Source organism: Natator depressus, chromosome 10 (assembly GCF_965152275.1).
Source record: "Natator depressus isolate rNatDep1 chromosome 10, rNatDep2.hap1, whole genome shotgun sequence".
NCBI lineage: Eukaryota > Metazoa > Chordata > Testudines > Cheloniidae > Natator > Natator depressus.
In genome coordinates this window covers 35,623,203-35,765,879 of record NC_134243.1, presented here as the reverse complement: position 1 = coordinate 35,765,879, position 142,677 = coordinate 35,623,203, and the positions used below count along the sequence as shown (strand labels likewise).

General features: G+C 48.0%; 3 protein-coding genes across 8 annotated transcripts; 1 reads left to right on the top strand and 2 right to left on the bottom strand.

Moving 5' to 3' along the window:
• Window positions 1-67,663: 67,663 nt before the first annotated feature.
• Window positions 67,664-89,897, top strand: CCNF (cyclin F). Its single transcript, XM_074965727.1, has 17 exons — window positions 67,664-67,770; window positions 74,621-74,775; window positions 75,263-75,369; window positions 76,089-76,156; window positions 76,789-76,982; window positions 77,375-77,428; window positions 78,163-78,267; window positions 78,761-78,838; window positions 79,322-79,473; window positions 80,108-80,272; window positions 81,113-81,236; window positions 81,722-81,902; window positions 82,358-82,445; window positions 83,911-84,010; window positions 84,328-84,458; window positions 84,890-85,059; window positions 87,996-89,897. Exons 1-17 carry the CDS (start codon window positions 67,758-67,760, stop codon window positions 88,460-88,462), a joined length of 2,352 nt encoding a protein of 783 aa, XP_074821828.1. The 5' UTR covers window positions 67,664-67,757; the 3' UTR covers window positions 88,463-89,897.
• Window positions 83,636-108,735, bottom strand: VRK3 (VRK serine/threonine kinase 3). Of its 6 annotated transcripts, none has more exons than XM_074965731.1 (14): window positions 108,100-108,208; window positions 105,505-105,647; window positions 104,887-105,027; window positions 104,318-104,461; window positions 103,150-103,202; window positions 100,658-100,724; window positions 99,753-99,837; window positions 98,826-98,928; window positions 98,094-98,186; window positions 97,584-97,716; window positions 96,504-96,624; window positions 96,084-96,142; window positions 95,262-95,410; window positions 83,865-84,098 (listed from the first exon to the last, which is right to left on the bottom strand). In XM_074965731.1, exons 2-13 carry the CDS (start codon window positions 105,644-105,646, stop codon window positions 95,262-95,264), a joined length of 1,290 nt encoding a protein of 429 aa, XP_074821832.1. In that variant the 5' UTR covers window position 105,647; window positions 108,100-108,208; the 3' UTR covers window positions 83,865-84,098. The 6 variants fall into 6 exon arrangements, with proteins under 6 accessions (XP_074821834.1, XP_074821832.1, XP_074821833.1 ...); XM_074965732.1 differs by having other exon boundaries at window positions 95,274-95,410; XM_074965734.1 differs by lacking the exons at window positions 83,865-84,098; window positions 108,100-108,208 and adding exons at window positions 93,517-93,901; window positions 108,381-108,735 and having other exon boundaries at window positions 95,274-95,410.
• Window positions 108,382-123,057, bottom strand: LOC141994653 (uncharacterized). The gene is made up of 3 exons (XM_074964882.1): window positions 122,387-123,057; window positions 121,537-121,807; window positions 108,382-108,547 (listed from the first exon to the last, which is right to left on the bottom strand). Exons 1-3 carry the CDS (start codon window positions 122,967-122,969, stop codon window positions 108,382-108,384), a joined length of 1,020 nt encoding a protein of 339 aa, XP_074820983.1. The 5' UTR covers window positions 122,970-123,057.
• Between the last annotated feature and the right edge of the window lie 19,620 nt (window positions 123,058-142,677).

Sequence of the window (142,677 nt, the reverse complement as noted above, 5' to 3'; positions counted from 1 at the left end):
CCAGTGAAACCACCAACAGCCTCTGAGGCTCCCTGCTCGATCAAAGCCCCTGCAGGCTCGCAGCAGCAGCTTCTGGCCTCCTAGCAGCAGCTCCTGATATGGACTGAGCTCCACAGCAGCAATCTCACTCCTTTTCCCAAAATGGAGTCCACAGCCGGCTCTCCCTGCACGAGGAAGTCTCTCCCTTTTTCCCCAAGGCATCATGGGAGTTGTAGTCTCTAAGGCTAGATTGCAGCACACGGGCTTTTCCCCCCGGAACACCCCCAATAAAGTTCAGAGGCCCCTCTAGTAAAGGGTACCTGTGTAACACCGACAGACCCTGGATGCTGGCAGGCAGGATTGAACTGGGGACCTCTGGAGCTCAGTGCGTGAGCCTCTACTGCATGAGCTAAAAGCCAAGTGCCTCTTAGCTGAGGCTGTAGAGCAGACTCATTTAACTCTCTCGCTGTACGTGGTCTTGGTGCCATTAGATGGGACCGAACACCACATCCAGGAGGTGTATGGGTTACACCTACATGTGCAATATGACTAGATTGCTGGGAAACTGTTAGTAGAGTCGACCAACCTGCGTGGAACTTGCAACTCTGCCCTGGCTGGGTCTTATTCAAGGAGCCATCAGAGCTAAGTTAGGGCCCAGACTAATGTCTCCAACCCCCAGCGTGAACAAAGATCCTTTCCAACACACACAATCAATTCCTGCAGCAACTGCAGACAGCCCGGAGAGGTGTTGCGCTGGCAGAGCCTGGCTCCCATGGAGCACTCCTGCCCTTTCCCATGACACTGTCCTGGCCACGGCAGGGTCAAAGTGGCACTGCTTGTTTTCCATTTGCTTTGTGTGAGAACACCAGCCAGGGGTCATTTGCCTGTGGCTGTTATGGGTTTTCCTGCTAGCCAAGGGCTGCAATGGGAACAGTGGACAGTAACTGGTGAAGATGAGGCTGATTTCATTTTTGTGGTCAAAGGGCGAGGGGATGAGAAAGGGAGATGTTCCGGTCACTTATTATCAGGGCAGCTGTGATAACACCTCTTTAAAAATTAATTTGCCTCCTCAGCCTCTTGGGCTGTAGAAACCTCTACAGATTGTTTCATAGTTTTCCCCTTCCCCTGCTGCAGCTGGCCAGGTCTGCTTTGCGCTTGCTGATCTCACTAATGGATCTGACCCCAGAGTCTGGCAATGACGAGCTGGTCCAGACAGACAGCTCTTCAGTATTACATTAGCCGTTTTCCAGCCACGGGTGGAGGGGAGCCATCAGACAGCTCCTCCCCGAGTTCTGAATGACACTTACCAGGCTCTTGGGTCTGGAAACCTGGCCCTCTCGCCCTCTGGGTGACTCCCTTTCCTTTCCTCATTATTTTCCTCAGTGCAAGGTTAGTAACTTTGGAGCTCAGATGGGCTGGAGCACGTTGCTGTGCTCAAAGGGACATGAGCAACTTGAAATGCTGTCAGAATCAAATCGTGTAACAGCTGTTTCAGGCCCAACAACTGCCCCTGCCAAATAGTTATGGTTTTACAATCATATTATCCTCTTTTGAAATGTGTTTTTCTCTCCCATTTTTGTTTGAAGCCCCAATCAAACAGGGGAAGCAGTGAAACTGACCAGATGCAAAGTGCTGCCAAGTGCACAAAGTAAACAAGCTGAAAGCATGGGGGAAAGCATTGTTCTAATCAAAGGTTGTTGGATCTTGTTGCTTCAGCACAGATCATTGATATTTATATGCATTTATATAGCACTCATCACTGCAGAACAGTCTGCTCCTACCTCCCGGGCAAGAGCAAGCCTTGTTTATAAAACAGTCAAGCTACAGGTTACAGTATGATGCTTAAGTACATTTGCAGGATAAACAAAGCTTAAGAGAATTCTGGGTTCAGGGGCCATTTAGAAAGCACTGCAGCCTCTTACCTCATCTATGTTTCAGTCTCTTTCAGCTCCAGGTGAGTGCATGCAGGGATGTTTTAGTTTTATTCCTTTCATTTTCTCCAGAGTTCCCTGATAAACAGGGATGCTAATATTTAGATTTGAGCAGGAGGAAGAATTTTACTGAATATGTAGATACAGTACAGTATATTTTGGTAAAGGAGGGAGGCCTGTAGATTTTGCGATAGAACACTGGAAATCAGCAAGTATGGTCTACTACATTTACAAATGCAAATTTCTTGCTAAATATTCTATGAATCTTATTTATTATTCAAACAGCACCTAAAGTCTGCTAGACACTTTATTTACAAACAAAACAGACTCAGTCCCTACCCTGGAGAGCTTAGAATCCAACAGATGTGATGCAATGGGTGAAAGCAATGCACAGAGGGGTAGAAGTATAATGAAGGGAGAAAGGTTTACAATATACAAGGTTGCTCAGTTATTTAGGTGTGTTATATGCACTTCTTGGTGGTTCTGTATATGGTGTGTGCCTATCTATGTATACACACACATGCATAGCATATGGTATATTTTTAACATTGTGATATTAAAGGGACACCACCAACTTGAAAATCACACTACTGTCTAAAAGTGCCAGATGAGATTCCTCGCACGGAAGAACTTACAATCTAAATAGACAAGGCAGACTCAGGGTGGGAGAAAGCGTAGAACAAACTGGCAGAGTGAACAAAGTGATGACAAACTGTTAATCTCTCACTGAATGCATCCGATGAAGTGAGCTGTAGCTCACGAAAGCTTATGCTCAAATAAATTTGTTAGTCTCTAAGGTGCCACAAGTATTCCTTTTCTTTTTGTTAATCTCTCTGTTTTTTTAATGAAGCACTTTATAAGAAAACAACACATATCTCCTTATCTGTTTGTACTTTGAAATTTAACTCTGAACCTCTTCGGGATGGTATGCCAGTCAGATGACTAGATCAGCTATACATTCATAATCTTATCTCCTTGGCAAAATCCTAAACTCCTTCCTCAGGTTGCACTCAGTTGTTTCCGAGGCAAAACTTCAATACATACTGATTAAAGGCGTCAGGATTTGACTTTCACACCTTTTCAGATCTACCTCTACGTAGTGCATTTAGTCTTTTCCCTAGTGAGCATCTGATAAATGTTTACAGTCCCATTCTTCCATGCAGGCATTTCTAATATGCCATCCCCACAGTGTTTGAGCACTTGCACGCTTCCATGAAGCAAGCTGACAGTCAGTATCTCCCCATGACCAAGTCAGTCTTTTTCCATCATGCCAGAAGCGTGTGATGTGTATGAGAGAGTGTTTTTCTGCCATGCTTAGGGTAGCTGTGTGAGGAAAGCTAATGTAGAGAGGAAGGCCTTATGTTTCATTCTGAGGGAGGAGAGCTCTGTAGGCAGTCTGGTACCTGGTGGAATGGAGTCCCACAGCCGTGTTCCAGCTGGTAAGGATACTGGATTCCAAGCACTTGTGACTCTCTCTCACCCAGCTGCAACCCCAGGAGCTACCATGGTAGATCAAGATGACAGAGAAAGGGGCAATCCCTGAGGTAACCAGGGCCCAGACTAATGAAGGCCTCATGACTTGGGGCAGGACTTTAAATTGGATGCAGTATTGGAGAGGGAGCCAGGGACTGGAGTACTGGGACCATATTGTTCAGAAAAGGGACTGTACCATCTGGAGCTTATTCATGGGTGGCACTTTCATCGCCAGGTCTAGCCCGTTGCAATGGAAGTTCAACACATTCTATGGAAGATCCCTCAGCAGGCTTTACATCACTGGACCCCAGTTAGCTGCTGACAACTCCTATGGAACACCCCCACCCCACCTCACCCCACCCCACATCCTATGCCTTCTCCCACTGGCACCCAGCCAGATCTGAAACCACTGCACCCTGAGCCTGCTTTGAAACATCATTTGCCAGGCACAGAGGAGTAGAATAGAGCAAGGGACTGTCTGCCCCATGGGGAGTGAAGCACGGTTGATCAGCCTTCTGTGGGAGGACACACAGCAATGAGAATGAAGCAGAGCCAGTCACAGAGGCCCCTATGCTCCTGTCTCCAGAGATACTCCCTACCATTCTTAAGGGGAGGGCAGCTGGAAGACAGCCACTTGCTGATTGCTCTGTATGGGACTCTTTAGGGGTTTGCACCTTCATAGGAAACGAAGCCCTGTTCAGGGCCTTGTCTTGTACTGCCTGTGTGAGGCCCCTGAGACCTGCAGCTGTTAAACTTTTGATTTATTGGAGCTGGTTAAGACCCCTGAAGTTGCTCTAGAAACCTTATGGAAGTGTAAGGCTGTGGGTTTTACCTTTTGGTGTGTGCTGGTGAAGAAGGAACACTCAAAGAAAACAGTTACTGTGCAGTCTTTGTTTACTCTTTGCTCCAATTACATTTGTCAGTTGCAGCACAGTTATCTTAGGAAGCAAGATCAGTTCCTGTGAACTGATCAAAGGCTGTAACCAGAGACTTGCTGACGAAAGTGCAGGCTATTACACTCTGCTCAGTGAAACCCTATTACATTTGGGTCAGAAACTGTTCTCCCTTGGCGTACAATGAGTAGAGCAAGGATCCTGCACTTCTGCTGATATCTGAAGACTAATATAATTCCTTAACTTTTAAACAGCATCCGTTCTCTTAGCACAAGCCTGCTTAGCACCGTTACTGTCTCACAGACATTTGTCCTGTTATGGAAGGTTTGACAGTTACTAGCTGGGCTTGGGGAAATGGCTGCCCTGATCTCCCATTCCTCAGGACTGAGACCATAATTTCCCCCTTTACATCCTCTGAAATGCAGGTGACAAGAGGGTTTTGAAATGAGAGCAGGCCAGAGAGGAAATATGCAGATGTGAAGTGCATATTAGGGGTGAATGGACAGTGTTGGCCTGAAGTTTCTATTGGAAATAGTGTATTCTTCACTTCCTGCTCTAAACTGTTGTCATGTTGCAGTGCACTGTTAAACAGCTTTGCTTCTGTGTTTTACAGCAGAGGTGAATGCATTTCACTGATGATGGATGAAGTCATTCCTGTAAAGTATATATATTTGTAAAGTGCTCTAGAATCCTTTGAGAAAACAATGCTGGTGCAATTAATATTATTAGCTGCTGGGCTGTACCACTTTAAGGCTAACTCAAGGGGGAGAAAACATTCTTAGTTTTAATAAAATAAACATATTTCACCAGCTATTCTAATCTCCTATTTAAATGATTTTTAATAAAAATGTATGGTGTTCAGTAGGTCTCCTTGGATGTATTATCAAGTATCTTCACAGTTCATCTGGGACACATCTTTTCTTCACAACTCTGTGGAGTTTTTTATTAATCTTCTCTCAATGCATGGATTTACCCTTGGGGGTACTGTATATATTTATATTTAGTTCTGCAGGTTTATATTCCACTTGGTTTTTCACTGCAGACAGGGATCCCCCAATTTTCTACTTGGGACACCCCCTTTTCTGAATTGTGCACCACAATCTGGAAAAGAGCACCCTTCCACCCACCTGCTTTGGGCTACCAGACAGAGCACTGAGAAGTCTATATGAAAGGCTAGGTAACCTCTCTGGATCTCAAGCCACTGAGCATCCTAGTGTTCTGAAAATGAGAGGATCTCCTCAGTGCCATAAGTGACTGGCCATAGGATAAAACTTTCACCTCCAGTTTGCCAGTTGGAGAGAAAGAATGGTCTTGTGATTAAGGTTGCCAATTTTGGTTGGATGTATTCCTGGAGTTTTCATCACATGATATAATCTTTAATTCAAGATTAATCTTTAATTCCTGGAGACTCCAGAGCAATCCTAGAGGGTTGGCAATCCTACTTGTGATAAATGTGCTGGCTTCAGACTCAGACCATCTGTGTTCAATTCCCAACTCTGCTGTAGGCTCCCTGCGACCTGGGGCAAGTCCCTTTGGCCTAGGTTCTTGAAGATATCTAGGTGCCTAGCTCCCTTTGATTTCAGTGGGCATTAAACACCTAAATACCTTTGAGGATATGGACCTTAATGCTTCTGTTTCCAATCTGAAAAGCCTTCCTTGGTCTGCTTAGAATGTAAGCTCTTCAGTTCAGGGCCCCTTTTCTTGATTCACATCTGCATAGTGCCTAGCACAGTGAGGCCCTGATTTCAGTTGAGGTCTCTCAAGGTATGTCTACACAGCAAGTAAGCACCTGTTGCCGGCCTGGGTCAGCTGACTCAGGATCACAGGGCTCAAGCTAAAGGCCTGTAAAACTGTAGTGTAGATGTTTGGGTTTGAGCTGAAGCTTGGCTCTGGGACCCTGCAGAGGAGGGAGGGCAGAGACTGGGCACCAGCCCAAGCCTAAACGTCAACACTGCAATGTTTAGCCCTGCAGTCAAAGCTCAGCTGACCATGGCCAGCTGCAGCCATGACATGGGTCTTTTACTTCAGTGTAGATGTACCCTAGGCTCTACCACACAAACAATTACTAATAAGTGTTCATATGGGCCTGGGTTGATAGTGAATGAAAGTCATTGCTCCTGGGTGAAGTGATCTGGTGGATCTCAGCCAATTCCCAGTGGACAAGCGTTCATGTCACAATTAGCACTAGTTGGTAGCCTCAGCAGATGGGTCATGGAGAACACACCAACTTCTCCCCTTCCCCAAGGTTAGGATGAGTCACATTGGTGATGAGTGACATAGGGCGAGCTTGCTGCTTCGTTAAACTTACTTATAATTTTGTAAGGCTTCACAATACAGGAGGGGGGAGAAAAATGAAGAGTAGGAGAGAGGAAGCTAAAAAGAGAAGCTAAAACACTTTCCATGACTCCTTTGATCATAATCATTTCAACCTCTGACAGGGACAGAATAAAGGAGAGCAGACCAGCTGTGCATCTCTCCGTCTCCTTTTTCTCTCACTGGATTTCCTGGAAAAACTAGCATTAAATTAATTTATATTATCAAAAGCCCAAGGCCTTTGTGTGGTAACATTTTTAATCTTGTGTAAACAACTTACCAGACAACTTTGGTGAGAGGAGACCAGGAGGTAAAAGACGGTGGCTTTGTTGGCTTCCCCCCGTAATTAGATTCTTTGCTGCTGCTGCTGCTGTCATGAGTAGGCTCCTTTGACAGATTGCTGTGGGAATAATCAAAGGAGAATGATTTATGGAGGATGGGGGGAGGGGGGGGGCAGGTCTCTGTTATAGGTGTTGTGGCTGCACATAAATTGTCAGTGCAGGGCCAGTTCACAGCTGCTCAGTGATTCCTTTTCTTTTTCTTTTCTTTTTCTGGAGGTTGGTTTCTTGTGCCCCAGAATCTAAGCTTTCATTCAAATACAAAAATTAACTCTCTCGCTCTTAACGGTTTGCAACCTCCCCCCAAAAAAACCCCAGATCAAACTAAATGTAAATTGATATACTAATAATTAATACTTAGGTCTTTAGTACTTTTCATCTGCAATTATATATATATTTATCTACAGGAAGCCTAGAACAATAGCTCTGAGATGTACTGAACTGCACCTAGTTCGGTCAATGGATGTTAACACTGCAGCCTACTGATGGCAGTTAAATGTCAATGGTGCTAACTATTTCATTGCTGTCAAAGCACACAAGAAAGGAGAGAGGCAATCATATCATGAAGAGCTCTGCATTCTACTATGAGTGTCAGCTGAGCCTCACTCAGGAATAGCCAAGCTCACCGGGCCCAGTGGAGCATTCAAACCCCAGCAAGGCAGAGCCAAGCCGACAGGACCCATCAGAAGCCTTATGATCATATTTACAACAGCTGCACAATTTTATTTTGGCTTCTCAAGTGGGCAGAGCTTGGTTTGTGGGTGCACAACCAAGTCTCCCCCCCTGACCCCTTCCCCCCATTATACCCTTGCTTGGAACAAATGCAAAGTGGATACTAATAGACTAAAGGATAGTCATTGTACTCTAACCCTATATTCCCCATGTCTTAGCCATTCTGCCTTGCACAGCTGATTCAGAGAATGCTGCCAAGCCTGCAACCACATGATACCTGTAAATGCTAGTGTGATGTTAGCTGCTTACAGTCTACTATTAGTTAATTTGCGGTATAAATGGCTTTGTGCGGCCAAACTCTGCAGTGATAACTTTAGGTTCCCAGGGAATCAAGACACAAACACATCAGTGCTAAACACATCATATATCACTTACCCCTATGTGTAACTGAGTCCTCACCCTTTCTTAACCCTGGCAGCACAGAGTTTGGGAACAGGTCACATGCTAGATCTTGGGCTTTGCAGCTGGGGTGGCCCATTGAAATAGCTTCAGCGGTGATCCACATTCTCTTGGCCTATGCCTCTTTGTGCCAAATCTGAAAAACTTAACAGGCTTGGTCTATCCTTTGATGGGAGACCTCTAAGGAAACACAGGTGCTGCATGCAATCGTGTTTGTGACTCATTAGCTGGTGCTCTTTCCTCTGAATCAGAACCAAGTCAATTCCCCAGCCTGCTGTTAAAGGGCATTGTGCTGTGGAGAGACCATCTTTCTGATGACGAAACAAAAATCTGATGTCCTGACTGCTTGGGGTTATGTTGAGGTCCCTTGGTACTTTCCCAAGAGTAGGCTGTTAATCCCAGTGATCTGGCTAGATTTCAATCTGCGTGGTTACATTCTGCCTGCGTAGATTGTCCTGACAGTTTCAATTGGATACAGCAGGGGTTCTCGTGTTTTTTCATAGCATGCACACATCTCACTAGAGAGACTTTCTCATGGACAACTCCCTTCTCATTTGTGAATGTGCACACCATCTCCCCCACCCTCTGTAATCTCAGACCACCCCAGTGATGACTACACCAATTATTTATACAATAAAGTGGCACTCTGATTATTCCATGAATTCTAGCATCTTTGAATGCAGTGATTGTTTTGTCCATTTTGATAAAAGTTAAGCATGTTGCCTGTTCCCACTCCCTTGGCCTCTACTCTCTTTCTCTCAGCTGGAAACATGGAAGGGAGCCAGCACCACGTGTCCAGCCAGCTGCCTGAAGACCACGGGCGGTCCATGGACCAGATGAACTGTGGGACATGGGCTTCTTTTTGATTTCCTGCCTGTAGTGGTGTTGTGTGCTGACACACACCAACTGCAATTCACACCCCGGGGGAGTGAACTGAGTCTACAGTTTGCACAGCTTTTTCAGATCCTCCAGCACAGATGTTATGGTGTGGTGCCCAATAGGAACTTTACCTGCTATTAACGAGTGATGATTTTAATAATGTATTGTTGGTATGCCCTAAAGATGGATTCTCTTGAACTAGGCTGCACATAGAGAAGCTGCTTCTATTTGCATGGTGATAAGGTCCTACTGAAGGTTTGGTTCAGAGTCACTAGCCCTACACTAGGACAGCTAATGGACTTGTATGCAAGCCCTGAGGGATCGGAGTACTTCCAGATGATATCAATCTACTGTCTGTACATGTGTAACAAAATGAAACATTGTTTACTATAAAATATGTGTTCTCAAGCAGCTGTTCGGGGTGGGGGTGGGGGGTTGAACACCCTGCCCTTCTCAGTTTGCTAAAAGGAGAGGGGTCTTGGCTCTCTCGTGGGGTTGAGAAACTGTGGCATTAAGTAGGAGTCACTGACAAACTTCTGACCCTCCCCCAGATCCTGGCACACACATGGGAGGGCTCCCTACCCTTATTCTCACCAACTCCATCTTGCCACCCCCTCCTATTCCCTCATCCCTACCCCTATCATCCCCTTTGCATCAGCCCCAAACCCCTCTCCCCATCCTCTGCTTCCAGTCCCCCTCTCCTCCCAGCAAGCATGCACATGTGTAATTTACTTTATTTTCAAAAATAGTTTGAGCATCTTCTAAATTATCTGCTGTACTCAAATTGCATTCTCCCACACCCCCTTGAAAAAACCCTGCCAGAGACATATTTTAGCATCATGGCTTTGAAACTTTTTTAGATATCTGCCCTGGCCAGCTGTAGGTCAGGGCCAATGGCTCCTGTACAGCCCCTTGTGGTTATATGAAAACTGCTATGTTAGAAACCCTTTTAGCTACTCCGTTAGGCATGTGCATGGTAGGCATGCACCCATTTAGCAAGCCAAACTCCTTTTTGAAAACCATTTTTAATTTTGCTCCCTCAAGGGGTTAGTGGGTGTTATGCACTAGCTGGGGTAAATGTCAAGCAACTGAGACCATTTGGAGCATGATCAGAGCCATGGTTTGATCCTCAAGTCTGTGCAAAAAACTGTTGGTAGAACCTGTCAATATTAAGAAACTCTGTTTTCCTCATGGAGCTGTGTCTTGGGAACCCCTTTCTTAATGAACCTAAATGTGAACCACTAGCCTGCCCTGCACCCCCCTGAGGCACACCATATTTCCAAGCAAAGTGGACTTTAGAGTACTTAGAAGAATCGACCTGTTAAACAGAAAGGAGTTCTCAACCTTAACTATAGCACAGCTAGTGCTCCACTATAATTCAAAGCTGGATTTGTTTTCTGACACGGTGTTAATTAGCTTTCTTCTTTCACTCTGTTAATGAGCGGACATCTCCCCAAGGAAGACCTCTTGTATACATTGACTATCATGAAATAGTGTGGGCTAAACCCAGATCTATTGCTAAGATGAAAACAAACTAAAAAGAACCTTTGTTAAAAAAAGAAAAAACAGAACACATTTTTAGGCCTTTATGCAACAATTAAAGGGTTTTTTCCCCTTGCAGTTCACCTTTCAGCCAATTGATTATGATAGCTGCTGTTTGCTGGGAATGAAGCTGTCTGGCCTCTAAGAGAAGACAGAGAAAGACAGAGTTAACTATACAGGTGTTCAGGATTATGGGCAGGGAGAAGACTGTGGTCATCTTCTGAGCGCTTGTCTTCACTGCAAAGATAACTCGAATGTGCCCCTAACTTTAATCCTCCATACACAAACCCCCTTACATAGGGTGTGGTGGTGCTTGCATCTAAGTCACACTGGCTGCCCCAAGAGGAGATTTAGGTTAATGCTTGAGTGAGTGCAACTTGTCAGCTATTAACACAACTCTGTAGCATGGATACAGGCTAGCGCCACTCAAGTGCTCCTAGTCTTCCAATGCCTTCCCACAATTCCCCCCATGTGTCCAGAAAGGAAAGACAGGTTCTCCCACATTTCACTGGGAAAGAGTTCATAAGGCAACTCAACTTATAGCAGCACTAAGAACCATGGGATATGCCCCCAAGAAATCCTAATGCACACAAGCAAGTGCAGTGTCCGTGTGGCCACAGCAACTCAAGTGTTATTTTGCAATACAGCTGCTCTCACGCGAGAGAGGCTAACTCGAGAGGAGTCACTTGAGAGTAGAGAATTCGAGTCAGCTCTGCAATGAAGACAGCTGGTGACTGGTGAGGGCCTTGTGGCACAGAATGATCTAAGCGAGATGTCCCACTTACAGAATGGAAAAGATCGTGACAGGGAATTGAGGCCACATCACATGTGGAAACAGAGAGGTGGGGATTAAGCATCCCCAGACTAAACTCTCTTCCTGTGGACAAGTGCACATACAGGGGTGTTCCTATTCTGTATCGGTCCGTGTCTACCTGTCTGCATTTGTGTGCTTGCCAATGCAGACATTGAGGTGCAGAGAGGGCCAAAATTCTGTGCATGAAAATCACTTCTCCCTCTCTCACATAATGTCGAAGGAAGAGGCAGCCAATCTACATACTTTGTAGCTCTCTAACACCTTCCATCCAAGGATCTCAAAGTGCTACACAAACACTTTACTTACGTGATACACAATTGATCCATGGAGCTCATTGCCACAAAATATAATTGAGACAAAGAGCTTAATAGTATTTTAAAAGCACTAGACATATATATATATGGATGGGAACATCCACAGTTACATTAGAGAGGACTGAACATAAGAGAAGGGGCATAAACCCTCCTGCTTCATACTGACAGGGATTAGGAAGTATATTCCCCTCTGCGCAGGTTATTCCAGGATCAACTACTAAAGGGTTTTGGTTGGTTGGTTGTTGGGGGTTTGGGTTTTTTGTTTTTTGCATTTTCTGAAATAGCTGGCACTGGCCACCACCAGAAACATGGCACCTGACTGGTCTGATTCACTATGGCAATTCCTCTTAATGATCAAAGGGTACATCTACTGGAGATGGAAAGTGTAAACTTCCACTCAAGGAGACATACCTGCACTAGCTCTGATCGGGCTACCATGCCAGAAGTAGAAGCGTAGCTGAGGCAGCATACTCAGGGTGGCTAAGCCCTCCTGCCGCTGCAGTTATACTTCTAGTTTAGCTCACTATGCTTGAGGAAAATGATTTTCCCAAAGTCACACAATAACAAAGAACCCAGGAATAGCACCCAGGTCTCCCAAGTTCCAGTTCGTGTTTTAGCCACAATACCATCCTTCCTCTCAGGTACTGCTCCGTCTTACAGTACACTGCTGATACTGGCCCTGTCCTTGGCTCTACTTCATGCTACAGAACTGAATGCCCCTTTAAAAGGCAATCTGTGAATATGTAGTCCTGCATATTCAATTCAAACAGGTGTCCTCAGAGATGAGTATGAACTGATTAATAAAGCACTGAAATGCGAACCCACAGCAACATTAATAAACTTGCCAGAGAACAGATGAAGGAGGAGTAAAAAATCTGCCTACCTGCTCTAGACAATTAGGCTCTGTTATAAGTATGAATACACAGAGTCTTGCAGGGATGTCATTGGAAAGTGGAACACGATAGAGATCATTAACACCTCCCCCCCCCATCCCCATCAAATCAAATTTCTGATTCTTCTACAGGAGAGTGTGACAAGGCTCTGGGAAGCAGTGGGTTAATTATACATGCAAAGCAAGCTCCTGGGAAGGATATTGAGAAGGAAGGCAGGCACCAAACAGCACACTCCTGAGCAGAGGGGCAGCAGCATTCTCTACAACCTGGCGAATGAAAATTACTAATCAGAAGTGAAATTAAAGCAATTACTGTGTTCTCCGTGTGTACGTACCTTGCACAGCTCATAAAGGCTAATGGAGTGTGGTGCAGGGCGCTGAGGGATGGGAAATTGCTGGTTACACTAGGGAATGGATAATTTCCTAAGACAGCCGCCAGCTAATGACTTTAACACACTCTTCTGAACATGGCTTATAATGGCTGCAATTGTGGAGGAGCTGCTCGGTAAAGTTAAGCTGGTTTATGAAGTCACTGTTCCCAGCTTGCACCAGGTCAGTGTCCAGAATAAGCCTTTAAAGCAATGTAAACAGCAGTGGTGCTGCTTAATGAGGCCTCTCATGACATTGTTTCATGTTTGTGCCTTTTAGATGCAAGGTGGGCGAGGTAATAGCATTTACTGGACCAACTTCTGCTGGTGAGAGAGACAAGCTTTCGCACCACAGAGCTCTTCTTCAGGTCTGGGAAAGGGGCTCCCTGCGTCACAGCAAAATGCAAGATGGAACAGATTGTTAACATAAGTAGTTAGCACATGTTGTAAGGGGCCATTCGAGGTAGAGTGGCCCGTTAACACTCCTGTAGTCATAGGACACAAAGAGGGGGTTAGTTGTACCCCTTCTTTGTACACATTGTTGTAATAAACCATAAATCTGAACCCACTAACTCCTGAGGAGCTCTGTGTAAGATCAAAAACTTGTCTCTCTCACCAGCAGAAGATGGTCCAATAAAAGATATCACCTCACCCACCTTGTCTCTAATATCCTTGCACTGACACAGCTACAACTACTCATTTTACAGCACTGGGCAGGTGACCTGCTAAAGACTAACCGTAGCTCAGAATATGGTCGGATTCCGTCACGGGGGATCACCTGACACTTCCTAGAGTTTCCAGGGCAATCCAGGTTTATGTTAATTCATTCTCGGTTTTCCCACAGAGATTCATCAGGAGACCTAAGACTTGCCCTGAAGAGTTCATTCAATTTAGGAAAAAAGAAAAGGAGGACTTGTGGCACCTTAGAGACTAACAAATTTATCTGAGCATAAGCTTTCAATTTAGGGGCTCTCTCCTCAAAGCCTCACCAGGGCCCTGTAACCAAGGTGAGCTCTTGAAACGATTGCTAAGTCACTAAAGGAGTATTTTTGGCTGAGCACCCACCCTGCCCCTTTGAGCTTAATGAGTTGTATTTCCTTCTTGGGATCTGCTTTCTGCAGCAGACTTTAAATGGAATCAGGAATGCTTTTACCTTTGGGGAGGTTCGGTCTAAAGCCCTCTAACAGGACTGGGATCCTGCAGGACCTACGGCCAGAATAGCAGGAGCAGGTAAAATGTATTTTGTTGTGGGCAGGGTTGAGCGGGCAGAAAAACCAGACTGCAGTAACTTGCGGGAAAACACTAAATCTCTCGTTAATTTGTCATAAATAGAATTTCTGCAATGGAAAGCAAGTTTTTCTTTTCTTTTTAAATAAAGATTTGGTGTCTATTATAACAGGAGTTAAAGTATTTTTATGTGGTTTAAGCAAGATTTGTTTTATTCTTTTAGTGGTAAAAATTGTGTCTGAATTCTGCTTATATATATAATATATTAACTGACCTTTGTTTGTTTGTTTTTTTAGTAGCATGGGGGAATCTGTCTCTCTTGCAGGACTTAAGGTTTGTGGGTGGGAGTAAGATAAAAATGTAAAAAACAATGCAGGAGTGGGTGGGGGTGGGGGTGGGGATTGTGGGGCGGCACGTGAGTGGGATTAAAAAAACAGTCCCGCACAGGACTCTAGTTTGGTCCAAAACTCTCCAAATTGAAAAAGTGCAGCTAGCAAGTGGCTTCCCAGAAAGCAGTGGAATAAAGGAAGGCCGAGGAACACTCTGCTAACTATAGCTTCTCTGAATACATGAGTCAGATGAGTGCTAAGTTTTCAAATGCTGGCAAGAGTTGCCAAAAGCCATTGAGTCTGAGCTGGAAAGGGGGAAGGGAGCCACGCTATTTAATCTCTTCATTGCCATCATCTGCTATAGCTTCTGTGCTGAGCGAGGCTGAATAGGACAGCATTTGGGGGGTTCGGTGCCTACATTGCGCATGCACTTCCAGAGGCAGGGGCCAGTGCTTGGGGCAGCACCAGCAGGGCGGTTGGCTCGATGACTCCAGTGAGGGAGGCAGTAGCAAAGCAGTTCATACAATACCCTGCCTTCCAACACTCTCACCTCGATAGTTATTTGCCTGTTGTGAAATGGGGAGGGCAGACACTTTGATAAGTGTGCTGGAAAGATGTCTAGTTTCACTACAGCGCCTGTAACTGGCTCCGCGTACTCTGCTGTTTGTGGGCTATTTGTGATTCCTTACAGCCATACTCAGCCGGGAGTCATAGCCGCTGTCCCTACACCTGCACAGTTGCCTCCTTTATTTGCAGAAGCAAACCCATTGAGCAAAAAGCTGGGCTGGATTAGCAAACTCACCCTTCTAGCTCCATGCCAGCATGGCCTGCACTTAGGGCACAAGAGCCTTCATTTAGCTTCATTCTACTCTAAGGCCTGCTCTACAGTACACGGTTATTTCGGAATTAGCCGAGTTACCTCAAAATAAAACTGGTTCCGTCCACACGACCAAACCAGTTTTTTTCAATTTAAAGAGCTCTTTACTCCGATTTCTGTACTCCACCTCGGCAAGTGGAGTAGTGCTAAAATCGAGATCGCAGTTCTGGGTTACAGGTACTGTGGACGCAATTTGACAATATTGGCCTCCGGGAGCTATCCCAGAATGCTCCCTTGTGACCACACTGGACAACACTCTGAACTCCGATGCACTTCATTGTTTGGTCACCATCAGCACAGGTGACCATCAGCACAGTCCACCATCACAGGTGACCACACAGAGTCCAACATCACAGGCGACCACGCAGTCCTGGATTCGCAGACGAGCTCCAGCATGTTCCGAACGGGAGATACTGGATCTCATTGCATGTTGGAGAGACGAATCTGTTATGGCAGAACTACGTTCCAAAAACAGAAACGCAAATACGCACACTGAAGTCTCCAGGGCCATGACGGAAAGAGGCTACTCCAGGGACACAGAACAGTGTCGTACAAAAATCAAGGAGCTCAGGCAAGCATACCAAAAAGCCAGGGAGGCAAACGAGCGCTCTGGGTCACAGCCCCATACATGCCGCCTCTACCGTGAGCTGCATGCAATTATGGGGGGGGTGACGACACCACTACCTCACCACTGTCTGTGGACATCTGCAAAGGGGGAGGAGCACGGAGCGAGGAGGATGAGTTTTTGGAGGACGAAGAGGAGGAGGAGGAGGAGGACAGTGCACAGGTGGCAAGTGAGGAATCTGTTTTCCCCCCTAGCCAGGAACTATTCTTAACGCTGGAGCCAATAGCCTCCCCCCACTCCCAAAGCATACTCCAGGACCAATAACCTGGAGAAGGCACTTCTGGTGAGTGAGAGCTTGATCGGAGCTACGCGGTGGGGGATGGTGGGAAACCCAGCCGTGCTGGGCTGTTCGCGTTTAGTTTAAAGGGCTCATCCCTGCTCAGAGCCTCATCGGAGCCATGCTGGGCTGTTCACATTTAGTTTAAAGGGCTCATCCCTGCTCAGAGCCTCATCAGAGCCCCGCGGTGGGTAGGTGTGGGGGCGAGGGGGGGAAGGGTGTTGTGTGAAGCGATCATCCCAGAGAGCCCGCAGGCTGCCTGCAAGCTGAATTCTGTTGCCTGGCTGCATGTGATGGCTTACTCACACCAAAGTGGCAGGCACTTCAATATAAGAGGCAAAATGCAACCTTGTACAGAAAGAACATGTGCTGTGTACTATGAATTGCCTGTTTCACTGAGAAACAGTGTCCCCTTTGTTCTCTAAAATGTATCTTTTAAAATATGACCCTCCCTTTTTCTCCTCCCACAGCAGGTGCAAATGTTTCAATGCGGCCCCTGTCTACTCCGTCCCAGAGGCTGGTCCAGATTAGAAGGTGGAAAAAACGAACTCGGAACGACATGTTTGCCGAGCTCATGCAGTCCTCCCACACTGATAGGGCCCAGTTGAATGTGTGGGGGCAAACAATTGCGGAGTCGCGTAAAGCGTTCCATGAATACGAAGAGAAGAGGGACGTGCGCGATGAGAGCAGGCAGGATGCATGGTCAAGCTCATGGGGGAGCAAACTGACCTGCTCCGCTGTATGGTGGATCTAATGTGGGAAAGGCAGCAAGACCACAGACTGCTGCGGCAGCCCCTGAATAACCGCCCTCCCTCCTCCCCAAGTTCCATAGCCTCCTCACCCAGACGCCCAAGAACACGGGCCGGGGGAGGCTACGGGGACCCACACAGGCAACCCCAGAGGATTGCACAAGCAGCAGAAAGCTGGCATATCCTAAATTTTGATTTGGTTTCTGGACTTGTCCTTCCCTCCTCCTCCACCCCCCTAACCCAATACCCCTGCTCCCCTGTCTAACTTCTGATTTCTCTCAATGTTTTGTGCAACAAATAATAAAGAAAGGTTTTTAAACAATTGTGACTTTATTTCCTTTCATATATATATAGGGGGTGAGTAACTTTAAGAGAAACAAACACAACTGTCACACCGTACCCTGGCCAGTCATGAAACTGGCTTTCAAAGCTTCTCTGATGTGCAGCGCGCCCTGCTGCGCTCTTCTAATCGCCCTGTTTGGCTGTGTGAAACTGGCCGCCAGGCGAGTTGCCTCAACCTCCCACCCCGCCATAAATGTTTCCCCCTGTTACTCTCACAGATATTGTGGAGCACAGAACAAGCAGCAATTACAATGGGAATATTGGTTTCGCTGAGATCTAACCAAGTCAGTGAACTGTGCCAGCATGCTTTGAAATGTCCAAACGCACATTCTACCACCATGCTGCACTTGCTCAGCCTATAGTTGAATTGCTCCTTACTACTATGTATGGCTTCATGAGCCATGGCATTAAGGGGTAGGCTGGGTCCCTGAGGATAAGTATAGGTGTAAGCAGAGTCAGGATGAGCTCCACCCTGACATCTGGTGGTGAGGTGTGGCAAGTTGTGGAAAAGAACTTCAGGGGCTGATCTCATTTGCATAGGCACACCCACCCCGCCTAGAATGAGGCCATAGCTGCCCAAATGGTCACTTTGGCTGCTGTGGGATCCCCAGTGTCTCTGTTATTGGGGCAGGAAGAATAAATTGTTATTATCCTGATTATGGGAATCAAGGACAGTGGAACTGTGCTTGGCCTTTTGTTATGATGGAGGGACTCGCCATCAACTAAGTAGCACTCGCTAGGCAAGGGACATGGGTTTCAAAACTCTGTGAATGGAGAGAGGCTGGAGATAGGTATTAGTACCTGGTGGTGTGGGCCTATTTGTGAGAAAACATCAATTACATATCTGTCTCTCTCCACTGTGGAACATCAGAGCTAATTTTGGGTCTATTAGGAATCTAGCTACAGGTGCTGAGCTGAATTCACTTTGGCCTTATGGTGCCCCAGCACTGAGGCGCCCACTGCTACAAGCTGAAATCACTGAGCACTGTGTTAAGTAGGGGGGAGCCTGAAGATCTGTTGTGGAACGGAGCAGTTCACGGGACAGCTGGAGAGGCTCACGAACCGGCTGGTGGAGCAGTTTGTGGGATGGTGGGAGCTGCTTGCAGAGCGGAGCGTGGGATGGCTCGTGGGGTGGATCGGAGTGAAGCCCTATGGAGCTGCGGGGCAGTCAGCTTCAGATTATGTAAGGTGCCCCTTACCTCTTTCTCCCCCCCCACACACACATTTTCACCCAGACTGGGGAGTAACACTCTGCAGATGAACTTTTGAACTCTGGAGCTGGACTTTTGGGTTGTTGGACTTTTTGGACTTTGGGTGATTTTTGGGTTGTTGGACTCAAGAACCCGATGGAAAGGACATGGCCCAATTTGCTGGGGTGGGTCTTTGCTCATGGTTTGGTTGATGAACCCTAGTTGTGGTGTTTTCCCAATTTAATGCTGATGTCGTTTACCTCATGTTATTAAAGATTCTCTGCTACACCGAGACTCTGTGCTTGTGAGAGGGGAAGTATTGCCTCTTTGAGGAGCCCAGGGGTGTGTGTAAGATTTTCCCAGGTCACTGCGTGGGGGCTCGAGCCAGTTTTGCATTTGCTTTGATGAGAGGGAACCCCTGTGTACTGAACCCGGCCCTCGCTGCTATCAACTCGGCCTGGCAGAAGGGTTACATAGGCATTTCAACATCCCCAACAGTAATTTTCTGGTCTGGGAAGTAATTTTCTTCCTGCAGCTGTTCAAACAGACCAGAGTTCCTGAAGATGCGAGCGTCATGTACCTTTCCCAGCCATCCCACGTTGATGTCGGTGAAACGTCCCTTGTGATCCACCAGTGCTTGCAGCACCATGGAAAAGTACCCCTTGTGGTTTATGTACTGGCCGCCCCTGTGTTCCGGGGCCAAGATAGGGATATGTGTTCCGTCTATCGCCCTGCCGCAGTTAGGGAACCCCATCGCATTAAAGCCATCCACAATAGTCTGCACGTTTCCCAAAGTCACTACCCTTGATAGCAGCTGGTCAATGATTGCATTGGCTACTTGCAGCACAGCAGCCCCCACAGTAGATTTACCCACTCCAAACTGATTCCCGACTGACAGGTAGCTGTCGGGTGTTGCAAGCTTCCACAGGGCTATAGCCACTCGCTTCTCAACTGTGAGGCCTGCTCTCATTTTGGTGTCTTTGCGCTTCAGGGCAGGGGACAGCAAGTCACAAAGTTCCATGAAAGTGGCCCTACGCATACGAAAGTTTCTCAGCCACTGGAAGTCATCCCATATCCGCAACACTATGCGGTCCCACCAGTCTGTGCTTGTTTCCCGGGCCCAGAATCGGCGTTCCACGGCATGAACCTGGCCCAACACCACCATGATCTCCCAATCGCCACATGCCGTGCCATCTGTGTCCATGTCCTCATCAGTATAGTAATCGCGCTGTCGTCGCTTCCTTGCCCGGTTTTGCAGGTATTGCACATGCTGCTGGATAATGCGTGAGGTATTTACAGTGGTCAAAACTGCAGTGGAGATCTGATCAGGCTCCATGGCTATGGCGCCTGCATGGATAATCCTGGAAAAAGGGCACGAAACATAGGAGAGCAGGGTGGCAGCGGAAGCTGGGCTGTTCGGTTCACAGTAGCCGAACAACGGCGGAAAATGGTTGTCTTCTGTGGCTTTCACGGAGGACGGAGCCCAGGACAGACAACATGGAGAAGCTCGAAGGGTGGCAATAGCGGAAGAGCAGAGTTGGTGGCGGAAGCTGTGCTGCTTGGTTCACGATGGCCGAGCAGAGTTGGCAGCAGAAGCGTTCGATGAGGAAGAGGAAGAGTAGATAGTAGAGATTACATAGGAAGATGAGAGGAAATGAGAGGTGGATTCATAGTAGCAGGAGAGCAGGGGTGCACTGTCTGCTGAAAGCAGTATGGCCTCTGCACGCCAAAAAGGCGCGAAATGATTGTCTGCTGTAGCTTTCTGACGACACACACCCAGAAACGCCTGCAAGAATGTTTTTGCCCCATCATGCACTGGGAGCTTAACCCAGAATTCCAATGGGCGGCGGGGACTGCGGGAACTGTGGGATAGCTACCCACAGTGCATCGCTCCGACATTCGATGCAAGCCTTGGTACTGTGGATGCAATCCGCCGAATTCACATGCTTTAGTAGGACACAGAAGACTGAATGTATAAAATAGCTTCCGAAAATTTGAATAGAATAATTTCGAAATAATTTCGTACTGTAGATGTACCCTAACATTTCCATTCAGTGACAGAGGGTTCCCAGCAGACAGAGCTGCCCTAAAAGCACTCGCACTAGTTACTTGGAGGTAAAAACAGCACCTCTAATGCTCAAAGAAGTGGTAGTCAGACCTTCTGGGTCTGCCACTGACTCACTATATGACCCTGGGGCAAGTCACTTACCCTGTCTGGAGCTCAGTGGCCCTGAGTCTCTGAGTCCTTCCAACAACTCCCTGACAGTGCTGCCTATGTTTCCCCACATGATGGCAGGACACCCAGCCAGGACCAGATTAACCCCTCACTGGGCCCTAGGCAAACATACATTTCTCCTGGCCTGGTGCCATGGAGAGAGCCCAAATGAGGTGAGGCAGTGGGGTTGGTGAGCTAGTTGACCCTTGCTCACCCTGCAGCAGTGGCTCCTGCCCCACAGAGCGGGGCCCGACTCCTCACTCCACTGGCATAGCAACCTGGTGCACAGTGTTGCAGTACCACTCAGGTTTGACCCGGCACACCAGATCGCAATGCCCAGAATGGGGAGCTGGTCCTAACCCTGCAGGACAGGAGCGGTTGCTGCAGGGTGAGCATGGGACAAGCTAGCTCTGCAACCCCCCAAGCCTCCCCTCCACACTGGGCTGGGATTAGGGTTGTGGTGCCAGGGCAGAGGGTGCTGCTGCAGCATTGGTGCCCCCTTGGCGGGGCAAAGACACAGCGGCCGCAGAGGAAGAGAAGGACACTGGCCAGTGATTTTGGGGATCCCTCGCGAATTTGGACCCTAGGCATGTGCCTAGTTTGCTTATGAGTTAATCTGGCCCTGCTCCAGGCCACAGTCTCCTTACACTCCGCTATCAGTGCACTGAGGCAGAAGCATCGCAGGGCATCTTGCTCTGAGAAGTGTAACAGGCAACAGCCTTTGTTTTATTATTGAAGCTCCTGCTCTCCCAGATGCCTTCCTCTCGGACTGCATGAGAACACTCTACGCTGGCATCTCTTGGGACACCAGATAGCTGAGGGAAGTATCTGCATAGCACCTTTGCCGGGGGCTGCACATCTCTACCCAGTTATTAAAGATCAACACCACTCCTCTGACGTCTGTGGAGAAGTTTTGCTAGCTAGGGAGTAGCGGTTACAGCATACCACAACTGATGATGACATTACCCATCACATAGCCAAGGCTAGCTCTGAATTTGGAATGCTCTCACAGCACCAATGGAAAAATAGGGGCATCAAAACAAGCACCAAGTTCAATGTCCATCAGGCAGCTGCACTAACAACCCTTCTATATGGTTGTGAGACACAGACAATATCACCACCACATGAGGAGACTTTATCAGCTCCAAATGTACTGTCTTCAGTCTGTTTGCAGGGTCCAATGGTGAGACCAGTGGCGGATTAAAGATTTTGCTGCCCTGAAATAATTGCTGCCCCACCCCCCGCCCCAGCTCACCTCCGCTCCGCCTCCGCCTCCTCCCCTGAGCGCACCGCCAGGTCCTGCTTCTCCCCGCTCTCTGCCAGTGCTTGTGCGCGAAACAGCTTCGCAAAGGAGGGGGAAGAGGGGGGAACGCAGCGCGCTCAGGAGAGGAGGCAGGGCTGGGGCAGGGATTTGGGGAAGGGGACCAATAGGGGCAGGGAGGGGTTGGGGAATGGGGGCGGGGAAGGGGTGGAATTGGGGCGGGGCCGGGGGCGGAGGGCGCGAACCGGCGCCGGGGGAAGCAGCCTCTGGCTGCTGTTATAAATTTGCCTCCCCTGAAAATTTGCCACCCTAGGCCTAGGTCTTGTCGGCCTAGGCGGTAATATGCCACTGGGTGAGACAAGACTCCCAATATTGAAATCCGTAATTGTTGTCAGGTGTTTGGCATTCAAGACATGCTCATAAAAGCTCAGCTGTGTTGCTCTGGCATCTCCTTCATATGGCAGACTCGAGAATGCCCAAGGCCATATTTTATGGTCAGCTAAAGTAATGCTCCTCTTCTCATGGTGGATGGCACAAACAATATAAAGATGCACTGAAGTCAAACTTGAAAGCATGTCAGGTTGACCCCAGCGACTGGGAAGCAACAGCCCTTGACGGAGTAAGATGGAGGCAGATTTGTCATGTCGTCATTAACCTCTGTGAAGCCAGGCACCTTATGTGGAAAAACATGACCAGCACAAAGCAAGGATACAACAGCCTGCAATGCTCATGTAGACAAGTCTGTCTGTCCCACAGTTGGGTTCTCACATTGGTCTGACCCTGAATTTACGTGTTCACCTATAGTGTTTGCTGGATCCTCATATGTCAACATCGACGTGAGACTCCATCATTTTCTGAGGCTACGATCCCATTTTCAGGGGCAGTGCTCTGGAGATTGGGATAGAGAAAGCAGAAGTTACTGAGCTGACAAGGTAGCAGAGATAAGTAACAAACCTTTCTATACAACTAACAGCCTCCATATCCCTGTATCTCCTTTATTTGGAGATATGTACTTCTTGCCACTCAGATCTGCTGATAATTGCATGGAAAAGCAATGTAGGGTATGTCTACACTGCAATCCAAGGTGCAATTGCAGCTTGGGTAGGCACACCCACGCTAACATGGCTAAGAATAGCAGTGTAGATTGGGTAGCATGGGCTTCAGCAACACAAGTACGGACCTAGGTGCCCCAGCATGCTTGGCCAGCCCATGCTCTCACATCTACAGTTCTATTTTTAGCTGAGTGCAGTGGGTTAGCGGTGGCTCCTCCCCCTCTGGGTTAGTGGGAGGTCACTCCGCCTCACTACACCGAGCTAGTACCGGTAAACTTAGCGTGGGTATGTCTACCCAAGCTGCAGTTGCAATTCTGGCACAGAGCAGGGGCCCTGGACCTGCTTCATTTACAGGGGCCAGCAAGCCCCTTGTGCCAGGAGCCTTGCTGGTTGTTTCCATTAGGAGGAGAAATGGATGAGAGAATCAGGTATTCTTTTGTGCAATCCTATCTATTCACCAAGGATGTGCACAAAGTCCTGTTTCCCTGACCACAGCAGGAACAAACAACTGAAGGCAGTTTCCTTGTTCAGAAATCCAAGTCTGCCTTTCCAGCCGGTACTGTGCCCAAAAGCAGCTGTCTCTGGGCTTCCAACCAGGGCCACATTCACCACTGTTTCTCTTGTCTGTCTGTTGGCTTTCTCCTTGCTTTCTGCCTCTGGTGCACACAAACACACACAAAGCTGCAGCCAGGCCCAATGGATTAGCTGCTGCTCAGGGCCTTGCCATGCTGGGCAGTGCCTTGAGTGGTGGTTTCCACTGTTGCAGCTATCACTAGACAAAAGCCATTTAATTGTCCCTTCCACTTAGCCTGGATGAAAGTGCTTTGCACCCCATCTGCTTTAATCAGGTCTGTGATTGATGAGAGGTAATAGCTCTGACTGGACTGTCCTCTGACCAGATGTGGTGGTGGTCTGAGGGCTCTGCACGTCACTGATGAGGCTGCCGCAGATTGGCTTGGCAAGCTCTGCATTCCATAAGAAGACTGGACTAACGACTGCTGGTGAATGAGAGAAACTCTCAAGCCTCCAACGTAACAGTACTTTGCAGACAGGGAGGGGCTGGAGACTGTGTGCACCCCAGACAACTGAACGACGTCAGCCAGATCTGCCAGTTACAGGTGCCAAAAGGAAGGCTGGACATTAAAAATCCCACCCAATGTGTAGCAGTGCGAAGAGTGATGCAAACTGCTCGATAGGATCCACATTTTTCACTTGCTGGAGAAACCACTTCCTCCTGGCTCCCTGTGGCGCTTCTCTGCCTAGTCACTTCAGCTGTGACAAACGGGCCGGGCTGAGTGTTCTGCTGCTGCAAAAGATAACAGCTGGTGACAAATGGATCGCTCAGAAGCATTCTGTATGAGGGAGAGGGCACAGGGGTCTCTGGAGGGAACTGTGACTCTCTGCTGCCGTGTGGCGGGCCGGGTGCCTCAGTATCCTTTGCTGCCTTGTCCCTTCCCCAGCACCGGGCTGTGAACCCAGGCTGCCCTTGGGCACAGGAGCACCCGTTTAATAATACTGCGTAGGGTCCCACAGGGCCATAAGGATGGCCCTGGCAGGAGGCACTGACATACCATGCTGCAGTTGCTCCACAGGCGCTGATCACTAGGACAAGCCACAAAAAGGGTTACACCGGGCAGACAACAGTTACACTCCACCCACCTCCTTGCATGAGTGCACTTACCGTCCTACTCCTACGTGGAGGGCACAGAAATAATTAACGCCCTGCCAGGAGATACTCATTGGATACATCACATGAGAAATCCACAGAGCCTCGCCAGAAAGGAAGACCTCTCAAGAGATCAGTTACAGTAGACAACTCAAGAAAGATGTATCAAGTAAGGAGATTAAAACATGATTTGTTTTTCCGAACAAGATTTTAGAAACGTCTGTGCTTTAATACAACCCTAGCTGCGACTGAGGGGGGTGTCTCTCTTAGCAGGGAGTAGACACTTTGCTAATACATATGGAGAGGCAGGCCTGCTGGGAAGTAGACCGAAACAAAGAAAACGCAGTTCAGCATTGAGACTGCAAGAGAAAGGCAGAGGCTTCCAATGCTGTAATTAACCAAAACCAGAAAAAGTGACTGAACTTGCTCTACAGCCTCTTTGAAAGCCTCCTGCCTTGTGAGTTCAGATGGGCTCTGCAATTCCCGCATCTTAATTCGAGTGGATCTGAAAGGGGGGTTTTCCTTTCAGAAACTGTAGAAAAAATGAAACGTTTGTGGCCAAAACGGACCATTTTGGGTCATTTCAGCTGAAACACAAAAAAATTCAGCTGAAAACAAAAACGGTTTTGGGGGTTTTTTGACAAAAGTCTAAATGAGTTTTTTTTGTTTTGCCAAAAACCTGGAAACCAGATCCAAAGGAAATTTTTTAACAAGCCCAACTTCTTCTGGCTATTAAAATGACAGCCGCCTGTTCTGATTGTTTTTTTTTCCAGTTGTATTTAGACACGCTTGGAAATGTGCTAGCCATTTACTCTTTGTAATGAGATGCAGCAGTTAGATTTTCTATTACATTTCAATGGCCTTTAAGCTGAGAAGGCATAACACCAACACTCTGCTTAGAACTGTATGTTTTATAGAAATCATTGTGTGGTTGTGGAAGGTAAAAGGAGACAAGAAACAAAAGTGGAGTGTTTTCTCTCTGAGGAGGAGGGCCTGAAAGATTTTTTTTTTTTTTAAATCTGCTTCTTTTTGCTTTAAAAATTCAGGTCTTGTCTGCCCTGGAAGACCCTAACTGGAGAACTAGTGAAATTCTGACATCACAGACGTCAAGGGACTGAGGCCCTGATAAAGTTAAAGTTACACGTGTGCATAACTACCACCAGTCAGACCTGTGCTGCTATACCTGTGCTAGGTGAGGAAGGCAGCTCAGCGGTGGGAAGCTGGCTGGAGGGGAGCCAAAGGCCTGTGGAAGATTCCAAAAAAGGAAGGCCTGGAAGCAGCTGCTCAGGAAAAAGCAGGGGGACACCCAAAGAGGCCCAGGAGGAGCTGAGGGGAGAGATGGAAAGGAGCCTGCTCAGGGTGAGAGCTGAGCCGAATGGATGGACAGAAGAGTGCCTGAACTGAAGGGAAAAAAACAGGCTGCTTGGAAAGGAAGGGCTTGGCCCAGTTTGAGACTGGCAAGAGTTTGTGTTTTGGACTTGGATGCTCTGGGAGGGATGGGCTTAGCTGGAGGGCCGAGCCACCGCAACAAGTCACCTCTTTGGTTGGAGTAGGCTGAAGATTGCTGTGGGGAAACTGAGGCAGAGTGCTGTAATGCTGGGTCTTGCGGTGAGGGGGTGCTCTGAGATGGTGACTCCTCTACCAGTGCTTTTGGAAGCTGTACTGTTCACAAGTCTCAGGTGTTCTTAATCCAAATCAGGTTTAGAGGAGGTGGTGGTAAAAACACCTGAATGCTGGCTACACAATAGCAGCCACAAATGCTACCACAGATAGAGCTTCACTTTTGGGGAATTAAGGGTCCATAAAATCTTAGTGTAGTCACAGCCTTACACAGAGTGACCAAAAATCTTGGCTTTGTTTTTTCATTTTGTTCTTGTCACCACCCATTTAACTCCAATGCCCAATGAACTTTTCGGACAAAGGCTGTCTTTGTTAAATATTCAACACCCTACATTTACCGTGTGAAAGCTCACATTAAACATAACCCAAGAAATCCTCCAGCAAAACTTGGGCCCAGATTTCACAGATCCTTAGTTTAAGGCCAATAGGAACCACTAGATCATCTAGTCTGACTTCCTGTGTATCATAGGCTATTACATTTCACTGTTACCCCTGTATTGAGCCCAGTCTGACATTTTTTATATTTCTGTTTAAAAATAATAAAGCATAAAACACCCACCTTTTCTTTTTCTTTAAGCCCCTCAGCACTTCTTCATAGATCATAAAGATTAAAAAAAAAAAGACATAAACTCAATGTTATTACAATTCTTTTTGAGGCTATGTTGAGCAATCCCAGATTGTTTATAGAGGTTTAGTCAAGCTGATTAATATCAAGGCTGACTTGCTATGGGTCAGGACTAGTTGCTCAGGCTTTGTCTACCCTGGAAAGTGAAAGGCAAAACTTTTGTTATTCAGAGTTGTGACATTATTGACATAAACTGTGACCATATAGATCATTGTTGCAACCACTGTTATATATTTACAGCAAATATTGTACAAAGGTTGTCGTGTGAGGTGTCTGTGACAAGGTTATGATTTGCTGGTTATGATTATGCTGTCTGTATGTGTGTATCATTTTTGTAGTTGAAGTTATGAATATTGGCTATGGGCTTGTATCTCAAACGTATTTGATTCCAAGTAGTTTAAGTGAAGATTTCGGTCAGCTTTTTGAGAAAGGACTATGCTCAGAAAGTGCCCAATTAAGAAACACTTAACTGACAATGGACTTTGGGAGATGCCAATCCACATCTCAGCTTTCCTGGGAATGTTCAAACTAACATGTAAACAATGGCATCGGCCTGCAAACTGAATCATGCCTCGACATGTGACTTGCCCATGTGACTCAAGACTGCATCTTGCTGCTGTGATTTTCCACAGTAAGAACAAAGGCGTGTCCTTCCATGGGCAGAGAATATAAAAGGCCCTGGAAACCCCTCCATCTGGTCCTCAATCCTGCTTCTGAGCTCTGGAGGAACCTTGCTGCAAACTGAAGCTCTGAACAAAGGACTGAATGACCCATCCCAGCTGTGGATGTACTCCAGAGACTTGATTTGAACCTGCAGTTTATTCCATCGCTGCTACAAGCCTGAACCAAGAACTTTGCCATTACTGTATGTAATTGATTCCATTTAACCAAGTGTAGCTCTCCTCTATATTTCTTTCTTTTTATGAATAAACCTTTAGATTTTAGATTCTAAAGCAGGGGTAGGCAACCTATGGTACGTGTGCCAAAGGCAGTGTGCGAGCTGATTTTCAGTAGCACTCACACTGCCCAGGTCCTGGCCATCAGTCTGGGGGGCTCTGCATTTTAATTTAATTTTAAATGAAGCTTCTTAAACATTTTAAAAGCCCTATTTACTTTACATACAACAATAGTTTAGTTATATATTAAAGACGTATAGAAAGAGACCTTCTAAAAATGTCAAAATGCATTACTGGCATGCGAAACCTTAAATTAGAGTGAATAAATGAAGACTCAGCTCACCACTTCTGAAAGGTTGCTGACCCCTGTTCTAAAGGATTGGCAACAGCGTGATTTGTGGGTAAGCTCTGACTTGTGTATTGACCTGAGTCTGGGGCTTGGTCCTTTGGGATCGAGAGAACCTTTTTTCTTTTACTGGGGTATTGGTTTTCATAACCATTCATCCCCATAACAAGTGGCACTGGTGGTGATACTAGGAAAATGGAGTGTCTGAGGGAATTGCTTGTGTGACTTAAGGTTAGCCAGTGGGGTAAAACCAAAGTCCTTTCTGTCTGTCTGGTTTAGTGGGCCTTAGAAGTGGAGAAACCCCAGACTTGGGCTGTAACTGCCATGCTCTAAGCAATTTGTCCTGAATTGATACTCTCAGAAGTGTCCCACCAAAGGCAGCATCGTTACAAGAATATTAAAAAAACACAAAACCGTGAAAGCCAAAAGTTTTGTCGATGACAAGCACCAGTGTGAACAACACTTTGTCAGCAGGAGCGCTCTTCTGCCAACAATGCTAGCACTGCTTGTTGGGGGTGGAAGTTTTTTGTCAGCATGAAAGCTCTCTCCTGCCGACAAACAGCCACTGCACTGCACGCCTTTTAGCAGCACGGCTGTAGCAGCAGAGCCGTTTAACTAAAAGCTGCGTAGTGTAGACATACCCTAAGAAAGTTTCTGGTTACTGCTGAAATCCTCTGGCAAGTCGTTCCAAACCAGGCTGGGAGAGTAGGGTGCAGATAAATATTTACAGAAGAGGGAGAGCACTGCAAGCTAAATTATGGTAGCATTTCACAGCAGAACCAAAGCTTTTCACACAGATAGGAAACAAAAAACCCTCCAAACAATGAGACAGCCAGGGTTTCAGACACGGACCAGCTTCTCTTCCCACCAAGGTTTATTGCTCAGGCTTGCTCAGGCTCAGTAACATTGAACACAGCCTAATCTCTCTCATTCTTGTCAGGTGCTGGATGTGGGAAAGCAGAAGTGTGGTGGTATTCTACTCGTGCATTACTCACAATCCCAGAGTAATCACACATTTCAGCTAATGTGTTCAGCAATAAAATATTGAACGATGTCTACATAGTTAGTGTAGTCATTAGGCTTCAGAGTGAATACCTGTTGAGCTGAATAGCAGCAGTTCCCTCCTCTTTTCTAGAACCATTGTTTCCGGCTATCTGGCTGCAGGGTCAGTGAGACAGTATGACACTGAGCCACAACCAGAAGCTCTTTGCCACCATATGGGCTAGAGACTTCATCCTTTTTTTCTTAAATGGGATAGTAACTTCTGTCGTAACTGCTGAGCTCACCAGAAAAGAAGTGTTGGCCTGGAGAGCTGCCAAGTATTGGCACAATCTGGCAGTGGCTCTTGTCCCCATAATATTTAGTGTGCATGCTCCTTGAAGGATTTATTCTCTTCCTTGCCCTGTGAAGCACGTTGCACACTTTTGGTGCTCCATACGTGATGTTTCCCTATGTATCAGGAAGGGTTAGTACCAACACATAGCTGTGCCCAGATTAGCATTCTTTAGAGAATATAAATAATGTCAAGCAAAAATGTGTGTGTACGGAAGTTCCTCAACTCCCCGGTATCCTCATGTCTCTCTGCATTGGTATCTCTTCTTGCCTTGACTAGTGCAACTCCCTTCTCTGTAGCCTCCCTGGGGCCTTCCCACTCCAGAATGTGCAGAATTCTATTGTCCATCTCCTCACATGTAAAGCATAATCACAAGTCCATTCCTCAAACAGTTCCGCTGGCTTCCATTTAATTCCAGATCTTGGTCAAAATTACCCACTGTAAACATCTGAGCTTAGCCCATGGCTCTTGCTCTCTCTCTCTTTCTCTCTCTTCTGCTTTCAGTTCCTACCACTAACCCAGCATGCAGCCTCTTCTCCATCCTTGCACAGGCTGGCGAAGATTAGTTCAAGTGTCTTCGCGACAGTTCCTGCCGTCTACAATGAGCCTTGCTCTGTCTCTCCTCCTCAGCAGCTCTCCCTCCATTTCAAATTCTATTGAAAACACATTTTCCTCCCTCGCCTGTGGTTCCTAAATTACATAGGCATCTCATATCAAAATATCAACAATTCACAAACTTGGCAAGGTGACTATTAATAACAATGCTGCTCTTATTTGGAGGAGAAAATAATAGTGGAAATATGTTGGAAATTTGAAATGTGTACACGCTTGTCATTCTGACTTCCCTCCCTCCCCAGTCAACATGCTCCTTAATTGCATGAAATGAAAACAATCCTACATGCAGCATTAAATGACTGAGTGGGTATGTTTAATCAATCTTGGAGTGTTTAGGAATAGAAGAGTATCCCTTTAAATAGTTTGGAACCCTCTAGTGATGCTCAGATTTGTATGTAGTTAGTAAATGTGACTGTTTTGGGACCCAGCTGGGTCCAAGTGGTTTTTTCATGTTCTTGCCATTGTGTAAAGAGCAAAAGAGACAACAAATATAAATGTGATTAATTAATCATTCTGAACTGTACTTTAACCACAATTGGGCTGTTAATGCCTTTATTTCTATAAGCCACTCTCATGGTGCTTCAGGGTTACTCTGAGATTGAAGGACTTGTAGCAACTGGGGGTTGCTCTGTGGGCAGGTAGCAAGTCAGGACCTACTCCCACTGCAGGGTAGATACTTCTTACCGCATCACTAGCAGGGAGAGCCAGTGGCTATGCAGACTTGGCCCTGTTTGGTGGATGAGGCAGAAGGACATGGCCTTCCAGAATCATTTGGAAGGGTGGAATGGAAAGTTAAGGACTCTACCACTCTTGTGATAGAGGAGGGAAATGAAGACACTGGACCTTGCTCTGGGGTGAAGAAGAGAGACACCTCCAGTGAAGGATCCATCTCCAGCACTGTGGCATTGCCCAGCGGAGTTAAGCAGGCCATTATCTGCATCAGATCCCATTGGGTTAAATAATTCTCGGGGTCTTCATTGGGCTCTTGGGTTGTGGCTACAGCTTGTGCTATAAAATTGCGCCTGGCTATTTGCTCTCCAAAAAGTCCAATTAGAGTCAATATGCTATTGTTCTTGTCAACTTTAATGCTATCTAGGACCCCCCGAATCTCTGAAGCCATGCAGATGCCCATCAAGCAGCGGACTTCAAGGGCGTTCAGCTGTTCCCTTATTGTGAGCAAAAATGCATTTGAACACCATCTGGAGAAATTGTCCTTTTTTAGGGGTCCCAAACTATCAGCCATGGCTTCTAAGTCAGTGGCTGATACAGGGACAGTGGTGACAGTTGTACTTCCCCCTCCCTCTGTGGGTGTTGTGACTGTAGCTGGCTGTATTGCTGCAATAGGATTTTGTTCGTTAGGTTCCAATCCCTGGGGCTCATCCCATATATCTCCATTCCAAGCTTCCCTAGGGTCCCATTCTCCCTCCCATTCGGAGATCTCACCGTATTGGGCTTGGTCCCATTCTCCTGCCATCAGAGCTGCTACTTGGTGGGTGGCAAATCCCAATTTTGTTTTAAGATGCTTAATAATAGGTTCACAGTGGTTGTGATGGGCAGGGGCTCTACCTTGTTCTAACATTAGTTTCTTTATAATTCCATGTAAAACCTGATTCTCCTTTTGTATTTTATGTTTTTCCTCTATTTGTCCAGATAATCCCCTCTCTTTTATTTTAATTTATCTTAGACTATCTTTGAGAATGTCTAACTGGCTTTGGACCCCAGCGGCCAGTATTTTCCATTTAGCAGTTTCTCGTTCAGATACACCAAGATTCTCACACAGTGCAGCGTTTTCCTCTTGGCAGCTAGCCAAGCAAAGGAATGCCTCATTGCATGCTTCCCACAATAGCCAAAATTGGAGCCAAGTCTCTTTTTATCGGGGTTGATGGCCTGTAGACGAACAGATAGATTGGAAAAATATCTTCCAAATCAGCTATAGTATGGACATTAGCTAATGCTTGTTCGGTCTATGGGCTCTGCCCAAAGTTTTGCAAAATTGTCTTAAGGTATGTCTACACTACGAAATTAGGTCGAATTTATAGAAGTCGGTTTTGTAGAAAGCGGTTTTATACAGTTGATTGTGTGTGTCCCCACACAAGTGCTCTAAGTGCATGTAGTCAGTGGAGTGTGTCCACAGTACCGAGGCAACCGTCGACTTCCAGAGCGTTGCACTGTGGGTGGCTATCCCACAGTTCCCACAGTCTCTGCCACCCATCTGAATTCTGGGTAGAAATCCCAGTGCCTGATAGGGCTAAAACTTTGTCGCGGGTGGTTCTGGTATCGTCAAGCCCCCATTCCCTCCCTCCCTCCGTGAAAGCAAAGGCAGACAATCGTTTTGCGCCTTTTTTCTTGAGTTACCTGTGCAGACGCCATACCTCGGCAAGCATGGAGCCCACTCAGCTCACTGTCACCATATGTCTCCTGGGTGCTGGCAGACGCAGTACTGCATTGCTACACAGCAGCAGTTAATTGCCTTTTGAGAGCAGACAGTGCAGTATGACTGGTAGCCGTCATCGACGAAGTCCTGGGTGCTCTTTTAAACAGGCGCCTGGGCAAACATGGGAGTGACTCAGCCAGGTCATTTCCCTTTTAAGTTTCGTCTTGTGGCGATTCAATCCTACTGGCGGTGCACTGTCTTTTAACCTCCAGCCAGCAGAAGATGATGGCTAATCGTCATACTGCACCACCTTCTGCCGAGCACCCAGGAGATGATAACGGCTAGCTGTCGTACTGCACAGTCTGCTGCCAGCAACATGGATAAAGATAGATGAAGTGGCTCAAAACAAGAAATAGACCAGATTTGTTTTGTATTAATTTTCTCCTCCTTCCCTCTGTGAAATCAACGGCCTGCCAAACCCAGTGTTGAGTTCTATCCTTGAGGTTTTGAGTTCTATCCTTGAGGTTTTGAGTTCTATCCTTGAGGGGGCCATTCAGTTTCTCACAAAGCCACCCCCTTTGTTGATTTTAATTCCCTGTAAGCCAACCCTGTAAGCCATGTCGTCAGTCGCCCCTCCCTCCGTCAGGGCAACGGCAGACAATCGTTCTGCGCCTTTTTTCTGTGCGGACGCCATACCACGTCAAGCATGGAGCCCGCTCAGATCACTTTGGCAATTAGGAGCACATTAAACACCACACGCATTATCCAGCAGTATATGCAGCACCGGAACCTGGCAAAGCGATACCGGGCGAGTAGGCGACGTCAGCGCGGTAACGTGAGTGATGAGGACATGGACACAGACTTCTCTCAAAGCAGGGGCCTTGGCAATGTGGGCATCATGGTGCTAATGGGCCAGGTTTATGCGGTGGAATGCCGATTCTGGGCTCGGGAAACAAGCACAGACTGGTGGGACCGCATAGTGTTGCAGGTCTGAGACGATTCCCAGTGGTTGCAAAACTTTCGCATGCGTAAGGGCACTTTCATGGAACTTTGTGACTTGCTTTCTCCTGCCCTGAGGCGCAAGAATACCAAGATGAGAGCAGCCCTCACAGTTGAGAAGTGAGTGGCAATAGCCCTGTGGAAGCTTGCAATGCCAGCTGGCGAGTACATAAACCGCAAGGGGTACTTTTCAATAGTGCTGCAAGCACTGGTGGATCACAAGGGACGTTTCACCAACATCAACGTGGGATGGCCGGGAAAGGTACATGACGCTCACATCTTCAGGAACTCTGGTCTGTTTCAAAAGCTGCAAGAAGGGACTTTATTCCCAGACCAGAAAATAACCACTGGGGACGTTGAAATGCCTAAAGTTATCCTTGAGGACGCAGCCTACCCCTTAATGCCATGGCTCATGAAGCCATACACAGGCAGCCTGGACAGTAGTCAGGAGCTGTTCAACTACAGGCTGAGCAAGTGCAGAATGGTGGTAGAATGTGCATTTGGATGTCTAAAAGCATGCTGGCACAGTTTACTGACTAGGTTAGACCTCAGTGAAACCAGTATTCCCACTGTTATTACTGCTTGCTGTGCACTCCATAATATCTGTGAGAGTAAGGGGGAGAGGTTTATGGTGGGGTGGGAGGTTGAGGCAAATCGCCTGGCTGCTGGTTTCGCACAGCCAGACACCAGGGCAGTTAGAAGAGCCCAGGAGGGCACGGTGCACATCAGAGAAGCTTTGAAAACCAGTTTCATGACTGGACAGGCTACGGTGTGAAAGTTCTGTTTGTTTCTCCATGCTGAAACCCACCGCCCCTTGGTTCACTCTACTTCCCTGTAAGCTAACCACCCTCCCCTCCTCCCTTCGATCACCGCTGTCAGAGGCAATAAAGTCATTGTTGCTTCACATTCATGCATTCTTTATTCATGCATCACACAAATAGGGGGATAACTACCAAGGTAGCCCAGGAGGGGTGGTGGAGGAGAGAAGCATCAGGAGGGGTGGTGGAGGAGGGAAGGACAAGGCCACACAGCACTTTAAAAGTTTAAAACTTTAAAACTTATTGAATGCCAGCCTTCTGCTGCTTGGGCAATCCTCTGGGGTGGAGTGGCCGGGTGGCCAGAGGCCCCCCCACCGCGTTCTTGGGCGTCTGGGTGAGGAGGCTATGGAACTTGGGGACGAGGGCGGTTGGTTACACAGGGGCTGTAGCGGCGGTCTGTTCTTTAGCTGCCTTTCCTGCAGCTCAACCATATGCTGGAGCATATTGGTTTGATCCTCCAGCAGCCTCAGCATTGAATCCTGCCTCCTATCATCACGCTGCCGCCACATTTGAACTTCAGCCCTCTCTTCAGCCCGCCACTTACTCTCTTCAGCCCGCCACCTCTCCTCCCGGTCATATTGTGCTTTCCTGCACTCTGACATTGTCTGCCTCCACGCAGTCGTCTGTGCTATGTCAGTGTGGGAGGACACCATGAGCTCAGAGAACATTTCATCACGAGTGCATTTTTTTCGCCTTCTAATCTTCACTAGCCTCTGGGAAGGAGAAGATCTTGTGATCATTGAAACACATGCAGCTGGTGGAGAAAAAAAAAGAGGCCGTGGTATTTAAAAAGACACATTTTCTAGAACAATGGATACATTCTTTCACGGTAAACCTTGCTGTTAACATTACATACACAGCACATGTGCTTTCGTTCCAAGGTCGCATTTTGCCTCCTCCCACCACGTGGCTAGCCCCTCACCCCCCACCCCCCTCCCCCGGCTAACAGTGGGGAACATTTCTGTTCAGCCACAGGCAAACAGCCCAGCAGGAACGGGCACCTCTGTATGTCCCCTTAAGAAAAGCACCCTATTTCAACCAGGTGACCATGAATGATATCACTCTCCTGAGGATAACACAGAGAGATAAAGAACGGATGTTGTTTGAATGCCAGCAAACATACACTGCAATGCTTTGTCCTACAATGATTCCCAAGTACGTGCTACTGGCCTGGTCTGGTAAAGTGTCCTACTATGGTGGGTGGAATAAGGCTGCCCTCCCCAGAAACCTTTTGCAAAGGCTTTGGGAGTACATCCAGGAGAGCCGCAAATGCCAGGGCAAATTAATCATTAAACATGCTTGCTTTTAAACCATATATAGCATTTGAAAAGGTACACTCACCAGAGGTCCCTTCTCTGCCTGGCAGGTCCGGGAGACAGCCTTGGGTGGGTCCGGGGGGGACTGCCTCCATGTCCAGGGTGAGAAACAGTTCCTGGCTGTCGGGAAAACTGGTTTCTCTGCTTGCTTGCTGTGAGCTATCTACAACTTCATCATCATCTTCTTCCTCGTCCCCAAAACCTGCTTCTGTGTTGCCTCCATCTCCATTGAAGGAGTCAAACAACACGGCTGGGGTAGTGGTGGCTGAACCCCCTAAAATGGCATGCAGCTCATCATGGAAGCGGCATGTTCGGGGCTCTGACCCGGAGCAGCCATTCGCCTCTCTGGTTTTCTGGTAGGCTTGCCTCAGCTCCTTAAGTTTCACGCCCCATTGCTTTGGGTCCCTGTTATGGCCTCTGTCCTTCATGCCCTGGGAGATTTTGACAAACGTTTTGGCATTTCAAAAACTGGAATGGAGTTCTGATAGCACGGATTCCTCTCCCCATACAGTGATCAGATCCCGTACCTCCCGTTCGGTCCATGCTGGAGCTCTTTTGCGATTCTGGGTCACCTCTGCTGATGAGTCACCTCTGCTGATGAGCTCTGCATGGTCACCTCTGCTGATGAGCTCTGGCCAGCGTGGCAGGCTGCAGGTGACCATGCAAAAAGGAAATTGAAATTCAAAAGTTCGCAGGCCTTTTCCTGTCTACCTGGCCAGTGCATCTGAGTTGAGAGTGCTGTCCAGAGCGGTCACAATAGAGCACTCTGGGATAGCTCCCGGAGGCCAATACCATCTAATTGCGTCCACAGTACCCCAAATTCGACCCGGCAAGGCCGATTTAAGCGCTAATCCACTTGTCAGAGGTGGATTAAGGAAATCGATTTTAAGAGCCCTTTAAGTCGAAAAAAAGGGCTTCATCGTGTGGACGGGTGCAGGTTTACATCGATTTAACGCTGCTAAATTCGACCTAAACTCCTAATGTAGACCAGGGCTTAAAAGGAGTCATTTCCTGTATGAATGGCAATTTTTTCTGCTCTTCTTGAGCTTTGTCCTTAGGGGACTCCTTTCGCCTAAACATATTTCTTTATGAATCTCTTTTACCTTTATAACTCTTCTGTGCCCACGCTTGTGCTGGGACTTACAAAACACAAAAGTCCATACCCACTAAAAACTCTGCTTGACAGAGCAGGAGGGGAAAACGCTAAGCCCCCTACCTTTTGGGCTCGATCCTGCTACAACCGAGAGTATATTCACCTATGCAATTTTTCCCCGACAGACGGGTAGGAGTGTGGACTCTAATCCTCCCCCTTATGGACCGGCACCTCTCCGACCAGGAGTGCATATACCTAGATAGTTTGTATGTATCTTATCTGTATCATTTTCCCTGATAGAAGGGTCGGAGCGAGGACAGTGGAACGGGGCCCCTACACTGGAACTAGCCAGGGAAGCCATGAGGTTGCAAATCCCACGAAAAGAGATGGCTAGCATAACTCCTAATGCACCACCCTCTTCCTCGATGCAATGCTTTCCAGAACCACTGCCTTTTCCGGGGCAAGAATAGAGGGGTTCGCTGAACGAGGAACCGCCACCACCAGTACGGGCACAGAGGTGGAGGTTCCAAGGTCTCCTGGCATCCGGGGGACGACCATGTGTGTACATTTAGCAGGGTGGATATACCCCTACACTAGCTTTAATAGATACAGGAGCCGCTGTATTCTTAATCAGAACAACCCCAAAAGCAGGAAAAATATTAAAACAGGTAGCTCTGAAATCCTTTCAAGGGAAACCTAGTCTCAGGTGGAAATGGACCCAAGTCCCCTTTTCGGTGCAAGGGTTTGAGACATTAGAGGATTTGATCCAAACTCCTGATATGGTTGATGAAATTATTCTGAGATCCGACTGGTTGTTCAAAAACAATGTGGTGATCAATATGTCTAGAGGTACTCTTTCGAAGTTAGAAATTCGCCCTCCCCATTCAGGAAAAATCGGTCAGGATGTCATATTAACAAAAGGGGGAGAGAGACCAGTAGCCGCACTTACAGTTCAACAAGCTGAAAAGTGGTGCTTGAAATTCCCCTCAGTATGGACTCAAAAGGAAACAGATTGCAGTAAAATCAACGCTTGTGTTAAGATTGTTGGGGGATTTGTGCCTCCCCAAAAACAATACTCTTACCAAGAGAGGCAGAGGCCCAATTGGTGCAAACCATGCAGGAATTAGAACAACAGGGGCTCATTCAAAAAACGAATTCACCCTTTAGCTCCCCGGCATGGCCAGTGCTAAAGGCAGATGGCCAATCCTGGCGTTTAACAATTGATTATAGAAGAATTCCTATTGTCATACAAAAAGTGCAAGCCACATCTAAATATTTCTCAGTTATTGATTTGGCCAACTGTTTCTTTGCCATACCCCTACATCCGGACTCACAAGATCGGTTTGCCTTTACAATAAAGGAGCAACAATGAACCATTTGTCGGTTGCCCCTGGGATATCACAACAGCCCAGCTATTGCCCATCAGCATGTTGTGGATATACTAGACCAGTTGAGTTCACAAGAAAGGCCTTTTGTGTTTTCATATGTAGATGACATTTTGATATTTGGGGAAACTGAAGAGCAAACTCAAACACTAATGGGAAAAGTTTTGGCGCTAACTCAGGAAATGGGGTTCAAAGTAGCCTTAGACAAGGCTCAGTTGGTGCTACCTTAGAGTACATACCTGGGCTTAGTCGTTGGACAAGAAGGGAGACAGGTAGATCAGAGGAAGGTAAGGGCACTGGTAGAAATGCCGTCCCCTACCGATGCCCACTCTTTAAGTGTTCTGCGAGGAGGATTCAATTTTCTTAGACCACATATTTATAAATATGCTGAAATAACATTGTGGAAACTGCTAAAGAAAAGGACAAAATGGGAATGGGGAAAAGAGCAGGACTCCACTTTAACCCTGCTAAAACAGAAGGCTCTCACAGCCCCAGCCCTGCGATTTCCTGATCAATCACAGCCTTTTGTTATTTGTTTTGCGGCTAATAACATGGCCGTGGCTGCCACACTATTACCAAATAATGAAGAGGGAAAGCTAGTGCCGGTAGCATATGAATCCAAGAAATTTCAAGGAGCAGAAATAAATTTTGATTGCTGTGAACATGAGTGTCTAGCAACTGTCTGGGCAGTACAATCTTTTGAGCCCCTTACAGGAATGGCCTCTATTACTATCCAAAGCACCCACACTCCTCTCAAGTACATTTTATCAGGGAGATTGATGGGAGGTAAAGTCTCAAACACCCGAATGGCTCAATGGACGCTTATTTTAGTTAACAGAGGGGTGACCACAGAAACAGTGTCCAAGCCGGACATGCTAACACATGCCCTAATTGAAAAAGGGAACTGACATGAATGTCCAGAGGTCACTTTGGAGCAAAGAATTGCCTTGGTAGAGGCACCCCCACTGGAAGAATTAGATACCGTGGGTATCTGACAGGAGTGCAATGGTAGTAAAAGGGAAAAGATGTGTAAAATATGCTGCCATTAACTTAGAAAAGGAAGTCATTCAGACCATGGATCGGCTCAGCATGCTGAGCTCCATGCAATTTATCAGGTTTTAAGGCAATATGAAAATTCCCCACAGCCTGTGTATATTTATGCTGACAGTGATTTTTGTGTGAAGGGGATACAGTTTTGGATACATGATTAGTATAGGAACAGGTGGAAAGCAGCAGATGGAAAGCATATTCAGAGGAATGGAAATGGACCCTAAACACTTAAAGGTGCGACATGTAAAGGAATGGGTATGGAGGCCACCTGGAATAATAATAATCGGACACCTGGAACAATAGCCCGACAGCATGACATAGCAGTTGTAACCAGAAGTCAGAAAAGGAATGTCTGTGCTGACACATCTGAGCCAACAGATGGCACTACAGACTGCCCTAACCGTGTTACAGGAAAACTAGAAAGACAGGAGTTACTTAATGTAGCCCATCAGTTTATGCATGAAGGAGTGGAAGGGACTTTAAGAAGGCTAAAGCAAGTAGCAGAATGGGAGTGTATGGAAGATTATGTTAAAACATGGTGCGAAATTGTGTGTGGTGAGCTCAGGACAAGGCTCGTCCTCCTAACTGACAACCCATGATGTACCAATGAAGGCTTGGGCCATGGCACAGGGTTCAAATTGATTTTATTGATAAATTGCCAAGGAGTAAGGAAGGATTCCAGTATTGGTGATAACTGATTCCTTTTCAGGATGGATGGAGGCATTTCCTACTAAAGACAATAGCACCAGGGTAGTGGCCAAAAAGTTTTTTAATGAGGTAGTATGTAGATACGGCATCCACGAAATAATAGATTCTGACAATGGGGGAGCCTTTGTAGGAGAAATTTTTACAACAATGATACAAGCCTGGGGAATTAAACAAAAGTTCCATATACCACACCGGCCTCAGTCTTCAGGCCAAGTAGAGCGAATAAATCGCACTATTTAAGGAAGTGCTCCAGCAGGTAGTAAATCACACAGGAAAAGACTGGCCGGATAAACTGCCTCTGATTTTGGCTGCCATCCGCATCAGTAATAGATTAAGGACAAAAATTCAACCCTTTCAAATTCTGTTTGGACATTCAATGCGCCTAATGATTGATCCTAGTTGCCTGGTACAGGGTCAAGAAGAAAGCTCTAATATAACCCAGCATGATTATTTTCAATGGCTCAAACAGTTACAAGAAGATAAAACTACCCTCCAGTATAGGGTTAATCAGGCCATCGAACACGTGAACAACAAAATTCAGAAACCAAGTCCCACAAAGGCAGCCCTGTGGGAAACAGGGGACCAAGTCACATACCTTCAAATGGGGAAAAGGGAACTGAAATGGATAGGCTCTTACTCCAAAGTGGACTGCCTTAGCCGTTGGTATACCGTACTGAAAAAGATGGAAAACTGAAATGGGTCCATGGTTCACAAATTAAACTGTTTACATAAATAATGATCTGTGAATTCTTTGCAGAAAAGAACATTCCAGAACCTGAGCACAAGGCGCTGCTTAACTACCACAATTTTAATCCACAGAAAATGAGACTCCAATGTAAGGTCTGGCTTTACCTGCTTCTGGGAACTTTCAGTACCTAGATAATTAGAGCAATCATGGGAGAAGATGCAGCCCTTCTCATAAGCCAATATTTAAAAAATAATTCACTCCCTGCCAACGAATCATGGATTCCTACCCATGATCCAGCGATCCTCATGGAATGATATGATAAAAATACTAGCCAAATCTTAAAACCCTTAGGAAATATCAACGTGTATGCCTGAGAAGGGGGAAGTAGAACTTAAGGTTCACCTTATAAACACCACAGGAATACCAAACCACTGGGAAATAGGGGTTAAAATAGAGGGTCCCTATGGGGATACCACCTGGAGTTCCAGCTACCCACGATTACTATATCAGTGGGATAAGCCTGTTAAGACAGAGACAATACTAACAGTTATTGTGGGATACGGTTCAATACCCCATAGTAAATTGAACCTATGGTTCCCGCACACATGCATGAGAACCTGGACCAGGGACTATGCATTCGAAAATTGGAACCTAAATGTTCACCCTACTCCCTTCCTATTATAACGGCCTGGATAAAAACACATCAACACTCCAATGGCTGAGCAAAACGAGATGTAGTAGACACCATATTAGGAGGAGTTGGTTTTGGAGCAAGAATTATGAATACTGTAGACCTGGAGGTAATTAAGAATAAGTTAAGTTCCTTGTCACAACTGCAAGATAGTCTCATTCACAAGCAGGCAGATAATACTGTGGATTTGGTACAAATAGGTCTGGGAAATCTAAAGGCAACATGGAATATGTGGCGGTGGCTGAACACCACCTCCTGGCTGCTGTATAAACAACAAACAGAGTTAGGAAATAAAACTGCCTTGGCCATAGGATGTACCGAGATGCAAATTCTTAGTTGAGCATCACTTGAACACGAAACGTTTTGGGTAATATCTGGGAATGTTCGGGTATTAACGCATCTTTTAAAAGAACGGAAGAGGTCCTTGTTTGACACCTACAAACGAATGGATGCAATATGTTTCCAGCATGAGTAAGCCTGATTTGTTATTAGGTGAAATTATTGTTAAAATTGCTCACCGCCAGTCTGTGGAGACAGAAATATGGAAAGTGGGAGCTCCCAAAATTGACCATGGGATCCTTTTGGCTACCCTGGGTTATGGGTCAGTGGGCTGGGAAAGAGGAGACATTATTGGACATCCAAGGGTGCACGGAATGGAGCCCTCAGAAATGGGTGTTCTTGTCCCTACCTGTTACCACAGAACCATGCAGCAAGAACACATCATTGGGAACATGTGTATGGGACAAACTAGAAAATGTGACACGTGTTTTGTACAACGGACAATGTGTATGTGTTATACATCCTGGGAAACAGCATTCTGGGAGGGTACAAGTATTAGACAACCCCCAGTGGTGAATGTAAATATAATGCCCATGTATTATATACTAGCAATCAGACATACTATTTACCAAAGATAGAAGAAGCACAGAGCACTATAACCGCCATCCCAGTTAATTTCTCTGTTACCCTTGGCCTGGATTGGCATGATCTAATTGATCATTTGCTGTCAGAAACAAAGGTGACTCAGTTTTTACAACAGACACAGAGGGATATAGGGAAGCGTGTCTTTCAAATATTACATGCAAATGTAGACATGCTAAAAATTGCTAGGTCTGAAAAAGAACTGACAGCCTATCAGTGTTAAGACGTTTTTACAGGCTGGTCGCCAACCTCTAAAGGCATATTGTCTATTATATTTCACCCATTGCTGGTTGTGTTAATATTGTCCTGTGTTTGCTTGCTAGGAATGTGTTGTATGTGCTGTTGGGCAAAAAGAATGTTTGTTAAATTACAACCAGTTGTATAAAATATGACCCACTCGAGAATTGTTCTTGAGGGGTCAAAAGGGGGACATGTAGTAGGATTTTATGTTTGTATTTTGTATAATTTAGAATGAAAGATAAAGAATAATAAGATAATAATGTAGCATGTGTTAAATGTATTGATGTATGATTTGACCGTATCCTTCCAGCCACCCTTTTTGAATAGCAGAAAGGAATGGCCTAATGTGCCGTTGGTAGAGATGCATTAGCCAGAATCTTTTTGTCTGGGCTGATTTCAAGGCGGTAACAGAGCTTTTAGGGTCACCATTTTGTTGTAGGTTTAGTATTTTAAAATAAGTAAAAGAATGGAATGATTGTTTTTCTTTTGTATTGATGTTCCTATTCAAAATGATCTGTGTAAATCAATTCTGTTTTGTGTGTGACGGAGGAATGTGTGTTAAGAGATAAGTATGAAGGCCATCACTGAACCAGATGTTCTAGGGAGGAACCGGAGACACACGCAAGGACTCTAGGAGGTTGCAACACGCCCCTATTGAAATATCAGAGGAAGGCAGATTGGCGACTCTAAAGATGAGACAGGCACCTACCAATGGGGACAAGATAGCTGTGATCAAAACCAGCATGGGGTAACTCCCTGAGAGACTCGATGAAAGAACAAGATAAAGGATGAGAAGGACAATTTAAGAAAACAAGCACTCATCAAACAACAATTGATTACAGCATGATGGTGCAAAACTCATTGGTCCCAGTGAAAGAAAATCAATATATAAACAGGGTGCCTTGCCATGAAACTTTGGGTTCGTCCTGCCAAGACTTCCCTGGAGCATCGTGTTGTGACCGACAGAACCCAGCTCCTACCTACCCGTGATCAACCTAGGTGGCCACTCGATTGATCCGGACTCTGGACTGGTAACTATAACATTGACTGGCAGGACAGTGTGTGTGTGTGTGTGTGTTGTGATTGAATACATATGCTAATTGTTGTATCTCCAATAAATGCGGCGTATTGCCTTTTCCCCTGAAAAAGATCCTGTGTGCTTCTTATAAGCATAACACATCCACAGGCGGGGGACCTGTTGGTTAGCCCCCCAGGAGATGGGGTATGCAGGCAAGGATCACTCTTTCTACCCGTACCATTCTCCCCTCAGGGAATCATAGAATCATAGAATATCAGGGTTGGAAGGGACCTCAGGAGGTCATCTGGTCCAACCCCCTGCTCAAAGCAGGACTGATCCCCAACTAAATCATCCCAGCCAGGGATTTGTCAAGCCTGACCTTAAAAATATCTAAGGAAGGAGATTCCACCACCTCCCTAGGTAACGCATTCCAGTGTTTCACCACCCTCCGAGTGAAAAAGTTTTTCCTAATATCCAACCTAAACCTCCCCCACTGCAACTTGAGACCATTACTCCTTGTTCTGTCATCAGCTACCACTGAGAACAGTCTAGCTCCATGACGGCATCCAAGTGGCAACAAGACCTTACAAGCCCCCCCTTGAGCTCTTAATTCTGAAGTCAGGAAGATCTGACTCCAGTGAGGACAAGCTGTCCTGACCAGGGCACTGGTCGTCAGTGTTCCGTAGGACAAATGATTGCTAATGTGAGCAAAAGCAAGTTTACGGTTCACTTTGTTCGGGGTATGAGAAAGGATCACTGGGCCATCCAGTGCTGTCAGAGTTTCCTATTAATGAGCGCCAATTGCAATGCTCCTTTTCTGGCAGATGTGCCTTAAGGACACCCCACCTAACTAAGCAAAGCAGCTTGGAACACACTTTTTATAAAAGGTATAGTCCTGGTATATAAATGAAACTGAGGTTTATCCGATCTGTGAGTGCCTCCAGGGTTATCCATAAAGCCTCGCTGGGCTAAGAACCTTTGGCTCTTCTCTAGGACAGCTGTTGCTTGTCTGGCAGATAAAAGACTGCTGTCTGTCTTCACTGTGTAATTATTTCTCCAATTAGGACTTGGTTGGTACTATTCCAGGCTTTTTCCACCCACACAAGTGTACATTTTTTTTTTGTTATGGATTGCTGCTCTTTAATTATTTCTTTACATTGCGCTTATTTTAGCAGGAGTTTGAAGTGAATCAGCTATTCTATGGGGGAGGATTACTCCATTTCCTGTTTTCTTCAGCAGATGTTAACACAGGTGGTCTTTCTTCGAAGTGGCTTTAGTGCTAGTGAAAAATGCCCAGAAACTAAACTCCTGCCTTCACCCACAGGACAAGAGCAGCACAGGCTTTGCCAGCTTGTTCAGTGTGCCTCAAACCCTGACCTGGAGGGAACCCTCAAGTGTGGCAGAAGAGTTTAATCTCCTTAGCTCATTACCTCCTTGGGCTGAGTGTGATGATGGTTCCGTTGACACGTGTCCACTAAAGGACTGGACTGAGACTACAGACTGATTTCACATGAGTCACAAACAGCCATTCAATGCCAATCAACCTAGTATGGATTCAAACCAGTAACCTAGGATTGTTTTTGAAAGCTGAGGGCCCCTCTCCCCCTACCCCCAACTTCAGAAAAATGAATTAATTGCAGCCCCTCTAGCCCTACCATGTGTTGTTAAAGGTCTGCCCATCCCACTGCTCATCCCTGCTCTGGCTAGTCTGTTTCTCAAATAGGGGGTCCCAACCCAAAAGGGAGTCACAAGCCTATTGTGCAGGGGGTCACGGTATTGCCACCTCTATTTCTGCTCTGCCTTCAGAGCTGGGCAGCTGGAGAGAGGTGGCAGCTGGCCGGGTTCCCAGCTCCGAAGGCAGCGCCGCCGCCAGCAGCAGCATAGAAGTAAGGGTGGTAGTACCATACCATGCCACTCTTACTTCTGCTGCCTTCAGAGCTGGGTGCTCATCCAACAGCCGCCCAACTCTGAAGCTAGAATGCAATGCTGCTGCCAAGAGCAGAACAGAAGTAAGGGTGGCATGGTCTTGGGGAGGGGGGCAGATCATAACAGCCTGAAATATTTTTAAAGGGGGACCCATCAAAAAAAGTTTGGGAACCCCGGTGGTGCGTGCCCCACACTCTGGGAAGCACTGCAGTAATCTGTTTCATGACAAAAAGCCTGATTCTGTGTCCCTTATTCACCCTGGATAGTACATATTCATGGTAGTGTTCCCACTAAAGTTAGCGAGATTACTTACATCTGAATGAAACATAAGCACAAATTTCAGAATTGGGCCCTTTGGCCCAGCTCCTCAAAGGTTATTAGGCTCCTAACTTCCATTAAAACCAATGGGAGTTAGGTGCCTTGGAGGATCTGGGCTTTTGTCCGTAAAATACTAGTGCCCCTTGCTATTGGTCACCATTTGCACTAAAATCAGTCCAAATTTAGGGGGGAGGAAACAGGATTCTGCAATCACCTGTGGGTCTGATGCCACCTGGTGGTAATTTGATGCATTGACCTCAGAGTAAAAGCTGGATGGATGTGTGAGAGGTGATGGATGTGTGTTTTCGATCTCTTTTTGTATATTTTCAGGAAAAGTTGTTTCTTTTGAAAGAGAGGGACTGAAAACTAGGTGTAATATACGGTTGCCAGCTTTCTTATTGAACAAAACAGAACACCCTAGCCCCGCCCCTTCCCTGCGGCCCCGCCCACTACATTCCCCTCCCTCAGTGGTTCACTCTACCCCACTCTCACTCACTTTCACTGGGCTGGGGCAGGGGGTTGGGGTACAGGAGGGGGTGAAGGCCCTGGCTGGGGGTGCAGGCTCTGGGGTGGGGCTGATCTGGGCAGGTTTTGGGGGTTTTGGGGTGTAGGAGGGGGCTCCTGGCTGGGAGATGAGGCCGAGGGATTTGGAATGTGGGAGGGGGCTGCGGGTTGAGGCAGGGGGTTGGGGCGTGTGAGGGGGTGAGGGCTCTCAGGTGGGGCTGGGGATGAGGGGTTCAGGGTAGGGGAGGGGACTCTGGACTGGGGCAGGGGGGTTGGGATACGGGAGGGGTACAGGCTCTGAGCTGGGGGTGTGGGCTCTGGGGTGGGTCTGAGGGGTGTGGAGTGCAGGAGGATGCTCTGGGGTGGGATTCAGGAGTTCAGAGGGCAGATCAGGGCTGAGGTAGGGGGTTAGGGTGCAGGAGGGGTTAACGGCTCTGGGCTGGTTGTGCGGGCTCTGGGCTGGGGTCAGGGATGAGGGGTTTGCGGTGCAGGAGGGGGCTATGGGTTTGGAGGGGCTCAGGGCTGGGTCAGGGGTTTGGGGCTTGGGATTGGGGCGGCGATGCTGCGGGTCTAAGGCAGGCTCCCTGCCTCTCCTGGCTCCACAGAGTGCCCCGAAAGCAGCCAGCAGTTCCGGCACCTAGGCAGGGGCGGGGGCAGGAGGCTCTGCGGTGCACGCTGCTCTTGCCCACAGGCACGCCCCAGCTCGGGCGGTGTGCGGAGCCCTGTGGCCGTCTCATGGCCCTCCTGCCGGATCTCCTGGCCACTTCCAGCACAAAGCGCGGTGCCCCAGGACAGGTAGGGACTAGCCTGCCTTAGCCCCGCAGCACTGCTGACCGGGCTTTTAATGGCCTGGTCGATGGAGCTGGCCAGAGCCGCCTGGTCCCTTTTCAACAGGGTGTTCCGGTTGAAAACCGGACACCTGGCAACCCTAGATATGGAAAGAGAATGTGCACATTTCAACCATGCAGCCATGCCGTTCCTCTCAATCCTGATCTGTAGCGCCACCTGCTATTACACACAGCATCCTCAGACAGTGTCATTAACAAACCTCGGTCCACACTTGAAATATTTATTCCCTCTACAGGGTGTATTCTAAGCAGACACTGCAAGTCAGACCCAATAATATTATGGTTTAATATTATGCATAACATAGGGAAGCAATCACTGGGAATTATATTGAGATCATCTAACTTGTAAGAGGAGGTTACTTACTGTAACTGGAGGTTCTTCGAGTTGTGTTGTCCCTATCTGGATTCCAAACGTGGGTGCGCATGTGCACCATTTGCCAGAGCCGGAACTCTTCATAGCAGTGACCCGACGTGCCCCATGTGTCGGCCACGTTGCAGAGGCGATGCGTGGGTGGCTATGGGGGGCGGTGTCAAGTGCCCCCCTGATTGGTCTGCCTGGGGGTGGGGAGGGAGAGAGGCTCTATCTTCTCCAGTGGTGAGCTGGAGACGGTTCGCACCAGTTCGCGCGAACCGGTTGTTAAATTTTGAAGCCGGTTTGGAATCGGTGGTTAAAGGGGTTCGGCAAACTCCAGCCCGCAGGCCACATGCAGCCCGCGGGACCGTCCTGTCCGTCCCGCCTGAGCTCTTGGCTGGGGAGGATCCCCTGAGAATTTCTACTCACCCGGTGGCCCTGCAGTCCTTTGGCGGCACTTCGGCGGTGGGTCCTTCACTCGCTCCGGGTCTTCGGCAGCACTTCGGCAGCACGTCCTTCACTCGCTCCGGGTCTTCGGCGGCACTTTGGTGGTGGGCCCTTCAGTGTTGCCGAAGACCCGGAGCGACTGAAGGAACTGGTTCTTCAGCTTTTGGCAGCTCATCACTGACCTTCTCTCCCTGTGCCTCCCCTACCCCTGTACCTTTGGCTAAATTGGCTGCTCTCCCTGACAGCCAGGCAAGGAGCAGGACAGAGCCGCATCTGCCTGAGAAAGCTGTGGGAGAGGGGGGAGAGGGGACTTCAGCTCACTCGGCCCCTGATCCCACAGCAAGGCCTGGGCGGGGGCAACCTCCTGCCACCCCAACAGCTGGGGACAGGGGCTGAGCAGGGTGGGGGTGTCACTCGGCAGGGGAGACACGTGGGGTGGTCACATGTCCTCCTCTTTAGCTTGTGCTCCCCCGTCATAACTTGCCCCCCCGGGGGGGGGGGGGAGGAACAGTAGTGGCAGTGCAGGGATTGGCTTTAGCCCTCTGAGTTGGAGATAGTGGGTCCATTGGCATTTAACAGAGGCGCTGGTGTCTTAACAGGGGCACATTAACTCCCCTCGCAGACACTTCGCCTCCCCAGAAGGCTTCCTTGGTATTTCCCTAGCTGTGCAGATCCCACGTCCTTTTGAACACGGGAAGGGTGGCTGGGTTTAAAATAATGGAACAGTGAATGCTGAGACATTTGGCAGGCTGGGACCTTACCTGTTGACTTTCCAATGAGCAGGGTTTCCCATTCACAAGCCTGACATCATCTCCTGCCTGGAGCGAGGCAAGGAGCCCTTTGTCCCAGCTGCCCAGGGCCTTGAGGAACCAGAGATCCTGTGAGGCATCTACACAGGTGCGGGATGGGATAAAGCACCTCCGAACACATCAACGAGTGAAATGAAATGTTGGCACCCTGGGAAAGTGGCACAAGTGCCCCCAGCTCTGCCTCCTCTTGTGAGCTCTGCAGAGGCAGGTCTCAGCCGCGATGTGCAGTGTTTGCCATGGCTCTGAGCAGCCCCTTTTTGCCTGGGGGGATTCGCCTCCTGAGTACCAGAGAGTTCTGGAGCCATAAAACAAAACATAAACATAGAATCCTGAGGCCAGAAGGGACCATTACGCCCATCCAGTCTGGCCTCCTCAATCACCCAGGCCAGAGAACGTCCTCTGGAGAATCCTGCATCCAGTCCAGTGGCTAGTGACTGAGCCGGAAAGGATCATCGGGATGCAAAGAGAGAGAGAGACCCCTGCAGCCCCCACACTCTGTCGCCTTCCCTTTCCTAGCTGTCCTCTCCCATCTCCTCCCCTCTGCAGATGGATGTTGTGCATTTAGCTCTGGGGTTCGTGCCCTGGGAGCAGTGGTTATCAGTGACAGTGTGACACACCTGTGTGCAGTTCCTATTCCAGAGGTTCCCTGTCTCTCACCCCTATGGGATGGCTTGTGCCCAGACAGCCTCTTTATCCCAGATGATGATGGGATTGTGTCTCCAACTCAAAAGTCCTCACCTGGGAATCCTGACTGGAGAGCAAGCAAAGCGGGGCACCCTCTGGTGCTGCACAGAGAGAAACCCCATCTGTGCACTGACTGTGGGGGGTGTCACAGCTGATGTTGCACCAGAGACACCCCGCCGGATAAAAACCAGCAGAACTGCGTCCTCTGGGCCCACAGGGCCCTGTCCCACCAGACACGTTCTGCACCACACGCCCTTTGAGGCATGTGGGGTCAACTGTGAGTTGTGGGCTTGGGGGAATGGAGTACATTCCTGGAGTGATTAATTGCATGGGAATCATGTAGCAGGGAACATTGGGATGGAAACCAGAGGAGAAGGATTCCTGGCTGCACCACTGGCCCGCTGGGTGACCTTGGGCAAGTCACTGCCCCGCTCTCCGCCTCCATTTCCCTATCGGTAAAATGGGGATAATGTTACTGACCTTTGTAAAACACTTTGAGGTCTAGTGATGAAAAGCACTAGATAAGAGCTGGGTCTTATTATTATTTTATTTTATTATATTGTTAAGGAGCAGCATCTTGGGCTTATTGATCATTGCTTAGGTGCCAGTGATCATGACTTGATTACATTTGTCATTTGCAAACAGAATAATGTCCAAACCAGCATAATTATATCTACACTTGTGCTTTAAAAGAGCCAGTTTCACAAAGCTGAAAACAGTGATGAGTTCAAATCATCTGGGGGAAAGGATTTAATCAGAAAATTGTAAATCATATTTTGAAGTTGTATAAGAACATTGTAGTAGATGCCCAAAAAGCCAACATTCTCCAAGCTGGAAAGAAGGCTACACAGGTGAAAAAACCCCAGACAACTTGGCTTAGAGGAGATGTGAAAGCAGCTATAAAAAAATACAATATATATCATATGGGGGAAAATATAAATTAGACGCTAGGAATTGTAGAAAATTATGAAGGGAAGCAAAACAACACAAGGAGAATACCAGCCAAGTTAAGGACAATAAAAGCACATTTAAAGAATATTCAGAACAAAAGGAAACCTAACAATGGTATTTGTCCCTTACTAGGTGGAAATGGTAGAGCTGACAATAATAATGTAGAGAAGGCCAAAGCATTCAATAAATATTTCTGTTTTCCATTTGGAAAAATGCCAGATAATGTATTCATGTTATAGGATGGTGAGAAATACTTTCTATTCCAACAGTGACTAAGGAGGATGTCAACAGCAGCTACTTTTAAAGCAGCAGATCCAGGTAACTTGCATCTAGGAGTTTAAAAGAGCTGGCCAAGGAGCTGGCTCACCCATTAATGCTGATTTTCGATAAGTCTTAGTACACTGCAGAAGTTCCAGAGGACTGGAAGAAAGCTAATGTTGTGCCAGTATTTTAAAAGGGTAAATAGGATGCCCTGGATAATTGTAGGCCTGTCAGACTGGCATTGATTCCAGGCAAAATAATGGAATGGTAGATACCCAACTCAATCAATAAAGAATTAAAGGAGGGTAATATAATCAATGCCAATAGCATGGGTTTATAGAAAATAGATCCACTCAAACTAACCTGATATCTGGTGGGTTGATAAGGGTGGGTTGATGCCTGTGCTGGGTTACAGATGCAGTGTAGGAAGCTTGACAGTGGCCTCTGCTCAGTGGGGCTGGATCTAGGAGAGTAAGGGGCGTGAGGGAAAACCCTGTGTGCCCCCAGCCTTGCTCTGCAGGGGGAGATGAGATCCTGTGGAGACACTGGCTCACCTGTACAGTCCATAGCAATGTCTGTGTAGTTTATCTGTGGCTCTATTAAACTTCCCACCCTTCAGGGGATATTGAAAAGGTGCGTGTCTGGAGTCAGGTGCCGTTTCTTCAAAAGGACCTTGGGCTGGGATACATCACCAGCCCATCACCCAGGCCCTCACCTCCCTGGGGTTACTGGCTCCTGGCAGGACCACAACGAAGTGGGGCAGGGCAGCCCACTCCCCTTGGCCCTAGACTCTACTACACATTCACAGTGCCAGTCTCTCTGTTGGTAGGGGAGGGGAGGAGAGTGGGGAGATGTCATAAATAGAAAGTGAAGGGTAAACCCCTTTAAAATCCCTCCTGGCCAGAGGAAATCTCCTCTCACCTGTAAAGGGTTAAGAAGCTAAAGGTAACCTCGCTGGCACCTGACCAAAATGACCAATGAGGAGACAAGATACTTTCAAAAGCTGGTAGGAGGGAGAGAAACAAAGGGTTTGTGTGTCTGTCTACATTTTGTCTTTGCCGGGGATAGACCAGGAATGAAGCCTTAGAACTTTTAGTAAGTAATCTAGCTAGGTATGTGTTAGATTATGATTTCTTTAAATGGCTGAGAAAAGAATTGTGCTGAATAGAATAACTATTTCTGTCTGTGTATCTTTTTTGTAACTTAAGGTTTTTGCCTAGAGGGGTTCTCTATGTTTTGAATCTAATTACCCTGTAAGGTATTTACCATCCTGATTTTACAGGGGGGATTTCTTATTTCTAATTCTATTTTTATTAAAAGTCTTCTTGTAAGAAAACTGAATGCTTTTTCATTGTTCTCAGATCCAGGGGTTTGGGTCTGTGGTCACCTATGCAAATTGGTGAGGCTTTTTATCCAACATTTCCCAGGAAAGGGAGGGTGCAAGTGTTGGGAGGATTGTTCATTGTTCTTAAGATCCAAGGGTCTGGGTCTGTAGTCACCTAGGCAAATTGGTGAGGCTTTTTACCAAACCTTGTCCAGGAAGTAGGGTGCAAGGTTTTTGGGAAGTATTTTGGGGGGAAAGACGTGTCCAAACAGCTCTTCCCCAGTAACCAGTATTTGTTTGGTGGTGGTAGCGGCCAATCCAAGGACAAAAGGGTGGAATATTTTGTACCTTGGGGAAGTTTTGACCTAAGCTGGTAAAGATAAGCTTAGGAGGTTTTTCATGCAGGTCCCCACATCTGTACCCTAGAGTTCAGAGTGGGGGAGGAACCTTGACATGGTGGCAGAGTGGTGGGATTAACCTGAAATCATTTTGAGATCCAGTTGAGATTTTTTTGAACTAGAAATACAGATTTTAAAAAAGGAGATTTTTTTCTCTTTCCTTTGGAAAGGAAGTCCAGAAGCAGCTGAAACTGAAAGCAGCTTGTTTTTTTCTCTGCTTTGTGGCCAAGCAGAGACAAAAGGGGATTATCTTTGTGAATTGCAGGTTTTCTTTGCCTGGAGGCAGGGTACTTAACTCCTGCAGGGAAATTCACAGTCTTCCAACCCAGAGTTTTTTTTTTCCCTAAAAGTAAATAGAAGGGGGGGTGTTCTACCCATTTGCCTGGAGACAAAAGTGGCAGGGGGTTTTTTTTTTTTTGGATTTTGAGTTTTTACAAGGAGCACAAGTTTAAAAAGGAAACTTGTTTTTTCTTTGGGCTGGGTAAACAGGTTTCCAAGTAGTTGGAAGTTTTTTGCTTTGATTTGGGCCCAGAGCAGAGACAAGGGAATTGTCTTTTTCTGTAGGCTGACAATCACTATCAGAGAATAGGTATTCTATTCCAGCACAGCAAAATTTTACAGCCAAGTTTTGTTTGTTTATTTCTAAACTTTGGGTGTAAAGTTAGTTAAAAACAGAGAGGTTAGAATGACCAAATCCGCGGCTCGACTACAGCTGGAATTAGCCAGATTTCAGGCTGAGGAAAGACAAAGGGAACATGAAAGACAGATAGAACTCATGCGGCTGAAGAAGGAGGAGAAGGAACAAGAAAGGGAGGCAGCGAAAGAGGCAGCGAAAGAGGCAGAACAACACCAAGCGGCTGCTCACAGGAGAGCTATGGAAGCAAGGGACAAAGAACTGGAGGAGAAGGAAAAAGAGAGGAAGTATGTGGAGGAGATAGGGAAGATAAAGGCTCAGCAGAATATCCCAACAAACCCTAGCAATCCTTCTCCAAGTACCACTTCCCATCCCAGAAAGTTCCCCACCTACAAGGCAGGCGATGATACTGAGGCCTTCCTAGAAAACTTCGAAAGGGCCTGCCTTGGGTACAACATCTCTACTGACCAATACATGGTAGAGCTGAGGCCACAGCTCAGTGGACCCTTAGCTGAGGTAGCAGCTGAAATGCCTAAAGAACACATGAACAAGTATGAACTGTTTAAATCCAAGGCAAGAGTCAGAATGGGGATAACACCCGAGCAGTCTCGTCGGAGGTTCAGAGCCCTAAGGTGGAAACCAGACGTGTCATTTACCCGACATGCCTACCACATTGTGAAACATTGGGATGCCTGGATATCAGGAGCAAGTGGTGAGTCTCCAGTAAATTTGCTCTTCCTAATGCAAATGGAACAATTCTTAGAGGGTGTTCCTGAGGAAATAGAAAGATACATCCTAGATGGGAAGCCCAAAACTGTAATCGAGGCAGGAGAGATTGGAGCCAGATGGGTGGAGGTGGCAGAGAAGAAGAAAACTGGTCGCAGTTGGAGCGGAGACCAGAAGGGACAACCCCAGACCACACCCTATTACCGGGGGCCGCCCAAAGCCCCACCTACCTCCCAAAGGACCTCCCAAAGAACCCTCCAGACCCCTTATCGTCCCACCAACCCGTTCTCCAGCAACCCTCCTCGCCCCAGTGACCCGTCAGCTGGACGATGTTTTAAATGTAACGAGATGGGGCATGTAAAGGCCAACTGCCCCAAGAACCCCAACAGATTACAGTTCATTGCACCGGAATCGCACCAGAGGTCCACAGGCCCAGATACCTCCCAGATACCCTTGGAGCGGAGGGAAACTGTGAGTGTGGGCGGGAAGAAGGTCACCACGTGGAGGGACACCGGAGCACAAGTGTCAGCTATCCATGCTTCCTTAGTGGACCCCAATTTAATCAACCCAGAGATCCAAGTGACGATTCAACCCTTCAAGTCCAACTCTTTCGATTTGCCTACAGCCAAGTTGCCTGTCCAGTACAAGGGCTGGTCAGGAACGTGGACTTTTGCAGTCTATGATGATTATCCCATCCCCATGCTGTTGGGGGAAGACTTGGCCAATCATGTGAAGCAGGCCAAGAGGGTGGGAACGGTCACCCGCAGCCAGGCTAAACAAGCCGTGAGGCCTGGCTCTGTTCCGGAAACTTCTATCAGGACCCGGTCAGAGGTGATGGACCCGGACCCCAGACCAATGTCTGCAACAGCAGTAGTGGATCCAGTCCCAGAGACCCAGACGGAACCAGTCCCAGAACTGGAACCAGCCGAACAACCAACACCAGACCCATTGCCAGCACTGAATCCAGTACTTGCAACCTCAACACCAGAGGGCCCCACCGACCCTGAACTGGTAGCAGCCGATAACCCTACACAAGAGGCTCAGCTGGAGCCTGAATCCCAACATAGTGCACCAGCGGAGAGCGGTTCACAGTCAACAGAAACAGCTCCATCCCCTATATCACTTCCAGAGGGACCAAGCCTAGGTCCACAATCCAATGAGGAACTGATGTCTCCAGCATCAAGGGAACAGTTCCAGACCGAACAGGAAGCAGATGAAAGCCTCCAGAGAGCTTGGACGGCGGCACGGAGCAACCCACCGCCTCTCAGCTCTTCTAATTGATCCAGGTTTGTTGTAGAAAGAGGACTTTTATACAAGGAAACTCTTTCTGATGGACACCAGGAAGACTGGCATCCTCAGAGACAGTTGGTAGTTCCAACTAAATACCGGGCCAAGCTCTTGAGCTTAGCCCATGATCACCCTAGTGGCCATGCTGGGGTGAACAGGACCAAAGACCGTTTGGGGGGGTCATTCCACTGGGAGGGAATGGGCAAGGATGTTTCTACCTATGTCCAGTCTTGTGAGGTGTGCCAAAGAGTGGGAAAGCCCCAAGACCAGGTCAAAGCCCCTCTCCAGCCACTCCCCATCATTGAAGTTCCATTTCAGCGAGTAGCTGTGGATATTCTGGGTCCTTTTCCGAAAAAGACACCCAGAGGAAAGCAGTACATACTGACTTTCATGGATTTTGCCACCCGATGGCCGGAAGCAGTAGCTCTAAGCAACACCAGGGCTAACAGTGTGTGCCAGGCACTAGCAGACATTTTTGCCAGGGTAGGTTGGCCCTCCGACATCCTCACAGATGCAGGGACTAATTTCCTGGCAGGAACTATGAAAAACCTTTGGGAAGCTCATGGGGTAAATCACTTGGTTGCCACTCCTTACCACCATCAAACAAATGGCATGGTGGAGAAGTTTAATGGAACTTTGGGGGCCATGATACGTAAATTCGTAAATGAGCACTCCAATGATTGGGACCTAGTGTTGCAGCAGTTGCTCTTTGCCTACAGAGCTGTACCACACCCCAGTTTAGGGTTTTCCCCATTTGAACTTGTATATGGCCGTGAGGTTAAGGGGCCATTGCAGTTGGTGAAGCAGCAATGGGAGGGATTTACACCTTCACCAGGAACTAACATTCTGGACTTTGTAACCAACCTACAAAACACCCTCCGAACCTCTTTAGCCCTTGCTAAAGAAAACTTACAGGATGCTCAAAAAGAGCAAAAAGCCTGGTATGATAAACATGCCAGAGAGCGTTCCTTCAAAGTAGGGGACCAGGTCATGGTCTTAAAGGCGCTCCAGGCCCATAAAATGGAAGCATCGTGGGAAGGGCCGTTCACGGTCCAGGAGCGCCTGGGAGCTGTTAATTATCTCATAGCATTCCCCACCTCCAACCGAAAGCCTAAGGTGTACCATATTAATTCTCTAAAGCCCTTTTATTCCAGAGAATTAAAGGTTTGTCAGTTTACAGCCCAGGGAGGAGACGACGCTGAGTGGCCTGAAGGTGTCTACTACGAAGGGAAATGTGCTGGTGGTGTGGAAGAGGTGAACCTCTCCATGACCCTTGGGCGTATGCAGCGACAGCAGATCCAGGAGCTGTGCACTAGCTACGCGCCAACGTTCTCAGCCACCCCAGGACTGACTGAACGGGCATATCACTCCATTGACACAGGTAATGCTCGCCCAATTAGAGTCCAACCTTACCGGGTGTCTCCTCAAGCTAGAACTGCTATAGAACGGGAGATCCGGGATATGTTACAGATGGGTGTAATCCGCCCCTCTGAAAGTGCATGGGCATCTCCAGTGGTTCTAGTTCCCAAACCAGATGGGGAAATACGTTTTTGCGTGGACTACCGTAAGCTAAATGCTGTAACTCGCCCAGACAACTATCCAATGCCACGCACAGATGAACTATTAGAGAAACTGGGACGGGCCCAGTTCATCTCTACCTTGGACTTAACCAAGGGGTACTGGCAGGTACCGCTAGATGAATCTGCCAAGGAAAGGTCAGCCTTCACCACACATCTCGGGCTGTATGAATTTAATGTACTCCGTTTCGGGCTGCGAAATGCACCCGCCACCTTCCAAAGACTTGTAGATGGTCTCCTAGCGGGATTAGGAGAATATGCAGTCGCCTACCTTGACGATGTGGCCATATTTTCGGATTCCTGGGCAGACCACCTGGAACATCTACAAAAAGTCCTTGAGCGCATAAGGGAGGCAGGACTAACTGTTAAGGCTAAGAAGTGTCAAATAGGCCTAAACAGAGTGACTTACCTTGGACACCAGGTGGGTCAAGGAACTATCAGCCCCCTACAGGCCAAAGTGGATGCTATCCAAAAGTGGCCTGTCCCAAAGTCAAAGAAACAGGTTCAATCCTTCTTAGGCTTGGCCGGTTATTACAGACGATTTGTACCGCACTACAGCCAAATCGCCGCCCCACTGACAGACCTAACCAAAAAGAAACAGCCAAATGCTGTTCAGTGGACCGAAAAGTGTCAGAAGGCCTTTAACAAGCTAAAAGCGACCCTCATGTCTGACCCTGTACTAAGGGCCCCAGACTTTGACAAACCGTTCCTAGTAACCACAGATGCGTCCGAGCGTGGTGTGGGAGCAGTTTTAATGCAGAAAGGACCTGATCAAGAATTCCACCCTGTAGTGTTCCTCAGCAAAAAACTGTCTGAGAGGGAAAGCAACTGGTCAATCACTGAAAAAGAATGTTACGCCATTGTCTACGCTCTGGAAAAGCTACGCCCATATGTTTGGGGACGGCGTTTCCACCTGCAAACCGACCATGCTGCACTGAAGTGGCTTCACACCGTCAAAGAAAATAACAAAAAACTTCTTCGGTGGAGTTTAGCTCTCCAAGATTTTGATTTCGACATCCAACACATCTCAGGAGCTTCTAACAAAGTGGCTGATGCACTCTCACATGAAAGTTTCCCAGACTCAACTGGTTAAAATCGTCCTTGAGATGTGGAAAATATTGTTAGTCTTTATGTACTTGGTAGCATATTTAGAGATGCATGTGTCTTATTAACTCTGTTTTCCTAGAGCTCCAGAAAGAAATCCCAGGCAGTGTTTCACCCTAGCTGAGATTTGGGGGGCGTGTCATAAATAGAAAGGGAAGGGTAAACCCCTTTAAAATCCCTCCTGGCCAGAGGAAATCTCCTCTCACCTGTAAAGGGTTAAGAAGCTAAAGGTAACCTCGCTGGCACCTGACCAAAATGACCAATGAGGAGACAAGATACTTTCAAAAGCTGGTAGGAGGGAGAGAAACAAAGGGTTTGTGTGTCTGTCTACATTTTGTCTTTGCCGGGGATAGACCAGGAATGAAGCCTTAGAACTTTTAGTAAGTAATCTAGCTAGGTATGTGTTAGATTATGATTTCTTTAAATGGCTGAGAAAAGAATTGTGCTGAATAGAATAACTATTTCTGTCTGTGTATCTTTTTTGTAACTTAAGGTTTTTGCCTAGAGGGGTTCTCTATGTTTTGAATCTAATTACCCTGTAAGGTATTTACCATCCTGATTTTACAGGGGGGATTTCTTATTTCTAATTCTATTTTTATTAAAAGTCTTCTTGTAAGAAAACTGAATGCTTTTTCATTGTTCTCAGATCCAGGGGTTTGGGTCTGTGGTCACCTATGCAAATTGGTGAGGCTTTTTATCCAACATTTCCCAGGAAAGGGAGGGTGCAAGTGTTGGGAGGATTGTTCATTGTTCTTAAGATCCAAGGGTCTGGGTCTGTAGTCACCTAGGCAAATTGGTGAGGCTTTTTACCAAACCTTGTCCAGGAAGTAGGGTGCAAGGTTTTTGGGAAGTATTTTGGGGGGAAAGACGTGTCCAAACAGCTCTTCCCCAGTAACCAGTATTTGTTTGGTGGTGGTAGCGGCCAATCCAAGGACAAAAGGGTGGAATATTTTGTACCTTGGGGAAGTTTTGACCTAAGCTGGTAAAGATAAGCTTAGGAGGTTTTTCATGCAGGTCCCCACATCTGTACCCTAGAGTTCAGAGTGGGGGAGGAACCTTGACAGGAGACATCCCAGCCGGTCCCGGTCTTTCTGGTGAGAAGTAAGGGGGAGATGGCCCGGCCTGGCCTGGTCTGTCTGGAGGGAGGGAAGAGGGTAGACATCCTGGCTGGTCCTGGCCTCTCTGGTAGGAGGGAAGGGGATAGATGTCTCAGCCGGTCCCGGTCTCTATGGGGGAGGGAAGGGGGGAGATGTCTCAGCCAGTCCTGGACTCTCTGGTGGGAGGGAAGGGGGAAGATGTCTCAGCCGGTCCCGGTCTCTGTGGAGGAGGGAAGGGGGAAGATGTCCCAGCCTCTCTGGGGGAGGGGAGGGAAGGGGGAGATGTCCCAGCCGGTTCTGGTCTGTCTGGTGGGAGGGTGTGATGAAGTGGGAATGTTTTTAATATTTTGTTTGAATAGAGTGTTTGCCTCAGTTTCCCTGGTGTGTTACGCAAGTATGTAGGTGGTGGGATAAGGGTGTCTGATCGTTCCAGAGACCCCTAGCAGGCAGGTGTGACTGCTGGCTGGTTGCCTGGGCACAGACAATGGACGACACTCTGTATCCTGGCAACTTATGGGTGGGCCCCATCCTCTGCGACAGCCAGCTGGAGGTGTTGGAGAACAAAGCCAGAGGTGTAGGCCAGGGGATGTGCTTGTCCGGGAAAGAGAAAGAGAATGGAGGAGGGCAGCTGGGAATGACTGAGGCTCGGCTGCTGGAAGCTGGTCCATCTGCAGTTGGGGAACTCGAGAGGGGAGAGCTGTGGCCTTGGGGTTCTCCGCCCTCCCGTTAGGATGGACTTTGCTGAATATTCCTAATTTCTGTGCTAATGAGCTCCACTCTATGCTGTGTCCCCGACCACTAATAACCCATCTGTGTTACCCGCTGGCTGAGGTTACTGCTGACTGCAGGGGTGGGGTGCACAGCCCCTCTGGGGGGTGGGGGAGGAGGCTTCCCCAGGTATCCCATCCTGGGGACTCCCTGCAGAGGGCTCATGGCATGGAGTGCCCCAGCCTCGTCCGGCGTCACATGCCATGAACATTCCTAGGCACACGCGCTGCCCTCGACAGGGTCTCCACGTACAGACAGCACGACCTGGAGCATGGAGGGCGCCGTGTCCTGGAGCTGAACTTCCCTAGCCTGGGACTTCTCTGAGGAGCTGGCGAATGCATGCTGGAAGTGGGGGTTGCTGGAGGCCAACTGCCCCCTGCACGGGAGGTGGCGCTGGTGTTACCAGATTGCTCCGCAGGGGCTGAGCCCAGGGAGGTCTCAGCACTATGCAGGGATGGGGTGGTTCTCTCTTTATGGGGGTGACTCAGCAGGGGCTGCCCTTACCCAGGAGCCAGCATGGTGCTGGGGGAACTGTGCTCCTAGGAGTTTGGATGAAACTCTGAGCGCCTATGCCTGATAGCTCAGTGGGCCTGATGCAGGAGCCAGAAGTGCCAGCACTCCCCAGGATCCGGGGTGGGGCTGGTTCTGCGCATTTTGGAGATAAACTAGGGCAGGGATTCTCACTACACATTTTTTGGTGGCCTTTCAGTGCGGACACCAACTCTTGCTCATGGCCGATCTGACGGTTTTTCCTAAAATACTTAATTCACTTTTGCAGACTCAATAATACAAATAATGCACAGTTATCTCTATTCTTTCCTGGACCTACACAAAATAGAAACACGAATAAGGTGCTTTGCTTGTCTTTTTTGTTGTTGCTTTTTTTTTTTTTTTTTTAAGACTTGCTGACTAGTAAGTCTGCTGTGAAAAATGATATTAACATACAAGTATCACTTTTCACAGCAGCAGACTTACTCAGCCTGGGGACAAATAAAGCCCGGGATCGGGAGTTGGGTAGGGAGACAGCAGGGGCAGGGCCGGCTCTAGGCACCAGCAAACCAAGCATGTGCTTGGGGAGGCACATTTTCAAGGGCGGCATTCGGGCTATCTTTTTTTTTTTTTTTTTTGCTTGGGGCGGCAAAAGGACTGGGACACTCGGGCAGGGGGCTGCCCCGCAGGGCGCAAGGAGCCGCCTGCAGGTGCTGGAGGACAGCCGCCCCCCAGCGCCGCAGCCGGGGCTGGGCGAAGCAGGCCAAGCCGCCCAGGGGCTGCGGCAGGGCGGCCAGGAGCAGCAGCGGGACCATAGAGGGGACTGGTGCCCAGGGCACTGCTGTGCACGGCCCGCGTCCCACTCTCCAGGGCTCCGCTCCCTCTGGGGCTGCCCTGCCCCGGCTCCTGAGCCCCCTGCTGGGGTGGTCCCCCCGGCTCTGCCCTCCCGGGTCCCGGCCGGTCCTGGAGGCGGGAGCCCCAGCTGGAGGGACCCTGGGCTGAGGCGTGGCCCGGGAGCCCCGCTGCTTACCCCTACACTGCCAGTGCCGGACCGGCTGGAGGCGAGGGGGGAGTGGGTGGAGTAAGCACTGGTGCAGGGGAGCCCAGGGCTGGGGCAGCAGGGGGTGCCGGTGTGGGGGTGGGGAGAGCCCAGGGCTGGGGCGGTAGAGGGGTGCAGGGGGGAGCCCAGGGCTGGGGTGGGGGGCAGCCAAACATTTTTTTGCTTGGGGCAGCAAAAAACCTAGAGCCGGCCCTGAGCAGGGGCCAAGAGCAATAGGAGGGCTGGAGGCTGGGGATGGCACCAGCCACTGCACGGCCGAGGCCTGATAGCCCCATAGCCGGATTCCAGGGCCTGAGTCTGAAGCCCTGAGGCTGGAGCCTGGGGCCTGAAGCCCTGCAGCTGGGGTATGTACCCTGCCACCACTGGGCCGAAGCCTGGGGCCAGAGGTGATGCGGGGGAGGGGGCATGAGCTCAGGGTCAGAGCCCGCTGCTGCCTGGCCGGGGGATGGGGCCCAGGGATGGAACCCAGAGATGGAGCCTGAAGCCCCAAGGCTAGAGCCTGGGCCCTGTCACCCCAGGGCTAACGCTCAACTCCACCATGCCCGGGAAGGGGAACTCATTGGCTCTTGACTTCTTCAGCGTTTGTGTCTCTAGAAGGGGCGGGGCCCAACCCCTGCTGGCAGCCCTCGGGGAGGGGGCCACTGCTTCCCCACCCCCATATCACAGCCCAGGAGGCTGTGGCCACAAGAAACACCTGCCCCCACCTGAGAAACGCTCATCTGGGGGATCACAAACTTCACTGCATTTGTCGGCCAAGCTCATTGCCTGTACCAGGTGCACCTTGCATCCCTTCACCCCTTGCCAGGCTTCCTGGGGACTCCTCTGCCATCTGCTCTATTTCTGGGATCCCCTGCAACTCCCCCATACCAGGCATCTGTGCCCCCATCCATGCCATGGCTCCCCCATTGCCCTGCTTAGCAGGGGCTCTTGTGGCTCTTCTTTTTTCCCCCCCTCCACAGTAGCTTTCTTACCCCGTTTTGACCTGAATTGTATAGGTTAGTTGTTATGGCTCGCCACTGATCGCATCTGACCAGAAGATTTATAGGTTCTTGTCCAATTCAGACAACAGGGTCTGAGAACTCAGAGAGTTCTATATCGGGAGAAGACTCTCAGGGTGCTTGGCAAAAACACTTACACTGAGGACAATACCAAACTGATAAAAGCTTTATTGAGATTAACAAAAGAATAATAAATGCTGTGAAACTTGTGACTGTAAAACAGTAAAAGAATTCCAAAACTCCTGGTAGTAACATTCCTATTATAAGTACCTTAACCTAACATACTCATACCCTTCCTTGAGGATCCGGTAATAGGAGGTGAAGGACCAACCTTACTCCTGGCATGCCCGATAACACGATGGTTCTGGCTTCCCCAATAGTTAGGACTGTCGAGTAGTTATACTACACTACACAAGCTGAGCTGACAGCGTGACAGAAGATAGAATGATAGGTAGAACAAAGAAAAGAAAGAGCTCCCTAAGATATCCTTACATGGTATTTTATAGGATCCTGACACTATGTAATTCAGGCCCAACCTACTATACCCAAATCTTATTTCCATACCCTAAGAAATTTATGGGTACCCTTAGCCTATAGGTTAGTGGATTATGACACTTATTCTCTACATATTAATAAGTATTGTCTCACTCCAAAAACTGCTATCGTAGGCTCTCTTGGTGACTTCCAGGTTTGTGGTATATCCTGCGGTTACCAACTGGTTGCAGACGCTGGATAAACCTGTTCAGTGTTGTGTGTAGTTCCTTCCTTTGGTTCACCAAAGTTCAGGGACCATTTCTATCTGTGCCAAAGGTTGCCAGCTTTTATACTGACTTACTCTCAACTGATCATACTTTTAGCTATTTAGTGGATCTTACCGGATACAAGCCAGTAGGCTTCTTGCATTTCAGCAAAACTTTTTCTATGTGTAATTATTAGGAAACACATATCATATGCCTCAACACATCCTAATTTCATAGGAATTAATACTGATAACCTAGAAGAATCATATATGAAATGGATTAATTCAGAAAGAGAAACATATTATTTGATACGGCTGGCTGGATTAGTAGGATATAATAGCTAGCAAAATAATCCTATGGGCTACACGCGCCCCTGCTGGGAAGGGAAGAGCAGACGGCTGGCACCCACTCTATCTCTCACTCCCCCATAGCGCAGGTTTTGGGGAGACAGTGCACTGGGAGGGAGGGAAGAATGAAACCTCCTTTGTTCTCTTCTCCCACTGCCTCCCTCCCCCTCACCAGCTGAGCCTCTGCCCCACAGCTGTCAGGCAGAGCTCAGCAGGGAGAACAGGGAGCAGCAGTTTAAGGCTTTTATGGTTTTCCAGTTTTCACCAAAATAGCTCACATTCTGCCCTTTGATGCCTAAAACATTTCCCAAAACGGCGGACTATCGGCTGGGGTGTTACTGTCCCGGACGCCCGGTGTCTGGGCTGTGCCCCAGCTGTCAAACAGTCCCTTGGAGGAGTCCATCAGTGTGCCAGCCCCTCACGTGGCTCCAATGTTCCTTAAGGGCAGGCCGATAGGCTCAGCATCTCTGAGATTGAGCCTTCGGGCTCCAGTCCCCCTGCTTCATCCCGGGAGCTCTGCCTGGCAAGTCCCACAGCTGTGGACTCCTGGTCAGAGACTGCCATGCTCTGCAGGGACTAATGTACCACAGCATGTATTCTCAGGAACCCTCATGCCAGGCAGCGTCTGCAAAGCAGTCGTGTTCAGTGGGCAGCTGGAACCTAGCGTGGGGAGTCCCGAGCTTAGCCTGGAGAAATGTTGCTTAAAACATCCTCCAGCTGGCCAACCCACAGCACGCCGCAGCTAAGCGGGAGCGCCTCCATCTTAGGCTCTGTCCCTGACTGACAGTGCCAGGTGGGAGCAGCCAGCCTCTTCCAGACACCCACTCGTGCTGGAGTCTTGAGAGGTGGCAGGGAGGGAAACCTCCTTCCTCCCAGGGGCTAGTTGCTGGGTGTGAATATTCTGGGATGCTGATACGGGGTCACTTTCAGCAGGTTCCAGCCAGCTCCTTAGCGGCCCATTCATTGCACTCCAGACTGCAAGGCGAGCCGCACACCTCACGTCTCCTGCACCGGCCCAAAGCAAACATAACCCTTCTCCCCCCGCTGGGGAAAATTACAGAGGGAAACTGAGGCACACATTGGCATTATAAAAATATTCCAGATAACAACAGCACCCCCCCACCTCCCTCCCCAGAAAACAGCAGCTCCTCCACGCCCCAAAGAGAACCATGCCGGCCCCCCGCAATCCTCCCCAGACATGGACAGCGCCCTCTGTGACGGAGTAGGGAGTGGAGAGTATTGACCTGGGAATGTTGCGTGGGAGTTTTACTGGTACTGTCTGCATTGGTGCTGGATGGTGATGGGATATCAGGGTGTGACTTCACTTGAGGGATGATATGTGAGCAGGTAACCTGAGCCCAGGAGGGGGTTGGGGCCAGGTGACACCTTCTGCCCAGGAAACTGGACAAAGGCTGGAGGAGGAGCCGGGGTGTGTGGCTGGGTGAGACTGCTGGAGGGGGTTTCAGTTTGGAGCTGACTGGGGAAACAGAGACCGGGGTCTGGACTCCCTACCCCACAAGATGGACCAGACTGAATGGTCCTGTTTCCTGAACCTACAAGCTCTGTTTTGGACTGTGTTCCTGTCGTCTAATAAACTTTCTGTTTTACTGGCTGGCTGAGAGTCACAGTGAATCACAGGAAGTGGCGGGTGCAGGGCCCTGACTCCCCCACACTCCATGACCACTGGTGGCAGTGCTGGGATGTACTTCACCCCATGGATGGCGCTTCCTGCAGTAAGTGACTGGGGAGCAGTAAAATGAAGGGGGACTAACAAGGATCAGGCATGCTGAAGGCTCAGAGAGGAGCGGTTTTGGGGGACAGAAAAGCTACACTTAACCCCTGGGAGGGTGTGACCAGCAAGAAGGACTGTTGCAGTAACGGGGTCCCCCTGGTGAGCAATTCACACACACACATTTCTCTGTCACTACACACTCCCTGAATCCAACATGTCCTTTGCCCCACATTTCCCTGCCCTGCTCTTGCTAGTGGCTTGCAGAAAACTGTCTGGTCACATGGTGCTGGCTCAACTGGTTTTTAGCTGAAACAAAGCAGCAGGAGGGGGACATGAAATGGAGCACAAATATTGACAGTGTGATGAACTTTTTTTTCCGAAAAGGACACAATACTTCTCATTAAAAGCTAAAAATACATTCACTCCTTTCCCAATATTACTTTTTCATGCAATTGCTGTATTTGCCATAGTGATGTTATGCAACTCTGAAAGGAAGGGGAGGTGGATCCAAATGATCACATGTGGGAGAAATGTATCCACAAGATAAACTCTTCATTAAGATGTGCTTCTCATTTTGTAAGTTTGGAAACCTCTAGTCTGCTGACTGAAGCATGGACTGGCAGGGTCAGTGGAGCAGTGTTCTAGTTCCAGCACTGCCAGACTTGCTGTGAAACCTTAGACAAATCACCTGCTTCGCTGTCTCACTTTCCCCATCTGTAAAATGGAGATACTAGTGACATGTGTAACGCTATCTAAATTCCTCAGGTGAGGGTGATATAAAAGAGCAAAGCATTTATTATTGACTGATGGCTCTTCAGCAACCTGGTGAGTTCAGAAGTCTCAGTCTAGATGGGCACCCCCATTTCAGGAACCACTGCAATTGACAGCAGAGAGGCCAAGGATAGAACTGGTCTTGGCAAATGATCCTGTATCATTCCAGACCCATTCTTTCTGAGTCAGGGGTGAGAAACGTTGGAAAGGCAACATGGGAAACCTGCTCACCTGGGGAAACCTGTTCTGGAGACCTGCCAGTGAAGGTTATCAATCTAGAACTTTTCACCAACATCAAATTAATTCATGAAAGCATAAGGTTTTTTAATTTAATTTTAAGGGAATTCAGATGCCAGAGCTGGGTGGAAGAGGGTAGTGTAGGCTTTATGTAAGAGTTATAGGCATGACTTGACCTGCCCCTTTTCCATGTTTAAAGATAGAGCTGATCAGGCCCTATTCAGAGTCTTAAGTGATCACTGGAGCTGAAATCACCGATAATCAGGTCTAAGTGCTTAGACCTGCTGAGGGACAGGACTTCTGGGGGGAAAGATTACCCAGCCTGCACAAGCTGGGTGGAACCTCAAGAGACCAAATCACATAGGTCCCCGTAGAGAGGCAGATGAGGTGGCAGCAGAAGTAACACTGCAGGGCCATAGGTGACTTGAACAGATGATGGCATGATGGAGTGAATGGTGGCAACTATAAGCCAGTTGAGGTGGCATTGCTCAATGTTTCTTCCCCCGCCCCGCTTTCTGGGTGGGAGATAAACTCATGTGAATGCACCTCTGAGTCTCTGCTGAGGGAGAGGGGAGTGGCGTGTTAAAGGAACATTTGCTGGATTTAAACACCACAAGGTGAGAAAGGGAGGCAAAAGGACACTGCCAAGTGGACTCTGGGACAGGAGTTTTGCTCATCATCAGATGTGTTTGAATCATGGTTGTGGCATTTCCCCAAATTAATGCCAGGCTCCTTTCCTCTTTTTATTAAATGTTTTCTCTGCTATACAGAGACTCAGTGTTTGCCTGGGGGAAGTATTGCCTCTCAGAGGCAGCTAGGGTGGTGCTTAATTTCCCCAGATTACTGGGTGAGGGCTCAGGTCGGTTCTGTGCTGTATTGTTAAGAGGGAGCCCTAGATATTGAGCCAGGCCCTTGTTGCTGCCAGCTCCCCCTGGCAAAAGGGTCACACCATTGTCCCCACCCCGCCCCGCCCCACTCAGAGCTCTTCTGCTTGGGGGAGAGACCCGCCAGCGTCTCCAAGGGCCGACCAGCAAAGCCCCTTCCCCCTCCAGGGAGGGCGGGCGCGCGGCCTCGCTTCCCGGGCTTCTGCGGCCTTCCTCACTGCCAGCGGGGCTCTGTGCTTCCCAGCAGGCTCGGCTCCCCCGATTCCCTGCCTTTCCCACCGCGCCTGTCCTCCCGACCCCGCAACGCTTCCCGCAGGGGCTCCTCGGGGCAAGGGGGCCGCGCCGCCTCCACTCACACGCCGCACGGGGAGGGGCACGGCCGGCCTGCTACTGGCAGCCAATTACATCGGAGAGCAGTTTTTGCAGCCCCTTACATACGGGTAACTGCTGCAGGTAGCAAGTCCCACAGGGAGCCGTTTGCCGCATTGCACCGGCCGGCGCTGGCGGGGCCGCCGCAGGCGATGTAGAAGTTCCGGTCGGACGGTGTCCCTGAGAGCTCTGCCCCCCAATTCCAGCGAGCTACAAGCGCGAGCCACCAACCGCCCCGATTCGAATTCGCATCCTGAGCGCCCAATGACAGAGCGGAGGGCGGGGCCGCGGCCAAGATATCCCCGCCCTGTCAGCAGACCGACCAGTGACAGCTCCAGCTGGGTTTGAAAAAAAGTGCGCGCGGCTGGAGGGCGGGGCCTTTCCCTGGTGGCAGGGCCCGCGCGGAGTGGAGAAGCGGATATCCGGCACGCTCTGGGCGTGGCCTAGCCCAAAGGGGCGGATCCTGGGTGGAGCCTCCTTCCTCGCTCTCTCCCTGACCCGCATTGATACCGGGGAGCGGGGCCTAACGGCATGGGGGTGGGGCTCAGTTGGAGCCCCGCCCCGTCCCGTCCCCTCTTTCTCCGCCCCTGCCCCCAGGGCCCGGACCTGGGCTCATTTGGACCCGGCCGGCTCGCGGGTGCGGTGGTGGTTGGTGGCAGCTCGGCTCCCTGGGGACTCGCACCGCAGCGTGGAGGGGCAGGAATGAAAGTGGGCGGTGAGCGTCCTCCACGCCCCTGGGCGGGTTGGGGCCTCTGTGGGGAGTTGGGGTCCCTCGGTGGTGGGTGGGGCCCCTCTGTGGTCAGTGTAGGGGGGATGGGGCCCTGTGGGGGGGGTCCTTCTGGGGAGTGGGGGCCCTCTGCGGTTGGGAGTATGGGGGATCCTGCAGAAGGTGGGTTGCCAGCCAGTGGCTGGGGGCTCCAGCCCATGTTCTGGCAGAACTCAGTACTCCTCATGTGGGGTTTGGGGAGGGTTAAGCCCAGGACGGGGGCTCTGCCGGCTCGGTTGTCTAATTTCTGGCGGGGTCCGTGGGGGTCCCTGGGACGGGTAATGCTCCCTCTCTGTTGGATGATCCTCTAAGCCTCAGATGCTACATTCTCAGACCTGGCGCATGAGGGCCGTGAAATAGTCTGAAATACCCCTGCCAGGATCCTACCAACTTCTCTCAACATCAGATGGGCTTAAACCCCTGCAACCTCCCTTCCACTTTCCTCAGACCGTATCTGGCCGTGGCACCTCCTAATTTTCCTTTTTACTTCTCCCCCTGTGTTCAGAGGATGTGTTTGGAATTTAAAAATAAAATCTAAAAGAGAGGGAGCCCCACTGGTTTAGGCGGGTGGATTTAAAAATCAACCGAGCCTATAGTGGGACAGGACCTGCCTGCAGGGGGAGGGGACTCACTCGGGGCTCCTGCATGGGCACCCAGGACATTAGAAAAAAGCTACCAGTCTTGTCTTGGCCACTTCGGGTTTCTCATCGGCGCAAAGAGTTTCACGTAAATTATAAAGTAAGGTTATAATTATTAAATGGAGGAGAGGCTGCAGGCTTTTCAAGGAGCAGATGAGATTTTTGTTTCAGAAAGGCAGGGTGTTTGAATGAATGAAATGTAAATTATTGAAATATACACTTTGCAAAATTGCCTCATCAAAAGGAGAGACTTTAATAAAAATACTTAAAAACTTAATTCAAAATGAGAGATTTTTGATATTTCAGGCTAGTCACAGGACTAGAAATCAGACGACAGGATTGCAGTTTACTGCTTTTAAACAGAAGTCTCCTTTTATCAAGATTTTATCTTTGCCATGACAGTAAAATCTAACATTGAAATATGACATCTAAGCAGTGGCCCACTCTTTCATGTCCAAATATAATTCTAGTTGTTTAATGTAATAATAGCTTATATTTCTGGAGTGCCTTTTATCATGCAGGACACCAAAATGCTTTACAAACTGCAATATTCATTGCTAATTTAATATGGCTTTCTCTGGGTTGAGGGTAGCAGCTAACTAGCACATTTATGGAGGGAAGAGAGAGAATATATGGCCTAAGGCATGGGGGCAAGCTCCCCTACTTTTACAAAAGTGCTAAGGACTCCTATGTTCTGAGCAGACAAAACTTGCTTTTTTTATGGTCTGTGCACTCTGCCTATTTAGGAAGATCATCTAATGACATTTTTTTTTTTTTTTTTTTTTTTTTGGCCAAAAATTATAAATGGGTTTATCAAGAAGAATATTTTGCTGAAGGCAGGTTTATTTTAAAAGGAATGATTTTTTTAAATCACACTTTCTGCATTAATGGGACAGAATTTGAATACTTCACCCAAGTTTAATATGTTCTGGTTCTATGGGATACATAACACTAGCAGACCTGCTTCTATAATACACTATCTTTGCTTGCCAAATGTATTTTGGAATGCTTCAGTTACTTAATCAGCACCTGAATTTAAAATATTAGAAATGCAGCTTGTGTACACAATGTAGATATGTTTGTAGTATATGTGGTCATTTTAAAGTAAAGCCATCCTAATATAAATTCTGGGCTACGAGAGCTGAACTGTCCGCCATCTAGTCTTATTCAATTTCCTGGGCTGTTTAGTCAGTTTCAGTTCTGAATGCAGGCTTAATTGGCCTGCCAGTCTAGAGATGCATTGCCTCTTATATTGCAGTAGTTCTCTTGCTGAAATTGGGGTGGTGGGGAAAGGAACACCTATGAGAATAATAGTCTGGTGACTTGTGCATGTCAGAATTGCCCTTAATTACGTGGATATCGTCCTTTAGTCAAAGGTAACTAATAGGTAAGCCAAGGGCTACCTGGGGGAGAAAGGGGCATTCAGTTAGAATAGTAGCTTGTTTAATTGTTGATCCTGGAAACTCCAAAGAGTTCCATATTCATTTTGGCATAAAAGGATATTCTAGGTGGCCCATTGCTTTTGCCTAGACAGATACTTACAAACGTGCATTGGGAAATACCCAGTTGTGGAGACTGTCTTTAATCATAGAATCATAGAATATCAGGGTTGGAAGGGACCCCAGAAGGTCATCTAGTCCAACCCCCTGCTCGAAGCAGGACCAATTCCCAGTTAAATCATCCCAGCCAGGGCTTTGTCAAGCCTGACCTTAAAAACCTCTAAGGAAGGAGATTCTACCACCTCCCTAGGTAACGCATTCCAGTGTTTCACCACCCTCTTAGTGAAAAAGTTTTTCCTAATATCCAATCTAAACCTCCCCCATTGCAACTTGAGACCATTACTCCTCGTTCTGTCATCTGCTACCATTGAGAACAGTCTAGAGCCATCCTCTTTGGAACCCCCTTTCAGGTAGTTGAAAGCAGCTATCAAATCCCCCCTCATTCTTCTCTTCCGCAGACTAAACAATCCCAGCTCCCTCAGCCTCTCTTCATAAGTCATGTGCTCTAGACCCCTAATCGTTTTTGTTGCCCTTCGCTGGACTCTCTCCAATTTATCCACATCCTTCTTGTAGTGTGGGGCCCAAAACTGGACACAGTACTCCAGATGAGGCCTCACCAGTGTCGAATAGAGGGGAACGATCACGTCCCTCGATCTGCTCGCTATGCCCCTACTTATACATCCCAAAATGCCATTGGCCTTCTTGGCAACAAGGGCACACTGTTGACTCATATCCAGCTTCTCGTCCACTGTCACCCCTAGTTCCTTTTCCGCAGAACTGCTGCCTAGCCATTCGGTCCCTAGTCTGTAGCGGTGCATTGGATTCTTCCATCCTAAGTGCAGGACCCTGCACTTATCCTTATTGAACCTCATCAGATTTCTTTTGGCCCAATCCTCCAATTTGTCTAGGTCCTTCTGTATCCTATCCCTCCCCTCCAGCGTATCTACCACTCCTCCCAGTTTAGTATCATCCGCAAATTTGCTGAGAGTGCAATCCACACCATCCTCCAGATCATTTATGAAGATATTGAACAAAACCGGCCCCAGGACCGACCCCTGGGGCACACCACTTGACACCGGCTGCCAACTAGACATGGAGCCATTGATCACTACCCGTTGAGCCCGACAATCTAGCCAGCTTTCTACCCACCTTATAGTGCATTCATCCAGCCCATACTTCCTTAACTTGCTGACAAGAATACTGTGGGAGACCGTGTCAAAAGCTTTGCTAAAGTCAAGAAACAATACATCCACTGCTTTCCCTTCATCCACAGAACCAGTAATCCCATCATAAAAGGCGATTAGATTAGTCAGGCATGACCTTCCCTTGGTGAACCCATGCTGACTGTTCCTGATCACTTTCCTCTCATGTAAGTGCTTCAGGATTGATTCTTTGAGGACCTGCTCCATGATTTTTCCAGGGACTGAGGTGAGGCTGACTGGCCTGTAGTTCCCAGGATCCTCCTTCTTCCCTTTTTTAAAGATTGGCACTACATTAGCCTTTTTCCAGTCATCCGGGACTTCCTCCGTTCGCCACGAGTTTTCAAAGATAATGGCCAAGGGCTCTGCAATCACAGCCGCCAATTCCTTCAGCACTCTCGGATGCAACTCGTCCGGCCCCATGGACTTGTGCACGTCCAGCTTTTCTAAATAGTCCCTAACCAGCTCTATCTCCACAGAGGGCTGGCCATCTCTTCCCCATTCTGTGATGCCCAGCGCAGCAGTCTGGGAGCTGACCTTGTTAGTGAAAACAGAGGCAAAAAAAGCATTGAGTACATTAGCTTTTTCCACATCCTCTGTCACTAGGTTGCCTCCCTCATTCAGTAAGGGGCCCACACTTTCCTTGGCTTTCTTCTTGTTGCCAACATACCTGAAGAAACCCTTCTTGTTACTCTTGACATCTCTTGCTAGCTGCAGCTCCAGGTGCGATTTGGCCCTCCTGATATCTTTCCTACATGCCCGAGCAATATTCTTATAATCTTCCCTGGTCATATGTCCAACCTTCCACTTCTTGTAAGCTTCTTTTTTATGTTTAAGATCAGCTAGGATTTCACCATTAAGCCAAGCTGGTCGCCTGCCATATTTACTATTCTTTCGACTCATCGGGATGGTTTGTCCCTGTAACCTCAACAGGGATTCCTTGAAATACAGCCAGCTCTCCTGGACTCCCTTCCCCTTCATGTTAGTCCCCCAGGGGATCCTGGCCATCTGTTCCCTGAGGGAGTCGAAGTCCGCTTTCCTGAAGTCCAGGGTCCGTATCCTGCTGCTTACCTTTCTTCCCTGTGTCAGGATCCTGAACTCAACCAACTCATGGTCACTGCCTCCCAGATTCCCATCCACTTTTGCTTCCCCCACTAATTCTACCCGGTTTGTGAGCAGCAGGTCAAGAAAAGCGCCCCCCCTAGTTGGCTCCCCTAGCACTTGCGCCAGGAAATTGTCCCCTACGCTTTCCAAAAACTTCCTGGATTGTCTATGCACCGCTGTATTGCTCTCCCAGCAGATATCAGGAAAATTAAAGTCACCCATGAGAATCAGGGCATGCGATCTAGTAGCTTCCGTGAGTTGCCGGAAGAAAGCCTCATCCACCTCATCCCCCTGGTCCGGTGGTCTATAGCAGACTCCCACCACTACATCACTCTTGTTGCACACACTTCTAAACTTAATCCAGAGACACTCAGGTTTTTCCACAGTTTCGTACCGGAGCTCTGAGCAGTCATACTGCTCCCTTACATACAGTGCTACTCCCCCACCTTTTCTGCCCTGCCTGTCCTTCCTGAACAGTTTATAACCATCCATGACTGAACTCCAGTCATGTGAGTTATCCCACCAAGTCTCTGTTATTCCAATGACGTCATAGTTCCTTGTCATCACCAGGACCTCCAGTTCTCCCTGCTTGTTTCCAAGGTTTTGTGCATTTGTATATAAGCACTTGAGATAACCTGTTGATCGCCCCTCATTCCCAGTATGAGGCAGGAGCCCTCCCCTCACAGACATTCCTGCCTGTGCTTCCTCCCGGTATCCCGCTTTAGCTTTAGCTTAGCTAGTGCCTGTGGCCCTATAATTAAAAATGCTCAAGTCCCTGCAGCTGCTTTATTTTTATTTATTTAATTTCATGTATGATTTGTTTGTGGTTTGGTACACTTGTTATATTACCTTTCTGACTTTTATTGTGCTGTAAATTTACACTTATTTTAAAACTTTTTTTTTTTTAATACCATGGATTGGAAATTAACTGATAGAACAGGGGACAAGGAAAATATTAATTCCGCAAGTGGAATATCACTGGGATCCCTAGTGGGACCCATATTTTTCATGACTGAGCTAGAAGAAAACCCAGCTAATTAGATTTCCCGGCTAAACTATCATTGTATAAAAAGACCTACAAACTGGATTTGAAAAATACACCTGACATTGCCAAGTGGGAAATGTTCCATGGTAAGAACAACAGCCCTAATCCATCAATTTTCAGAAAAGTGGGGGGGATATATGTGTGTTTCTAGCCTTTATGGCTGCAAAGATAAAATTTCCAAATGTGACCCAGCACAGAGCAAACAGTCTTGCTTTGTCTGCTGCTCAGAGCCTTATCAATGAAACTGGCAAGTCTCTGGTCCCTGCTGCTCTTCAGAGTGGGCAGCAGTGAAATTGACAAGATTCATGTCATTTTCACTCACTGCTGCTTGGCAAATCTCTGAGCAGCAGCCACAGCAGGTACTGGGGCTGTTTGCTGAGGAGGAAAATCCCAAAAGAAAGCTGTGTGGTGGTGAGGGATCCCTTTCATGTAGTTCAGGGCTTAAGGTAAGAGAGATCCTTTTCCCTTCTAGCAGGTCAGGGTGCTTCAAATTTCTGACACCTACTACTCGGACTGATGCAAAAGATGGAGTTCCTGAGCAGAATCCAGGGCCAGCTTCTCAGTAGAAATCTGGACACCTTGTCCTTCCCAGCAAGTGGGAGCACTACTGGGCTTCTCACTAGAGTATTGCCCCTGAATCTCTCTAGTGAGCCCTCTCTCTATCATTAGCTTTTGTCTCTGCCTCTAGCTAACTTAGTCCTTTCGCTAGCAGGTGCAGGGTGAACTTTCCTGTCCCTCCTTAGGAGGAGCAAGTAAGGGACAGAATATATGTAGACCAGGCACTAGCCTAAATATCACAAGGAACAAATGCATGAAGGAAGGATTTGAATCTCTGAAGATGGTATTTCAAGGAGCAGTGACAGGAGGCCATGGAAAGGGATAGGAAAATATTGACGGGAAAAAAATTAAGGCGACTGTCAACATCACTGATGTTACTCCAGCACATTAAATACTGCATGAATGGGAATTACATATGGAGGAAGTTTGCACAATGGAGGATGTTGGGCTGAATGGCCCAAGTGATCTCTTCTGGCCCTGTCAATTTAACTATTTTTACTTTAGTTGGTTAGTGATCCCCTTTTATATATGACTATGCAATTGATTTGCTATCATATCAGAGCCTAGAATTCTTTTTACTTTCCATTTCATTGAAGAAACAACATAATTTGTGCTGCAGTAGAGCAGGCTCAGTAACAGCAATCATTTTCATGTTAATATGTGGACTAGTATTCTTTACAGCTGTTGTCTTTTGTCCTGAAATTTCAACTTGACAGTGCTCTTTCACTAACTGAGATGTCTTTTTGTTTTTTCTAGTAATCCACTGTAGATGTTCCAGGTGTTTTTCTTTCCCTTCAAAACGAAGGGTAAGAAAACGGCCTCGTGTCCTGACATTACTGAGTCTCCCTGAAGATGTTCTGTTTCATGTTCTGAAAGGCCTTCCTGCTGAGGATATCCTCTCCATCCGAGCTGTGAGTCTGCTAACCCACTTCACCCCTGTAACGGGATGGGGTTTACCTCTGTCAGTGTGATGCCCTGGCTCCCAATGGCAGGACTGGACACAGGGAAGGCTGGATCCTCATGGCAGAGCAAATCTAACTACTGTATGTATTCCTTCAGTTTTCCTTCAGATCTCTGCCATTGTGGTAGCAGTTTCGTTGCTAAACCTCTCAAGATTGAGAATTAGCAGCAGTATATGAGTGTTTTGTTTAAATTTTCCAGAGGGAGCTATCCTGACAAATCATTCTGACCAGTTTGGTTCGGTTAAGGATGCTTATCTTATTTTCCAAAATTTACTTTTGTCTAATCTAATTTAATTAACGTAAATAAAGTGGAACAATAGTTGTACAAAAATCTACCTGTGCCATGTTAATATGGCTATAACAGTAGACCACAAGAACGATTTTTCGGTGGATTCCTGTATGTTGTTGTAATGTACTTCTGTATTTTTCCCTCTAGGTGCACTCTCATCTTAAATACCTTGTAGATAATCATGCTAGTGTTTGGGCATGTGCAAGTTTTCAAGAAGTATGGCCTTCTCCAAACAATCTGAAGATGTTTGAAAGGTAACGTATAGGAATCCAGGCATGGTCTATGCATTAGGGGAGACTTTCAAAGGTGCAGAGGAAAACTAGGTACCCATTTCCCATTAACTTTCAATGAGAGTTGGATACCTAACTGCCTTTTCTGCCTTTGAAACTCTTCCCCTTAATTTGATTAGGAGCACTCTTAGTTTCCTGTCTACACTTCAGATTGGAAATGTCTTGTTAAGTGGAGCAGGGGTCATAGTTATATTTGGGAGTGTAAATGGATGCTGTGTCTACAAAGTGCTTTACAATCCCCTGATGGAATGTACTGCATAAGCTAAAAGTATTGCTACTGTATAAATGTAATGTATAAATATATAAGCCAGAAATGTGGACTGAAAGGCTCCACAGCTGTGTTTTTTAAAGAATTTAAGACTAATATTTGAACTCTCTCCATATTTCAAAATGAGTTTAAAAACCTAAAGTTGCAAGCAAATGACTGTACTTTGAAAGAATAAAGACACTATCTCAAAAAGGGGTGTATGGGTGTTGGCAGAGGCAGAACGTAAGAGCTGAATCTGTCTGGTGCCTGTGTAACCATCCTATGTGCTTCAGAGGTGCAAGTTCTGAATTCCTCAGCTGCATTCTGGAGCTGGGGCCATCTAGTAGAAATGAACACGGAAGCAAGGTCTCCTGCTGCACGGAATCTTCAAATGATTCAGATGTCCACTGAGTTACCTTTTTGTACTCTTATTTAGGGCTGCTGAAAGGGGTAACTTTGAAGCTGCTGTGAAGCTGGGTATAGCATACCTGTACAACGAAGGCTGTAAGTGTGAAAGCACGTGCTGTGGAGCAGAGGGAAATGATGGTGGAGGGTGTAGTTCTATTCAAAAGAACAAAGAAATTTTATAGTGAAGTTTGATCAATAAGCTTGGATTCTTTTTATTGGCAACGTGCTAATCTTTATCCCTACTATTTTATGGATGTTTGGGTTTTTTTCTGCCCATGTTATAAGATTTTTTTTCCCCTGTCATTTCTGAGTATGTGGCAAGGTCTTGTATATCATTGTGCCTTTTCTGTGATAGCTGCCAATGGCACTGCGAGCATTTCCCTGGCTATTGAAATGCTGGGGCTAAAATGCCATTATGCTACAGTAAACCTCTAAACAGCACTAATGGATTCCACTTCTAGCTGAAATGTGGATGTGTTTGAATCACACTGTTAGCAGCTCTTGAAGTTAGGCTTTGGAAGCCTCCAGTCAAATTTGGTTGTCATTTTGCCAGTTAAAAGGTTCACACTGAACCAAGCAGAGGCACTATTCAATCCTTCTTCTGCAACCTGTTACCATTTCTGTGAAACCATCCTGCTAACTGTTGTACTGTGGCCCTATTAAATTCCAGGCAGATATTATGAATTAGCTTCTGTTCCCTCTTTAAAGCATCTGTTTCACTTATTCAGTATCCATCTCCGATGAGGGTCGTGCAGAAGTGAATGGGTTAAAGGCATCTCATTTCTTCAGCCTGACCGAGCGTCTGAATGTCTGGGCAGCCCCCTTTATCTGGCTCTTTATTCGTCCCCCATGGTCTGTGAGCGGGAGCTGTTGTAAAGCTGTAGTCTATGAGAGCCTCAAAGCAGAGTGTCAGTTGCAGAAAGTAAGTGGTGCTCTTTCTGTCAGTGGCTTTAGGGCAGAACAGCACATCCACCCAGCAATTTGCACAATTACATTTCAGTTTCTCCAAGGAATAACTTGTTCTCATGCCATTGATTTATAGCTGTTTAACCATTGTTTAAAAATTACAATTTTGCTCTGTATTAACTTTATGTAGGAGAAGCACTGCTTGGTAGCTGTCAAACGATTGTAACTGTGATTGTTCTGCCAGGTTAATTTCTATCTCAAAAGTGAAGAAATATTGAGGGGGGAGGAAATGGTCGGTCCATGAAAGGCCAAGGGCAAACAAAGCTCTAGCCTGGGACTATTTTGAAGAAGTCTCTCTCATTTTGTGGTTCTCTTTAATAATGTGCAGTTTTAAAACTATTTTTTTAGGCCCAGAAAGGCTCTATTCTCCACTGCTTGGCTAAGGTTTTAAGTCTCTTTGAGGTGAGTAGTGTTAATTTCCCACTGATTGCTTTGGGAATTCTGAAGGTACAATTTTACAATACAAATTTCCCCTCTGACTTTTCAAATGCTAGATGAGTTGTGTTATTATCTTCATGTGAGATCAAACCAATTGTTCTTGGTTTCCCCCAGTGTGAGAGAGTCTGTGAAGGCCTTTTCTATTTAAAGGGAAAGTCAATTTGAAATCTAATTAAGCTTCGGTATGGATTAAATCCTGGGCCACATTTTCTGCTGGAGTAAACTTGTGCAGCTCTGTTGACTTCAATGGAACTGTGCCAGTTTACATCAACTGAGTATCTGCCCCCACGTTGTTTGTTTGTTTTTGTTTTTGTTTTTTTTAATGAGCTGAAAGTAGTTTTAGCTACTAGGCCCGCTTGTTGTGCTTGCAGTATAGGATGCCAGGTATCGTCCTTTTGAGACCTGTCACGCTGGGTACCAAAGGAAGGAGCATGCTGGCCACCAGGAAGCCTAAATTGTTTTTGACTACCTGAAGAAAGCTGCAAAGTAACTTGTAAGCCAGGGTCTCCAAAGACCGTGCCTGCAGTGGTCCAGAAAACCATCTTGAACATTTGAAGGATGTTCCTGATGGTAATGGATTGATTCTGTACTGTAGCTTTCAATCTGAGGATGTTCTGTACCACTCAGAGTCTCTGGGGCTTGTGTGCTCATCTGACTGGGTATGAACCATAAATAACATTTGACGTTTTTATTTTCAGGATGAAGAAAAAAGGAAAGAAGCCCTTGAAATGTTTGAAGAGTCTTCGAAGCAGGGTTGCCTAAACAGCTCCTACCGCCTCTGGGAAAGTAACAGAAGAGCTGCTGTGAGTACACTTGGCTCTTAAAATGATCTTTTCACCTCTATTACAGTGGCACCAAGAGTCCCCAACCAAGAATAGAGCTCTGTTGTGTTGAGTGCTGTATATACAGCCAGCAAGAGACAGCTCACAGTCTAAATAGACAAGATGGATAAATGGTGACAGAGGAAGTAGTATCCCCATTTTACAGATTGGGAAGATAAACACAGAGAGGTTAAGTGACTTGCCCAAGGTCACACTGGATGTCTGTGGCCCAACTGAGAATTGAACTCTGATCTCTTCAGTCCCCATCCAATTCCTTCAACCCAGGATCATCCTTAAGAGAAAGAGACTGACTGTTTGTATGAGGATTTTCCCACAAAGGGCAGAAGAGATAGAGAAGTGATGCCTTTGGATAGTAGGAGTACTCCAGCCTTCACAAACACTGAACCAAGTGGTTATCTCCCCTGGACAAAAGGGGCAATACCTTCTTAATGCTGTTCATATTCCTTTTCTCTAGATGTCAGATCCCGGCAGATACCTTCAGAGCCTCAGGAAACTAAGGGACTATGCAGCAAAGGGTTGCTGGGAAGCCCAGGTAAGACTTCCACTAGGAACACCAAGACATTGTTTTTTGCACGGCCCTGTCCACACTGGCGTAGAAAGACATGGAAATGTGCTTAAACATGGATCCAGTTGCTGGCCATTAGGAACAGCAGCTGAAACTCTTCTCAGAAAACACTTACTTAAATGTACTCTGCAAGGTAATCTCTTCTGAAAATACTGCACTTGCATAAAGAAATCTGAGCAAGGGCTCATCATTAGTAAGCAATCTTTAGTCTGAAGAGCCTGTCCCAAAATACTCCACACACATTGTGTACTAGAGTTCTGCCAGCTTTGAAAAATAACTGTTTGTTCTTAATGTCTCCTGGAGCGGGTCCCATAAGCTAGGTTTCATTTCATTTTGAATGTGAAAATGACATGAGTTCTCCCAGGATTTCAGTTCAAATTTTGTTTCTCTGTCCAAATGGAAAATATCTCACTTGCTATTTACATTTCACCTCTTGTCTGCCTGCTGTAGATATCTTTAGCCAAAGCTTGTGGGAATGGAAACCAGCTAGGATTAGAAGCAAAAGCCTCCAATGAGATGGTGTCTCAGCTCTTCCAGGCCTCCCTTTCCGTCAGAAAGCAAAGCATCTTCACTGTGCAGAAGGGAATGAATGAAACAATGAGGTAAAGTCAAGCTCAGCAGCCAGGTCTTTGGCAAAGAAGTGTGTCTATGACATGGCAGGAAAGGCTGCTACTGTTTTCTTGTGCTTGTTATAGTTCTGTCTGGAATGAGATGCGACCTACTAGATCATTAAGCTCTTTGTGGAGTTAGTTCTGGGACACAAGCAGTGAAGTGCAATGCAGAAAAGTTTGTATTTTGTGAATGTCACTAATTGCAAAAAGAAAAGGAGTACTTGTGGCACCTTAGAGACTAACAAATTTATTTGAGCATAAACTTTTGTGAGCTACAGGTCATTGCACAGTGTCCCTGGATATGACAGTGACACTTATTTTGATACGTTCATATTTTAAGATGTCTTTTTTACTTTCAATCTGCATTAATTTGCCAGTCTGCCTAAAAAACACCTACCATGGTCCATCAGCCCGCAGTTTGACTCAAGTATCTGTCCTATTACCTAGATGCAACAGGACATTTTATTGAAGTCTTGTTTTGATGTTCAATGTTTTGTTGGCTAGTAACTTTTGAAAGGATAAGTCTTGATATGTGTGGAGAGTCTCTGGTGTTATAGCTGTCACTTAGCACAGGTCTGGATGGCTTCTTACCTAGGGGATCATTTGATTTTTATCTCCTATCTAGGTACATCCTGATTGACTGGCTGGTAGAAGTGGCCACCATGAAGGATTTCTCCAGCCTTTGTCTTCATATGACAGTGGGGTGCGTGGATCGGTACTTGAAGCTGAGACCTGTATCCCGGGCCCGGCTCCAGCTTTTGGGAATTGCATGCATGGTCATTTGTACACGGTGAGTTTTGATGACTGATGTGCATCAGTGACACGAACTCAGCATTTAGCTATCATGTTCTGCTTTCTCCGCTGCACTAGTAACAGGCCTTCCTTATCCCTTTACACAGTGACTTCCCTTTGAATGTTGCTCTTAATATTTCCAAATGAGATACAAAGTGGTGCTGCTGCCACCTGAACACTTATTTAAATGTGCTGGAGGGGCTGGAGCTCTCCATACGTGAAGTGCTGTCTTCTGTGTAGAGTAGATGATTAACATTAGAAATCCTACTAGGAAGCAGGTCAACACTATCATTCTGATCAGCCCATCTGCCATAAGTAACTCAGAAAAGCAGATCTGTACCTATGTCTGTGTTCATGCAGTTTTAAGAACAAGTCTTTGTGGCACAGAAGTATTGTGTGTCCGGCCTAGTGTTTTATGTGGGACTAATTCCGCTACTTCTGCTATTTCAGAGTCTCTAGGGTTTAAACAGAGATGCTGCCAGTCACAGGAGATTGAATTCCAGGCACAAGGAATAGGTCTGGTTACTGGTTCTGCAGCCTTTCTGGGAGAATTACACCTGTGAAAATTGCTGCAGGATCTAGGCCTTCTAGTCAGTGATATGATAAAGATGCAGGCCCAGGTTAAAGATGCGATGGACAGGGCATCGTCTTGTGGGAACACCTGACACTCTCAACATGACTCTACCTGGTGTCTTCCTTATCTGTACTAACTTCTCCTTCTCCTCGCTTGTGCAGATGTCTCCATAGCACAGGATATCCATGGATATCTGCATGCAACCAAACGCTGTGCGTGTGGCTCTGCCTTGGGCCTGAGTGCTAACCATCTTTAATATTGCAGCTTCATCAGCAAAGAGATCTTGACAATACGGGAAGCTGTGTGGCTAACAGACAACACATACAAATATGAAGATCTAGTCCGGATGATGGGGGAGATCATCTCTGCCCTGGAAGGCAAGATAAGGGTAAGTTTGGAAAACCAAGGGGGTGGGATGCTTACCTTCCTGGCTGTCCTTTGCTAAGTTATGGAGAGTTACTACACTGAGTGGTGAGATGTGGATCCTTCTTCCGCTTCTCTGTAGACTAGGCATGTTGTTTTGGGTGTTACCGGTTTCCTCTGAACCAGCATCCTTTGCTGCTTTGGTGACTGGGTTCTTCATTTGAGTGAGATGTTTGAGGATTGTTGTATGTAATTCTGTACCTACAAGTACTTGATGCGATTGCACTGTAGGAAGTTAAATTTAACCTCCTTGGGACCAAGTCCAGAGATCTCATGCATTCCTGCCTCAGTGTCTGGGAAACATCTTGATACCACTGGGGTAATAAGAAGCCATCTTTTGTAATAAGCCTCCATGAAAAGGGATGGTCACCTGGGAACAATTCCATTCTGTGTTTGGTGCTTCGTTGTGTCGGAGTTTTGCCAAACTCTGTGTTCTCCCTTATGTGTTAGATTCCTACTGTTGTGGATTACAAAGAAGTGCTACTGACCATAATCCCTCTGGAGAGACGAACGCTTCACCTGTACAGCTTTATCTGTGAACTCTCACTATTGAACACAGGTCTCTGTGTGTATTCCCCTGCCAATCTGGCTGCTGCAGCACTACTACTGGCTAAGATACTGCACAGGCAAGGTAAGGAACAGGCTGCTGCTAATCATTTCATAACTGGACCTGCAGGAACTGCAATGTAGCATGTTCATCCATGCTGTCCCTCTGGATAGCAATCTTTCTGCTTTAGCACCAAGGTATCTACTTGTGCCAGCTTGCCTCAGTCATGTTAAAGATAACAGACGCTTCAGAAGGATGGGGTGGGCTTGGTCCTTTTCTCCAGTAATTGCTGTGTTGAGCTCAAGCGTTAGCACAAGACTTGGGTTTAAGAAATGCCCACGGAATTTTTACAAGTGATGCTACGGACTAGATTACACAGCTAGGAATCTCTCTAGTTCTGGCACCTGCAGCTGTTGTTGGAGCCCGACAATTGATTCTGAATTTCGGATGGATTATCTGCTGGCATGATCTTATGTAAGATCTGCTTTATTTCTGCAGTATGGAGTTTTAGGTGCTAATGTACTTATTCCCTTCTCCAGCACATCCTTGGAACAGCCAGCTGTCTGAATGCACTGGATTCTCTCTTGAAGACCTGATACCCTGTGTGCTGAGCCTACACCAAAAATGGTATAACCTTCAGAACCTTTCTGAGTAGCTCTGGGGTTGCGGGGGAGAGGAGTGTTTGGCATCCAGCTGTTACAGACCCACAGCATAAATCTTAATAATAAAGTTTTGCTAATTAGTTACTGTCTCGGAACTAAGGAGGTGACATTGGAGAGTATATGCCTCACTCCCCACAGCACGGGAGAGGTTGAGAGACCTATTGCTGTTGCTCCAATTTAGTACCAGCCCTAGCGTTCTCTGAATAGTGCCGCTGGGCTCTAGGGGGTGTGCTTCTCATTACCAGCAGTCTCAGCCTGCCAAGTCTCCTGATTTTCAAGGCTGGGACTTGCTTGTCAGCAAATTCAGGAAGATCCGCAGCAGGGCTGGAAGCTCATCTCCGAAGGTGTCTCAAGACCCAGATCCCACTCCCTGCTGCAGTCCTGACCAAGTGGCAAGGAGAGGAAGGGGGGTGGTCCTTTAAGCTGTCTCAGAGGCCCAGCTACCAGTCCTGCTAGTCAGCTTCCCTGCTAATGAAGCACAGTTGGTTTGTGTCAAGGTTCCTTCCCCACTCTGAACTCTAGGGTACAGATGTGGGGACCTGCATGAAAACCTCCTAAGCTTATTCTTACCAGCTTAGGTTAAAACTTCCCCAAGGTACAAACTATTTTACCCTTTGCCCTTGGACTTCCACTGCCACCACCAAACATTTATCTGGGTTTATTTATTAGGAAAGCGTTGTTTGGAAACATCTTTCCCCCCAAAATCTTCCCAACCCTTGCACCCCACTTCCTGGGGAAGGTTTGGTAAAAATCCTCACCAATTTGCATAGGTGACCACAGACCCAAACCCTTGGATCTTAAGAACAACGAAAAAACATTGTTTCTGAAAAGAAGGATTTTAATAGAAGTAAAAAAGAATCACCTCTGTAAAATCAGGATGGTAAATACCTTACAGAGTAATTAGATTCAAAACATAGAGAATCCCTCTAGGCAAAACCTTAAGTTACAAAGACCCAAAAACAGGAATATCCATTCTATTCAGTACAGCTTAATTTCTCAGCCATTTAAAGAAATCAGAATCTAACGCATATCTAGCTAGATTACTTACTAAGTTCTAAGACTCCATTCCTGTTCTGTCCCTGGCAAAAGTATCACACAGACAGACACAGACCCTTTGTTTTTCTCCCTCCTCCCAGCTTTTGAAAGTATCTTGTCGCCTCATTGGTCATTTTGGTCAAGTGCCATCAAGGTTATCCTAGCTTCTTAACCCTTTACATGTGAAAGGATTTTTTCCTCTGGCCAGGTGGGATTTTAAAGGTGTTTACCCTTTCCTTTATATTTATGATAGTTTGTCACACCAGAACTGAGGGGAAACATCCTCCAGAGCCATAAAAGAAGGGAGGAATGTTTTTAGGTCAGCAAGTTCTATGAACTGTGTCCTTTCCAATGTGCTCTTGTAACACCTGTGCTGTGATTTTCTTTCTTCCTAGTTTCCATGATGATGTCCCAAAGGATTATAGGCAGGTGGTGTTGACTGCTGTGAAACAACGATTTGAAGATGAGCGTTATGAAGAAATTGGCAAGGAAAAGGTGGGGAGTAGCCTTACTGTTCTGCTCTCCATTCTTTAGTGGCAAGCACCTTAAGCAGAGCGACCAGTGTAGCAGGCTATCCAGTATTCTGAAAAGTAACAAGTTCAAATTAAAAATCCCAAAGGGAAGATGAAGAGAGTACACTGCTAGCGCAGTGGCGTTAGCATCACGCACCCTGTGGGGATACAAGTTGCACAGTTGGGCTGTAAATGCCAAGGAGCAGTTCAAGACATATTGATCCTAGAGAAAGTATCAGGCATTTTGGTTGTTGGGAGGGCACTGCTGTAGTTGTCTGACTAGGCTGTCTTGTTGTTTAGGTGATGAGTTACAGCCAGCTCTGTTCACTGTTAGGAGTGAAACAGGAGGACCCAGAGCCCAGTCCCTTACACACAAGTGCTGAGGAAATTCAGACTTTCCTTAGCTCTCCCTCTGGAAAGAGAACTAAAAGGCAAGTAAAACTAAGCTCTGTTCTGTGTACTCTCTCTCCTATGTTTGCAGCCACTGGACATGGATGATTCAGTATGGAGTTCTCATGGGCATCTGACAGGGGGTCTTTTGCCTCCCCAAAACATCAATTGTGTGCAAATCACTGAGTGGGATTTTAACCCACTTCCCTGTTCTGAGCTGCCATTCTCTATCGACTCGATCAGTCCTTCCCCGTCACCTTAACTCTGCTTAGCCTCTTCCTCTGGATGGCTGGAAGGGAAAGTTTGGGTTTCATGCCATGTTTTGCTGGCCAAACCAAATGACCAGTTGTATCTTTAGCATTCGCTGAAAGAGTTGAGTGAGGCAAATGGTCAGACTAGCCTGTTTCCTGATTCAGGATGATTTCCTCCATGTATATGCTGAGTGAGTAACCTCTGAGTTTCCCTGCAACAGGAGAAGGGAAGACAGCATTCAGGAAGATAGGGGCAGCTTTGTGACTACACCCACAGCTGAACTATCCACGCAGGAGGAAAGCCTTCTGGACAACTTCCTGGACTGGAGCTTGGACTCCTGCTCGGGTTACGAAGGAGATCAGGAAAGTGAAGGGGAGAGAGAGGGAGATGGTAAGTAGTGTGTTTTTTCTTCTCTGATTACAATAGAGAGAGACCGCGTTTTCCCATCTGCAGCTTAACAAAGTCAGGTTACTCTTGCCAGAAAAGTGCAAACTCTTTCAGAGGGACAGCAGTCACTGAAAGAACGTCCCTTTTCTGTTGTACCATGGCGATTATCTTTACACCACATCCTGTAACAGCAAAAGTTTCTTGATAGATGCTAAAATCTCCTTGTCCATTTGCAATGCTGCAAAATGTTTGGCCACAAGACTTGGAGAGCTCTTATTCACAGATTCATAGATATTAAGGTCAGAAGGGACCATTATGATCATCTAGTCTGACCTCCTGCATAACGCAGGCCACAGAATCTCACCCACCCACTCCTGCGAAAAACCTCTCACCTATGTCAGAGTTATTGAAGTCCTCAAATCGTGGTTTAAAGACTTCAAGGAGCAGAGACTCCTCCGGCAAGTAACCTCTGCCCCATGCTACAGAGGAAGGCGAAAAACCTCCAGGGCCTCTTCCAATCTGCCCTGGAGGAAAATTCCTTCCTGACCCCAAATATGGCGATCAGCTAAACCCTGAGCATATGGGCAAGATTCACCAGCCAGATACCCAGGAAAGAATTCTCTGTAGTAACTCAGATCCCACCTCATCTAACATCCCATCACAAGCCGTTGGGCCTATTTACCATGAATATTTAAAGACCAATTAATTGCCAAAATCATGTTATCCCGTCATACCATCTCCTCCACAAACTTATCGAGTTTAATCTTAGAGCCAGATAGGTCTTTTGCCCCCACTGCTTCCCTTGGAAGGCTATTCCAAAACTTCACTCCTCTGATGGTTAGAAACCTTCATCTAATTTCAAGTCTAAACTTCCCATTGACCAGTTTATATCCATTTGTTCTTGTGTCCGCATTGGTACTGAGCTTAAATAATTCCTCTCCCTCTCCAGTATTTATCCCTCTGATATATTTATAGAGAGCAATCATATCTCCCCTCAACCTTCTTTTGGTTAGGCTAAACAAGCCAAGCTCCTTGAGTCTCCTTTCATGAGACAGGTTTTCCATTCCTCGGATCATCCTAGTAGCCCTTCTCTGTACCTGTTCCAGTTTGAATTCATCCTTCTAAAACATGGGAGACCAGAACTGCACACAATATTCCAGGTGAGGTCCCACCAGTGCCTTGTATAACGGTACTAAAACCTCCTTATCTCAACTGGAAATACCTCGCCTGATGCATCCCAAGACCGCATTAGCTTTTTTCACGGCCACATTACATTGTCGGCTCACAGACATTCTATGATCAACCAATACTCCAAGGTCCTTCTCCTCCTCCGTTACTTCTAATTGATGCGTCTCCAGCTTATAACTAAAATTCTTGTTGTTAATCCCTAAATGCATAACCTGACACTTCTCACTATTAAATTTCATCCTATTACTATTACTCCAGTTTACAAGGTCATCCAAATCTTCCTGTATGATATCCTGGTCTCTCTCTCAATTGGCAATACCTCCCAGCTTTGTATCATCTGCAAACTTTATTAGCACACTCCCACTTTTTGTGCCGAGGTCAGTAATAAAAAGATGAAATAAGATTGGTCCCAAAACTGATTCCTGAGGAACTCCACTGGTAACCTCCCTCCAGCCTGACAGTTCACCTTTCAGTAGGACCCGCTGTAGTCTCCCTGTTAACCATTTCCTTATCCACCTTTCAATTTTCATATTGATCCCCATCTTTTCCAATTTAACTAATAATTCCCCATGTGGCACAGTATCAAACGCTTTACTGAAATCTAGGTAAATTAGATCCACTGCGTTTCCTTTGTCTAAAAAATCTGTTACTTTCTCAAAGAAGGAGATCAGGTTGGTTTGGCACAATCTACCTTTTGTAAAACTATGTTGTATTTTGCCCCATTTACCATTGACCTCAGTGTCCTTAACTACTTTCTCCTTCAACATTTTTTCCAAGACCTTGCATGCTACAGATGTCAAACTAACAGGCCTGTAGTTACCCGGATCACTTTTTTTTCCTTTCTTAAAAATAGGAACTATGTTAGCAATTCTCCAATCATACGGTACAACCCCTGAGTTTACAGATTCATTAAAAATTCTTGCTAATGGGCTTGCAATTTCATGTGCCAATTCCTTTAATATTCTTGGATGTAGATTATCTGGGCCCCTCGATTTAGTCCCATTAAGATGTTTAAGTTTCGCTTCTACCTCAGATATGGTAATATCTACCTCCATATCCTCATTCCCATTTGTCATGCTACCATTATCTCTAAGATCCTCTTTAGCTTTATTAAAGACTGAGGCAAAATATTTGTTTAGATATTGGGCCATGCCTAGATTATCCTTGACCTCCACTCCACCCTCAGTGTTTAGCGGTCCCACTTCTTTCTTTTCTTTTCTTTCCTTCTTATTTATATGGCTCAATGGCTGCAGACTCTGGAATGTAGAAAATGGCGGACAGGATTACTGAGTATTGTCTGTACTGCTGTGAGGTAGTAGTGCTCCCAGATAGCACTGGGCACTTTGAATCAATTGGTGAGTGAAGGAGAGTCCTCATGGCTTCATATTAAGGGATTTTGCTATTCTCATAATCCAGGAAAAGCTATTGAAGGAATCTGGCTGTAGCCAGCTATGTGGTGGAGCACTTTCAACACTGCAGCCTTTCCTGTTTTGTTTTATTAGTGCTGTGACTTAAAGCTTTTTATACCATGTCCCCTGTACAAATAACTGTTAGAACATACCTGTGGAATGGGGAGGAGTCCCCACTTTACGCAAGGGAGAAATCAGAGCTTGTGTGTTAACTTCCTCTGTGGCTTTAGAGAAAGTTAATTGCCCAGGATTAGAGATCTTGAGTTCCTGGCTCTGACTTCTGTGCTCTCACTACACTGCTGCTCAGGTAGATCCAAATCACTGTTCTATATCTTCCTCTAGTGACCGCTCCCAGTGGAGTCCTGGATGTAACTGTGGTCTATATGGATCCAGCAGAGCACTGCTGTCAGGATTCCAGTGATGAAGACAGCCTAGCTGCGGAATGGCCTGGACAGGATGTACCAGCAAGGAAGCCTGAGCAGCCAGATGCTGAGAAACAGCGGCTTGCTGGTCACGGTCGAAAAGAACCCACACTAGAAGCCACCTCAGGCTATTCCTCTGTCCACAGTGCCAGTCCTACTTCCTCTGTAGATGGCAGCTTTGGAGCACCGATCAAAACTACCTCAGCACTGTCTCTGGGCAGTGCCGTGAACAAAGGGCCATACCTGCCTCACTACTTGAAATCACATTTACAATCTGTCCGGCCCAGGTCCACTGAGGGCAAGTGTGAGAGAAGGCAAGTCAAACGGAAAAATGTGGCTGAGCATAGTGAAGAAGAGAGGATGAACTTGGGCTTCTTGAGCCTCTGATTTCAGTGCTGTTTACTTTCATTTCAGAGGGCTCTGGGAAGCAGTATTTTGGTGTAGTCTTGCAGGGAAGGTAGCAAGTAATTGTCAGTGTCAGACGGCCCATGCCAATCCATGCTCTGCAAGCTCCATTTCATGCTTCTGTGGCTTAGTGCTGAGCTACCTTGTTTCTTGGTAGCTGCTTTTTAAAATGTTCCCTATAGTCTGATCCTATGCAAATTAAGAACCCCCTCTGGTCTTGAGCACATGTCAGGAAAACCCAGAACCCTTGTATGCTACCCAAAGCCATCTTGATTTTACCCTGCAATGCATTGCCAAGTGGGTAGCCGATTCCTCCGCGGAGGAAGAAGGGGAAAAAAATAAAACTCTGCTGCTATGACCTGTTTTTCCCCATATACGGTCGTAATCCAGGAAAAACTCTCGAGGGAACCTGGCTGTAGCCAGCCATGTGGTGGAGCACTGTCAACACTGCAGCCTCTCCTGTTTGTTTTATTAGTGCTGTCTGAAGACTCCCTTAACAGATTATTTGTGCCTGAAACTAAGGCAGGGTGTTAGCTCACTCCCAGCTGGTGCCCCTCTTACTTTCTCTGGACATTAACTACACTGCCCTAGAGTGTATTCTGGAGCCAAGCAAAGGGTGGTAGTGGTAAGTGGGGATACTTACTCTAACAGACTGGAGCTTTTAAACCTCCCGTCTCTGGGGCAGGCTCTAGGCCTTATTCTCCTTCCATTAGTCCTACACTGCTGGAGCTCCAGTCAGCTCACTCGCTTACAGAGCTGTCAGTCAGACCCTCCCTCTAGCTCCATGTGTTTCTTCAAGTGAAGAACATACTATCTGTGCCTTACCACTTCACTGCCTTTTGCCTTTAGTTACAGCACCATTGGTGCAATCTGCAAGAACTCAGTCCCAGTGTCACTTTTGTGTTCTGTCCATATTGCAGTTTGTCTTCCTTGCTATTCTTCCAAAATGGCCTCCAATAGAGCCTGATTCTACTTTCATGTTTGAATTTATTTTGAACACTAGGACAGAGGAAGCAATGTAGCAATAGCAAATAACCCTTCTACATGAAGCCATATCTTAGATACCTCTCCATGACATCCCAGTCAGCAAGGAAGAGCTGGTGTCTTTCCCACAATACTGGATAAAGGATTCCATGCCTTATACAGTCTGTGGAAGTTGTACAAGAAGAGCAAAAGCCCTAAGAAGCTGAGGGACTAGAGGCTACTTTACCCACTGACTTAGTTGTTACCAGAGGGGCTGACCCTCTAGAACAGGTGGTGAGAACATACCATGGTACAAGATTTCTGGCAGCTGTTTGTCATGCTCGGCATCTGATAACACTGGAACTATACTCCCTGTTTACCTTCCTTTGTTGAGAAATTATTGTGGCAGAGACACTGACTGTTCACATACAGTGTAGTGACTTTTGTATAAAACAATCTTTTTTATACTTGTCTGTGTTATTTTAAAAAACGGGTAGTGCTTGTGTCTGGTAAAGGAGCTGATTGTAAAGGGGGTGTGATGGGAGAAAATTGTCTAACAGTCACATACCTCGAGGCATAGAAAGGTGAAGTGACTTACTTAAGGTGTTACAAAGTCACTGGCAGAAGCCTCAATGCAAGTCTGTCACCTGTTACTAGATAAGGCTGTTGGTTATAGTTGATCCATGGTCTCTGCAACTGAGACCATTACAGAACAGATATTAGCAGCTGCAAACAGTGGCTTATTTTCTACAGCTACCAGCTTGAGCATTGATGGATTGAAAAGCACCGGTTTATCAAGCAAGCTGCTATTGTCACTTTCACAAGCTGGATTTGAGAATACTGCAACTCCAGGAAGCACATTACTTACAAAGCCTGGCTTCTTCCAGATCTTGAGCTGCTCTCCTAGAGCTAGCCTGACTGTTTGACAGGTGGATCATAAAGCTGGAACATAGAGAAGCAGGGTTTCTAAGACACTTTCCCTCATCTGTCAAGGTGCAGTGGAACTGGTTTAATTTCTAGTGTGCAACTGTAAATAACCTCACCCTCCTTGTGTAACAGCTAGTGATCTATAAGCCTATGAATATCTGCTACAACTCCTGACTCTTATATTTCCTCTATCCCTCCATAGTAACCTACTAAAAAAAAAAAAGCTACACCGTTAGAAATTATCTGGAAAAGGTTGACAAAGCAGGTGCTTACACTGACTCAGCATGTAGAAACCTAGCTTTACACCTCCCCAGGAGCCCACCTCCTCCATAGTGGTTAAGTGCTTAAATACTTTTGTGGATCTGGGCCAAAAATCAGTAGCCAGGCATTCTATTAAGGCTCTTCCAACCACTAGACAAATGGAAAACAAGTAGATTTTAGCATGCACCTCTATCCCTGCAGAACATCAAAGCCTAAGTTCATTGCGTTAGCAATTCTGATCACAATGGGAAGGAGTGAATCAACTCTGAAGTCAGAAGTGGGGACTCTGACAGGTACTGAGATGGCCTCTTAGGGGCATTTGTGGTGTCTAGCTGCACCCAGCCTTGCAGCAGTTACACCTGCAAGCAGAAAGGCTACAACTTAGTGAAAAACCAAACAGCTTAAGGGATGGTAGGAGAAAAAATCATGGAGCAGGTCCTCAAGGAATCAACTCTGAAGCACTTAGAGGAGAGAGAAGTGATCAGGAACAGTCAGCCTGGATTCACCAAGGGCAAGTCATGCCTGACTAATCTACTTGCCTTCTATGATGAGATAACTGGCTCTGTGGATGAGGGGAAAGCGGTGGATGTGTTGTTCCTTGACTTTAGCAAAGCTTTTGACACGGTGTCCCATAGTATTCTTGCCAGCAAGTTAAAGAAGTATGGGCTGGATGAATGGACTATAAGGTGGATTGTCAGGCTCAACGGGTAGTGATCAATGGCTCCATGTCTAGTTGGCAGCCGGTATCAAGTGGAGTGCCCCAAGGGTTGGTCCTCAGGCCGGTTTTGTTCAATATCTCCATTAATGATCTGGAGGATGGTGTGGATTGCACCCTCAGCAAGTTTGCAGATGACACTAAACTGGGAGGAGAGGTAGATACGCTGGAGGGTAGGGGATAGGATACAGAGGGCCCTAGACAAATTAGAGGATTGGGCCAAAAGAAATCTGATGAGGTTCAACAAGGACAAGTGCAGAGTCCTGCACTTAGGACGGAAAAATCCCATGCACCGCTACAGACTAGGGACCGAATGGCTTGGCAGCAGTTCTGCAGAAAAGGACCTCGGGGTTACAGTGGATGAGAAGCTGGATATGAGTCAACAGTGTGCCGTTGTTGCCAAGAAGGCCAATGGCATTTTGGGATGTATATGTAGAGGCATAGCTAGCAGATCGAGGGACATGATCGTTCCCCTCTATTCAAGATTGGTGAGGCCTCATCTGGAGTACTGTGTCCAGTTTTGGGCTCCACACTACAAGAAGGATGTGGAAAAATTGGAAAACGTCCAGTGGAGGGCAACAAAAATGATTAGGGGACTGGATCACATGACTTATGAGGAGAGGCTGAGGGAACTGGGATTATTTAGTCTGTGGAAGAGAAGAATGAGGGGGGATTTGATAGCTGCTTTCAACTACTTGAAAGGGGGTTCCAAAGAGGATGGATCTAGACTGTTCTCAGTGGTAGCTGATGACAGAACAAGGAGTAATGGTCTCAAGTTGCAGTGGGGGAGGTTTAGGTTGGATATTAGGAAAAACTTTTTCACTAGGAGGGTGGTGAAACACTGGAATGTGTTACCTAGGGAGGTGGTGGAATCTCCTTCCTTAGATATTTTTAAGGTCAGGCTTGACAAAGCCCTGGCTGGGATGATTTAGTTGGGGATTGGTCCTGCTTTGAGCAGGGGGTTGGACTAGATGACCTCCTGAGGTCCCTTCCAACCCTGAGATTCTATGTGTCTCTCATGCACTTCTACACAGGTGGATTTCTTGTGGCCCTGTTAAATACCTTTGGCTCCTTCCTCTATAGGGAATGAGGAAAGGCTTTTGACCCCAGCTCCCTTATGTAGACAGTAGCACTATGCTATATGTATTGGTCCTACTTAAGTCTTCAGGGCAGGGGACTGCTTTTGAAATTGCCCTGGCCTATGCACATAGGGCTAAAAGCTGAATCTGTTGGTAATAAGTTCACATAAGGAATTCCTAGCAGGGAAAATGCAGACTAGAACTATACCAAATAACTGTGCAGCTTATGGCTCAAAGGAGCATTATGTCAATGACTCTCACATGAAAATGGCATGTATCTGACCTCACGGGGAGCCAGCCTGCATTGTTTCTGAGCAAGGGTAACAGCGCAAAGATAAACATCAAACTGCATGAAAAACCTAGCTTCCTTATCTCAAAGGGGTGCAGATGAGCCCCAGCAAGGCTAACTGACTTGCTCATGGTCTCACAGCTCGTCAGGCAAATCCAAAAACTTTTCAGGTCTCTGCTCTTACTTGCCCATATTTCCTCTTGTATGGCTCCTGAGCATCTGCCCCCCGTAACAATGTTACAAATTAAATCTCTTGTAGAAAAATAAGGTAGCAAAGGCCAGTCACAGTAGGCTTCCCTACTGGGTCACAGCTGGTGCTTGGCTCCATCTTCCACAAGGCAGTGTCAATCCAGCCTTGGAGGAATGTTGGCTTGAGCAGAGGTTGAAAAATGAGGAGGGTTTTATGAACAGGCCCCCTCTGTGCTGCAGGCATCCAGGCCATTGCTGCAGGAATCTTTACTCAGCTTATTGAACAGAGGGGAAAATTTCATGACTCACATACTTGGTACTTTGTACATAACTGGCTACTACAATTCCCTTCCAATTACTTTTCAGGGAAGACAAACTAGTCTTGTGGTTTGAGCATGAGGACACACGAGTTCTATTTCCAGCTCTGTCACGGCCCGTGAGCTTAGCCAAGTTACTTCACCTGTGTGCCTCCACTTCCCCATCTGGAAGGATGCCCTCACTGGTAAAGTGCTTTCAGCTCTGATGAAAAGGCAATGTAGATGCCATATAGGATTTAAATAAAGAGCCTACGCTCCCTGGATCAACACAGAAAACAGAGCCTTGGGATCCATCCACAAAGCGTTTATTACAAAACAAGCAGTGTTTATTAGGCAGGATACAAACATTTAAAATCCCTGATTTCTTTTCCGTTCACCAGGCTCAGTCTGTCCCCCTATGGCAACACTCCCAGTTGCTAGGTAGTTCCAAACAGTGGTTGGGGCAGCCATCTGCCAAGCAGGAGTTTAGTCTTCATGTTAGCTGGAGCTCATTAAGCTACAGCACTGGCTCAGAAGTCAGCTTTCTAAAAATCACTGTAAAAGCCCTAAAAACAATCCCTCTCAAACCCCCAAGGAATTCTAGAACAGGTGTACAATGAAGGACAGCAGGAGCCGGCTGCCCCAGAGCAAGGCCCTTCCAATAGGTTAGGCCTCTCACAGTTTTAGTCAGTTTCTTGAGATCTGAAAAGCCACAAAGAAAAACATAAATCAGGGGATGGAGCATGACCAGCCCCTTCTACTCTGTTACTCAGTGCCAGTACTGTTGGCAGTGCCACCTGGAGCCAATTTACTTGGGTCTGACTCTAAGCTGAGACAAGGGCCAAGTCTCCATGTGAATTCATTAGATTGTGCTAGGCCTGAATTTGGTTCAATACCTTGGTGGCTATCAACAAATTTTACAGCTTCCAAGATAGGAAGAGACATTTTAGCCAGCACAGATTTAGGTGGACTTGACCAGCCGTGTGCTGCCTGCTCTAGCAAGACCACATCCTCTGCCCACCTTAGATCCCAAGGTGATAGACGCCACAGAGAGACCAAAGGGCAAAAGTAGGGCTGGTCCTACTGATGTGGGCTTAGACTAGCCATGGGAGCCTCTGAAGGTGGCAAGTTGTCAGAACTCAGCAAAACTAGAGCTACACCTATACCTCCAGGGAGGGGACGGAGTGAGTGTCCACTGCTCAGTCAGTGTCCCTGAGAAAGCGAAGCGCCTGCTTCGATGGATGAACGTGGCGTGAGGCTGGGCAGCTCTCTACCTAAAGGTTGGGCACATCTTCATTCCTCCTGCCTCGTACCCAGAAAGGGCTCTGACAACAGTCTGTCTGTGAGCCGCAGGGACAAAGAGAGAGGCAAAGCCAATCTGGCCAGGTTAGGCACATTTAGCATCAAAGAACAGTGCCACAAATTCTGATCTTGTGCCAGCCTTTGGGAACAGCCAGCCAACTAGCTCCCCTTGTACTGAGCAGTGACCCTCAGGACATCTTAACCCTTTCAGAACTGCTGAGTTCCCTGGTGATGATAAATGGGAACAGTGTTGGGGGAGAGACCTGAGGCCAGCATGTGAGGCTCCCCAGCCGGGAGGAAGCAGGGTGGGACATCACTCTTCCTGATAGGAAGTCCTATTCTCTGCTGCCAGAAACTTTCCTTGAACCCACATGCATGTTCTCCACAAGACCCCACACCCACTCTCAACACAACTGGAGATGGGGAGGAAACTGATCACAAAGAGGTCGGAGGGAGGGGCAGGGTGCTTGAGTGGGGAAGGAGGGCTGAGGAATGGAAAATGAGCACCCTCGGTGCTCTAAGAGTTAACACAGGCCCCACTGGAGTGGTCAGAGTCCCTTAAGCCCTCCTTCTAGAGCTTCACACCCAGTGCAGAGAGAAGCCTCCTCCCTGCTTACCGTGTTAGACTCACATGCGGAGGGGAGATCTGATAACAAGGCTGTGGTCACCACTGCCAGCTGAAGTAATCTGGGGCTGGGGGGAGGGGTGTGTGTGTGTGACTGCTTCCCCCAACCTGCTACCCCCATAGAAAGCGCCTTACTTAAGGCACCACCTTGAGATCCACCGAGTCATAAGCCGAAGTTCTCCTCATCTCCAGCGGCTTCCCCAAGAACTTTCGCAGTGCCTTGTAGTCTGGCTCCTCTTCAAAGGCCAAGGCCATTGCTTGCTGCAGGTAGCTGTGCAGGGCATCTGCAAAGTGGTACAGACGCTCACAGGAATGGCTGTGGTTCTCCAGAGCAGCAGCCCCAGCATTCACTCCCTGCATTGCTAAGCCAGATGCTAAACAACACTTCCGCAGGGGCTTTTCCCAACAGACCCCTCCTCTGCACTGATGGGGGAACTCAGGCACAGAGAGGGAAGCACCTTGCCTAAGGTCACCCAATGAGTCAGCAGCAGAACTGGGACTAGAACCAAGGTCTCCCTGTTCCCGCTCACTTGCTTTAATCCCTGGCCAGCATCCCGCTGTAGCAAGGCTCAGAATCACCACCTCATGCTGCATGGATGCTGACGCAGGGCATACAGATCATCCTCATTCCAGCTGGATGCATAGCAAGGAGAAAAACTGGATCCATGGGGGAACCTGAGAGCGGGCTATGTCACCCCGCACAGATATCAGGAATCTTTCTGAAGCTCCCACAGCCTCCCTGGGCAGGATCTACAAGGGCATCTCTCGCGGTCAAGGCTACTAGTTCATGAGCAGACTGGCACTGCAGCAAAGGGTTTAGAATGACTATGGTCAGACACAGCTCGTCAGCTGAGACTGCATGGAGGAGACAGCCCAGTTTCTAGCTTCAGTGAACAACCAGCCCTCACACACAGTGACCCACTAGGTCCCACAGCCACACTCAGTATAAGTCCATACCTGGAGCTGGTTTTCGGCCGAAGCACAGTCGCAGAAGCCCGACCACGTCTGTTTTGTACCTACAGCATTTAGCACACACTCAACGCCAGTAAACAAGAAAGAAGGGACCGAGCGCTTGAACAAACTGCCCGCAGCGATGGGGACAGGTGAAAGCCATGCATGATGACCAGCTCAGCTCAAACCCTCCAGCCCGTTTCGCCCACACAGTGATTTCAGGGTGGATTCTGTTCCCACTGTGGTCAAGAGGAGTTTGGCCAGCTACTTCCATGGGAGGCAGCACTTCCAGTCACAGATTTCAGACACTCCAAGATCTGCACCAGGGCTATTGAGTCCCCCATTAGTTCTGAACCCCCTTCCTTCACTGCTTTCCTCCCACGGGCCCCCATAATGATAGGCAGGGTCCCCAACCCCAGGGCTCACCTCTCTTTCTGCTCCATGACCTTGTGCACATCAGCCAGCTCGTCAGTCCAGGGCAGGAAGCCACACAACCACTTCACCATGCAGTAGCCCAGAGACTGCAGGTCACTCCGGCGAGATGGTCCTGATGGGAAAGTGAGAGAAACCCAGCAGCTCAGGAAACACAGTGAGAAAAGCAGAGTTTGGGAGTAATACCCAAAAAGGCCTGGTTCAAGGGGGTCCCTCCCCGCAAGGGGACAGCATAGAACTGAGCTCTGGAAAGCATAAGGCTGAACAGCAGGAAACATTTCCTAGTGGAGTGGCCTAGTGATTAGAGTCAGGATTCCTGGGTTTTCATCCCAGCTCAGCCACCAATTCACTGCAACTTTGGGAGCGCCTCTTCACCTCTTTGTGCCTCAGCTCTTCTTCGAGTAATGGTCCCTATTGTATTCACTGAGGGTTACACATGTGCGGCACGCGCCCAGAGTCGCAGAATCTGAAGTAGCATCCGTTGGTCCACACATGCGCCCTATCACCTAGGACAGAAGCCTGAGGTGAAAGGGTGGGGCAGACCAGCCAACCATGTCTCCAGTTTCTTCTCACCGCTGTGTGGTCCAGGTCAGAACCCCCAATGTCCTCATCTCTGACGAGCAGGCTGAGATGCACAAGCATCTCATGGAGATGGCCATGAGACCACAACTGGACACAGGCTGGGGAACCCCCTCTGCCCCCCCCCCCCCCCCCCCCCCGTACATTGGCCTGAATCAGCGAGAAATGCACTCTGCCAAGCTTTACAGACACCCATTAAACCAGCACCCACTGTCCTGGATTTCCATTCCCCTCCATGGCTGGGTTACCACGACCTCGCATGGAATGGAAACATTCTCTCACCATGTCACGCTCCTGCCTGAGTCACTTGGCGACTGTGGAAATAGCAGAGCAGCTGCATGGGAGGAGGGAGCAGCTGGCTGACCAGAGAGGAAGCCGTTACCAAAAGCTAATGGAAGAACAGTGAGGGGGAAGGATACAGGCAGAGGGCGCCCCAGGCAAGCAGGGATGGCAGGGGAGGAGAGCTCGCCAACCCATCAGGGACTGCTGTCTCACCAGCTCCCCTGTGCCCATCCAGGCTGATGAACTCAATGGTGCCCTCATGAGGAGTCCTTCTGCCTTCGCGCTGAGCCACGTGCTTTCCTCCCGGGCAGTATCGGAATGCAGAGCAGTAACCCACCAGGGTGACCTAGGAGAGAGAGAGACTGTGAAATGTCTTCCTGGGCGATCACGCAAGGGGAAGGAGGAGAGTGCTGCTGCTCTGGGAGAACCCGGGAGCCCCTCACCTCCCAACATCCCCTCTCCAGTTTAAGAGATCCCACCCCTTCTCCCTGCACCACCCCTTAAGATGCAGAGACTGAAGGGAGCCCAAATTCTTTCCCTGGGGGGTGAACACGTCGGGTACAGTGACCCTTGCAATGCTGCACACAGCGCCTGCTATGGGGCTGCACTGACACAGGGTGCAGCCAGGAATCAACCCTCCCCTCCATAAGAGAATGCTCTGGCTAGGGCATTGCCCCACTTCTCCTGCTACCTCTCTCTGCTCCTGCTGTTCTCATTTCCTACCTCTGCAAGGTCGTCTGGGTTCACATAGATGTTCTCTGCTGTGATGTCCCCGTGCACATACTCGTTTCCATGGATGTACTCCAGGGAGTCTAGCTAGGGGCAGAACAGGAGACGTCACACCCACGCACAGCCCTTCAGCATCCCCAGTTAGCTCTGAGCTAGAGCATCTTCCCCAGGCTCGTGGCAGCTGGGAGACTAAGGAGCAGGCTAACTGCACAGCCTCTTCCACTCTCTGCTTTTCACATGTTGGGAGGTACCTGAGAAATTCAGGGGGGTCCCCATCACTCTGTCTCCCAATTTCCTTGGGGTAGAACATTAATAGACCCATAAGTTCATCACAAACCGCCTCAACCAGCCCCATGCTCAAGCACAATGTTATACTATTCAGAGACTGAAGCCCTGCTCAGTCTGCTGTACCTGATCTTTAAAGGTGCTTAGCAAAAGTTGCTCTTGCCCATTGACTTCAGTGGGATCTGTGGGTGCTCAGTGCTTCAGGAAGTTACTCTAGTAAGTTTGAGCCATTTCACTGCGCTCTTTTGTGGGTGTGTTTAGAAAGTAAGTTGTGAAGTTTCCTTAACATTTCCCTGGAGGCCATGCACAAGCAGCAGCTGCACAGGAATCACCCATGACGCACTGGTCCCAGCCTTGGCCTGCACTGGAACTAACATCCTTGCAAAGGCCAGAGAGAATCCAGCTCTGAACAACCCCCAAAAGGATCGGCCTGCCACATACCACCCTGATGGCGATCTGGAAAACTGGTTTTTCTGTCAGAAGGTTCGTGCCATCGTTCAGGATTGACTGAAGGGTTCGTCCTAACTCAGGGAACACCAGAAACCTGTGAGAGAGGAGAGAAGAGCATGTTGAACTTGGTCAGCACCTGTCATGGGAGGGTCTCAAAGCTTATTTGAGTAGCTCAGCTACCAATCTTGATCTGAACTGTTTTCCCTTACTCTCTAGTTTAACAAAGACACAGCTTCCCTCGTATTTGACAACAGAACCTGTTTGTGGAGAGGAGAGGGAGAGACACTGGCAGGTCAGCATTCCCTCTGAAGTATTATCGACTCATTACCACATTCCCTTCCACACAGAGCTCACAGGCCAAGACAGTCAAGATGACAGGCAAGGGAGAAGGGACAGCAGGAAGGAGGATTTCTGGGAGGAGGAGGTGAAAGAGAGAGAAGTCACTATGTGCACAGGGAGCGGGAGAGTGTTCCAAGCCTTAGCAGCAGCATGAAAGAAGATGCAAAGGCAACAGCGGAAGAAGGGGAGGCTAGGAGAGCGAATTGCAGGAAGCAGACAGCAGTGGGGTAATCTGAGTAGCACTATGATGCAGGAAGCCAATGAAGGTCAGCGCAGAGAGAGGGGGAAAGGATTTTACCTGCTACAGTTTGGAGAGACTAACTGGGAGGAGAGACAAGGAGGCCCAGGAAGCCGGGGTTACAGTAATCAGATGAGAGAGGGCCAATGCACAGACAGTGGGTCAGTAGCTGGTGGGGTGAGGGGGTGGGGGACAGAAAAGGGTGGTATTGTGAGAGAGAAGAGAGAGGCTGCAGCAAGAGCCTGGCAGTGAGGAGCAAGGAGATAAAGAGGATAGTGGATTCCTGGGCAGGAGGAAACTCCCCAGCTGTCCCCATCTGGCAGCTTGCAGTCCTGCCTTACCTGTAGTTACTCTCATGGAGACCAAAGCCAACGCAATTTGGGATCCCCAGCAAGGGCACCGAGTGCATCCTCTTCCACTTATCCACTAGGAGGGAGACAACAGGACAGATGGGCACGGCTTTGCCATGCTGCTGGCTAAGGAACTCTGCAAACAGTGAGGGCACCCCCCCCAGCGCTTTTCCTTCCTCCCACAGATACAGACCCTCTGCACTGGACAATTGAGAGTTCAAGGCTCATCCTGTCACCTGAGCTGCCCTCATAAAAGCCATAGTAGCAGGCAATCAGACGTAATACTAAAAGCTCAGTGGCAGGCAGCAGGAGTTACAGGAAGGGTAGGATGAGGGGATCAGGGTGTGGGGATGCCAAATCCAGGCCAGGGAAGGGGGAGAGGTGTGGGATGCTACAGCCCTAGGTATTCTGAGAAGGGGAATGGCATGGAGACTTATGTCCCACATATAAGGGAGGTGGGAATCACAAAGGCGCAGGTTTGACCTGGATCCCTACTCCTCAGATGTCATGCCCTGACTGGAGTGCCCCAGGCTCAGCTAGCTGGACAGAGAGCAGCTCTGCACAGCCAGGGTTGATGGAACAGCTATGGGATGGGCTCCAGTCAACCCCAGAGGGGTCAGGGTGCAGAGTTAAACAGCTGTCAGTGAGACAGAGACAACTCTACAGCAGGGGAACTCCTCTGAGCGCAGCAAGGAAAAACACCGAGCTGGGAATGGGAAGGTGCTGCCCAACAGACACCCTGAGGTTTCCCGCTCCTGGAAGAGTCATTTCTAAACACACTGGTTAGCACTCTTTGAGGCACAGGTCAGACAATGATTTGAGTCACCTGAGTCTTGCCTTTGGAGTGTCTCCTAGCAGATGCACAGGGATCCCAACCATCCAGGAATGGCACTTACCTGTGATTTTCTTTGCCGCTCGCTGCAGGAAGATCTGCTCGTTGTAGAGCCTGCCGTCTTTGGTGTCCTGAGGGTTGGGAGGAGAGAGAGACGAAGCTGCACTGTTTTACCTTCAGCGATGTGCTGCGTCAGTATCACCACCACGTCCATTTACTAGGGAGAGTGTGGGTGTAAGAATCCTGCCCTAGCCCTTCTCACCTATGGATCTCACAGTGCTGCACTGAGGGGGCTAAGGAGAGGGGGAGTCACCCAGGAGGTAAGTGGCAGAGCTAAGAACAGAACATGGTCTCCTGCCTCTCAGTCCAGTGCCCCATCTACTGAACCACACCACCTCCCACTATCTATACAGCACAGCTAACCCAAGCACGGGAAGGCCTCAGGACAGACAGCTCAAGTGCTACTGCTCAGTGCTCTCTGCAGGTAACTAAGTGCCCCAGAGAATGAAGACAGCCCCCTAAACTGGTCGGAACTGTGCGATCCTGCAGCTTTTTCTGGGGTTGGAGCCTTCCAATGGAGGAGCTTACTGAAGTTTGGTTCTATGAGTTTCCTCAGGCCATTCAGGACTGGTGGAAGGAGCCAGGTGACAGCCTTGAAGGTGAAACTAATTGTCCACAGCAGGGGCAAGGCCGTGTGAGATAACATGGGAATTCTAACAACAGCAGCTGCACTGAACCCTGAGAAAGGCCACCCCCTGTAGTTCAACCTGCCAAGAAGTACCAGAAATATGGCAAGGAAGCTTGTTCTCATGCTACTTCCTGCCCCTGAGAAGCTGCAGACAAATGTCTGGGTGTTGTACTGAGCCACAAACCCTCTGGGGTTCCCAGAACACCTTCTTACATACCAGCATGTATCTGTCCACGTGCATTTGGTATTGCTCTTTTGTCATTGCAGTTCCCTAATGGCCTGAATGTATTATCCAGAAACTGCAGGATGCCACATGCTAGCTTAGGAGAGACATCACAGAGTGGGAGAGGTGACAATTTCAGATCCACTGGCCCAGTTTGATATCATTAGCCCCACCCACACGTGGTGACTAGTGCTGTTAATCGGCAGCTGGCAGGTGGTGCAGATTAACAAACTGCAGAATTCTTTCAGTACCTCCCCACCAAGAGTATTTTGGCTGGTGGAATGTGTACTGAACCTGTCCTGCTTTCTGAATCCTCAACACCCACAACTAAGACCTTGTGTCCATGAACAAAAACAGTGTCCTACCATATCCCAGAATCCTTTGCCACTGCAAAGGGAGGGATTTTGGGCTGTAGAAACAATGCAGTGTCAGGGCAGACGGGGTGGGTGGTGCTGGCATGGAACGGGACTGCTGAATGGGAGAGTTGGTACTGCTCTATAGTACTGTCAACACACAGAGATGAAGGTTTCCTGGCAATCTGTTAGTTCTATCTACACATTCTTTGTGGTGTTAAACATTTCTCATTAACCCTTCGTTGGAGAAGTCTCCCCAGTAATGTTTTCCTCTGCACCTTTTAACTCGTTCTTCCCTGGCACAGTTCCAGTGACACTATTCCAGTGACTAAGTGGGCACATTCTTCCTAAAACCCCTCTTTCCTAGGAGTCATCCCTGGGTTTTGCTAATAACAATTTCTAAATCCCATTAACCAGAAAAGCCAAGGCAGACACAGGACAGTGACCTGGATACCACTCTGGCTCATGCATTGTCAAGCACAGTCAGTGAAATTCCAATTGCAGACTATTTATGATTGGGAATGATGCCAGTTCTGGAAAGCCCGGCTGGACTGGCAGATGCCGGGGAGCTCTCACAGGGTAACGAATTTAGATCAATCAGCATTTGACTTTATAAACTCATTCTGGCATCAGAGAGGTGACAGCTACAGAAGAGCTCAGTGTTAGATCTACAGTCACTTTTCAGACTACAGAGTGTTCAGTACTTCTGGGGACAAAAAACAACACAAAACACACACACACGCCAAGAGTTTTAAATAACACTTTCTAGAGTTTTGTTGTTGTTAACCTTTACAAAACAGGCTTAAAGAAGATTCTATGACATATACTAAATTTATAAACAAAGGGGACAAACTCTACCCTCATTTACAACCAGGAAATCAACAGGACAGCAGAGGTGTAACAGAGGGTAGAATTTAGCTTTGTAATCTAAAGGGCAGCCACTTTGGGGTGGCTTTTTTAAATCTTTAGATCTGTTTTCCTTACAGCTTTGCTCACTGCTATTTATTAAGGGCCTCCTGATCCAGCTTCCATTGAAGTCTAAGTAAGACTCCCCAGGGAGTTGTACGGGGTCTTTAACCTATGCAGTTTATTTCCTCATTTCCCTGACTAACTTCACCTGCAACAACAAAGACAATTATGCTAGTTAACACTGTGAAATCTTATGGAGAATAAGACTAGAGGAAACCATTATGATCTGAGCTTCTGCATTCTACCACTCCTTTCACCATGATACCAGCAGTGCTGGTAGGTCAGACCAAAGGGCCCCATACATGGAACAGACCAGAACTCACAAGTTTGAGAGAGTATCTTTGCCTTTGAGGGCACGCTCCAGATGCTGACTGTGCTGTGGAAGGATGGAACAAATGAGGTTACAGGTGCACAGGACAGAAGTACTTGAAGTGCTAGCTGCTCAGAAACTAGTGCAAGAGTGGCTTGAGTCTCAGTTATCCTCTGCCTCCCTCACCTTGGGACTGTGAAAATACCATCTGTGGAGGCCTCTTTGCAAGTGGCTGCATGACAATACCCACCTTGCTTCAGAGTTATAAGACCTTTGTCTCAACTCTCTCCAGACACTGCTAAAGCAACAAGCACTGGAGGACCTAGGCATGGCTGTAGTATCAAGGGACTCTGCTCTTTAAACCTGGTATGTAAATAAAATGATTCATCAATACCAGGAGAGAGATGCGCCACAGTCTTCTGACAAAACACATATATCGAAAACTGTGTAAGATCCCAAGCTAATGAGAGAGCTGCCAAAGGTGCATGTTATTCTCTCCTAGGGACAGGAGATGGATCAATGGCTTTCAACCCTTTAATGCTGTCCCTTTCCACAAAAGAAGAGTATGGGACATCTATGGCCTCCTCCAAGGCTCAGAACCTGTTCTTTCCACTTGTGTGTGAGGTGGGGTGGAACAGGGATGCTCTAAAATGGAGGGAAGAATTAATAGTCTAACCCTCAGCTTTTAAATACTACCACTACCCAGACATATGCTGGGTAGAACGTTGGATGCATTTCCAGCATCCTTTGCACAGGGCATCTCTTTGGAAAACCTGCTGCAGACAGAGCAAAGGATTCTGGGGGTATGGGCCTACGAGGGCACTCCAGGTGCTTGCTGCACTGTACATGGCAATCAGGGAGTCTGCTGAACTGATAGAGTCAGAGGAGGCAGGATCAGGATGGGGAAGGGCAGCTAAATCCCTTATTTACCTAAGATACAAATTCACCGGTGACCGGCTCTGTCTTCAAACTGGGAAGTGTCAGCAAGAGGCTTCAATTATGATCTCTTTCAAGAAGCAGTTCCCCCTCTCTTCACATCCCCTGAGGGATCCTCCCCAGTAGACTGAGCTTTCCGCATGCCACAAGAAGAGAGGAAGGGAGGGCTACTCTTCCTCTACTCCCCACCCCATATCCTCATCATCCTCCCTCAGACGGCATCCCAGCATGAGATTGCACAGCACCTTCATACATCAGCCCACACTCGCTCTGGTTCAAAAGCTTCCCCAGTTTCCACTGCTTGCTGTTCTGGTCGGTCAGGATCTTGCCCTCTGGGAGAGGTGCCATGGAGGTGGACTTGAGCCGCCGGGGAGATCGGGGACTGACCTCTGCTTTGAAGAGGACACAAAAGCAGGGCTCTGATCAGATAACAGGGCACTACAGACAGAGTGAGTCCTGCTGCTCTCCAGCACACCGCAGCTCAGATTCCAACCAGAGACATTGTGATAATACCACCCCAGCCTGATAGAGCTCCCCATCTCTCGCTCCCAGACACTTCACCCTGCTCCTGCAGCGAGGCCCTGGGTTTCATGTATTCTCCCTCCAGCAGTGGACAATCAAACATCTCTTGTAACCCATCCACACCACCCTGTACCTCAGCCAGGAGGTAGGGAAGGGACATGATGGCAGGATGACACAAGGGCTGAACAAGCCACCTCTGTAGTGCTCCAGTGCTACCTTAAGTGCCATGAAGTAGCTGTCTGCCCCACCCCCACATGAGCACAGCAGTGGTGAGGAACACCCCAGCTCTCACCCTTGGATGCCACCTTGGTGCTTGGGGAAGCAGCTGGTGGGCTCCAAGCCTCCTCTTCAGTCGAAGTGGAAGCTAGCATTTTCTCAGAAGACATCCACTCCACTGTCTCTCTTGCTGGATTCGGCTCATCCTGCCCCAGGGCTGAACGATTAAAGAAACAAACCCTCACAATGCCATCCATGGTATTCCAATGATTGTCGATCATAACACTCCGCACTTACAGCGCCTTCCATTCACGGGGCTCAAAGCCCTTTTTGGTGAAACACCTCACACCCACACTCCTCCCACACCACAAAACAGGTCGGTGCTCTTAGCTCCATTTTACAGATGGAGAAACTGAGGCACAGATGAAGTCACATAGTGAGCCTGTGGCAGAGCTGGTTCAGAACCCAGGAGTCCTGGGACTCTACTCCTCAGGTCAGATTGCATTCACTCCCTTCCACTGCACTGCCATCAAAGACAACAATTTTGCATACCCTAAAGCAGGCAATAAGAGGATCTATTCAGACAGACATGTACTTGGTATGCCAATGCTCCACTACTTCTTGTAATCAGGAGGGTTTGACTAATCCAGAATCTCTATCCAAAGAGGCTGCTGTTTAACCCAGTCTTACCTACCTTTCAGAGAGGACAAAGAGGCATCTGGAGTGAGTTGCATTGGCTCCTCATCTTCTTCTTTAGGCAGCTTATTCCCACAGACAGGGCAGAAATGAAATGCCGTCTCTACCTTCTGGCCACACTGTGGGCAAAAGTTGATCATTCTGAAAAACAAACCAAGGCAAAGCAGGGTGGAGAGGGACAGGTGTCAGAGCTGAAGTGAGAAGTCAACTTTTCAAAGGTTTTTTTGGTGTTTTGGTGGCTGCGTCTCTGGAGAAAGAGGTTTACTAAGAGGAGACGTCCACTCACCCACCATCAGAGGCTCTCAGCATGCATATTATTGTAAGAGCAAACGTGTAATTAACTGATCTGCAAAGATCAGGAAAATGAGGCACATAGAGATGAAATGATTTAAAGACCACACAGTGAATCAGTGGCAGAGAGATGACGGGAACCCAGGAGTCCTCATTCCAGCCACTAGATAATGCTGCAAGTGGAGTCTCCAAACTAGCGCTGGGACAGCAGAACTGGAAAGCATCAGCATTTATCAACATCACTATTATCAACCTCAACAGCAAGTGAGACAGTTTCTGCACCATCTGGGGAAGAAGTCCCAATGCAGCTGTGTTTGCTAGGTCCTAGCATGCACTCTGCCTCTCTGCCCCTCACCTATCCATCCGGGCAATGCTTAAATGGTCACTAAAGCTCCCAAAGGTAGCAGGTAACTTGCTAACTGAATCTTTCTTTTCCTACTGCAGGGAAATCCTTTAGTGGGTGTGAACGCTGGGGAATAGGAGGGCGCTGGGAACAGGCAGGACTCCCAGTATGGTATTTGTGGAGAAGTCACAACAAGACCCTGGGTCCCATGATGAATTGCCAGGATTACAGCAGCACTGCTACAGAGCAGGGAGTAGCACCAGAGGATGGGGAAGAGGTTAGGTCCAGGCCAACACCCTCAAGAGACAATAGGGCTGCAAAACCAAGTCTTACACTGGGCCTTTCATCTGCCCGGCTGGGCCCATAGATAAACCCAAAGCAGTGTCATAAACACTGCAGGCCCCATTACCCAGCCAGCCCCCCTGGATTCCTGCCCAGCCCCAAAGCCCCCATCACCCAGAGGCACTCCTGCCCCAGAGACTCTGTCCAGCCCCACATTACCCCATAGCCAGTGGTGAGCTGGAGCCAGTTCGCACCGGTTCGCGGGAACCGGTTGTTAAATTTAGAAGCCCTTTTAGAACCAGTTGGTTCTAAAAGGGCTTCTAAATTTAACAACCAGCCAAAAGTGGCACCTTAGGCGCCGACTCCATGAGTGCTCCAGGGCTGGAGCACCCATGGGGAAAATTTGGTGGGTGCAGAGCTCCCCGCCCCGCGCCAGCCCCCAGCTCACCTCCGCTCCGCCTCCTCCACTAAACGCACCACCCTGCTCTGCTTCTCTGCCCCCGTCTTCCCGTGAATCAGCTGTTTGCATGGGAAGCCAGGGAGCTGAGAGGCAAGTGGCGGCTTCGCACTCAGGCCCAGGGAGGCGAAGGTGAGCTGGGGGGCGCGAGGAGATCTGCCCGCGCCGGAGCAGGTTACCCGGGGGGCACGCAGGGGAACCGCTCCCTGCCCCAGCTCACCTCCGCCACCCTGGGCCTGAGCGCAAAGCCGCCGCCTGCTTCTCAGCCCTCCCTGGCTTCCCACACGAACAGCTGATTCGCGGGAAGCTGCGGAGGACGGGGGGGAGAAGCAGAGCAGGGTGGCGCGTTCAGGGGAGGACGTGGAGGCGGAGCGGAGGCGAGCTAGGGCCGGGCACAGGGAGCTGCCTGTGGGGGCTCTGAACCCACCAAATTTTCCCCGTGGGTGCTCCAGCCCAGTCACCTAAGGTGCCACTTTTGATGTGATCAGTGGGGGGAGCGGCTGCTTCACTACCCCGCCCCTAGGAACCAGAGGGACCTGCCGGATGCTTCCTGGGAGCTGCCCCAGGTAAGCACCGCCGGGACTCCCCACCTCGCCCCCCGGCAGGTGCCTCTGGCTCTTAGGGGCAGCGTGGGCACCCACTACGGTGGCCCACGAGACCCTCTTGCCTGGTTCTGGGGGCAGTCAGGGGATAGAGGTGGATGGGGCATGAGTCCCAGGGGAGGGGGGGTGTCAAGGAACGCGGGGGGTTGGATGGGGCAGGAGTCCCGGGGGGACAGGGGTGGGCAACGACCCCCTCGCGGGGTGAGGCGGGAACCGGGTTGTTAAGATTTTGGCAGCTCATCACTGCCTGTAGCCGCCACCCGACATCTGTCTAGCTCTGCATCTCCTGTCACCCAGAGCCACCCGCTGCCCGGTCCCTATAACCGAATCGCCCTCTGGTGGCCCTGCCCAGCACTCCCACCACCCTGGGCTCCTACCTAGCTCTGTAGCCCCACACCCTGACCTACCAGGACCCTGGACAGCTCCCATCACCCTGGGGTGCCCCCTGTCCCATATCACCATCAGACACCTACCCATCCCACCCCAGCCCCAAGCACCTGCCCATTCCCCTTGGTGCCCCCAAGCACCTGCCAAGCCGCCCCATTCCCCAGGGTTCCCCCCGTCCCGCCATAGGCACCTGCCCGGCCCCGCGGCCTAGGAGCGGGTCTGGGGCCCTACCCGTGCGCTCCCCGCTTCCGGGCCGGGCAGCTCGCCTCTCCCCGGCGCCAGGGACTGGGCCGGCCCGGCCTGGGCACACCGCGGTGGGCCGCTGCAGCCGGGCCGGGCCGGGCCGCGGGGATCGCTCGGCGCCCCGCGCCCGCCGCCCCGGTGCCCACCAGCAGCGGCAACCTCCTGCCGCCTCGGCCGCGTCTCCTCATGGCCGCCGCTGCCCCGCCCCGCCCCGTCCCCTCCCCGGGGAGCGCCCGCTCCCACCCGCCGCCTCCGCCGGTCCCTCTGACCTCAGCGGCGTCCCGGGCTCAGCTCCAGCGCGGGCGGGGCTTGACGGGCAGCCTGGATGCGGGGCCTCACGCCTTTGCCCTGCAAGCCGGAGCTTTGCGCCGGGGGCTGGCGGTAGGCGAGGCGCTCAGCCGGGACTTGCAAAGCCAAGAGCAAGATGCTGGCCCTCCTGTTCGTGGGGAAGGGGAACAAAGGGGGATCGTCACGTGACCCGCGCGTACCCCAAGGGTCAGGCACTGGGGGGCAAGTGGCAAGCCCCAGCTGCCCTGATTTGTAAGCAAGTCTCACGAGTTCGGAGGCCTGACCCACGGTTTGCAGTGCTTGGAGCTGGCAGTACTGCAGTCGCGCTTGTTTCACACAGAGGAAACCCAGGGCGTGAGTGAGTGCCACTTCTCTATTCTTCCTCCCCTACGTCATTTCAGGAAGTGTCTTTACCTAGCTCTGGTGTCCTGTTTGCAGAATTGTTGGACAGCTGGAAGAGGTAGAGTAAGTAATTACTGACAAAAACTAGAAATATCTACACGACTTCAAAGTTAGATTCCAGGTAGATGTTTGGCAGGTAGGAATATTCTGTTTAGAAATAATCACATTAAGTACTTTGGGTCAGTTTCTGTTTCACACAGGTACCTCACTGATTTGACCTTTGGTTTAAGCTCTTAATTGCTAGATTTATCCAAGATTTTTTTCCAAATGTCATGCACTGGGTAGCCATCAGAAAAAAAAATCAATATGTGCAGGTACTTGCAGATCTCACACTTGTGGAAAAATAAATGGATTTCTTCATGTAGATGTACACGTGCAGATAAAATGCACAGGTAAAGCAGAGACACTTGTGAAGTAAGTCACTAGGGGTTAGTTCCTGCTGTGATTGCTACATGGGAGACAAAATGCATCTGCATGGAGCTCCACTGAAGTCAGTGGGATTCTGTCTATGCAGGACTCATTGCAGGGTCATAGATTCATAGACAAGCAGGGCTGGGATGGACCTCGAGAGGTTATCTAGTCCAGGCACTTGTGCTAAGGTAGGACCAAGTAAAGCTAGACCAGCAGTAATGAAACTTGGTCAGCTCTGTTGCTGAACAAGCCGAGAGGACTTTACCTTGAACCAAGTCTATCTTGTTAAGTTTTAGCTACTAGAAAACATTTTATCTTCACTTTTTTCTTGCAACCATTTTTGACTTTAATACCTTGTACTCACTTAAACCCTATCACTTTGTAGTTAAATAAACTTATTTTATTTTTAATCTAAACTAATCCAGTGTTGTGTTTAAACTGCACTATTTGGTATCTCCAGTTAAAGGAGCTAACTGTTGAATATTGATACCTCGCAGCGGCAAAGGACCTTTAATATCTGAATTGGCCAGGAGAGGGCTGGACAGAACACACATACTGGGGAAAATTTGGGAGTGGGAGCATGTTGGGTTCACCCTGCAAGTTGTAACCAAGGCTGGTGGAAGCCAGAGTGAAGCTGGAGGGTTGATGACAGGCTATTGAGGTCAGAGCTGCAGCTACACAGATACTCAGGGTGTGACTTGCATGCTGGTGGCTGTTTGTGAGCAGCCCAGGTTGGGAGCTACAACAGCAAAGCATTGAGGCATCCTGAGTTGCGGGGCAAGTGGTGACAACCCCTCACTGGTCTGGATTGCACCCGAGAATGTGACAATTTGTCCAACCTGTTCTTAAAAACCTCCAGTGAGGGGGAGTCCACAACCTCCCTTGGAAGCCTAGTCCAGATCTTAATTACTTTTATAGCTAGATAGTGTTCCCTATTATCTAATCGTTGCTGCAGATTAAGCCTGTTACTTCTTGTCCTACCTTCAGTGGACATGGAGAACAACTAATCACTATCCCTTAACATGTGAAGCCCTTAACATATGTGAAGGCTGTTATCAGGTCCTCCTTCAGTCGTCTTTTCTTGAGACTAAACATGCCCAGGTTTTTTTAACCTTTCCTCATAGGTCAGGTTTTTTAAACTTTTTAACATTTTTGTTTCTCTTTTCTGAACTATTTCCAATTTGACCTCATCTGTCTAAAGTGTGGCACCCAAAACTGGACACAGTACTCCACCTGAGGCCTCATTAGTTGCAAGTAGAGTGGGACAATTACATCCCGTATCTTATATTCAACACTCTTATTAATACACGCCAGACTTATATTAAACTTTTTTTGAACATATTCAATTTATGATCCACTAAAACCCCAGATCCTTTTCAACAGTATTACAGCCTAGCCAGTTATTCACCACTTTGTATTTGTGCATTTGATTTTTGCTTCCTAAGTATAGCACTTTGCACTTGTCTTTCATCCTTTTGATTTCTGTCCAATTTTCCATTTTGTCAAGGTTGTTTTGCATTCTAATCCTATTCCCTTGCAGTCCCTCTCAGCTTGGTGTGATCTGCAAATTTAATATTGTCCACTCCATTATCAAAGTCATTAATGAAAATACTGATTAGTACCAGACCCTTGCAGGACCCCCGTTTGAAAGTGAATCTTTGATAACTATTCTTTGAGTATGGTCTTTCAACTAATTATGCGTCCACCTTCTGGTAATTCCATCTGAACCACATTTCTTTAGTTTACTTAGATAATGTCACGTGGGACTACATCAAAAGCCTTACAAAAATTGAGATATATCACATCTACTAGTTCTCTCTTTTCCACTAGGCCAGGGCATACACAGTTTTTTGCACTTACTTAACTAGATTGGTTAGAAATGATTAAATTAATGCACTGGGAACACAGTCCTACCAATATTAAGGTTTTGATATGGGTATAGCTTATAGACACCAGATATTCTAAGGACTGCACACTCCAGGTGGGATATATTTTTCTTATTGATTTATGGGCTGGAAAACAAGAATTTTTCCACCTCTTACTTTATGTGATCTGACTTGAGAGATTATGGAGATACTACAAGTTGCTAAGCAGGGCATTTATCAGCCAGTGTGTGCAGAAGACTCAATAACTACCTATGCCATAGGTGATCCTTTGATTTAGGATTGTCACCTATCCCAATATTTCTGGGACTGTCCCAAGATTCACAGAGCAATCCCACGTCCTGCAAGCATACCTTACAGGATAAGCACAGGTTACAAAACCAATTTTGGAACCTGTCACAGGGCAGATGGCCCTTTAAGGGGAATCAGGGCCCATGCTGTCCATGACTGCCTTCTGAAGGCCTACCTGGGGGTGAATGACTGCCCAGGTGGCCACTTAATGGCTAATCAGTAAACAAGCACCTGGACCTAATAAAAAGGTCACTTGGGCTTTCAAGAAGCTTTTCAGGATCAGGCAGGAGTGCTTATCAGAGTAGGGAGCCTGGAGGGTGTGCTTCTGGAGACAGAGAACTCCCAAGAGACTAGAGCAAGGAGCCTAGGTGGTGCAGGGAGAGCTGCAGGAATTAGGCATCTAGGAAGGCCCGGTCTCAACAAAAGCAATCTCCCAAACCTTGGTGGGAAGCTACTCCCAGGGAGAAGGTGTCTCTGGAGAGAAGGAATCACAGAGAGAGCATTCGTCCCAGAGGGAAAGTGCTCCTAGGGAAGGTATGGGAGCAGCCTAAGAGAACAAGGTGGGCATGAGACCTGGAGAGCTACTAGCAAACAGGGGTGCTGGAACAATGTGTGTAGTGGGGGTGCTGAGAGCCATTGACCCAAACTGTAAACCCTGCACAATGATGGAAACCACTTCAAGCCATAGGGTGCAACCGCACCCCTAGTTCCAGCACCTATGCTAACAAATCATGCAGTGTTGTGGGAACAGTGGCAGCCAGCAGGACACCCTGTGTAGACCCAAGCTCCAGACAAAGAATTCAGCCTGAGAGTGCTTCATGGCTAAAGGGCCAAGATACAAGACTGCTTAATCCAGAGGCAGAGGGTTTTCTGGTGAGGTAGCTGACTGAAGGTTCTGCTTACGTTTTGTGGGGGTGGTGTCTGTTAAATAAATGGAACTCTCCAAAGAAGGTGTTCTTTAGTACCTGAAGGCCTATTTGGACATGTTTACATTCCAGATTAGGAGAAATTGAGGCAGGGCACACCTGTGGCATTGCACATGACCATGAGGGAAAATTACTAGGGCCATGGTATGTGTAGGGGGAAAAGGCTCTGAGAGTGGGAGGGTCCCCCTGGAGTTGTGGGGGGACTCTCCTGCAGGCATAATGAGGTTTCTAGTAGAAGGTGACGTGCATGTCAATGGGGGTGGTCCTTGATGGAATGTTGGGGAATCTGGGGTGATGAACTCACACACCCCCCCCAGCCACCTGCAGGAAGAACTGTGCAATGCACTTGTTCTTGATGCTGAGCCCCTGGGGCCAGTGGCTCCTTGAGACTCACACCCAGGCCTGCCCAAGGTGGGGAGTGGGCTAAAAAACACACAGGAGAGGAGAGGGGGCACCAGAGGCATAAGGCATGATAATTCTTGAGTTACCCTGTATTGCCAACCTCAAGAGATCAAAAATCATGATATTGGCCCAAATTCTATCTTTAGCCTGTTGTTTGCCTTCCCTCTATTCTTCTGCCAAGAGGTGTGAGAACTTCAGGTTAAAAAATCAACCACAAATACACGCCTCTCCCTTGCTGCTTAGCCGGAGTCTCCATTTACCCTCTCCTCATCCCTGAGGCAGGGGATGGCCATCACTTCCCTACTATGTCATGGCCCAGCAGCAGGGGTGGATGTAGCCTCACGATCCAATGAGGGTGCTATTGCTGAGGAAGCACCACCCACCCTGGAACTGTAACCTGAATCCTGGCCTGGGGAGGCCCTGAAGGATGGGGACTGGAGAGCGAGCCTGCCCCACAGCAATGGCTCCTGTCCTGCAGGGCCGGGCCTGGCTCCCCACTCCAGACATCATGACCTGGTGCATGGGATTGCCATGCCACTCGAATTTGAGCCAGCCAGTCCAGCCACCCGTCACGATGGAGGGCTGGCTGGACCAAACCTGAGCGGCAGTGTGACCCCATGCGCCAGGTCATGATGCCTGGAGTGGGGAGCCAGGCCGGGCCCTGCAGGACAGGAGCCACTGATGTGGGGTAACTTCTGTGGGTGTAGCTAAGCCCATGCTAAAGCTGCCCCTACCCAGCAGCAACATTATCTACTTCCCACTCCCCTGGGACTTTTCTGCCTGGGACACAATGGTACCAATTCCCCCACCTCCCCTGCCCCAGGGCTTCTCCTCTGCCTGGATCCCAGTGGCAGCACTTCCCCCTCTCTGTGTTGTAGGGCAAAGTACGAAGACATGGCCCAGAAGCAGGGCAGATCTGCGTCCCTAGCTCCAAGGCTCTCACACACAGCTCTGCTCGGGTGAGGGTGACTAGATAGCAAGTGTGAAAAATCAAGATGGGGTGGGGGGAAATAGATGGCTATATAAAACAAAGCCCCGAATATTGGGACTGTCCCTATAAAATTGGTACATCTGGTCACTCTAGCCCAGGTGCCCAGCCCTAAAAATCCCAGGATTCACAGAGCTTCTCATGTCAGCACAACAGCTCCTCCTGCAGGCACCAAATTCCCTTGACTCGTGACCAACTTGAGACCTGGCAGCACCTACTGCCTTGCCCTGGCTGCTCAGAGGGGACTCCCCTTCCCTGCCCCCAGGCTGGTGGAGCTGCCATTCAATGCCCTCCATCTCTCACCCATCGCAATTCTCTGCACCCCTCTCAACCTTCCTTCTGCCCCATCTCCCCTGCAGCCCCTAAGTCTGCCTCCTGTTCCCCCCAGTGCCCTGCTCCCCCTCACTCTTGCCAACCCTTTCGCAGCATCTCTGCTGCTTCTCCTTACAGTCCCTGTGTCCTGCCCTGGCTCCTGAGCAATAAAATGGCAGCTGTTTTCTGGTAAGCCTGGCTTCAACCTTATTGAAAAAACAGTGGGAGGTGGCAGACATCTTTACTGAGGGCAGATAGACTGTAGGGAAATGGCAGCCATCTTGCTGGTTCAGCTGCATTGACAGTCCTGGGAGATGGTGGCCATTTTGAATAAGGGAAAAGGTCCCAACTGGCGGCTTTTCATCATGTGTTTATGAGACAGGTAAAAAAACCACCCCCAAAATCACTAGAGTCCTGATAAATTAGTGAGAGTTGGCTATCTGCTCAACCCTCCCTACCACAGGGCCGCCCAGCGGAGCATGCAAGGCTGGCTCAGCGCTAGACCCCCTGAGAGGAGGCTCAGGGTCCAGGAGGGAGATGGCAAAAAAACACACAAGCAAAAGCAACCCAGCTGTTTCTGAGAGTGAGATTAAGGAAAAATTTATTCTTTTACCAGGTAAAAAGAATTCGTACAACAGTTTCATTGAAAAGCTCTATTGCCTCCCTACTTTGAAGCAAGGAATTGAAATTTGGCAGTGGGTGTCAGGGATGTGCTTTTTGCCATCCCTATAAAAATTCGCCTATATTTGGCCAAGTTATAAGCCTTTGAAAAAAAATCTCAATTTGCACCTGCACAATAGAGACTTGTTATAGTTTCCCAAATTTGAGGAAAATTAGGAATTAGATTAGCTGGGAGGAAAAAATTTAGATGAAAAAATGTGAATGAACATTGGGGACTCTTTAAGAAGAGTTTATTAGATAGTCAAAAACTCATGATTCCACAATCAAGAAAGAGGACAACTGTGGCCCATCTTGGTTCAAGGGCAAAGTGAAGGCAGCAATTTGAAATAAAAAAGCAATATATAACAAATGGGGAAAAGATAGCAATCAATATAAATTAGAAGGTATGAAGTGGAGAAAATTGATAAGAGAAGCTGAAGCCATCAGGGAAAAACCCATGGCTGGCAGGGCTAAGTACAATAAGAAGGAGTTTAAGTATATTAGGAACAATAGAAATCCTAGCAAAGATATAGGCCTATAGAAGGAAATAGTAAAATTCCTAATGATGCAGAAAAGGCAGAAATGTCCAATAAATATTTCTGTTTTGTCTTTAGAAAGAAGCAGGATGAGGAAGTACTTTCCAGTCTATTAGGAACTAAACAAGATGTTTAACAATATCTAATAGGGATAAACATTTTTAAATCAGCATGCCTGGATAATTTGCACCCAAGAGTCTAAAAGAGTTGGCTAAAGAGATTTTTGGCCTGCTCTTGGAATACTAGGAATATTCCAGAAGACTGGAAGAGTACTAAAGTTGTGCCAGTATTTTAAAAGGGCAGGGGGATGATGCAGGTAACTATAGACTAGTTAGCCTGATATCAATCCCAGGCAAAATAATGGAAAAGCTGATCTGGGATTCAATTGATAAAGAATTAAAGGTTAGGAATATAATTCATGCCAGTCAGTGTGGTTTTATGGAAAGTAAGTCTTGTCAAACAAATCTTATTTCATTCTTTCTTGAGATTACAAGGTTGGTTGATAAAGGTATCTGCGTAGATGTAATTGACTTTGGTGAGGAATTTGACTTAGAACTGCATGACATTGTGATGAAAAATAACACTAAACAATATTAACAGAGCACAGGTTAGATGGATTTAGAACTAGCTAACTGATAGATCTCAAAGTAGTTGTCAATGGGGAAGCATCATCCAATGAGAGTGTTTCTATTGGGGTTCAGCAGGGAATCGATCCTAGGCCTGATGCTATTCAACATTTTCATCAATGATCGAGAAGTAAATATAAAATTACTGCTGATAAAATTTGCAGATGACACAAATTTTGGTGGAATGGTAAAGAACAATGAGGACAAGACAGTCATGATGAACAATTGGTATTGCTTGATAAGCTGAGCCTGTTCAAACAAAATGCATTTAATACAGCCAAATGCAAAGTTACACATCTAGGAACGAGGACTGCAGGCCCGACCTACAGAATGTGGGCCTGTGTCCTGGAAAGCAGTAATGGTTTTGAGGTCAGAGTGGACAAGCAAATGAACCTGAGCTCCCAGTCTGGTGCTGTGGCAAAAAGGGCTAATGTGATCAAGGGATGTATAAACAGGGATGTAGTGAGTAGGAACAAGGAAGTGATTTTACCTCTGCATACATCACTAGTGAGACTGGTGCTGCAATACTGGGGTCCAGAGTTCTGGGGTGCACATTTTAAAAAGTATGTTGAAAAAGTGGAGAGAGTGCAGAAAGAAGATGCAAAAATTATTAGTGGGCTGGAGAAATTGCCTTGCAGTGAGATTCTTAAAGAGCCTAATCTGTTTAGTTTATCAAAAAGAAGATGAGGTGAGAGGTGACTTGATTGTGGAGTGTATATATCTCCACAGCAAGAAAATAGTGGGTAGAAAGCCACAACAAGATCCAGTGGCTAGAAGCCAAAGCCAGACCAATTCAAAATTAGATATAAGGCACTTGTGTTTAGCAGTGAGGGGGATTAACCATTGGAACAAACTACCAGGGAAATGGTGGATTCTCTATCCCTTGATGTCCTCAGATCAAGCCTGGCTGCCTTCCTGGAAGTTCTACTGTAGTGAAACACAAGTTATTGGGTTCCATACAGGGGTAACTGGCTGGCATTTAATGGCCTGTGATACACAGGAGGTGAGATTTAGACGATCTAATGGTCCCTTCTGGCCTTACACTCTATTAATCTATGAATTACCACAGTTCAGTTTGTCTCTGCAAGGTTTAATGTTAGTATTATAGCATTATACATGCTGGCTGGGAGCATTTTAGAGTCATTTGCTTTATTTATACGTTCAGTAATTTTGATGATAGGTACTCTTAGATTGGCTTGTAAAAGTCCTTTAGGAAGTCATCTGAGCCAAGAGTTTTATTATTGTCCAGGTCTTACATTGCACGTTGTTCAATTTCTTTTTGTGCCCTTTTAGACACCAAGAAATAATAATAATAGCTTGTATTGTAGTAATGCCTAGAGACCCCAGTAAGAGACAGGCCACCATTGTTCGGGGTGGTGGGTGCACGTGTAATGAAGACAAGCTCTGCCCCAGGTATCTTACAATCTTAGCATATAACAAGAGACAACAGATCAAGACAACTAGGTTTAAGACAACTAGGTTATTCACCAGCACTGATATTCTGCAAATACATGGAGCCTTATTCTTCTCTGATTTACACCAGTGTAACTCCTCTGAAACTGAGAGCAGATTCATGGCCACTGTCTTCATGGAGCCACTGGCCTCCATATAACTTAGAACCCGTTTGAGTCCATAAAATATCTAATCCATGGTACATAGAAAAATTGCAGGTGAACAAGCAACACCACAGGATAATCTGTAAGGGTATGTCTACACTACGGAATAAGGTCGAATTTATAGAAGTCGGTTTTTTAGAAATCGGTTTTATATATTCGAGTGTGTGTGTCCCCACAGAAGTGCATTAAGTGCATTAACTCGGCGGAGTGCTTCCACAGTACCGAGGCTAGAGTCGACTTCTGGAGCGTTGCACTGTGGGTAGCTATCCCACAGTTCCCGCAGTCTCCGCTGCCCATTGGAATTCTGGGTTGAGATCCCAATGCCTGATGGGGCTGAAACATTGTCGCGGGTGGTTCTGGGTACATATCGTCAGTCCCCCCCTTCCCTCCCTCCCTCCGTGAAAGCAAGGGCAGACAATTGTTTCGCGCCTTTTTTCCTGAGTTACCTGTGCGGACGCCATACCACCGCAAGCATGGAGTCCGCTCAGGTAACCGTCACCGTATGTCTCCTGGGTGCTGGCAGACGTGGCACGGCATTGCTACACAGTAGCAGCAACCCATTGCCTTGTGGTAGCAGACGGTACAATACGACTGGTAGCCGTCCTCGTCATGTCCGAGGTACTCCTGGTCGCCTGTGTGATCAGGAGCGCCTGGGCAGACATGGGCGCAGGGACTAAATTTTTAGTGACTTGACCAGGTCATTTTTTTTAGTCCGGCAGTCAGTCCTATTGAACCGTCTTAGGGTGAGCAGGCAGGCAATATGTCCTTCTGCACCGTCTGCTGCCAGCCAAAGATGTAAAAGATAGATGGAGTGGATCAAAACAAGAAATAGACCAGATTTGTTTGTACTCATTTGCCTCCTCCCCTGTCTAGGGGAATCATTCCTCTAGGTCACACTGCAGTCACTCACAGAGAAGGTGCAGCGAGGTAGATCTAGCCATGTATCAATCAGAGGCCAGGCTAACCTCCTTGTTCCAATAAGAACAATAACTTAGGTGCACCATTTCTTATTGGAACCCTCCGTGAAGTCAACCCTGTAAGCCGTGTCCTCAGTCGCCCCTCCCTGCGTCAGAGCAACGGCAAACAATCGTGCATCTGAGTTGAGAGTGCTGTCCAGAGCAGTCACAATGGAGCACTCTGATTGGGCTAAAACATTGTCGCGGGTGGTTCTGGGTACATATTGTCCGGCCCCCGTTCCCTCCCTCCTTCCGTGAAGGCAAGGGCAGACAATTGTTTCGCGCCTTTTTTCCTGAGTTACCTGTGCGGACGCCATACCACCGCAAGCATGGAGCCCGCTCAGGTAACCGTCACCATATGTCTCCTGGGTGCTGGCAGACGCGGTACGGCATTGCTACACAGTAGCAGCAACCCATTGCCTTCTGGCAGCAGACGGTGCAGTATGACTGGTACCCGTCCTCGTCATGTCCGAGGTGCTCCTGGCCACGTCGGCTGGGAGCGCCTGGGCAGACATGGGCGCAGGGACTAAATTTTTGGTGACTTGACCAGGTCATTCTCTTTAGTCCTGCAGTCAGTCGTATTGAACCGTCTAATGGTGAGCAGGCAGGCAATACGGATTGCTAGCAGTCGTATTGTACCATCTTCTGCCGGGCAGGCAAGAGATGACGATGGCTAGCAATCGTATTGTACCATCTTCTGCCGGGCAGGCAAGAGATGATGATGGCTAGCAATCGTATTGTACCATCTTCTGCCGGGCAGGCAAGAGATGACGATGGCTAGCAATCGTACTGTGCCATCTTCTGCCAGGCAGGCAAGAGATGAGGATGGCTAGCAGTCGTACTGTGCCATCTTCTGCCGAGCAGCCATGAGATGTGGATGGCTTGCAGTCCTTCTGCACCGTCTGCTGCCAGCCAAAGATGTAAAAGATAGATGGAGTGGATCAAAACAAGAAATAGACCAGATTTGTTTTGTACTCATTTGCCTCCTGCCCTGTCTAGGGGACTCATTCCTCTAGGTCACACTGCAGTCACTCACAGAGAAGGTGCTGCGAGGTAGATCTAGCCATGTATCAATCAGAGGCCAGGCTAACCTCCTTGTTCCAATAAGAACAATAACTTAGGTGCACCATTTCTTATTGGAACCCTCCGTGAAGTCCTGCCTGAACTACTCCTTGATGTAAAGCCACCCCCTTTGTGGATTTTAGCCTCCTGAAGCCAACCCTGTAAGCCGTGTCGTCAGTCGCCCCTCCCTCCGTCAGAGCAACGGCAGACAATCATTCCGCGCCTTTTTTCTGTGCGGACGCCATACCAAGGCAAGCATGGAGTCCGCTCAGCTCACTTTGGCAATTAGGAGCACATTAAACACCACACGCATTATCCAGCAGTATATGCAGCACCAGAACCTGGCAAAGCGCTACCGGGCAAGGAGGCGACATCAGCGCGGTCACGTGAGTGATCAGGACATGGACACAGATTTCTCTGAAAGCATGGGCCCTGCCAATGCATGCATAATGGTGCTAATGGGGCAGGTTCATGCTGTGGAACGCCGATTCTGGGCTCGGGAAACAAGCACAGACTGGTGGGACCGCATAGTGTTGCAGGTCTGGGACGATTCCCAGTGGCTGCGAAACTTTCGCATGCGTAAGGGCACTTTCATGGAACTTTGTGACTTGCTTTCCCCTGCCCTGAAGCGCATGAATACCAAGATGAGAGCAGCCCTCACAGTTGAGAAACGAGTGGCGATAGCCCTGTGGAAGCTTGCAACGCCAGACAGCTACCGGTCAGTTGGGAATCAATTTGGAGTGGGCAAATCTACTGTGGGGGCTGCTGTGATGCAAGTAGCCCACGCAATCAAAGATCTGCTGATATCAAGGGTAGTGACCTTGGGAAATGTGCAGGTCATAGTGGATGGCTTTGCTGCAATGGGATTCCCTAACTGTGGTGGGGCCATAGACGGAACCCATATCCCTATCTTGGCACCGGAGCACCAAGCCGGCGAGTACATAAACCGCAAGGGGTACTTTTCAATAGTGCTGCAAGCTCTGGTGGATCACAAGGGACGTTTCACCAACATCAACGTGGGATGGCCGGGAAAGGTACATGACGCTCGCATCTTCAGGAACTCTGGTCTGTTTCAAAAGCTTCAAGAAGGGACTTTATTCCCAGACCAGAAAATAACTGTTGGTGATGTTGAAATGCCTATATGTATCCTTGGGGACCCAGCCTACCCCTTAATGCCATGGCTCATGAAGCCGTACACAGGCAGCCTGGACAGCAGTCAGGAGCTGTTCAACTACAGGCTGAGCAAGTGCAGAATGGTGGTAGAATGTGCATTTGGACGTTTAAAGGCGCGCTGGCGCAGTTTACTGACTCGGTTAGACCTCAGCGAAACCAATATTCCCACTGTTATTACTGCTTGCTGTGTGCTCCACAATATCTGTGAGAGTAAGGGGGAGACGTTTATGGCGGGGTGGGAGGTTGAGGCAAATCGCCTGGCTGCTGGTTATGCGCAGCCAGACACCAGGGCGGTTAGAAGAGCACAGGAGGGTGCGGTACGCATCAGAGAGGCTTTGAAAACCAGTTTCATGACTGGCCAGGCTACGGTGTGAAAGTTCTGTTTGTTTCTCCTTGATGAAACCCCCCGCCCCTTGGTTCACTCTACTTCCTTGTAAGCTAACCACCCTCCCCTCCTCCCTTTGATCACCTCTTGCAGAGGCAATAAAGTCATTGTTGCTTCACATTCATGCATTCTTTATTCATTCATCACACAAATAGGGGGATGACTACCAAGGTAGCCCAGGAGGGGTGGTGGAGGAGGGAAGGAAAATGCCACACAGCACTTTAAAAGTTTACAACTTTAAAATTTATTGAATGACAGCCTTCTTTTTTTGGGGCAATCCTCTGTGGTGGAGTGGCTGGTTGGCCGGTGGCCCCCCCACCGCGTTCTTGGGCGTCTGGGTGTGGAGGCTATGGAACTTGGGGAGGAGGGCGTTTGGTTACACAGGGGCTGTAGTGGCAGTCTGTGCTCCAGCTGCCTTTGCTGCAGCTCAACCATACACTGGAGCATACTGGTTTGGTCCTCCAGCAGTCTCAGCATTGAATCCTGCCTCCTCTCATCACGCTGTTGCCACATTCGAGCTTCAGCCCTCTCTTCAGCCCGCCACTTACTCTCTTCAGCCCGCCACTTACTCTCTTCAGCCCGCCACCTCTCCTCCTGGTCATTTTGTGCTTTCCTGCAGTCTGACATTATTTGCCTCCACGCATTCGTCTGTGCTCTGTCAGTGTGGGAGGACAGCATGAGCTCGGAGAACATTTCATCTCGAGTGCGTTTTTTTTTCTTTCTAATCTTCACTAGCCTCTGGGAAGGAGAAGATCCTGTGATCATTGAAACACATGCAGCTGGTGGAGAAAAGAAAAGGGACAGCGGTATTTAAAAAGACACATTTTATAAAACACTGGCTACACTCTTTCAGGGTAAACCTTGCTGTTAACATTACATACATAGCACATGTGCTTTCGTTACAAGGTCGCATTTTGCCTCCCCCCACCGCGTGGCTACCCCCTCAACCCTCCCCCCTCCCTGTGGCTAACAGCGGGGAACATTTCTGTTCAGCCGCAGGCAAACAGCCCAGCAGGAATGGGCTCCTCTGAGTGTCCCCTGAAGAAAAGCACCCTATTTCAACCAGGTGACCATGGATTATATCTCACTCTCCTGAGGATAACACATGAACGGATGTTGCTTGAACGCCAGCAAACATACACTGCAATGCTTTGTTGTACAATGATTCCCGAGTACGTATTACTGGCCTGGAGTGGTATAGTGTCCTACCATGAAGGACGCAATAAGTCTGCCCTCCCCAGAAACCTTTTGCAAAGGCTTTGGGAGTATATCCAGGAGAGCCGCGAATGCCAGGGCAGAGTAATCCTTTCACATGCTTGCTTTTAAACCATGTATAGTATTTTAAAAGGTACACTCACCGGAGGTCCCTTCTCCGCCTGCTGGGTCCAGGAGGCAGCCTTGGGTGGGTTCAGGGGGTACTGGCTCCAGGTCCAGGGTGAGAAACAGTTCCTGGCTGTCGGGAAAACCGGTTTCTCCGCTTGCTTGCTGTGAGCTATCTACAACCTCCTCCTCATCATCATCTTCTTCGTCCCCAAAACCTGCTTCCGTATTGCCTCCATCTCCATTGAAGGAGTCAAACAACACGGCTGGGGTAGTGGTGGCTGAACCCCCTAAAATGGCATGCAGCTCATCATAGAAGCGGCATGTTTGGGGCTCTGACCCGGAGCGGCCGTTCGCCTCTCTGGTTTTCTGGTAGGCTTGCCTCAGCTCCTTCAGTTTCACGCGGCACTGCTTCGGGTCCCTGTTATGGCCTCTGTCCTTCATGCCCTGGGAGATCTTGACAAAGGTTTTGGCATTTCGAAAACTGGAACGGAGTTCTGATAGCACGGATTCCTCTCCCCATACAGCGATCAGATCCCGTACCTCCCGTTCGGTCCATGCTGGAGCTCTTTTGCGATTCTGAGACTCCATCATGGTCACCTCTGCTGATGAGCTCTGCATGGTCACCTGCAGCTTGCCACGCTGGCCAAACAGGAAATGAGATTCAAAAGTTCGCGGTTCTTTTCCTGTCTACCTGGCCAGTGCATCTGAGTTGAGAGTGCTGTCCAGAGCGGTCAAAATGGAGCACTCTGGGATAGCTCCCGGAGGCCAATACCGTCGAATTGTGTCCACAGTACCCCAAATTCGACCCGGCAAGGCCGATTTAAGCGCTAATCCGCTTGTCAGGGGTGGAGTAAGGAAATCGATTTTAAGAGCCCTTTAAGTCGAAATAAAGGGCTTCATCGTGTGGACGGGTGCAGGTTTACATCGATTTAATGCTGCTAAATTCGACCTAAAGTCCTAGTGTAGACCAGGGCTTAGTGACAAAGATTTACTCTCTAGCACTGCCTGCTGGTTAGCTTTGTGTCAGTGCTAATTTGGTGACCTTTTCTCCTTCCTGTTTCTTGAAAATAAATCCTCTGTTTTAGACTTGGAGCATTGATCTGTGTCTAAACAAAGATTAATTGCTACCTTATACACAAATTCATGCTCCATTCTCCATTTTAGGTATACACACAATAGGTGAGGGTCACTCATTGTGAACTAAGGGAAGACACCTGTTCATGTAATTGTTCCTTGAGTTGCTGGTTCACACAATCTCTCTCTGCATAAATTACTGAGTTGGTTCACCCTGACTCTCCACCGTTGTGCATCTTGTGTTGTCACTTACACCTGTGTAAAGTGCTACCAAATCAGAAGTCTCCACTCACACCAGTGGGACCATCTTACTCCCACTTTGGCTCACACAATCCCTCCCCTGCACTGCTCTCTGCATAGGAGCTCATTGATTTCTTCCCAGAACACTTGATACATTTATGTGACATTCCCCTACCACTCAGCTTGCCTTCCCTTTCCCCTCCTTCAACTCTCTCCTCCTTTTCCCTTGTCATAGACAGAAGTTTCTCATCTGCTTTCCTGCACTAGAGCCTCCACTTGTCCCAATGACCTCATGCCATCTCATCTCCTGATCTCCCATACCCACTCTCATTCCTTCTACTTTTCTCCTTAACCTGTCACTCTCCTCTGGCTCTCTCTTCTCACAATAGAAGCATGCTTACTTAAGCCTTGCCCATTTTAAAAATAAACAAAGTCCTTGACTCCACTTAGGGTTGCCAACCTTCCAGGATTGTCCTGGAGTCTCCAGGAATTAAAGATTAATCTTTAATGAAAGATTATGTCATGTGATGAAACCTCCAGGAATATGTCCAACCAAAACTGGCAGTGCTAACTCCACTGCCTCTCTAACTATCGCCCCCTCTCTCTTTCATCTCTAAGCTCATTGAATGCACTGTTTATAACCACTGTCTGGAGTCCTTTTCCTCCAGTTCTGTTCTAAACCCTCTCCAGTTCTGCTCTGCCCCCAGTGCTACACTGACACCTCTTTTACCAAAGTCTCTAATGCCCTCTTCCTAGTGGAAGCTCAGAACCAGCACTCCATCCTCATCCTCTTTGACCTGCCAGCTGCCTTCAACACAGTTGGCCGTGCTTTCCTTCTTGAACTTTTGTCCTCCTATGTCTTCCATGGCTCTGTCCTCTCCTTGTTTCTTCAGCATGTCCTTTGGAGGCTCTGTCTCATCCCCTCTCCAGCTTTCTGTGTGGGTTCCACAGGGCTCTGTCAGTCCCTTTTTCTTCTCACTCTGCACCTTATCTCTGGTTAATCTCATCTCTTACTTGTTAAATTTGCAGACAAACATCCTTATGCTTTTTCCCAGGCTGCCCTCACACTTGGGAAAAGTTCCCCTAAACATCTGCAAAACTAACTCATTATCCTCCATCAAAACCATCCTTAGAACTCTCCGTTGCCCTGACACCTACACATAACTTGACAACAGGCTGCTGTTGTGCAGAGACCACAGCCAATCATAGTGGCTAAGATAGATTGACCCAAGTCACAAAGAACAATGGGCCAGTCTGTATCCAGCTGTTGTCTCTCATCTTATGCTTAGATTGTAAGCTCATTGGAGCAGGGACCAGCTTTTTGTACAGCCCTTAGCATAATGGGGTCCTGGTTCATGATTCGGACTTGGAGGTGCTATGATAATACAAATAAATATATTAACATTAATTAATTACATTTAATAATTTGACAGGTAGAAATGAGTCCACAAGATACAGGGCAGTGACGAATCAGCCCCATGGTTTTAATCACTCCCTTTAACCAGACTCCACCCTGATTTGAACAGTGGCATATTTGAGTTCCTCTACATGCAGGGGTAGTCAATAGGTGGACCACGGGCCAAATCCAGACTACCAGATGCTTTTGAACAGACCCTGAAAACTTTTTATTTATTTATCATTATCATTATTTTATTATTATTTTCTCTGCAGTCTGGACCTTGACTATACCTTGACGAAGAAATTTGGACCTTGACAAAAAATAATTGACTACTCCTGCACTACTGGGTCAGTGGCCCAGTTAATCTCTGATGAGTCTAAACTGAGCTTCTCAATTTGTCCTCTTTGCCTCTTGATACCAACCATGTTAGATTTCCCACCTGGTCCTGGCACTTAGCTTTGACTGGCATTTTCTCCAGGACCTGAGGGTCTCTTTTCAGAATCACACAGCTGGGCTGCACCGTCAGTTTTCTAAAATGACTCTTGGATGAGTTTTGTGCAATAACAGACACCGCTGCTCAGTGGCTCTTTCCTGCCTGATCTTTACCCTCGTGCCGTTCAGCACTACCACAGATAGATTCTCATTACTCACTCTCTGTATTCATCATCTAAAGTCTCCTATCAATATATTTGGTCTTTACAGTCCACATTATCAGAGCTGGACAATATGGTGGACTAGCAGACAGTGGCCCATTCTCCAGCACATCCAATTTATAGGTATGTTTGCCCAGATCCTCAGCTGTGCCAGAACTGTGCTTGGTGCATCTGGCACCATAGGTCGGCCAGTGCTGAGCTCTGCTCAGCCCAGGAGGAGAGATGGGGGGAGGGGAGGCAGAAGGGGCTTTATGCCACCTTTGCATTTCCTGGGTTTGGGAGTTAACCAACTCCTGGCATAAACTAGATCAGCCTGTGTCCCGGCTACAGTGGGCCTTGTGGGACCATCCAACAGCCTTAAACAGCAGCCTGCAGAACGAACTGGCCACACCTCCGTCCTTCCTTAGCACATGACCTCCAGTGCTGGGATGTGCCCAGAGAGGTGGCATGTTGTCTGGTAGCATTGGCCCACCTGTTAGTCCCCAAAGCTCTTACACCAGGGCTATTTCCCTGGGAGAAAATCTGGCTGGTTTCAGGCAGTGTAAAGAGTCTGTGACACAGCCTGGGATCTGGACTTGTTTCTTTGATTGGTAATACCCCTCCCTCCATTACCGGAATGTCTGAAACAGACGCTTTGCTCTGCTTGATGAATCACTGGGATGTTCTTAACAGGAATATTTAAAACTGCACACTAGCAGCCAGTTGGGCTGTAGCGTAGGGATCTAGTGGGTGAAGCGGCTTTATAATGCCCATGCGCTTTCCTTGTAAAATAATCACACAGGAACTCAGTCTCAGCCAATCAGATCTCAGCTTTCATCCATGCCAGTTGATAAAAACTGTCACTGATCAGGGCAGGACACGGTTGCCTAGCAACGTCTCAGAACTGGCTTTTCCAAAGTAACTCTTCTGTGGGTATCACACACTCAGACACCAGGAGTAATTCCTGGAATGACCTGATCCTAGCCAGAGCGCTCCACGCACCATCAGCCTGTGCAGCAAAATCACCACAGGTGACTCTTGTGGGCTGGAGGGGGTGGAATCAGCAAGGTCATGGACCTGTTCAGGGGACGATCACAGCTGCTGTTGGCCAAAGCATCACTTGGTCTTTACACAATATCATAAGAAGGGAAGGAGTCACCATGGCCTGGGGTTCCCAGCATGCGTGGCAGAGGGGATGGGGTCACAAAGGGTAAGAAGTGTAAATAACATTCAGCCAGAGATTCAAGGACAAGGTCCAATGTACGCCAGGTTTGAGGTTTATGAGGCTGCTGGACTTGGCATTGCAGGGGACAAGTGCAGAAGGTCCTGACTAAATAATAATGAACATCTGTTTTCCTAAGCACATATATTGCACTCATGACTGTGGTACCTGAGCGAGATTTTAACCTTCAACTTATTGTCTGAACTTTCGCTACTAGCCCCATTACAAGTGGGTAAGTGAGGGGGACCAGCAGGAACAGTTGCCAGGTGTACATGCTGGGAAGAGAAGCCTATTGACGGCAATAGGCATGTGCTTAAGAACCTCGCTAGATCAGGGCCATCATCTTCATTGCTTTCCAACTTTGGGCTTGCCAGACTGTCAAGGTTCCTTCCCCACTCTGAACTCTAGGGTACAGATGTGGGGACCTGCATGAAAGACCCCCTAAGCTTATTCTTACCAGCTTAGGTTAAAACTTCCCCAAGGTACAAACTTTTAACTTTTGTCCTTGAACCTTTATGCTGCCACCACCAAAGTGTCTATCAAAAATAACAGGGGAAGTGCCCACTTGGAAACGTCTCCCCCGCCCCAAAATATCCCCCCAAGCACTACACTCCGTTTCCTGGGGAAGGCTTGATAAAAATCCTCACCAATTTGCATAGGTGAACACAGACCCAAACCCTTGGATCTTAAGAACAATGAGAAAGCAATCAGGTTCTTAAAAGAGAATTTTAATTAAAGAAAAAGTAAAAGAATCACCTCTGTAAAATCAGGATGGTAAATACCTTACAGGGTAATCAGATTCAAAACATAGAGAATCCCTCTAGGCAAAACCTTAAATTACAAAAAGACACAAAAACAGGATTATACATTCCATCCAGCACAACTTATTTTATCAGCCATTTAAACAAAACAGAATCTAACGCATATCTAACTAGATTGCTTATTAACTCTTTACAGGAGTTCTGACCTGCATTCCTGCTCCGGTCCCGGCAAAAGCATCACACAGACAGAGAGGACCCTTTGTTTCCCCACATCCAGCTTTGAAAGTAACTGTCTCCTCATTGGTCATTTTGGTCAGGTGCCAGTGAGGTTATCTTAGCTTCTTAATCCTTTACAGGTGAAAGGGTTTTTCCTCTGGCCAGGAGGGATTTAAAGGTGTTTACCTTTCCCTTTATATTTATGACACAGACCTAGGATTCGGACCTGATTTTGGCTTTGGGAAACACCTCTATTTCTCTTGGCTATGTGGGAAGGGTGGGTGGGACACCTAGGCCCTGCTGTCCTTCATTGGATGCTGTTGGTCCTGGGCTCCTGCCCACAGGGCCTATGTGTGCTACTTCTCACTTTGCAAAGGAACTGAGACAGCTGTACAAAGGAAGGGAATGCACCACAGACATGACCCTCAAAGAAACAGAAGGGTATCTGTCAGAGCCCCACCCCACCCCAGCTCCCAAACAGAAATCCAGACTCACAGGTGTTTACAGGAGATGGAAACACAGTGATCAATGGGATGCATCACCTGTAACCAGGTCCACCAGCTACTGACTGCCTCACAAAGCTTGTCTGCACTCCAAAAAATGCAGCTGACCCGGTCCTGATCCTGGTTTGGCCTTGTCTCACTTGCAGCGAAGCCAGTGACACCCATTGCTGACCCCAGATTGCTTTAGCCCATGTGGGAGAGGCCAGTGCTTTCAGAGCAGGAAGACCTGGACTCTCTCCCAGCTGTCACTGTGAAGTTCTTGGTGCCCGTGATTGCAGCATAGTGACAACCATGGCATCCCATTTTGCCACCAATTGGCTGCAGTGTGTTGAAGGGTGATGCTTGGTTTCTGCGAGGTGCCTGCTATTGAACTGAACAAGATGACTTGCCCTGTTTCATAGCAATTTTTCTTTTTTGCCCTTCGGACACTGTTGCCAAAAACTAACCATGCACATTACTACTATTACCTAAGTTTCACATCTCCTCTTTTAACACGGAAAAAGGCAAAGGAGATCACTGCGGGAGTGTTCAACCCCCCAGGTAAAGTCCTCAACCTGCCTGCCACAATCCTGAGACTTGTAAATGTCCCTCTCTGCATAGCTCTTCCCATTGTCATGGTGAGCAATAAACAGACCCCTTGTTGGCCAGCTCAACAGTGAGGGCCAAGGCCTGACTGAGCCATGGAGACTGAATCATAGAATCATAGAAGATTAGGGTTGGAAGAAACCTCAGGGGGTCATCTAGTCCAACTCCCTGCTCAAAGCAGGACCAGCCCCAACTAAATCATCCCAGCCAGGACTTTGTCAAGCCAGGCCTTAAAAACCTCTAAGGATGGAGATTCCACCACCTCCCTAGGTAACCCATTCCAGTGCTTCACCACCCTCCTAGTGAAATAGTGTTTCCTAATATCCAACCTAAACCTCCCCCACTGCAACTTGAGACCATTGCTCCTTGTTCTGTCATCTGCCACCACTGAGAACAGTCGAGCTCCACACTCTTTGGAATCCCTCTTCAGGTAGTTGAAGGCTGCTCTCAAATCCCCCCTCACTCTTCTTTTGTGCAGACTAAATAAGCCCAGTTCCCTCAGCCTCTCCTCATAAATCATGTGCCTCAGGCCCCTAATAATTTCCGTTGCCCTCTGCTGGACTCTCTCCAACTTGTCCACATCCTTTCTGTAGTGGGGGGGGGGGGGCCCAAAACTGGATGCAATACTCCAGCTGTGGCCTCACCAGTGCCGAATAGAGGGGAATAATTACTTCCCTCAATCTGCTGGCAATGATCCTATTAATGCAGCCCAATATGCTGTTAGCCTTCTTGGCAACAAGGGCACACTGTTTACTCATATCCAGCTTCTTGTCCATTGTAATCCCTAGGTCCTTTTCTGCAGAACTGCCACTTAGCCAGTCGGTCCCCAGCTTGTAGCAGTGCATGGGATTCTTCCATCCTAAGTGCAGGACTCTGAAGTGACCCCTCCCCTATAGGAGGGGATCTTTCCAGTCAGGATTGAAGCCCGTTGGTGGGGTAGTGTTGAGGAAACTTGCACAGTGCAGCTGTCCTTGTTCTGTGGCTGAACAGAGGATTCGTTCTGCAAGGTGTCAACCCAGCAACTGTCAGCTTACATCACATTTTTTCAAATTGATAAAATGAAACTAAGAGGCTATTTTTTGTGAATTCTTCCTGTGGTGCTTATCAGGGCTCTGAGTTTGTTCAGGATGCACAGGAGACAGATATGGCAGGTGAGTGAAACCATTTTCCCTTTTAATCTTCCCTGTTACAGCTCTGTTGCAGGGTGACTGGCCCCTTTAAGAGGGAGTGGGATCCAGTGCACATATGACTGGTCATCTGCCATCCACTAGCACTTAAGAGAAGGCTGCTGGGCTGTATAAAGAGGGAGACCTGAAGGCATATGAGGCAGAATGGGGCAAGGGAGAGCTGCCTGAGAATAGGGGACAGGCAGAGGGAGCAGCAGAGAGTTGACTGAGCCTGGAAAGAGCTGAAGGAGGTAGTGACTGTGAGCTGTGGGTGCTGAGTTCTGAGGAAGGGAGGACTGGCTAGATCTGGGGAACCCTGCTGAATTGCAGATAGGCTTGTGCAGAAGCCCCTGGGGAATGAGGGGAAGAACTGCTGGTTCTTCCTGGTCATTGTAAGCTGGGTCCAGAAGCCAGAGGTTGTTTCTGGAGGGAGGTTCCCCTGAGCATGGGTAGGATGAGAAGATATGGACAGAGTTGATTTGGGGCAGCAGGAGAAGACTCAGGATCTCTAAGGTGGATGGGCCTGGAGCCCTGGAACAGGGGCTAAAGGAACGATGACTTAGGGGTTCATGACTCTTGGGTGAGTGACTTGGGATTGGCGACCTTGGAATGGGATTGATGAGCTGCTGTGTTGTAACCTTAGAATCATAGAATATCAGGGTTGGAAGGGACCTAAGGAGGTCATCTAGTCCAACCCCCTGCTCAAAGCAGGACCAATCCCCAATTTTTGCCCCAGATCCCTAAATGGCCCCCTCAAGGATTGAACTCACAACCCTGGGTTTAGCAGGCCAATGCTCAAACCACTGAGCTATCCCTCCCCCCTCTTGTTTCACTTTGGGGAGTAACTGTTTCACCCCTGAGGGATTTGAGGACTGTGGCACTGTATATCATTTAAAAGGTTTCAATTTGCCGCTGAGAGAGAATATTCCTTTGCACAGGCAAGTAAAAGGGAAACTGAGGGAGATTGTGTCTTTGCTGCTGAGGTTAGCCATGGGAGTATGCCTGTGATGGGCGTTTTCCGGGGAGAGACCTCTTGAAGAGGTGGTTTGCTTTACCATCTCAGAACAAGTCTTGGGGAACTTATTTGGCTGAGTGTTTATTTAGGGCCGAGGCCAGCTCCCATTGAAATAAAGGGGAGTTTGTCACTGACCTCAATGGGTGCAGCATTGGGCCTTAGTCATTTAGAAGGGATCATGTTTTGGGGCCCAGCCCATTAGACACAAATCAGAGGCAGTACAGATGGAAAGATCAGTTATATTGGACTCATCTGTGCTCTCCAGGGATCTCCTCAGTGTCATAAGAGAACATAAGAGTGGCCATACTGGATCAGGGTCAGACCAAAGGTCCATCTAGCCCAGTATCCTGTCTTCTGACAGTGGACAATGCCAGATTCCCCAGAGGGAATGAACAGAACAGGTAGTCATCAAGTGATCCGTCCCTTGTCGTCCATTCCCAGCTTCTGGCAAACAATTACGACTCCCTCAGTCTCATCTGCCCTTGAAAAATGGCAGCAATCCTCTGAGTGTATGAACACTCACTTGTCAGTTTCAGATGCTGGCTAAGATCTGAAAGTGCAAGTCTCCAAAGAACTCCTAACGCTGCTAGAATGTTAACTGCAATGAATGAAATGAGTCTGTGCCCTTACACAAACCTTTGGTCTTGAAGAGTATTTCTTTCCTTTCAAGGTACTAACTGGGGCAAGGTCTGGAAGCATCATGGAACTAGCAATGGGCTCGGGATCCTTTTATCACTGGGTTGCCAATTCAAATCCAGCCCAGGCTGGTAGTGACTGGACATCGTTACCATCTCATAGCTACTTTGGTGGCCTGTGTGAAATGAGTTGTGTGGGGTGTCAGAGTAAGATGATGGGAATTACTGTGGGTGCAGAGCTCTGTAACTCAATATAAGCAAGATTTTTATCTTGCCTTTATCTGTGCCACAGTCTCTGAGACAGACCATCCGATACTGGACTATTACTCGTGTGATCAGCACCACTTTTCCTGACCCAGGCTTCACACGGCCCCTCTGGGAGAACAGGTTATGGAGAACAGGTTAGGGGCTGCAATGTGGGGCTGCCCATAATTTCCCTCTGATGGGTTGCCCCCCACTCCAGGATGCCACCTGATTTACTGGGGTACCACTGAGACAACTGTACAGTATAAGCTAATTGAAATTCGCCTCCTCAATGTGGAGGAAGATATGCACAACTTTTTGCCCCCCAGTTATGAATTCCACCAACTGGTTTTAGAGAACACAAAAATAAGTTTATTAACTAAAAAAGATAGATTTTAAATGATTATAAGGGATAGTAAACAGATCAAAGCAGATTACTGAACAAATAAAACAAACATGCAAACTAAGCTTAATGCACTAAAGAAACTGGTTACAAGTAGTAATTTCTCACCCAGAATGTTGTTTTAGGCATTTCTTTCACAGGCCAGACACCTTTTCCAGCCCTTTGTTTGCCAGTGTGGTTCTCTCCCCCATCCACCCACCCCCCTGTAGAAAAATACTGGTATTCTATCATGGAATCCAGTACCAGGTGACTTAATCACATGACCCTGCAGTGTCAAAGCAGCCATGAGTCAAAGGTTGTTTGTAGCATCCCAGGAAGCTTCTCAGGAAGGCAGGAGATTAGCATCTTCAAAGTCATATGTTCTTCCTTATGGTCCACCCAGACTGATTGCATTCTGTCTGGTGGGCATTCCCCAGGTGCAAATGCTTTTGTAATTGATACATTGTCAATATTCCTAACTTCAGATACAGAAATGATACATGCCTACAAATAGTATAATCATATTCAGCAAATCATAACCTTTCCAATAATATCTCACAAGACCCATCTTGCATAAAACACATCTTAGTTATGCCATATTCATATCATAACATTTCTATGAAGAATATGGGTTGTAACATCACACCCTCACCACCGCCAAGCCTCATGGAAAACCCAGCAGAAGGTTAATATGACCTGAGGCTCCATTACGTCTCATATCCCCATGCTGGGGAAATCCTGCTTTAAAGAGGTTCTCAGGGGGAGCTGCGTACGGGGAAGCCCTGGTGGCTGGTCATGGAGAGCTGCCGGGGGCCCTGGCGTTCTGCAGATGCTACAGGAACTGCTGAGATCTTAAGGGACCCTGGGCTTTGGAGGCTGAACTGTTGGAAACGCTGCTCCTCCACCCCAATGGGATGATTCTCCACAAGTGGGAGGGCATTGCAGGGGTTTCTGCCTCTCACCTCCTGGTATTTCCTAAGGTCTTTGTTATAAGAAGTGCCAGCTCCTAGAAATGGCAGTGGAACTGGAAGTCACAGGTCAGGCCCCTTTAGTCCCTTCCCACAAATACTTTCAGTAAGTTTTCCAGGAGATCCCCTGATGCAAGGTGAGATTCCCTAGTGAAACAGAATTAGAGTCACCAGAGAGATATTAACCGCTGCTTCTCTGGGATCAAGGGGGAGTTCTTATGGAAGACAAATATTACCTGCTGGGATTGTACCTCTCTGATCACCTGGGGGAAGCAAGATGATCTATGTGATCCTGGCTGATTTCAGTTATATTTTCTTATATTTGGATGAATTTGTTTGTTTCTTAGACAGCGAGGCAGCGTGAGGCTGACAGGCTGCAATGGGAGCTTCAAGAAGAGAGCAGGAGGAGAGAGAACCTGCGCAGAATAGCTGGTATATAAATAAAGCAAATTAATATTTGCTACAATGATCATTGTTGTTAAAGGCATTTAAAATCAGTGCCCAGTGCTCAATCCCACCCTGTCACTGGAGATGCAAAGTCCAGGCTGTCCCCACAAGCTCAGAAGAGTAGAGAACTATGATGTAAGCAGGGAACACTGCAAAGAAATGAGGAATGGAGCACTTCCAAAAACGTCCCCCAACCCCAGTGCAATTGTCTCTTGTGATGACACTGCACAGTAATGCCTGCTCTTAACCATTGTATATGCTCTCCATTTCAGATGCTATGGAGAAGAGAAGACAGAGGAACTGGGAGCTGCCCTCTCCATCCAGGAGGTAATGTAAATTTCTTGCTCAGCAGGGCGCTTCTCTCCTTAGGATAAAATCAAGCAGGATCACCCAGTCCCTTTTCTGCACTCGCAGCAAGCATTCACTGGACAGCAGGCTCCATTCCGCTAAGGCAGAGCTCAGAGCTGTGCAGAGCAAGCACCTTTGCCTGCAGCCAGGGATGACTGAACTATATTAGTTGACCCCTTATATTAGTGATCCCTTTAAATGTTGCACTGTTGTGTAGCTGACTTGTTAGCATGTTTAATTCTGGGCTGGAAATCTCCATCCCAGGAGCTGGGCTCACATGCAGCATGGGCACTGCAGGGCAATATTAGGGGTTTCCCAGATCCTTGGAGTGCCTCAGCCCCAGAAGCTTCCCAATATGAGAGAGAAGCAGACCTCACCCTCTCCCACTAAGGAGAGAAGCTGCTTACCCTGCTCACTGCCCTGGTAGTGGTCAGAGATGGTATCACTTTCACACACATAGCGAATGCTCTACTAACCACCATCTGCTCCTGGAGCAGGTTCATTATGGGTGCACTGGAGAGCCCTCCTCTGGGGTCTGCATCCTTTGCCTCTTGTCAAGGGCTGCGGGCTATGCCGCACACAGCTGCAGAGTGAAACTTACAAGAGTCAAATAAGTTTCATTCAGTAGTCATGGAATCATAGAAGCTGAAGGTGGAACTGATCTGTCACATTACTTAGCCCGTCCCCGTGGTTAGTGCTCTGCTATAGACTGAGGGAGAGAGAACAGCAAGGGCATGGGAACAGGTGCTGAAGGACCAGCCATATGGGAAATAAAAAGAAGAGTAGACGAGAGGTTTCCTCAGGCAGGACAATCCTGCTGCAGGCAGGAAGGCCAGAAGATATGCCACCTTGCAGGAGACAGTGCATGTGAGATTAGCCTGTACGGAGATATGAGTAATCTAGAGTCTCTCCTGGACCCCTGCCTTAAAAAACCTCATTCCTCCATCCACAAGCCAAAAGCTGCATGAAAAATATTCCCTCCTTCACTTGCACCTCAGAGCCAGAAGTCATGTCTGTGATACTCAAAGCTCAGGTGGCATATTCTAATGTGTGCTGCTTTCTCCTAGGCCTCACCAATTCAGCTGGCAGTCACTTGTGAGTATGACACTCTTGCAATCACACATCTCCAACAGGAGAACTTTTCTCATTTTAAGGCACACTCAGACGCCATTTTCCTCTTTTAAACTAGAAGCAAGTAATACCAGCTTTTGTCTAGTAAGTAGTAGAGAGGTTGTTCTGAGATAGAAGCCCTGACTTTAAAATAGTTTCCAGAAGTGGTTCCAGAGCAGAGATGGAAGTGGGATACCCATCCTCCTTAAGGTGAATCCAAAGAGATTCCCTACTGCTTTTTGCTTGCGCCCATGTTCTGTATCTTGCGTCCTGGGAGATAATGCTCCTACCCAACTAAGGGCAGGTCTACACTACAAAATTAAGTTGACCTAACTTATGTTAGCACACAGCCCCTGCAGTAATTACATAACTTGTGTGTGTCTACACTTTGCTCCTTGTGTCAGCAAGTGCACATCCTCACCAGGAACACTTGTACAGATTGTACTGTCAGTGTGTGGTATTGTGGGACGCTTTCTGAAAGCCAGTAACAGTCGACGTAAGCAACACAGTCTTTACACTGACACTGTGTCAATCTAACTACATTGACGTTGATTCTTGTGGAGGTGGAGTTTTTAAGTCGGTGTAGCAAGGCAGTTACGGCAGCGGGAGTGAAATTTTTGTGTAGACACTTACAAAGGCCGACGTGTGCTGCCTTGCATTGACCTAACTCTGTAGTATAGACCAGGCTCAAGGCTTGGGTGGCACTACCAATTTATGTCAGTATAACTACATAAATCCACACCCCTGTGCAACGTAGTTATACTGACCTAGCCCCTGGGGCTTCTCCCATTGACATAGCTACTGCCTTCTCGGGGAAGTGGAGTACCTACGGCGACAGGGGCGTCTTCACTAAGTGCTACAGTGGTGCACCTGTCTGTAACTGAGACAGGTAACTGTTTGTAACCTGTCACAAAACTGAGAATGTGCCCTGCTTTGGCTTTGTTCAATCTGATCACTTTGTTCCTGGATGGTGGCACTCCAAGGGGAATGGGACTGTCCCTTGCAGATCCCCAGCTGGGTCTGTATATCTCTGATCACCTAGTTCCTGGGTGGTGACACTCAAAGAGCAATGCCCTGTGCTGATCCTCACTGGGTTTGTGTATCTTTGAATCCCTTGTTCCCTTTGAAGTGACACAGCTAATTGGCTTTGTGCTAATCCCTCAATCCCAAGTAATGTCACAGTTCTTGTTTCCTCTATTCCTCTTTCAGAAGGAGAGGCAGCAGTGGGTGTTGCAGGAGGCTAGTAGGAGGAGGGAAGAGCAGCGGAGAATAGCTGGTATGTTATGTATGTGTGTGTGTGTTCGCATGTGTGTTCTTAAGAAAAAAGTGGATGGAAGCTTATTAAAATGATTGTCATAGTGAAAGGGGTCTGCCTGACCTTGCGGTGCCATCCTCTCCCAACAAAGGAACTCCCAGTGATGCACCTGCAACATCTGAGGGGGACGGGAGGGAGAGTGTTAGTATGAAAGCAGGGAAATCAGTATGAGGAGCCCAGATGTAAAGCCTACTTAGAAATACTCCCATCCCACCACCCCCATCTCCTGTGATGAGCGTACAACCTAACTCCTCCATTTGATCTTCTCTCCATTTCAGATGCTAATCAGGAAGGGAAATGGGTCAGAGGGGAGGAGCTCCCTGACTTTGACGAGTAAGATTATTTCCTATTAACTGACATGCTCTAGAATTTTTAAAGTATCTTTGCTTATGAAATCAGGTCTTATACTTGTAATGCCAGATTCCTCCTCCAGATTCCTGACCAAAACTCTGGAACAACAAAAGAAAAGTTCCCTCTCCCACCGTGTAAGCCTTCCTAGGTTTTACGTGGAGCTTGGTGCATGCTGGGTGTCAGGGATTGGACTTCGGGAGTTTGATGGGTGGATCTCCACATTGAATGGCTATATCCTAGTTATGTACCTTACTATGAAATCTCAATGTAAGGAGATCCCAATAACAGCGGACTCCATCATACCCAATCCCTTTCCCTGCCCCACAGTAAATGATCCAAACCACACTGAAGTCAGTGGGAGTCTCGCCATTGACTTCAATGTCATTCTTTGGGAGGAGCCTGACTCCGCTTTCATTTTCACTAGTGTAAATCTAAAACTGTGGAGTTACTCTGATTTATATCAATATATAACTGAGCAAAATCTGGCCCATTGTAGTTCCAAATGGAAAACTTCAGATGAAGTTAAGTTTGTTAATATTGTTGCCCCTTCGGCTAGCCAATGTTTGAGGCCTTGCAGGGCTATTCCCATTAGGAGGAGAAATGGATGATATGAGTCACGTCTATTCTTTGGTGTAACCTTGTTTATAAGCAGGGCCGGCTGTAGGATTTTTGCCGCCCCAAGCAAAAAAATTTTGGCTGCCCCTGGTTTTTTTTGTGCCCCCCGCCTCCGGCTCCACGCCAACTCCGCCCCTTCCCCACCCCTTCCCCAAATCCCCAGCCCTGCCTCCTCCCCCAGGCGTGCCGCATTCCCCACCCAATGGCTTCCTGCAGCTCCCCCCTGCAACCCACTGCCCTAGCTCACCTCCGCTCTGCCTGCTCCCCTGAACACGCCGCCGCTCCATTTCTCCCCCCTCCCTCTCAGGCAAGGGAGAGGCAGCGCGTTCAGGGGAGCAGGCGGAGCGGAGGTGAGGGTGGGGGGAGGAGTGCAGGAAGTAACAGGAGGGTAGAAGAGCTGCTCCCCTCCCCAGCTCACCTCCGCTCCACCACCGCCGCCTCCCCCGAGCGCACCGCCGCTCAACTTCTCCTCCCTCCCTTCCAGGCTTGCCGCGTGAAACAGCTGTTTCGCACACAGCAAGCCTGGGAGGGAGGGGGGCGAAGCAGAGCGGCGGCGGCGTGCTCAGGGGAGCAGGCGGAGGCGGAGCGGAGTCGAGCTGGGGCGGCGGGGGCACATTTCTAGCTAGGGGTGGCATGGCCGGCACTGGAATGCTGCCCCTAGAATTGTGCCGCCCCAAGCATCTGCTTGTTTTGCTGGTGCCTAGAGTCACATCTATTTATAAGATGTTTATAAGAACTGTCCCCAAAGTCCTGTTTCCCTGAACACAGTAGGAACAAACATCAGGCAGTTTCTTTGCTCTGATCCCCAAGTCTGCTGCTTTAGTGAGCTCTCTGCTCAAGAAGCTTCCTGTCAGGATCATCCTCCCAACTCCTTTTCCTTACATGATTTGTTGAGGGAAGAGTCAACACGGCTTTTGTAAAGGGAAATCATGCCTCACCAATTTACTAGAATTCTTTGAGGGGGTCAACAAGCATGTGGACAAGGGTGATCCAGTGGATCTAGTGTACTTGGACATTCAGAAAGCCTTTGACAAGGTCCCTCACCAAAGGCTCTTAAGCAAAGTAAGCTGTCATAGGATAAGAGGGAAGGTCTTTTCCTGGATCAGTAGCTGGTTAAAAGACAAAGGGTAGGAATAAATGGCCAATGTTCAGACTGGAGGGAGGTAAATAGTGGTATGCCCTAGGGGTCTGTACTGTTCAACATATTCATAATGATCTGAAAAAAGGGGTAAACAGTGAGGTGGCTAAATTTGCAGATGGTATAAAAGTACTCAAGACAGTTAAGTCCAAAGCAGACTGCGAAGAGTTACAAAGGGAATCTCAAAAGTGGGTAACTCGGCAACAAAATGCCAGATGAAATTCAATGTTGATAAATGCAAAGTAATGTACATTGGAAAAAAAAATCCCAACTAGACATACAAAATGATGGGGTTTAAATTAACTGTTACCCCTCAAGAAAGATCTTGGAGTCACTGTAGATCGTTTTCTGAAAACATCCACTCAATATCAGTGGCAGTCAAAAAAGTGACCAGAATGTTAGGAACAAATTAGGAAAGGAATAGATAATGAGACAGAAAATATCATAATGTCACTATATAAACTCATAGTTCACCCCCACCTTGAATATTGGGTGCAGTTCTGGTCACCCCATTTCAAAAAAAGATACATTAATTGGAAAAGGTATAGAGAAGGGCAACAAAATGGTTAAGGGTATGAAACAGCTTCTATGTGAGGAGAGATTAAAAAGACTGGGACTTTTCAGCTTGGAAAAGAGATGACCAAGGGGGGGGGTATGATTGAGGTCTATAAAATCATGACATGTGGAGAAAGTGTATAAGGAAGTGTTATTTACACCTTCATGTAACACAAGAACTAGGGGTCACCCAATGAAATTAAAAGGCAGCAGGTTTAAAAACAGACAGGAAGTATTTCTTCACACAATGCACAGTCACCCTGTGGAATTCCTTGTCAGGGGATGTCGTTGTCATGGCTCCACTGCACCAGTGCTCTCTAACGGTTCTGGAACAGTCCCTGGGAGGACTTCTTCAGTGTGTCAGCCCCCATAGGGTCACACTCTCTCACTGGATACGTCCCTTGGCTTCACTGTCTCCTGGCACTGACCCTCAGAGCCTTCAGTACCCCTGCTTCACACTGTGAACTCCCCTCAGTGAGTCCACTTGGCTTGGACACCGGGAGAAGTCTTACGCCCCCAAAGGGAGCAAAACACACCCAAATTTAATCTGCAGTGACTCTCAGTCAACATTGTAAAAACAGAAGGATTTATTATATGTCTGAAACACTATAGAAAGTTCTTAAGTTCACACAAAGAACAGAAAAGTTACAGCAAAGTCCATCTGGGTCAGTTCAGAGCCCAGAGCTTCCTCTGACCCCCATTGAGTCCCACTCCAGAAGTCAAGAGCTTGCTTCCAGCAGCCCACGCATAACCACTCCAAGGCCCCTCCTTTGTCCTTGTTCCTGGGCAAACATTGTCCCCCTGGCCTCCTCCATGGCCCTTTGTTCTCCAGCTGGTCAAACCTGGCTTATTTGCAAAGGAGGTTGTTAGTTGCTAGGTATCCAATGTCCAGGCCATTGTCTTCTGGGACTCTTCATGGCATGGGGCCAGGCCCCAGAGAGCCAGGAGTCAGTCACACCTGGATCTCTGCAAAGAGTAAACAACCTCCCCCTCCCCCTCCCGTGACCTCATTAACCATAAACCATATAGGGGAAACTGAGGCACACACACTATTCACACAAAATATTATGAATAATTCCCACTCTGTCACTGTTGTGAAGGCCAAAAGGTGGCAGCCATTAGCACCTTTCAGGGTAGCAATACATCAGTAGTGTAAGAAAAGAAATCTTTTTATAGCTTAGTCAATACTCTAAATCCCATGGACTGTAGATGGAAGAATACTTAGCCCTGGTCTACACTACAAGTTTAGGTCGAATTTAGCAGCATTAGATCGATTTAACCCTGCATCCATCCACATGACGAAGCCATTTTTGTCGACTTAAAGGGCTCTTAAAATCAATTTCCGTACTCCTCTCCGACAAGGGGATTAGTGCTGAAATCGACATCACCGGGTCGAATTTCGGGTAGTGTGGACGCAATTTGACGGTATTGGCTTCCAGGAGCTATCCCAGAGTGCTCCATTGTGACCGCTCTGGACAGCACTTTCAACTCAGATGCACTAGCCAGGTACACAGGAAAAGCACCGGGAACTTTTGAATTTCATTTCCTGTTTGGCCAGCGTGGCAAGCTCATCAGCAGAGGTGACCATGCAGAGCTCATCAGCACAGGTGACCATGCAGTCCCAGAATCGCAAGAGAGCTCCAGCATGGACCGAATGGGAGGTACTGGATCTGATCGCTGTATGGGGAGACGAATCTGTGCTATCAGAACTCCGTTCCAAAAGACGAAATGCCAAAATATTTGAAAAAAATCTACAAGGGCATGATGGACAGAGGCTATAACAGGGACCCGCAGCAGTGCCACGTGAAAATTAAGGCGCTCAGGCAAGCCTACCAAAAAAACAAAGAGGCAAACGGCCGCTCCGGGTCAGAGCCCCAGACATGCCGCTTCTATGATGAGCTGCATGCAATTCTAGGGGGTACCCCTACCACTACCCCACCCCTGTCCGTGGACACCTGCAAGGGGGAGTCTCACGCAACAGGGACAGGGATTTTGGGGACGAGGAAGATGAGGAGGATAGCGCCAAACAGGCAAGTGGAGAAACATTCTCCCTGACAGCCAGGAACTGTTTATCACCCTGGAGCCAATACCCTCCCAACCCTCCCAGGCTCGTGGACCATGAAGCCAGAGAAGGCACCTTCTGGTGAGTGTACCTTTCTAAATATAATACATGGTTTAAAAGCAAGCATGTTTAATGATTAATTTGTCCTGAAGACTTGGGATGCATTCGGGGCCAGTACAGCTACTGGAAAAGTCTGTTAAAGTGTCTGGGGATGGAGTGGAAATCCTCCAGGGACATTATTAAGGGGACATTCAGAGGTGGCCATTCCTGCTGGGCTGTTTGCCTGTGGTCGAAAAGAAATCATCCCCGCTTTTAGCTATGCAGTGGGGTGGGGGCGGCCCGTTCATGCTGAGCTGTTCGCATTTGGCTGGCAGGGATCTTCCCTGATACTAGTCACCTGGTGGGAGGAGGGGTTATCATCCCAGAGAATTGGGGGCGGGAGGTTAGTTGGGTTTGTGCTGCATGTTAACCCAAAAACCTCAGCCCCCTCCTTTTAAATGGCCAACCCAATGGGTGCTTGGTATGGGAAAGGTGGGCGCTGCTGTTTGAAACCATTCCCACGTTATGAAGGTTGAAGAAGCCGAAAGACTGTGGCTTACCATGGCTGCCTGCAAGCCAAATTCTGTTGCCCAGCCCTGCGTGTGTGATCTCTCACACCAAACCAGCAGGCCCTCAATATAAGAGGCAAAATGTGACCTTGTACTGAAAACACATGTGCTATGTAATGTTAACAGCTTGGTTCACCGTGAAAGAGTCTACCCATTGTTCTCTAAAATACTTTAAATACTACTCTCCCTTTTTTTCCTCCCGCAGCTGCAAATGTTTCAATGCTCCCCCTATCATCATGGATCAATGGCTCCATGTTTAGTTGGCAGCCAGTATCAACTGGAGTGCCCCAAGGGTCGGTCCTCAGGCCTGTTTTGTTCAATATCTTCATAAATGATCTGGAGGATGGTGTGGATTGCACCCTCAGCAAGTTTGCAGATGACACTAAACTGGGAGGAGTGGTAGATACGCTGGAGGGTAGGGATAGGATACAGAGGGACCTAGACAAATTGGAGGATTGGGCCAAAAGAAATCTGATGAGGTTCAACAAGGACAAGTGCAGAGTCCTGCACTTAGGACGGAAGAATCCAATGCACCGCTACAGACTAGGGACCGAATGGCTAGGCAGCAGTTCTGCAGAGAAGGACCTAGGGGTTACAGTGGACGAGAAGCTGGATATGAGTCAACAGTGTGCCGTTGTTGCCAAGAAGGCCAATGGCATTTTGGGGTGTATAAGTAGGGGCATTGTCAGCAGATCGAGGGACGTGATCGTTCCCCTCTATTCGACATTGGTGAGGC

What these genes read in the sequence shown, in the direction of transcription:
- VRK3 (XM_074965734.1), bottom strand. Translation starts at nt 105,646, where the DNA reads ATGATCAACTTTTGCCCACAGTGTGGCCAGAAGGTAGAGACGGCATTT. An exon ending in CACCAAGGTGGCATCCAAGG is followed by an intron (nt 104,462 to 104,886) that starts GTGAGAGCTGGG and finishes TCTTCAAAGCAG; the next exon opens with AGGTCAGTCCCCGATCTCCC. An exon ending in GTCATGGAGCAGAAAGAGAG is followed by an intron (nt 96,143 to 96,503) that starts GTGAGCCCTGGG and finishes TAAATGCTGTAG; the next exon opens with GTACAAAACAGACGTGGTCG.
- CCNF (XM_074965727.1), top strand. An exon ending in GGAATGAATGAAACAATGAG is followed by an intron (nt 79,474 to 80,107) that starts GTAAAGTCAAGC and finishes TCTCCTATCTAG; the next exon opens with GTACATCCTGATTGACTGGC. An exon ending in TGCATGGTCATTTGTACACG is followed by an intron (nt 80,273 to 81,112) that starts GTGAGTTTTGAT and finishes TTAATATTGCAG; the next exon opens with CTTCATCAGCAAAGAGATCT.
- LOC141994653 (XM_074964882.1), bottom strand. Translation starts at nt 122,969, where the DNA reads ATGCAGAGCTCATCAGCAGAGGTGACCATGATGGAGTCTCAGAATCGC. An exon ending in AGGCGGAGAAGGGACCTCCG is followed by an intron (nt 121,808 to 122,386) that starts GTGAGTGTACCT and finishes TTTCTCCACCAG; the next exon opens with CTGCATGTGTTTCAATGATC. An exon ending in AGGGCTGAAGCTCGAATGTG is followed by an intron (nt 108,548 to 121,536) that starts GCAACAGCGTGA and finishes CCCCACGAACAG; the next exon opens with GAGGGCCAGCATCTTGCTCT.